Source organism: Grampus griseus (assembly GCF_964374135.1).
Source record: "Grampus griseus genome assembly, chromosome: 4".
NCBI lineage: Eukaryota > Metazoa > Chordata > Mammalia > Artiodactyla > Delphinidae > Grampus > Grampus griseus.
This window is the reverse complement of record NC_138997.1, coordinates 132087560-132231738: the sequence shown is the minus strand read 5'-3', so window position 1 is coordinate 132231738 and position 144179 is coordinate 132087560.

The following is a 144179-nucleotide window of genomic DNA, read 5'->3' as shown; positions in this document are numbered from 1 at the left end:
GGAGCTGACAAAATGGAGTCGGTGTGGTTCAGCCACACAATTGTGCCATGAGATTCGCCAGGCAAAGGTAACTTGCAGTTCCTGCTGTCTGCTGTTCAGTGAGTAGAAATGTCCTCTGTCTCAGACCCAGTAGTCTCTTGTCTTCTACTGACCTCCATGAAACCCCAGCAGCCTAACTTGCTATCATGGAGTAAGTGTCACAATTTCACAGTTCTTGAACGCCACTCCCTCCTACAACTTCTTCAATATCTCCGACGTAAAAATTATTTCAGGTTGTGGGTTTGGACTTTTTGTGGGAGTTTATGGTTATTATGTTGAGGGTAGAAATTTGAAGTTGAAAAATATTGTGTTAAAGGATTTTTTAAAATGTATTTTCAGAGTTTTACATCCCTATAAATACCAAGTCCTATGTTTTTGTATCTCTGCTTGGATTTATGCATCTAACTTTTAACAGGTCAGTAACTAACATATTACATTTGTATCCGAATATGAAAATTCTAAAACTAGGTTTGCAGAGCTTCATTTTTCATATTTTGAACCTGAATTTTTTAAAAAAACTGTACATAAAAGAAATTCAAATTTTAACATTAGAGAATGGAAATTGGCAAATTTGTAGGAATTTTTGTTGATTCAATTAAAATTTCCTGTTTTACAGCTGGATTGCAATCAATAATTTAACAAATAAGGAAATTCTGACTTTTAGATTTTAAAAGCAATAGTACATTTTGTAATTGAAATAAAAAATGCTTTGAACAAACAATTTTCAGCACATTCTAGAGGCTACAGTTATGACAATGAATAAGGAATCATCCCTGTTTCTCAAAAAATGAATAATGTAAATAGAAACATTTGTAGAGAAATATTCTAAATGGAAAAATATTCTTCTTAAACACATAGCTGAAAATTTAAGCCCACATTCTGTTTACTATTTATTATTTAATTTAAACATATTGCTGTGGTTAAAATGTGGTCCCTCTGATTGTGTCAGTAACTCATTAGCTTTGGGATAAGCTACACGATCATCATCACTGTCTTGGATATGTTCTTTACGTAACGAAGGTAAACTTCAGTGGGGAAGGATTTCTGATTAACATTGAAATAAAAGCCTTTCTCTTTGTGCTTGGATTTTGAGATACTAATTTTGTGGCTCTGGTTAAATAAATTTGAGAAATTTGTACATCCTATCATCTTCTCTTCCAAGTCCTCTTTCTCTTTGTCCTGAGTGCAACAGTTCAAAAGAATGGTTTACTCATGGTCAATTAATTATAATTAACAATAACCCACAAACATGCCTCCTAATTCTCACCTTTCTGATATTAATACCTTGGCTCTCCAAAGATTTGCCATGAAGGAAGCCTGGTTCTCTGCCATACTTCTACTTATTTCTGTTAAGCAATCAAAAGAATAAGGAGAGCTGAAAATACAGCCCTACAGTCAGCTATAAAGACCAGTAAAACCCATGCCTACTTCCTAAATTCTGCAGCTGTTCTTCTAACACAAGGGTATGCTTAGCCTTTGGCATCCACCATAGTGCCAAGTACATCTAAAACCGTTAAGCATGCAGCGTCTTCCAAAAAAATAAATTTTCCTTGAAGATTTGGAAAACAAATGCATTGAATTGTGGCACTCTTGAAAGTGTTAAAGTGAAATCAACAGTTTACTGTTTTTCCTTCACTAGCCCATTCTCATGGTTTTGTACAGTAATAAATTTTGTATTAGACAATACAGTGGTATTAGTATTCTCACAACTGAAATAGCATGTTTTTGTCAAGAAAGTAATTTATGCTAACATCATGGGTCTTCAGAGAGGATTAGCACAAATCCACCAGCAAGGGTGAGCTGGTATGCGGCATTCCGTAATGAGTGCAAAACACCTGCACAACCGTTATTTTTCTTAAAAATTAGGTTGACACCTCATGAATTAAAATTCTTTTGGTAATTTGTACCTGACCAAATGCTTTGTGTTGTTTTGTATCATTTCTCTACATATACTTTACCTATCCAATAATGTGTTCTGGAAAAGTGCTTCATGAATTTTGTTTGGGAAGTATTGATGTCAGCTGACTTGGTCCATTATAAAGATTTTTTTTAAAAAAATCTAGATTATTGCCCTTGTCTCTTATTTTACTGTCACCATATCTCTTCATTTCATAGGTCTGTATATGAACGCAAAATTTGTGCTCCTATTGTAGATTGACTGACTGATTCTAGGTCAGCTTTCTAGTGCAAATCAAAGTAAGCTGGCATTTTTTTCTACAGATTTATGATGGTATCTTGAAAATGTCAGTGACTGTTAGTATAACAAAGCTAGTATTAAATTCCGGCTCTTCCATTTACTAATCATGTGAAGTCATCTGAGTATCATTTTCCTCAGCTTTTAAAAATTTTTCTTGTTCAAAGGGTCATTCTTAACATTAAGAGAGGTAAAGTAGATAAAAACAGTGAGTTTTTTAAATTATTTCAGAGAAACTCCTTTATTAATATTATTTTGATTTTAGAGTCTTGTTTGAAACACTTCTCAACTTGTCAATGACCTCTTTAAAATGTTGAACCCAGAAATGAAAAGTATACTTCAATTATATTCTGTGATCTGTATAGATATTCATAGGTTATATCACATTTAAAATCAATTAAAGAAAAAAAGAGTATGAAGTATATACTGTAATCCTTAAAAGAAACCTCTTAATCAAATTAAATAACTTAGCCTATAATAAAGCAACCTGCTAATACTATCAGATTTTAGAGTTCCTAGTTGTGTTGTAAGATTTCTAATTGCAGTTATATAACTTTGTGTTTATGATATGTTTTAAGGAAGGCAAGCTTGTTTTCATAAATGTAGAAATACCTTCCTGAGTCTGTAGTGGAAGTTAGAGATAGATTGTAGAAAAGAGAGAAGAGGCAATGCCAGAGGGAAGGAGAACTGCAAGTGAAGAACTGAACACTTGTCTTTGCATCCGTCACTTCAGAGCCAGCGTCAACAATAAGGAGAAATTGAAACAAACTACCTCATACTTCCCATAATTCCCTGGAGGTGTCAATACTCAACACACATTTGTTTGTACTGCAGGGCCTGAGTAAAATTTATATGAGTCTCTTTCATGTTTGGGGGCATTAGTGACTTATAGGAAAGTGGACGCATTTCATAATTCACGTAAATCTTTTTTTCAGGAGAAAATATCTAAGTGTAAGAATTTCACTTAAAAAGTACCAAGGCATAAAAATAAAATGTGAAAACCTCAACAGATTGACTAGAAATTGGATCCAAGCATATTTGGAAACATCTGAATGAGTGACTAATAAAATAACTTAAAACATCTTCTGGGCTTCCCTGGTGGTGCAGTGGTTGAGAATGTGCCTGCCAATGCAGGGGACACGGGTTCGAGCCCTTGTCTGGGAAGATCCCACATGCCGCGGAGCAACTGGGCCCGTGAGCCACAACTACTGAGTCTGCGCGTCTGGAGCCTGTGCTCCGCAACAAGAGAGGCCGCGATAGTGAGAGGCCCGCGCACTGCGATGCGGAGTGGCTCCCGCTCGCTGCAACTAGAGAAAGCCCTCGCACAGAAACGAAGACCCAACACAGCCATAAGTAAATAAATAAATAAATTTTAAAAAGCTATTTCTAAAACACTACTCTTACTGAATATTTGAAATTTAAAAGAAAAACAAAAAACAAAAAAGCAAAACAAAACATCTTCTGAGGGAGAGAGGTTATAAAGAGTTATCACGATGTCATCACTGGGTAGATTATTTAAGAAATAATAATGTGTACACTCTGTTCAGGACTCCCTAAAGTAAGACATAGCTTTTACTTAAGTTTTAAAGCGAGACTTGTCCTTAAAGATGAAGATTCAACGTTCTGGATCTGCATATGCAAAACCATTTCAATGAAAGAGAACTGACTTATCTACTGTTAAAGGAATCTCTCAAACCCCAAGAATGATCTCCACATGACATATACCTAACTTCGTGAGTGAAACTGGAGTCCTGGAACAAAAGTGGAGGCATTAGATAAGCAATTAACTTCTGTGTGGTTTTGTAGTGCACAAATGAGGGCATGCTTCTGAAAAACTGGCTGCTGGTCTCAGTGTAGGATGGCTATTTTGGCATGCAGAGGCCCATTAACTGAATAATTAAAAGAGCACTTGGCCCTGATATCCTGAACAAATTCCAGCATGGTTAATTATATGCACTTATTGCCATTTTAATTCTCCATGCAATTTCAACTGGACTCAAAGTTTTCCTGAATCCTCTGTCCTAAAATAGTATTCTGTTGAATACGGAGTGTTTTTCTTTTACTCTTGCTTGTGCCTAAATTGTTTGGCATTATTCCCATGAAGTTCAGTTTGTGGTTTCCAATGAGAACATAAACACAGAACCTAATCTGAGGAAAAAATATGGCAGCAAAATGTGTTCAATTTCAATGAGTCCCAAGGGGTTCTAGGAAAATAAAAAATTAATATTGTAAAATACATTTGACGATATAGATTAACTGTGGACTTGGTTGTGCACACAAAGACTTGAAAATATACTGGATGTCTGTATCATTTAACCAATAAATTGCTAGACAAACGAAAGAGGTGGTAATGCAGAATTACTGTCAGCCATTTTTCATAGCTGACAGTATGAATTTGATATTTTTTCCGGATTGTTTTTCTTTCAAAGTGGGAATGCTCGTACCCTACAATTTTAGGTGGTTTTTCTCAATTCTCATGATGTAAAATAGTAAATCAAATAACACATGTGTGTCTGTGTATAAAACTTTAAGTGGGTGCATGTTTCAAAACTAGAATTTTCATATCACCATTCTTGCATTTTTATAGTTTGTACAGCTGGTCATCTGCTAAAAAATAAAGCATTCGTAATTTTCAAGTCTCTTTTATAAAATGAAAACACAAAAACTACCTAGCTACTCTCAGTGAGCTAGTTTTATAGACAAGATATTTTAAAATGAGGATTTATATTAAAGAATCAGACAGAGTTTATATTTTTCAAACCTTGATATTGAATCTTGAATAAAATTTAGATGGAAATTCTACTTTTAGGAATATTATTTAAGATACAGATATACACATGTATATATATTGACTAAGTATATTTAAAAATAATTAAATTTTAATGCTAATATTTATTATACTCTATAACATCATATAATGTCAGAGTATGAAATGAATCATCAAATGTGCACAGATATCCTATAACAATTAGACATAATAAAGTTAAGGGAGATATTGGAATAAATATATTAGTTCATAATACTAATAATATATTTACAAATGAATTAAGTTTTTGACTATTTATCACTATTTTTACCATATCATATGAAAAATATACTAAATTTGAAGAGTATATTTAAAATGATCTGTCACAAGTGAAGGCCAACTAAAAATATATGAAATTCACTTGGGGAGCTAGGGATGAGGAAAATCTTAAAGAGCAGACAAACTATACCTTGATTTGCATGAAGCTTCTGCTAACACCTACATACACAACTTTATGATGATGTTCAGGGTGTATGGAAAAGGGTGTTGTGTATTTAATTATGGCTAATTACTCTCCCAAGAACATGCAGGAAGCCAGCTAGTCACTATTAATTTTCATCTTGAATATGAATTTATGATTTTGACAAGATCCTAGAACATTTTGATGACCCTTGCCATTTCTCAGTGAGTACATTGTGGGTGGAATTAACACTGTTAAGCAGTGTGCACTGTAGGTATTCAATACCTATTGACTAATTGAGCACAGCTATTATTAAATAATATCCAAGGGTGCATTGCTAACCCAGAAATTAATATTTAGGGAATCCAAATGGAAATTTTAAAACATGCTTTTTTTCAGATCCTAGTCATTTGATGGCGCTGTCTGAAAGACCCAAGGAATTACAACTCTGAACTGAGAGTCTAATCTTTTTTCTTAAAATAATCTTTGAATACAATCATAAAAATGTATTTAGTTAAGTTTAAACAAAATGCTCACGTAGTAGTCTTTGGTATTCCTTTTTATATAGGATGCTACATTCTGTTTGACTTATATTTGTATAATCACAGCCAATTTATTTAATATGTTTTTTGCAATTATTATTTTTTTATTTCCACTATTTCTTGAGTGACAAAGTGAAGCTCAGTAACATAATTCCTGTATTAACATCATTTAAAAATATATTCTTTATTTTTAAATAAAAATAAAAATTCAAATAACTATAATGGTAAAATTAATTATTAGAAATCACCCTGAATGCATTATATCAAAGTTACTAAGGCAATTTTTTAAATACAGCATAGATCTGGAAACATTGATTCTGTTTTTAAAATCGCAAACCACAAGCATTATAAGCATAGATGCACTGGGGAATACCTAAGACAAATTTTAAACTGTGCATCTGCATATGTGTATTAATAATTTTTACTTTGGTATAGTTAAATAAGGAATGATGATGGTATTTTTGTGCTTTCATTTTCTTTATTGTAACTTTCCCTTCTTATATCTATTATAGCCAAGGCTCCATTTTTTTGAAAATAGGGAGAATTCCTGGGAATAAAAGTCTACAGTTATGGACTACCAATCGATTGCAAATCAAGACTAAGTTTAATAAACTTGTTACATACTTGTAATGACTTAGGTTGTTAGGCTAAATAGACAAAGTGAAGAAATCAATGTTTATATAAATTATTTTTAAACACTTTAATAAATATCAGGAAAACTGGTAATTACTACTAAATAGGAACTTGGCTAGATAAATAGTATTTACAGGACTTCCCTGGTGGTCCAGTGGTTAAGGCTTCGCCTTCAAATGCAGGGGATGTGGGTTAGATCCCTGGTCGGGGAGCTAAGATCCCACATGCCTCAGGGCCAAAAAAAACCAAAACCATAAAATAGAAGCAATATTGTAACAAATTCAATAAAGACTTTAAAAAAACGGTCCACATCAAAAAAAGTCTTTAAAAAAAACAGTATTTACTATCAATATAGCCATGGAAATAATTAATAAAGGTTACAATTTTTTTGCACTACATTATCTCTGTTCCTGAGTTTGGTCAGTTTCTCACATAAAATCAGTACGTTTCCAGAGAATGCTTGCTTTGTGTTATTCTAAGCAGTTCAGAAAAAACTTTGAAAATATTCAGGGCAGTGATGCAGCCTTGGCCTTAGGCATCTTACAGTTGCAGTAGAAAGCTCTGAGGTTGTGTCTATAGGAGGCCAAGGCAACCAATAAAAGCAACAAGACAATAAAAGCTGGTTCATCTATCAGGGGGTGAGGATAAACGTAAACAGTTCTTCTGTGACTATCCCTAGCAAAGTTAGTTTTTTTAAAAAACAATGTCAGCTTGATACCCTGTGTATCAAGGGTAGATGTGTCTCGCATTTTCGTTCCCTCTCTGTTAACCCTTTGCAGATGGCATGTAAGGAAGGCCTCTGTATCGCATTCACCTTTCATCATTTCCTAACCTTCAGTAAATTACTGTCAAAAGTTAAAGCTTGGTCTCAGGAATTGGTGAAGAATTTTTGTGCACACAAGGGATGAGACCGGAAAAGGAAAGGCCAGGTCAAGAAGGTCAGGGCCAGTCCCCCTGGAAAGAACAGTCACTAATGTCCAGAACTCCAAAGTCAGAAAAAAGCTAAGGCAGATATCAACATGCAAGAAAGATTTGGGACATAGGAATATCCCCCAGAGATTCCAGAATGACCTTTTTTTGATAGATTTTTATTTTCAAATTTCAAAAACTGGTATTTCATTTTACAGTGACTCTCATATGGTTATTCTGTTTGTTTTCCCTACAAGGTACTAAAAAGCTTGAATTTCCCATGAAGGATTATATGATAGACATTTTTACTGTTATCAATAAATATAAAATACTTCTAGTGATTAATTACTGACTAGAGCATTTTATATTTATTTGATATAATTAAATAAAGAAAGTTATTTCATAGCGAAGAGGTGGTGATCTTTTAAACCACCTTTCATTGATTTCATTTTATCAGAATTATGAGTATGTGGCCACAAAGCAATGTCTATTTACAGGACGCTTGGAGTTACCTGCACATATAAAGCCTAGAAAAAACATCTGTGAAAGGCAAGACTCATTTGGTTCCTAATAAAAGTTACCCTTGGAAAGGTCATTTAGTCTACATTCTTTCACTGCCACTGCACACTTCAGAGGGAAGAAAACAAGAACATCAAAGTCTTACTATTTTTATAAATAACTTTGTCAGGCAACAGTTTAAGACCTTTTTGAGAATGCGATGTCAGCAATGTAGTTACAAAGGGTAAAAGGAGCTTAAAGTGAGCACCCCGACTGTGCATTCGACCTCCATGCTGACCGTGGACCTGGAGTTGTTTGAAGAGAAAAACTGTAAACTAAGAGCAGAGAAGAGGCTGAAAGGCACACACACCTCATGGACGGCTTTCATCTGTTCTTCCCAATTGCAACCACTGAAGCAAGTGGGAGGTCCAGTGCTTCCAGAAGAGTTTAGCTTGTGTCTGGCAACTATGAAGAGAAAAAAGTACATACACACCTAAACAGTGCACGTAAAGTAACCTGGTTCAGAAGTGATTTTAAAACTTGGCAAAAGTTTAGTATGTATCTTTATTTTATTTTTGTTTGAAGAAATCAATATGTATTTACACAGGACCCTCAACAAACAGAACAAACAAATTCCTATGAAAGAAACATGGTGGCATAAGTACATCCCTCGTTCATAGAAGAAAATCTTTTTCCCTTAATGCAGCTTCGTTTTGGTAATGCAGCGTTCAGAGAGATACACGAGCATTAGTGAGGAAGAAAATAAATACCTTCTACAATCACTTAGATCAACTGACTCCAACCTGAAAATCAGTGTGGTGACAGATGTCAGCCTGAACACGCCCACACCCAGAACCCACATCTGCTGGCTTACACGTGAAGATGATTTCTCTAAACACAGGAGATGCTTTGTTAAATAATTTGTTTGCACTGTCATATGTAAGAATTAATATATTAAAGAATAACATTAAAAAGTACCATATGAAGGTTCAGAATATCAGATGATCGATCTATTTAATCACAATAGAAGAAAAAATGCATTTAAGCTTTCATGGCAAAGTATGAACCAAATGCAGAATATCCCATTAAGGAATTATATTCAAATACCTAGAACTATTACAGCTTTTCAAATTTCTCTCCCTGCTTTCCAATAACTGATATTCTGCTGCCCCATTGTTTCTTAGTCTGCAACAACTTTTGAATAAAGAACCCGAAGACGGGGGTCTAATCATTTATAGTTTCTCAATTCAGTCCAAAAATATTTATTACATGTCTGCTATGTGGCAGATACTACATCAGACACTATAGGAAAGGAATCAATAACAAATGATTCCAGCTCTCTACCTGACCACCTTACTTCTAGGGGAAGGCGTGGGGAGAGAAAGAGACTCAAAAGGGATACGTATGGTCAATACAGGGCTTTGGAAACAAAAATAAGGGTGTGAGGTATCACAGCAGCATAGGAAAGAGAGTTCATGCAGCCTGTTAAGTATTCACTTGTTCTCCTCTCTCATTCTCTGTCCTTACACACACACACACACACACACACACACACACACACACACACACACACGAGCATGCACACACACGTCTATAACCTTAATGAAACAGAAAATTTGAGCTTGCCAAGATTCTTGCAAAATTAAAGAAAGTATGATTTTTTTTTTTTGCAGTACGCGGGCCTCTCACTGTTGTGGCCTCTCCCGTTGCGGAGCACAGGTTTCGGATGCGCAGGCTCAGCGGCCATGGCTCACGGGCCCAGCCGCTCCGCGGCATGTGGGATCTTCCCGGACCGGGGCACGAACCCGTGTCCCCTGCAACGGCAGGCGGACTCTCAACCACTGCGCCACCAGGGAAGTCCCTAGAAAGTATGATTTTAAGCACTGATTTTGGAGGTGCGTTAGAGTCTGAACGTTCAATAACTTCAGCAGCCCTCTAGTTAGTGGTGGGCAACGTGATCAAGTTTTGAGTTCTGGTGCCGCTCCTGAGTCCGCTTTTGCCTGCACATCCACTCCTGGCCAGCTCCTGCTCTGCCCGTAGCGTGGGCTGCGACCTTCTGCTAGATTTCCCAGTTTGTGAGGTCAGTGGGGACTCACGGGTGGAAGGAGGGAGAAGCTGGGGTACCTCTCCCTCTCCCACTGAGCCCGCGCAGGTTCATCGGCCGGCGCGGGCTGCCGCTCTCTGGGCACTTCGGGTTCCTCAGGTTCGGCAGCTCAGCATCTTCTCTGCCAAGGAGGGACGGCGGCTTCCTGCTGGGGCTTACGTCTGGGTTGCCTCAGTATCTCTTTTTCTGTTTAGCTTCTCAACGACTCTGTAACCATGTAAGCTATTCTCTGAATACAATTCACTGTGTTTTAAATACAGAGAGTGGTTTCTGATTACTGATTAGAGCCCGGCAGACATGCTTCCCAGTTGAATTAAAGGGTCTTAGAAATTGTGTCCAGCCATTTTCATCTACACTGAATCATCCCGGTCAGTTGTGCTCTCATAACAGTAATGATAAATATTTACCACTTATTCTGCTGTTACTAATTTCCACGTATTTTACATGTACTATTTTATTTACTCCTTCCTAGAACTCTAGAAGGTCAGCACAATCATTTTTCTAGTTCATAGATAAAGAAGCCGAGGTCTAGAAAGTTAATGTGACTCGTCTAAGGCTACCCTGTTAACAGGTAGCAGAATCAGGGCTATACCTGGCCTCTTAACTCCACCAGTACTCGCTTGTTGTAGATACTCCCTCACAGCCAGGCATCTTTTCAACCTAAGGCCACTTTCCGTCGCTCTTAGCTGTAGTCTGCATTTGTTATTTGCTACTTTAAATATTAGGCATTCTGGGAAATCACACAACTAAACTTGTTAGAATTAAATCTATAAAATGGGCAAACGCAATTCATATAAGGGTCTAGAGAGAACTCCTAGGAATACAGTGTTCAAGCTTTAATTTCTGAACAATATGAAGATGAATTTACAAAAGCTTTTCATTGCTTACTTTCTGATTCTACGCTGCGTTCTGAACAGTAAAGTTTGTTTGATATCTGAGCTCCTTGTTCCAATTTATTTCTACACATAGAAACTCTGCTAAATTGAGATCTCTTTGAAGGCAAAAATCACACCTTATCAATCTGTGCACTCCCAATCCATACTTCCAGATCAGGGTCACTGGAGGAACTCAATAAATGTGATTTGTAACAGCAACTGGAGTATATGCATAAGTGGTTATGTACAAGGAGATAAATGTGTCTAAGGCTCTAAAATAAATATATGAGTAAGTACCTATAAAATAAATATCCTCAGATTATGCAGAATAAATCTGCTTTGACTTTAAGATTATTCCATATTACATACACAATCCTGTAGTATGCAACTGAAATGTGATTTATTAATTCATTCTTTGAATAGAAGAAATAAACTCAGATGTAGTAATACTACGGTCACATTATAATTGGAGGTTGCTCACTACACTGGTCAATAGTCGATTTTGACTTCTGGTCTTGTATGGAAGGCTGAGTACGCAAGTATTTCTCTAGAATCTGCTGAAAGCCGATTGAAAATGCCATTGAAATGGCAGTAAAAGGATTAAAAAAAACTAGCAGAAATCCACAAGGGAAAAGAGAACAAGATACTACAGGATACTACGGCACACAAGAGCTGCCAACTACATTTTTTAAGCTGAAAAGTTGATGGGTAATTAGACTACTTACATGAGAAAAAATGACACCTAAGCTTGCACTGGGGGAGGGCAACAAAAGCAGGCTGATTCACCCTGCAGTCATTCAAAGGCTCAGGGTTTGGAGAAATCAGGTATGTCACATGGTAAGAAGTTTTTCTGAAACTGATTACAGGAAGGATTGTTGGAAAGTTTATATGACAAGCGGTTACATTCTCAGATGTCCTCCCCCAGTACAGATGGCCCCAGAGTTCGGATGATTCCACTTTACGATAGGGGCAAAAGCAATACACATTCGGTTAGAAACCTTAATTTGAGTTTTGAATTTTGATCTTCTTCTGGGCTAGTGTTCTGCAGCAGGTACTGGGCAGTGGCAGCGAGCCACAGCTCCGGTCAGTCATGCGATCATGAGGGTAAACAAATTATATATACTCTTACAACCATCCATACCCATACTCACTTTCAGTACAGTATTCAATAACTTATATAAGACAGTCAACACTTTATTATAAAACAGGCTTTGTGTTAGATGATTTTGCCCAACTGCAGGCTGGTGTGTTCTGAGCATGTTTAAGGTAGGAGAGGCGAAGCTACAGTGTTCAGTATGTTAGGTGTATTAAATGCATTTTCAACTTATGGTATTTTTGACTTATGATGGGTTTATCAGGATGAAACCCCAGTATAGATCAAGGAAGATCTGTTCAAGCCAAGCAATTATCCCTTTCTACTTTGGTAAAAGACTGGAAGTTCAGTCCCTGGAAATATTGAACTACACAGTTTATAATCTTGGAGATGCTCAGTGTCATTGAGGGTGGTGGTAATTATTTTCATCCAGAAAATATTAAAATTTATATGCTGAATTATGGCCTCCAGCTCCCCTCAAATGCTAAGAGTCAGGCCTATAATCTTTGTAGGAGTTTGAGGGACTACCATTCCTCTTCCAACTGTTCTTCCCAAGAGAAAAAAATCCTGAAAAACTAGAGCTTTCCTAATAAAAAAAAAAAAAACAGATTCCCCTCTGATCACCTTTGCAGGGAGATCTACCAGTCAACAAACACCACCTATTCACACAGAATTTCCAATAACTATAATACTTCTTCAACAGTAAATATGAATAAACTGTAAGAAATATCCTGACTTTGAGGAAAGCTACTTACAGGAATCATTAATGTCAAAAAAAAAAAAAAAAACTAACAGAAAAGAAAAGATAATACAAAGCTCAAGAAAAAAAAACTCTAAAATTTTTAAATTTACTATCTTTAAATGTAAAAAGAAGAGTGTACCAGTAAAACAAAACCAAGATGCAATAAAAGGAACATTCAGAAAACAAACAAAACACTCAAATTAAATCTATAATAGTAGAAATATAAAAACAAAACTTTTTATACAGAAAATGAATGAAAACTTTCCTCCTCAAAGCCACAAAATACAGACATGAAAATATAAGAAAAAGGGCTAACATTACATGCTTGATTCAATCGAAAAAGAATATGAAAAAGTAGAAATATCAAGGAAATAATATAAGAGTTCCAGAACTTAAAAAGATGAAGCTCCTAGTATTAAAAAGCCAACCAAATCCTAATATAATGAATGAAGAAAGATTTTTTCCAAGGATCATAATTGTGAAATTTAACAATACTAAGGATGCAGAGAAAATTCTAAAAGCATCAGAGAGCAAAAGTAAGTCATCTATAATTGATCAAGAGTCAGAAAGTTATGAGAATTCTTAAAACATTATTAAAAGCTAAAAGTATTGCTTTCTGAGTGAAAAACGTATGTTGGCTAGAACTGGGTGGAAAGAGGGTAGAATTCTTTACCATGCCAAATAAGCAATCACTGTACATTTTAATAATTTTCTATTTATTTTTGTGACTCCCAAGTACCATGCTTAAGCAGTTATTATAGCATAGTTCATAGTAGAGAATTTGTCCTTGCTCAAAGAGATGGTCCGGCCTTTGAATTTGGAATTTTATGCCTAGTAGAAATGTCTGTTTTTACCTGGTAATCTTGGATCATACCAAACAGTTTAACAATGTGATTCAGGTTGGAACATGACCATACTTTAGGGTGGGGACTGGCCATACCAGAAGGACAGATAATTTAGGGTGAGGGTTTGGGGTCACATGATACCAGTTTGGGAACTGCAGTCAACCACATGTGCAATCCATCCATCAATCATACCTATGTAAAGAAACCCTAATGAAAGACTGAACACCAAGGCTCAAGTGAACTTCCCTGGTTGGTAATACTTCATGCTTATTTTCCCACATCATGCCAGGTAAGTAATCCTTCCTGACTCCACAGGGAGAGAACAAGGAAGTTCTGCATTTGGTATTTCCCCAGTCTTCCCAGTGTGCTTCTTCCCTTGCCTGATCTTTACCTGTTTTATTTCCCTGTCATAAATTGTATCTATGAGTAAAACAGATTTCAGTGACTTTCGTTAAGTCCGCCTAGCAAATTATCAAAATTGAGGGTGATTCTGTAAAACTTCCAAACTTGTAATTGCTGTCAGAAGCGAAGGTGGTGGACTTGTGGACTGTGCTTCCTCTAAACTTTCTAGCTGGTTTTCCAAATATTGCAAATATGCTCTACCAAAGGAGGAAATAAACTTGTAAACAGTATGTATTGGGATCTTAAGAATGAGACATAAAACAAAGGTGAGCATAATTCTCAGGATGAAGAGGAGGGGACATCCCATGATGCCAGCCATGCTCTGGGCCTTAGTAGCAGCCAGACTGGAATCAGAGGGCAGAGAGCTCTGTAAGTTCATTAAAGAAAGAAAGGGGTAGGGAAGAGACTGGGGCTTTCTAGATGGGGGACTCTTCTGCAAAGCTCCAGCAGCTTAGTGTTATGTAGGAATATGGGCCACTGTTACTCATTTCTCAAGCTGGAAATACAGACTTCTACATGAGAACTTTGATTTTTATATGAAATGCCCAATTTTGGAATGCTGACAACAAATTCAAACATTGTTGTATAAACATAAATCAGTGGGTTGAACTCCACCAACATGCTATCAGTTTGTAGCTTTGCTCTACAGCGTTTATTTCCCTGCTCTGGCAGTGCTTTATGCTAAAGAAAGGCTCTGATGATTTTCCATATTTTTGCTAAGGTTTCTATTCAACAGCATCCCTCAAGCTCACTGAATTTTTTTTAGTTTTCACAAATGACTTGGAATTCTGGATCTGTGAAGTTCACTCAATGCTAAATGTTCATTTACTAGCTCAATCTATAGACATGAGAGGGCACATGCTTTCTAGTACATTTTCCAATGAGAAGTCAGCTGCTAAGGTTGAGTTCAAGAGCCTTCACCTACATTATGACATGTAAGAGCCTGGGCTGTTGGCATTGCTGGAAAATGACCAAAGCCCCTCTGATCTTGCTACTCTCCACAGTGAGGGTATTTTCCCAGGAACCAATGCTCTCAAACCTGCAAAATGGTGCTCTAGCTTTAAAGTACAGCCAGGGTCCTTGAGAATTCCAAACTCCCTTCAATTAATATTCGAATGCAACCGTTCTCACTATTTTTATTACTTCCCAGCCTCCTCTAATCCAGCACACATCTGTCACCCAGAAAACTGCAACAGAACTCCAAACTGTCACTCACTTCCACTCTTGACCTCCTTGATCTGTTCTCACCACAGCACAAGAACTGTTCCTTTAAGAATATAAGCCAAGGGACTTCCCTGGTGGTGCAGTGGTTAAGAATCCACCTGCCAATGCAGGAGACATGGGTTTGATCCCTGGTCCAGGAAGACCCCACATGCCGTGGAGCAACTAAGCCCGTGCACCACAACTACTGAGCCTGAGCTCTAGAGCCTGCGAGCCACAACTACTGAGCCCACGTGCCATGACTACTGAAGCCCGCACGCCTAGAGTCCGTGCTCTGCAAAAAGAGAAGCAACCGCAATGAGAAGCCCGCGCACCGCAACGAAGAGTAGCCCCCGCTCGCCGCAACTAGAGAAAGCCCGCGCACAGCATCGAAGACCCAAGGCAGCCAAAAATAAATAAATAAATTTATTGAAAAAAAAAGAATATAAGGCAAGTGATGTCAGTTATCTGCTCAAAGTCATCCAGTGGCTTCATCTCAATCAGAGTAAAAGCCAATATAATTATGCCATCTACAATCTCTGCCCCCTTCCCACCCTCCCCATGCTCTCTCCTCACTCACTCTGCTTTCAGGCAAATTGGCCTCTGTGGTGGGCTGAAAAATGCCCCCCAAATAATATCTGCCTCAAATCAGTGGAACCTGTGAATTTTACCTTAGAGGGCAAAAGTGGTGATTAAGTTAAGAGTCATGAGAGGATCTGCTTCCCCTGGATGATCTGGGTGGCCCTAAATGCAATCATATATATCCCTATAAAAGAGAGGCAGAGGAATTTTGAGAGAAACACACTGAAGAAAAGGCAATGTGAAGACAGACAGTGATGTGGCCACAGCACAAGAACACCTGCAGTCATCAGAAGAGGCAGGAAATGGAATCTCCCCAAGAGTTTCCAAGGAAAGTGTGGCCCAACACCTTTATATCCAAATTCTGGCTACCAGAACTACGAGAGAATGAATTTCTGTTGTTTTAAGCCACCACATTTGTGGTAATTTGCTACAGCAGCTACAGGAGACTAATAAGGTCTCTTTGCTTTCTTTGAAGGATTTTCAACACACTCCAAGCTAAGGGAAGTTATATCTCCAGTTCTTTCTGATTGAAATATGTTTCTTCTAGATATCCAAAACATTTCTCCAGTTCTTTCCTGAGGTGCCACCTACTGGGTAAAGACCTTCACCTTATTTAGAACTGCAATCTCCTAGCTTACCCTCCTAGCCTTACTTCTTCCCACAACACTTGTGGAACACACTTTGCTTTAATGCGTGAGTTCATCATCTGCTCTCCCTCTATAACAAGGATAAGGTACTGTAAGCTCAGTGAGGGGAAGGGACTCAGTGAGGGGAGGGGGTGTGGTTTGTGTTCCCCTGAATTCTCAGTGCCTATATCAGCGCCTACAGCACCGAAGACGCCCAAGATATACTAAGGAATGCACGTGTCCCTGAGGGAAGGAAGGGACCACGCAGAGAACTGGAATCCTGACCACTATGCAATCGCTTTTGCTTTGGAATTAGGTCAGTGTGTTAAGGCTTATCCTCATGTTGATACTTGACTTCATGTTGCTACCTTTTTTTTTTCTTTTAACATAATTTTATTCTCTTAACAGTATACTTCATTTTTTGTGATCTTATTCAAATAAAATGTTAATGCTTTTGGTCCAAGCTGCCATATATTTAATTAAATATTATTAATATCTTATTAAATAGTACATATTTCATTAAATTCTTGTTTTTGCATTTGCTCTACTTCATATATTTTATTTTAATTTTATTTTATTGATCAGTGTATCCTTCCTCCTTAGTCCTTTACCTACAACTTTCTTTCTATTAACTAATTATATGGTATCTCTTCATTTACATTTTATCCAATTTATTAGTGGTACAGTGGTTAAGAGCACAGACTCTGAAATTATTGTATCCAGGTCTAAATCCCCCTTTGGTACTCACTAGATACAAGGTTTTGGGAAAGGTACCGAATATTCCTTTTCTGGAAAATGGTAACAATAATAATCCCACATATATGCTTCTCATATAAATTAAAGACTGAGTCTATTTTAAATTTATCTAACAGTGTCTGGCTTACAGTAATCCTAAAAAAACGATTTCTAAGTTCCAAGTTTTTTTCATTATGTGATTTTTTTTTTTTTTTTTTTTGTGGTACATGGGCCTCTCACTGTCGTGGCCTCTCCCGTTGCGGAGCACAGGCTCCGGACGCGCAGGCTCAGCGGCCATGGCTCACGGGCCCAGCCGCTCCGCGGCATGTTGGATCTTCCCGGGCCGGGGCACGAACCCGTGCTCCCTGCATCGGCAGGTGGACTCTCAACCACTGCGCCACCAGGGAAGCCCCTACATGATTTTTATGTCTGACTTTTCCTTATTTATTTTATTATGGCAAGCAAACAGCACAGGCATAAATTAAACATTAGAATCATCAAGTTGTTAAAAGACTGATTTATTTGGGGCCTTTTCAGTATAAATTACTCATCCAAGGCATATCTCCTTATCTCCTATAGCCACCTTCATTCATGAACTATGATCTATTACCTCAGATCTGTGTACTAATACCAGCACATGGATTGGGAGATATCATTAACATTAGGTTTTCAAAACAAGAACATCTGTATTATGTATTCTGTAATAAAGAAGGGAGGGAGGAAGCATTTTAAATCATGAAGTAAACTGCCCTAAAGGCTTAATAAGCCCGCTATGGTTATGAAATATCTGTGCTCTGTCTGACAGCCTACAGTAAAAACCTGTGGTACGTTTTCAATTGGATAAAAGGAAAAACAGAATATACTGGAATGAGGCCCCATTTGTCTAAATCAGCAGAGACATTACCTACTGCAGTGACCTTCACTGTGTTTTGAGGACTAGAGCAGAACTGAGAAATAGTTTTTTCTTCCTTAAATACATAAAATACCTTGAAAGAATCTCTCTTTATTTCTTCCCCCTAGGATCAAGTGTTTAAGACCTCATTATAAGAATTTCATATGTTTGACATTATTATACATTTCTCTCTACCACCACGAGCTAATCTTACATTTTATAGAAACGGTAGAATTCTCCTAGAAATATCATATTCCTTCCCTAGATTATCATCACTCAAAACAACAGCTTTTTAAAAACCCATTGTGCTGACATCAACAGAGAGGAATATTCTTAAGATGCCTGGAATCAATCAACATAATGGAAAACCTAACGTTTAACATCTGTATAAATGCTTAGATGTGGGACAAAGAGTCTGGGTAAACTAAACTTTTTTCTTTCTTTTGAAAGAGACATTGGACAGATTTTTAATCTCTTCATTTATTATATATTACATTACAACAGACAAGAGCCAATCTGATTGTCCAAGTCATTCTATAGATCTTCACATCATATTTTTTCAAGTTACCAAATTTTAAAACATGCTAATTTAAACCACAAGTGATTAAATTAAAAGTAATGAAATTTTCTTTTTAAATTGGAAGTAGAAATATGGAGTTAACTTCATCTTACTTTCCTCTATCTTTCCATTTGGCCAAATTAACTTTTTTGAACTTACTGTCAAATTGTTTATCACATTAATAATTAACATAAATAGAATATACATCCTTCTGCAGTGACCGTTAGGGGCTGCACTGAGCTGGAGGGAGCAAGCCGACAGATGTCAGAGCAGCCTCTTAAGACAACAAACCAAAAGGAAAGTAACCATCAAGCCTTGAATCACCACAATAGCATAAGCATGAGGCTGAAGAGCGGAAAACGCTTTCCCACCATTCCTCCCCTTGCAATGGCTCCTGGAGAGGGTCAGGTGCATCAGCACAGACTTGGGGTCTCACTGCTGAGGGAGCCCTGAACAAAAGGCTCCGGTCATTTTATGGACCCAGGGGTCCAGAGAAGGAGTGAGGGTAGGGCTAGGAGTGAAAAAGTATTAAATACTGAGTCAGAGTGGGGAAAAATATCTTTAAAGTTTTCTCCTCTCCCCCCAATAAAGAGGTCTTGGTAGAGACACTGGGAAGACCATGGCTGAGGGCCCTGTGAATGGAAGCACCTCTACTAGGAATATGTATAAGAGTGCAGGGGCCACCGGGGGAGGCTGAGTCCTGGACTGCCACTCCCTGCAGAGACTGCAAGGCACTGGCTGTGCTCCACGTCTGATGTGGGGAGAGCAGCTCTCCCCTTGAGTCCTGCCTGCCAGGTGAAGCCTTTGTAATTGTCTATAGTGGGGCCTGAAAGATCACACATAGGTTTCTGGCCAGGAGATAGACTCTGCATAAACATAAACTGATACAAGCCAGACCGTTAAGTATAAAAGATTTTTCAGAGAAGATGGAAGAGTTCAGTTTTGGACATATTTTACCTCACTTCCTGAGTCAGTCAGCTAAGCTAAAATATGCTATAGCTCAGTAGTTTGCAAAGATTAAAATTTATGTTTTTCTTGTACTATGTACCCATTGGAGGTTGCCTGAATCTCTGAGTCTCTGCCTCATGGTTTTTAGTTTGTTGGTTGGTTTGTTTCTGTGTTTGTTCTGCAACATTGTTGAACTTGTGGGAGAAGAAACAGACAGATGAGCACCTCTCCCTGCTGGTGCTTAAATGTATGCCTGGTTAAATCACTCTGGCCAGGAAGTGGCTAAAGCCAAGCAGCTCCCTTTCCTGGAAGGTGAGGAGAGGTAGACTTTGGCCATCAGAAACACATGGCTTGATAGTAGGGGGCAAATTTCCCAAAAGAAATGTAGAATTCTCTTTTAATGGAAAAAAGTGAATGAAGACCTTGTGAGTCCAGAGGCAAGTTATTTGCAAAAATCAGCAAAGGATCTTTATCCATAAAATAAAGGCTCTATACTAGGTGATTTCAAATGTCTCTTTTAGGTCAATGCTTTTTGCAAATCCTAAGTCATTTCATGTTGTGACCCTCTAGATCCTCTTTATGGATAACACTCATGGGGCTCAAGGACCCTGGTGAAATTGGGAACATTATACAAAGACAAGGTTTGAATATTATGATATAGTTAAAACAGTCACTCTGATTTTTTTTTTTTTCCTTATAGAAGCTAAGCCCCAATTCTGTCAATCATGCTATGGATAAACTAGTATTGATATTTACAGTTACACTATTAATCTATTCACCATGCCTTCTAGTTGTTTTTAATTCTTTTTCTATGTAGAAGTTTTGCTATATTGAATTTGTTAAAAATGTGTATCAAAGATACTACTAAATTTGTGAAATAAATACATAATGTTGCTTCATAATAAAATTATCTTTAATTCATGTTTTATATTTTACTTGTTATAATTTATGACTTGAAATGGACAGTTAACATTTACATTCCTTCAATGCACATTTTAATATGTTGTTACCATAATATTTTCTTATTTAGACAGAGCATACTCTGTAACTTTTTCAAGGCATCATGCTTATTTTTCAAGGACTGACACTAACTTTCATTCCATTCTGCTTTGGTAATAAATAACAGAGAAAAATAACTATCACTTTCAAAATAAGGGTATCAATTCTTGACCTATGTATTATAACCAGGACTAGAAGTGTTTGTACCTAATGAACCTTAAAGTAATAGAATGTTTAAATTTTCGAATAATGTGGTCCATTACCACGACATTTAAAACTTAAACTGGCAATTAAAATGGCTAACAGCAGACATGTCTGCACTATTGGGACATAATGAACATGTTGATATGAAATAAAAAGATCATGGATTTATGTTGATTTTGGAACTTTTAATTAAAAATTTAACTAATGCTTGTCAATCAAATTAAATTGTTAGTAAATTTGACCTGTGAACCTTAATTCTCTGATGAAGTATTTGCTATCAACTATCTCATTTCCTTTACTTATAATCAAGTATGACTATTTAGTTATTTGGTTTTTTGTTTTTGCTTTTTCTTAAGCCAAATCAGTTGATTAGTGCTCCTTGAGGAGCATTAATTGAGTTGAGTCATCCTCATGATTTGATATCTCCCTCCTGCCTTCACAGCCTGTCCGAGCAGGCAGACACTGTCCTCATGAACAGAGTACTTGACTAACTACATTTACTTTGTCCCTATCCAGGTACTACCCAGCTCTTAAACATATCCATTATCCATCTTTCTCACCAACAGATATTCAGCATTATTTCTGGCTTAGGCTACCTACTTAGAGAGGTCAGGGCATTATCTCATGATGAGTGGTGACAGACGAGTTAAGGAATTAGCGTCATTCAGTAAATTAAGATATTGTGACAGAGAATGGGCAGGTAAATGAAATTGTTTTTAGTGTTCCTGAGAGCATGATCCTACAGAGCTTCAGTTCTTTGAAAATGGAAGATATACATGTGGGTTTATAAAATTTCAATCACAGGTATAGTCTCCCTGAAATAGTTCGACTATATATCCACTTTATACATTAAAAAAATATTCAGGTATCAAATATGCACAAGGGAGAAAAGTTTTATAATATTAGGATATTAGGACAATTTAGTAGTATAAAAATGACATTTGGAGGTTTGCTTTCCATTTTCAACTATTGTAAACAAATGAAGCATTTCCATTTGAAAACACTGATTTTGTTGAATCAATATCTAAGCTTTACAGAGAAATATCTATCCCAACTACATGACTGAATTTCTAACTTTAATCACTATTAATATAATAAATACCTATAATGTATGAAGACAATTATACTACTGAAATCAAGTAGTATACTTATTTCTTCTAAGCCTGTATTGTCCAATATGTAGCTACCGAGTGCTTAAAATGTGGCTATTCTAAATTGAGATGTGCTGTAAGCATAAAATATATACCAGATTTACAAACACGGAAAAAACGTAAACTATCTCAATAATTTTTATATGGATCATGTGTTGAAAGGATAATGTTTTGAATATTTTGGGTTAAATATGTTATTAGAATTAATTTCACCTCTTTCTCTTTACTCTTTTCTATGTGACTGCTAGGAAAATTTTACATTGCATATAGGACTTATATTATGTTTCTACTGGACCACTGTTCTAAGCAATACAGAATAGCATTAGCATATTGAAAATTATTTCTTTCTAGTAAAATCTCATGCACGGTTCATATAATTCATGGCCTTTGTATTAAAAATACTCTCATATAGGGCTTCCCTGCTGGCGCAGTGGTTGAGAGTCTACCTGCCGACGCAGGGGACATGGGTTCATGCCCCGGTCCGGGAAGATCCCACATGCCGCGGAGCGGCTGGGCCCGTGAGCCATGGCCGCTGAGCCTGCGCGTCCCGTCCAGAGCCTGTGCTCCGCAATGGGAGAGGCCACAACAGTGAGAGGCCCATGTACCACACAAAAAAAAAAAAAAACTCTCATATAGCTAGAGCCATTAGAATGTGTTATCATAAAGGAAGAGAGAAATTAATTTTCCTCTATCATACAATTTCATAACTGACACTGAAGGCTTTTTTGTGTGCAACTATACCATGCATTAGGAATGTCTGGTGCAAAGCATAAATCGGCACAGTAGTACATTTTGTTATGATTTGTTTTGACACTCTCAATTACATTTTAGAAACCTTACCTACAATGTCCCCAGCAATCTTTTCATCCAGCTGAATAAACTTTGTTAAACTCAACCAAGGTATTGAACATGATTTAATTATTTAGCTGTAAGCTCTAGTTACTTTGGCACACTCAAAAATTGAACTTGCACCAAAGATCCATCTGCTGTCTTATTATTAAATAGTACAGAGCCACTGAAATCCCACTTTCAGAAACACTGGGGTCCTGTGGCCCCTTCCTGTGGTAAATGGAGTATGTGAAACTACTAATTTTTGTTCAGTAAGTATTGGTGTGAAAACTGATCTTTTTATAAGCACTGGTGAAATGAAGAAAATAACCTCTTGCCATTTTCATTATCAGTCCCAGCTTTTTTGTCTAATACTTCAGCTTGGTGAAACCCTTGAACAAAATCAACTTTTCTTCTAAGTTCACTTGCCAAAATTTTTTCAAAAGCTAAACTTTTTCCATGCATCACTTTTATCACAATAAGGAACAACCTGTTTCTATTCTAAGAAGACTTCTATCTAAATGGTGTTTGCAGTACTCAAATACAGAATAACATTTTTGGAATATCAAGTAAGGTATCTAGGCAACCTAAAAATCCATTGCATAAAATTTTCAATCATAAATTATTATTTCTTTAAAATTTTTATTTATTTATTTATTTTTGGCTACGTTTGGGTCTTCGTTGCCGCATCTGGGTTTTCTCTAGGTGCGGTGGCTTCTCTTGTTGCAGAGCACAGGCTCTAGGCGCACGGGCTTCAGTAGTTGTAACACGTGGGCTCAGTAGTTGTGGCGTGAGGACTCTAGAGCGCAGGCTCAGTAGTTGTGGCACACGGGCTTTGTTGCCCCATGCCATGTGGGATCTTCCCGGACCAGGGCTCGAACCTGTGTCCCCTGCATTGGCAGGAGGGTTCCTAACGACTGCGTCACCGGGGAAGTCCCTCAATCATAAATTATTTTTTAATCTCAGCCACAATGAAAATGAAAAATTGAAATGAATGGCATCCACGATTAAAAAATATGTTGTGACAGGGAGTGAAGTACTATTGCTCAACTGTGTGAAATGGACTCTTGGACACTTATCTTACTCAGTAAAACTCCAGTTAAATGTTTTACGAGTTCCAAAGGAGACAGAAAAATTGATAGATGATTTTAGGAAAATATTCTAGATAAGGCAATGTTAAAATCTATTCATTCGTAAACTCTCATTCTCTAAAATCACATTTTTGTACAATATCAATTATGTACTCTGAAGTTTATGTTTAAGAATCAAGATGGACTGTGTAATAAGCACACTTTTTATTTGTCACATCCGGAATTAGATTTCTTACAAGATAACCCTGTTCACAAAGTTAACTCTATGGAGATTATATTTTGAGTATATCAATGACTGCTCCAAATCAACATTTTTTTAAAGTCATGAAGTTTAACATAACGCTCAATCAATTTAAAAGACAGAAAATTTACAATTGATAAGATATATGTTCATTCATCCTTTATTATTATTAGAATTACTACTTAGATAATAATTTAAATAATTATTATTAAAATATGTTTGCAGTGGAGGTAGTGCATATCATGGTATAAGTGTGTATAAAAGCACCCTGGAAAAGATGTTTGTTTCTACTTTTCTTAATACAAAATGGGACATTCTTCATTCCCCTTTGCTAATTCAAATTAGCCACTCTCGGGCTTCCCTGGTGGTGCAGTGGTTAAGAATCTGCCAATGCAGGGGACACGGGTTTGAGCCCTGGTCCAGGAAGATCCCACATGGCACATGCCGTGGAGCAATGAAGCCCATGTGCCACAGCTACTGAGCCCACGCACCACAACTACTGAAGCCCGTGCGCCACAACTACTGAGCCCATGCGCCTCGAGCCCATGCTCAGCAAAAAGAGAAGCCACCGCAATGAGAAGCCCATGCACTGCAACAAAGAGTAGTCCCTACTCACCACAACTAGAGAAAGCCTGCGTGCGGCAATGAAGACCCAATGCAGCCAAAATTAATAAATTTTTTAAAAAAGATTAGAACAAAAAGAGAAAACAAATGAACCACTCGCACACCACATAGCCAATAAATGATCTCCAAAGCTGCCAGGAGGAGCCAGTGGTCCTCCTGGCTGTATTCCCTATTAAACAATTCTACAGCTTTGTTGCGGAAAGTAGTTCACCTCCAGGAAAGTAGTTCACCTCCAGGCAGTTAGGAAGTTAGCGTTTACTGAGTATTTACTGCACACTGAGTAATACACTCATACCCTCCAGGAAAAACTGGGAACCCTACTGAGCAGAGCAGAAAGCACCTGGGGGCCAGAGAGGAAGCAAACAGAAACAAATTAGCTTAGTAAGGCAAGGTTTTCTGGAGGATGTTGCGGCTTGAGCCCCACTGTTCTGGTCTTTGCTGTATTGTTTTGCCCTTTCATTTATTTTTTCCATGAGAGAAGCATGACTAATTTTATTTTATAAAACCTCTCTAATTTTATTTCCTATTCTTTTAGTATTTTGACTCAAATTTCAATGTACAGTACCCTTGTATATTATATACTATTAAAGTGTAGTTTTAAAGAAAACCAGAGCCAGACAGTAGTTAAAGTGGTAAAAATAGATTCTATTTTAAAACTACAGCAAAAGGGAAAAAGCAACCTCATTTACAGAACTGGGCTCAAGTCCAGATACAGAAAGGACAGTTGGAGATTTATAGCCAAGGCGCAGTGAGGGGTCCACAGGATGGAAAGTTACTAAAAGGGGACATCAAGGATAGGGGGATTCCTGCAAAACCCATTTAACAGAATTTTTGGTAAAACTGGGCTACGCAGCCACAGCAAGTACAGAGACCAAAGTGGAGTCCTTGTAACTGGGAAGAGCCAATTCTGACTCCATGCTGGATCTGTTCCTTTTACTTTAACCTTTGCTTTTCATAGCTTTTGTTATTATAATCACTGTCTATAGCTGTAAGCATACATCAAATGGCCTGCCACAGGGAACCCTGCCCCTCTGCCTGACTGTTAAACTAAAGTGCCTTTGTTCAGCTCACAGAAGGACATTCTGACCCTGCCCACCTGTGAATGGCTGCAGAAAAGAAGAAATTAACACATCCCCTCCCCAGTACAGGCCATGCCAGATGTTTTACAAGATAAATGACCTCTTTACTTCCTCACCTCCTCCCCCTCTCCGTTCTGTAAAAGAAACTGGCACCCAGACCCTGATAATATGGTCTTTGGGGGACCCTAGTCCGCCATCTTCCCAGCCTGCCGGCTTTCCGAATAAGGTCTCTATTCTTTGCCTCAACACCTCGTCTCCTGATTCATTGGCCTGTTGTGCGACGAGCAGAGTGAACCTGGACTTGGTAACATCCTCATCAAGAAGAGGGCCCAGAAGAGCCTGACTAGTTTGATCAACGAGAGTCTGCCAGTACTCACGTGGTTCTCCTTAAACAACTACATCTACTGAGTAAAATAATGATTATTTTATTTCTATTATTTTATACAAAAGATTTATGTATAGTCTTGTGATTATTTCATACAATCTCATTGCTCTTTCTCCTTTACTTTTAAGCATATGGTTAATTCTGTTATCTATTCATTTGATTGGATATGGTTAAGGATTGTTACTAGACATGTTTCAGAGAATCTGAAAAGAATACTTTTCCTAACAACATAAAGGAAACTGAAATAGAGAAATTGGCAGTATTTAACCTAGGACACATTACAAAAAAAATTGCTAACAGAGGAACAGAGAAGTAATGAACCAGAGATGTGTAATAAACTACTCTTATCTAAAAATTTTTTAAAGGAGACTAATAAAAAAGTTTTGTGCAAGTGATAGATGTATAACAATTAAGTCAAGGAATAACTCCATTAAAATGAAAACCAAAGTAAACAGTTAAATCAGATTTTTGTTAGTAAGTAGCAGGCTATAAACTGTAGAAATTCCAAATAATAAGAAGCCAAAAAGTAAGAAAACAGGAAAAATATAAAACAAACAATATACTAATAAAATTATAATTATTTTTAGTAATTATAGAAGCAGATAACCCATAGATTAAAAAAAATAAACCATAAAGAAGAAATAATACTATAAAAATAATAGAAGTTTTCTAATCTAAAGTAAGTCTAAGTCTGAAAACCAAGAGTGTTTTCATATATTTGGAAAATAGATAAGATACCTATACTGGATGCATCTTGGTAAAACTTTTTTTATAACTCTGAAATCAAGTATTATAAGCACCCATGTTTGAAAAAACAACACAGATTACCAGCACATGAACAAAAATCTATATATTTTAAAACTTTTCCACTACATCAAATGACAAAAACAATTCAGAGCAACTTTCAAAGAGCACTGAGAAATAAAAGATACTATGCCCAATTAACTTGTACTCCTTATGTGAATATAACAGCAAGACTTTTCTCAGGTAAATAGTTATTCAAAACTATACTATCCTTTTAAACTTCTGGAACTTCCTCTTGTCAAGTTTTTTGTCTTAAATTACCCATGTTTAATTCTCATATTTAGTGATACTACGGCAAAGGTGTTTCAGAGCAAACTCTGATCCTATCATATCTCTTGTTAAAATATCTCAGTGACTTCACATTTTTCTCAGGATAAGACTTTTAACTGTGCCTTCAATGTACTGCATATCCTGGTCCCCTCCTCTCTAGCCACATTCCCTGCACTGGGGTCACTGGGTTGGTTCTGCTCCTTTTTTTCTAAGTACCCCTCATATTCACCTAGTTAAATCCTACTTTTTGTCCCAGAGAATGATTGTCCATTCTTTGCAGTTCCATGCGGTTTCAATCATATTTTTATATGATTTCAAAGCCCTGGGTAGACTCAAGGGAGGGCAAGATCACAGATAAAAGGACTGATGGCCTCTGGAGTGAAAGGTCAATACACACAATACAATCATGATAACGATGAGGATAATTTACTCTCAGTTTTGCTGATGACCACCAGCAAAGTAATAAAGAGAAAAAAGACACGAAGAGTCAAGAAGGGGGGTCCACTGCTCATTTGCAGGAGGAAATACTCCCTCTCTTACACCCTCTTTTTCACCCTCAGGCCCAGCCCCTCCTTAAGAACCTACACAGATGGCTATATGGCTGTCTGGCTACATATAGAATGTAACTGGCAGGGGTGAGTTCCAACTACCTGGGGTTGAACTTAAACGACTGGCTGTCATAGCACAGGATGGAAAAATGGTGTCCCTAGTAAAGGATCCCACACAATTAGTGTGCATGATGGGAATGACCACCAGGGGAGGTTTTGGACTTCTGTTCACACAGACCTTTTCAACATGGACTTTGAGGCTTGAAGGTCTGCTCACCCTACTTTAAGTTAACTGCCTGGACTGTCCATGGAAAATACCATGCAAGGCCAAGGACTTCCTCTGTCAGATGGGAGGTTAGAATGGGCTTTTTGGGCAATAGATAATGATTTGGCAAGTCCAGAGGAGGCTGAATTGAGTCCTGAGTCTGCACAATTGTTTCTCAAGGAGGTTCCTGACAAATATAAGTCCTCTTTATCGGCTATGATGGTTAATGATGAAACAATTCAATAAAACATAGCTGTCCTGGATTTAACAGGAACTCCTGAAAGACACACTCCTCAGAGCTAGCGTTGCCTATTAATTCTATAAACAATATCCCACCCAGCCTACATCAAAATTACTACCAACATCCCCAGGACAAACAAACCATCCAGGCCCTCTCTGAGCATGAACCCAAGATGATCAAGAGGGGTTATATTGGAATCTAAGGCATAAGGGAGTCCCAAATTGGATAATCTCTGGTAAATTGGTGGAATAATGACAATATTTAATAGAGTTAGATTAAATTCACAGCAGTTACCTCCCTCAGAGACAGCCCTACCTTCAGCACCTGTCCAGGTGGCAGGAACCTACCCCAATACAGGGATCCAGAGGTCTCTCAGGGGGTCCCTTCGAGCAGACAATCGCCCTTTTACCATATTAACTGTAGTTTGGGCTCCAAAAAGGAAACAACACTGGCTGGCTCTGTTGGACTCAGGTGCTCAAATCTCCCTAATCCCAGGAAACATTTACGCTTTAAGACCCCCTCACTCCCTCCAGGACACGGCAGTCTTGCATCTTAGGAGCAGGATCAATTAAAGGGGTGATTACCAGTTCACCTACTAAAATTGGCCTATTTTTGTTAAACCATGCCTCTGACCTGATCATTTCCCCACATGCTGCCCCCACTGTCCCTTTTCCCGTGATGGACCTCCTCAGTCAGCGGGTAACCTCCTAAAACAAGCTTAAGTCTTTATTATAATGACAGGTGCTGCCTAGTGGGAACCAGTTAACCTTCCTCTATGGTAGCAGGTGACAAATATACCACAATATCAGCTAACACAAGGCACTGAAGGATTCTGGCCTGTTGTAGCTTAGTTAAAGAAGGGGTACTGATTCTTACCATCTGACCTTTCAATTCCTGGTACGGCCTGTGTTTAAAGCACTGCTCATGACATGTACACACTGCTGTATATAAAATAACCAACAAGGACCTACTGTATAGCACAGGGAACTCTGCCCAATATTCTGTAATAACCTAAATGGGAAAGAATTTGTAAGAGAATATATACTTGTATATGTATAACTGAATCACTTTGCTGTACACCTGCAACTAACACAACATTGTTAATCAAATATACTCCAATATAAAATAAAAATTAAAAAAAAAAATAAAGCACTGCTCATGAGTAGAGGATAAGTATAGATGGTAGAGAGTTAAACCAGACTATTCCCTTTATCAGAGCACCTCTACCAAATATTTTTACCTTAATGGATAACATTCAAAAGAACATGGGCAAACCATCTGGAGTTATAGACTTGGTTAACATGTTACATTCCGTAAAAATTCACAGGAGAGTCAATCACAACTTGTCTCCACCTTTGAGGGTCAACAGTACACCTTTCCCTGATTGCCTATGGGATGCTTAAGCAACTCTGAAACTGCACATGGGGTTTGCTGCTAAGACCTAGACACTTGCCCCACACTCCCACCAAAAACAGGGCTTTGGCACTATGCTGACGACACTCTTCTCGTTGGACCTGTCCAAGACTCTGTCTCACAGACCATCACAACTGTGAATAAACACCTCACTGAGAAGGACCAGACACGTGTACAAGGTGTAACGTCTCCCTGGTCTGTTAAATTTGGGAGATACATCTGGAATTCAGATGGGCAAACTATCTCCAATCAAGTAAAAGACAAGCTCCTAGCTCTTTAGCCTATCACAACATTGGGCAGGAATATTTGGATTCTGCTACCAACTTACCCTTCACCTCTAAAACTTGAAGGCCCTCACCTAGCAAGTCACCCACAAGTCTTCCACTTTTCAGTGGGACCAGACTGACAACATACCCTAGATAAACTGAGGAGGCTATTTCTTCGTTCTCCAACTTGTGCCTTGAGGACAGAATTTACAATCAGAAGTTGTGACCACCCCAAAATTTGCTTCCAAGAGCCAGAAAGACAGGAAAATGCCTACCTATAGGCTTTTGATGAAAGTGGCTGCCAGACTCAGCCCAAAGGTATTTTCACCACTAGAGAGGCAACACCTAATAGTGTACTGGGCACTATCAAAGCTGAAGCCCTTTCTGGACAGAGCCAATCACCTGGTGGACTGAGGTTCCTATCATGCACGGGATAATGGAAATCGGTCCCTGTAAACTGGATCCACAATAGAGGCCTCCTGATTGAAATGGAAACAGTATCTAAAGGTTCCAGCTAAACCGGGCTCTACTGGATTTTCACACCTTCTTGAGGAAAGAGCTACATATCCTGCCACTGAGGTTAACTTGCCAAAAATCCCCTGAAATGCCTCTTCCTCTTGCTCAATGGGGACAGGAGGGAGGATGGTCTGCACTCTCAAACCAAGAAAAGCAATGGTCTTTCTTGAACAAGGGAGTCAGTGTGCTGCCAAAGGGCGCCAGACAATGGGCAACCCATAGCCCGTCGCCCTTATTCGAACACACCGGTGTCCATCGCAGGGAACGTGCCAAAGTGCCAACGGAGCTGAACTGTGTGGACAGCACACCTGGATATAGAGTGTGACCTTGACAAACATCTTCCCAAAACCCGCATGTTTCAAGAAAGCAGGGACTACACCATCCTGGGAATTCTTCCCTAACCTAACCTTCTCACAGTGCTAACTACCAGCTTTACACAACTCTCAAAGCAAGCAGGCTCTACGGCGACTGCAACACTGTCTGCCTACAGTAAACAATCACAGCTCTTGAGTGTTACAGTAAAGACAATTCTCATGAAAAATATATTTTGATCACACCGGGAAATCTAACTGCTCTCTTCGTGGGAGTTTCTCCACTCAAACTGACAGCTACTTGCTTACAGCTATTACAGAATTTGCTGGGGCTTACCAAAACCACCATTAAGAAGAATTTAGGAAATAAATGTGAGAAATTGCCCTCAATGTTACTCTTCTGGGGGAATCCTTAAAAACTGTACACATACGGACCTTACAGGAGATAGAAACAATAATGAAAAGCCCAGAGGAGAAGCTAACCTGGGGGAAATGTATCGGTGCAGTTACAGTGCATCCTCCAAGGAGCCACCCAGAGGCTATTTCAGCTGTACAGTTGTCTTCCCAGAAGTTTCCCCTCATACAGAAATGATGGGCAAGTCGACCCTCACTGGAACACAGCAATACTGTGATAAACAGGTACAGATATGGGCCAAATGCATAATACAATTGATATGTTTTTGAAAGAAGGTGACCCACTTTGAGGATCCCATATGTGAGTTACCCCATAGTTTAGGATCTAATGTGGTGTGCAGCTAAATTAACAAAATAAAAACAGAAAGCAACTACTAATGACTTACTTTCCTGAGTATAATTTGCCTTGGTCATAATTTTTCATTAGTGGGAAAGAGAGGCTTTAGCTTAGAACAGGTTTCTCAACCTTGGCACTATTGCTATTTTGGGCCAGACAATTCTTTGTTTATTATCCAGGGGCTTCTCTGTGCCTCGCAGATGGTAACAGCTTCACTGGTCTCTCCCCACTAGATGCAACTAGTGCCCCCCTCCTAGTTGTGACAGTCAAAAACATCTCCAGAAGTGCCACATTCTTCCCGATTTACTAAGGAACAGATCCCACTCCCTCACTGGCCTAGAGAAACATGCTGTATATTTTTATTCTGGTTTCCCTACCCCCACCCTTAGCCCTTCTATTTCTAATTATCTTATCCATATATCAGAGTATTTTGGGGAGCAGTGAATAACGAGCCTTTCATAAACTGCCAAAATTTCTGCTCTCATACTGTAAATTTAATACTAAATTATGAGTCTATTCTCCTTTTTTATGTTTGAGGATGATAGGTTTAATTTTTTACTATTTTCACATATTTTTGTTTATTGTGTTTATTTTAAAGCAGTAGAAAAGGTGTGCACTTCTGTGACTTCCACACCATATTTTCCCAGAAATCTTTCTATCTTTAAAGGAAAAAAGTAGGAACTATTTCATAAAAAGATTTCTGACCAGTAAAATTCCTGATTAAGTCCACTTTACGGGTTAAGAAAATATTCTTTCAAATGTAACTGGGAGATTTAAAATACTGTCATTGAGGAAATCCATTTTGTGAGTTAAGAAATTACTGTTTTAGACTACAAGTATAACTTGAAGGATAAAAATACTATCATTTAGTTTTTATGGATATCATTAATCACCAGCTTTCTTCCTTTGCTTTCACTTTCTGAAGATAAGTGAGGTTTAAAGTACAGTTTACACAAAATACTCTTTTCCTTAACAATTAGAAGGAAAGAGTTACTTCGAAATAATGATTCCGGATTTAAAAAAGGGGAATCAGTGGGCTGTCTTGCTATGAATATGTCTAGTATCCTGGGGTCGGAGGAGTGACCGGCTTCCCGGTCCTGGCAAACGTATACATTAGAATAAGAGAGACCATGAATCGTATTAGAGGAGACCTCTGAAGAGAAGATTCACCTACTTAAAACTTTCCCCAGAGCAAAACAAAGATGGAATTACATGTATACATGTATATACATATAATTTGTATATACATTGTATATACAAATGTATATACATGTATACATGTATACATGCTATTGTATACATCTCTATTGACTCATCGTTCCTCTTCTTCTTGCCTGCTCTGAGAAATATATTCTAGATTCTATAAATACACAGAATGTATCGACTACATATTTAGACAACTTCTGATTCTTCAAGTTTCGTCTAAAATCCCACTTGAATCATCTAATACTATTTGATAGTGTGAAATAATGTAAACTTAGACTTAAAGGTAAAAGCATAGTGTCCACAGAAAGCTGTCTATGCTTCTGTGAATCTCTGATTAACAAGAGTTAATCATGCTGAGACAGGTAAGGGGATTTTTTTCTTAAAAACTGTGTCCTGTGCTTCATGTGTGCAAAGGGAGGCTAGAAGAAAACTCAATTTACATGGACAAGTGGTGCGAGAGATAATCAGGCACCTGGATTTTTTGCAGACAGTTGCCAGCAAAAGCAACGTCAAGAACTGTGAAGAACCAGCTCGAATGGAACCTTGGAGAATCCTAAGAAATATATCTCAAGAACAAAATTAATTAATACTAGGGAAGAGTCATTATAACGTCTCTAAAAAGTTTTAATGAGAAATGTTGTCTGTTGCTTTATTTATTCTAATAAGGACTCTTCTTTTTCTTGATCTTTTTACATGCACCTTTACACTCTGTCTTAGACTGGGTTTCCTAGGGGGGAGACCAAGAAGGGGGCTCAGTAGCACGTGACTAATTGGGAGAGTGCTCATCTTGAGAAACCTGTAAGAACGTGAAGCCCTACGGGAAAGGAGAAGGGAACAAGCAAGGATGTGTTCTCCACTACGGTCCAGCCTTGGCCTGATTCTCAGGGGTAGAGCGCTGGCGCATAAACCACATTGCAGAGTTATCTACTTTCAGGCAATGAGTACAATTTTGTATCCCTGACTCACAGTCATTGGTGAAGTGTCACCTGAGGGCAATTCTCTGGAGGAGAGCAGCAACATTTACATCAATGAATCCAAACTGAGACATTTATATATGACTAGAGACAAAAAGACGTGTCTGAGGTCCTCAGCTATTTGAATCTTCACAGTATAGGTAACAAGCCTAAGAGTAAGTAAGCCCTCAGTTGATTCCAGATGTTCCAGCTGAGTCTGAATTGACCTGGTCTTCAAGCCACCCCATCTGACATCATGGAGAGCAGAGGCAAGCTATACCTGCAAAGCCATGCCCAAGCTGCACACGTGTAAGCAAAAATAAATGTGATCATTGTTTCAAGCTACTAAAATTTTGGGGTGCTCTGTAATGCAACCACAGCAGCCAGAATACACAGGTTTTAAAGTTAGCTGCAATCTCATTTCACTCATAACAGCTACGTAATAACTTTGAACAAGCAACTGAAGTCTTCTGTGCTCTACAAGAGTCAGTACTTACCCTCATATGGTTCCAGATATAGTACACAGCAGGTCTTTGACCAGCATTTGAATCTGTATTGCATAATGAAGTTCCTCAGTCTATCTGAAGGTTCTCTGAATTAACAAAGATGTTCTTACTTGTATCTCCTTGGTTTTTCACATAACAATCCATATACAACTCCCTTCATTTAAATGCCACCTTTTAAACAGTGAAAGTAACTTCAATGTAGTTTACGTATAATCTCACTTGGCAGATAGCTAACATTTTTTTTTTAAGTAGAATTAACTAGTAGCAGAGTTAGTAGTATTTTTCATGGGATTTTATCTATAACTATATTCACAGGAATTTTACACAATTGTTTTAGAATAAAAATAATAGTTAGACATTAACTTTTATCAGGCTCATATTTTGTAAGATTCTCTGCTAAAATTTTACATCCATTATTTCACTTGACCTCAAAAAATATCTGTCATGAATAATGATGAACCTATTTCACAGATAAGGGTATAGAGGCTCCAGTTAAACAGCCTCAGCAAGTGCACAATGTTACTATGTAATAGATTGGCAGTTCTAAGTAAGATCTGCTTTCTAAGATAACGGGGTCATTCTAAAGTTTAGGACTCCCCACTGAGCTATAAATTCAGAATCCCACACTAGGTGTCCACTGGGTCAGGCATTACCTCTTAGTTAGCTGCAAATGTCAATTTTTTTCTTCCTATTAACCTTTAGTGGAAGGACGAGTAGATATCAAACTTGAAAAAGAATAATTAGTAGGGGACAATCAAAGCCATTTTGTGCCACTCCTAGAGTAAGGTAGAACTAGGGATACAATTTCCACTGAACGAAAAGAATTTTCCAGCAATCATTGCTGCACAGCGTTGCAAGAAACTGTTTTAAAAGAAGCAACTTCAGAAAATATATTTAATTAAAGTTTTATGAGATACTCTTCTGAAATCCACCGACTACAGTATCTTCTTTCTGTCCTAGGACATGTAAGTTCTCACCAATTTTAGATTAACATGAGGTTTATACCAGAGACTAGTGGCAAAGTGTATCACTGATTCTTTCAATCATTTAATACTATTTTAATTTAGATCCATTAACATTAAATATAATACACATATGTATAAGCTCTCCAGTATACCAATGCACTTCAAACAATTATAAAAACATATGATACCCTTTCTGTCCAATACTCTGATATATGTATGTATTTATCGTTATTTTGTAATAAACTAGGAAGCCCTGCCATTTTTCAGTTTGCTTAAATCTCAGTATTTCATCAGCAAAGTAGATCCACACACTGTAATTTTTTTTAAAAAAAACCCTCTAAGATGTACAACTCTGTGCACTCGACCCTTTTACCATTAAAAGGACCAGGTTGATATTTTCAGAGGCAGCCAATAAATGGTGTTTCCAGTCTGACACCTGTAATAACTCTCCAGGTTTTAGTTCAAAGACAAGTTTATCAGCTTGGTTTGCCATCCTTGAAAACAGGTTGTTAAAGTGAAAAATCTGAAGGACCTTTATAGCCCCACACCCCTCAACCGCCTTTATACTAATATTAATCCCGTTTTAATTCAATGCCATCTTAAACTTCTCTTGTACATGTTCACCAAATTGCAATACTTTCTAGACTACAAAGGCAACCACAATTTGGAGCCCAGACCCAAGCAATTGAGGCCATTTTGTGTCAAAATAAAATCTGGAGAAATCCCAGTTGGTGGATACCCCATGAGACCTTATATCTCAGAAGTGCAGTAGTTATCTACTCCTTTATGGACTTCTGCATGGTACTGCTAGACATAATAAATTCAGATAAAAGGCAGTCAGACATAACATTCCTAGAGAACTACCCACAGAACTCCTACACCTACAGTGCACCAGCTGAGCATACAAGTAAGCTATTACACATGATCTCTACAATTTTCAGTTAAGTGCCTACAGATCCTTAGATGCATGGATGGTGGGTTTACATGTGGATGCATTTTACAAGGTGCTGCAGTATTAGAGGCTTAACGATGAGCCTTAAAAAAAATCTTGATGTGTTTTTTTAATGCTACCCAACATAAAAAAGGTATCAGAATAATTCAATGGAGAGCCAGAGATGCTGACCATTTTCTAACACTCAGGAGGGTTCTTTAAAATCTTTGGCATAATTCCATTCATTGCAGTTGACCGACAGCTATTTCAATTATGTGCCTTTGGAATCTTTACAAATTTTTACTAGGAAAGGGGACATCTGGAAACTGGGATCCTAATTTCATATCTAACGGTGCTTCAAAAATATATACTATTCATTTAATCTCTGTGGGGTTCACTTTCTTTATCAAATTAGAAGGATGATCAAGATGATCTTTATTGTGCTTCCCATTTCTATTAACCTTGGATGTGTGTGTGTTTGTGTGTGTGTGTACACATACACACTACCCTATGATTAGCTTATAAAATATTTCAGAAAGAAAACTGAATAAATTTTATTTTATTAAAGGTATTAAATATACTTATATTTGAAGAAATGGCAAGAGTTAAACTAGGATTGAATCCTAGTCAAAAAATAATTGAAAAAATGACCTGAAAAGTTGGGCAAAGTTAACAAGGAAAAAAGAAAGCTTGCTATCCGTGTTACATTGATACCTTCCTTAAAACAACGGCATAAAAGAAACTGAAACATTTAAAATGTATGTCTTGTAGACTGCCATTGTTCCTTACTTAAGAAGAAAAAAGGTTATGAATGATTGTCTAGAACATGCAATTTTCAGGGGAAAAAGAATGAATATGGCATTTGGTTCTTCATTCTTATTTTAAATTTCTTTATACTAAAAATCAAAAGCAGGAACGAACATTAAATGCTTGTTTTATTTTCAACTAGGCTCTCCAATTATGCATAGTGATGGATCACAAATGTTAGTATCTTAGTGATTTTGTCTCCTATCTACATAATACAGATTAAAGTGTTTTTGCTTTGATCATGATGACACAAAAGTTAAAAGCATGTACATAAATTACCAACTGCATTAGATTAATATTAACACTAAATGGTTACTAATTTATATAGCAGAACATGTAGGAAAGAAAAAAAAGAAAACAAATTAGATGCTTTTCTTTTAAAATCTTAACATAGTATTCTCAAATATAATTTTTTAAAAAATAATGAAAAAAGCTGTATGTGCACATATCATATGCTACAGGAGAAATGCAATTTTGTAGAATGTTCTATAGAATCATGTTCTGGGCGACAATGAAGCTTTTATGCACTATTTATATCATTCAACATGGATGCTGAGATGTTCACCACCAGACCCTTGAATTACAAGGTCCGTGACTGACTGATGATCTGCTGAGCTGCATATCCACAGCTTTCCTTCTACTCAAGTACTCTTTGGAGTCAGTAAGTGAGTTGGAGTAACTACAGCTTGGCCTAATTAGTGACAACTCTAGATTTTCAGATTTTGGACATAAAGAGTTGAATGAAGACAATACTAGAAATCTTATCAGTATTTTCTTTCCTCCAGACCCAGAGCTTTCTTAAATAAAGCAAATAAATAGCCAAACCAACTTATAAATAAATAGAAAAATAAGCTTAACACATACTTGATAAAATATTTACTATTTATGAATGAGAACCTTAAACTCAGTCTTTAGAGGTCATGGAGAAAGAACAGACTTTCTCAGATTCCTGGCTCTGGTCACCAAATAAAGTGTCCATCCATCTATGTGCCTAAATTAGCATTCTTAGAAACATCTTTATTGCAAGTGCTCTTAAATACTACTCTATATGCATTGAAGAATCTGTATTATTTACATTCACCATTTAATACTGTTCTCAAGGTAATAAGCAAACTATAAACTTTCACTGCTAGGGAGACTGCTTGATATATCTGCTGAAAAGGTGAACTTGAATATTCCAAGTGACTAACACGTAGTCATGCCAGCTTGGCAGGAAGAAAAACTCTTCTTTTAGGCAATTTTATGAGCAGAATGAATAAGACAAGGTTTTTATTCTTGAACACTTAAGTTACATCAAATAACAAGCATGTTTTGAATTATGAGACTATAATATTATATACAAGGGTTCTGCTGGCCATAAGTCACTGGTTTTATTATAACAACCTCTTGTGGAATTAGAGTTCCATAATTTAAAATAACTTGTTAAGTATGCACTATCGTTCGCCATTCAAGACCATTTCAATTGTGACCACTGTCTGGATGGACAGATGGGGGAGGAGAGATGGAATTTAGAATTAAAACCCTATTAAATTCTTAGGATCACAATAAGTGTTTCCAGAGGAGCGCAGGCATTTTTTTAAGTGGCATATCTGAATATGAATTTCCTACAATGCCTTCCTTGTTTGTGCATTGTGTCCTGTACAAATAGGAGCCATCTTGGATAGAATCATGTATCCATGAGACTTGGTTTTCTCCCTGTAAAATGAGGTTAACATCATGATACCTAAGATCTATTCTAGCCCTAATACCTGGTCTAGAATCCAGATACACAATCTAGAAAGCAGATAGGCTTTCTACACTTGTAAGAAAATATGACCTCTATGTATATGTATGTGAAAATACCTGATATGTCAAAAAACAAAACAAGACAGTAAGATACTTAGATTCCTCTTCCCAGAGCTATCTCTTAAAGGAGGGGAATAAGGATGAATCCCCAAACACATGATCTTTCCCAAAATCCTGAACCTAATTCCCAAAAGTAATTTCTTCATCTGTAGAGCCCTTTCTGAAGAGAGTTACTTAACTGGATGGGTATTGCTTGTTCCCCTCTTCTCATGGAAGTTATAGATTTCTAGCTTGTTAGCCAAAATTTTGGTATCTGTATGAAGAATATTGTGCTTTTTACTGGCAAACATAGTACATGAAAAACTTTCCCACTGTCGGCTAAACTGAAAACACGAAACACCAAAAAACCAACACAGAAAATCTATATACTTGTCTCAATTTTAAAATTTTCAATTTGTTTCAGATACAAACTAAACACCCTTCAAATAAAAGAATCTTCAGGAGAAATAAGTCCTACGAGTACAAAAGGCATACTTAGAAATTCTAACATTTATATTTGACAGGTTTTATCACTGAAAACTTCTGGGAGTATTTTAATTAAAGGAAGCATTTATATATACCATATACTACAGATAGAAATTCTTTAGAGTGTTCATAATATTAAATTCATGAATATTAATGCATTTAAAAATTAATAAGTTAGTCAATCCATATGTATTGAGCATCCCTTTATTTTATTTTTGGTAATTTTTTTCTTTTAGTTTTTCTTTTTTAGGTTGAAAAAATAAGCCTAGGAACTTTTGCACTATGTATTATAGGAATGAAGAATTTTCAGGTTCTTTAATAGATAATTTCTGTAAATGTGGAGAACATTTTCACATTTGCTTAGACATTTTCAATTTGGGAAAATGGTATATTTTTATTATCTCCTGCATTTAGCCAGAATTGATTCCTTCATTTCTAAAAGTATCACTTTCACTAAGGTGCAAGCCCGAACAGAATTTATTGTAGTAGAATATTAGGAGGACGTTTTAATAGAAGCTGAAGGGCTTCGATTCAGGATGTTCTACTCTGTGAGGTGGTCAGTTTCCCTTTTAAATTCAAGACTAGTTCCAACTGAAAATAATTTTTTAAAATATTTGATATATAATGTGTTTTATTTGAACACTGTTCTCCTATCAGATGGGCATTTCATTAAGCTACTTAGGTGGTTTGTTGTTTGAGGTTGATTTCTTGGAAACAATGTTTTTTTTTTTACCAGAAATACATATCAAATTTTATCATGATTTTAAGACAAATAAGATTCAATAAACAGATATTCAAGAAATATATACCAAACTCTCAGTGGACTAGATACATCTGTTATGTAAAAGAAAATGCAGCTATCTCTTTATTGAAGAATTTCCTTTTCTTACAGGCATATTAACTAATCAATTTCTATTTCCTTTTGGATCCTTTTAGCCCTCTATGCATGTCCCAAAATTGTTAAGTGCGTGCTGGCAGACATCCAACAGCTCATTCGGGCCTCCCTGAAATGGCTTTGGAAGCCTACATCTAGACTCTAAGCAGAAATTAATTTTACCTTTTGAAGGAAGGGTGACGCTATAACTATAGAACACCACTTTGGATATCTTGATAGGATAAGAATCATTTTCAATCAAAACAAATGTGACTATTTTCAATGTACTCACCCCACCTGGGCAATTTCTAAATAGTTTTTCACCTTCTTCTGCTATCAAGGACATTTACAAATGATATCAGAAGATGACCATATCATTTTTTAAGGAACATTATAGTTTCAGTTATCTTTTAATTTATCCCTGGAAGAAAGGAGCCCTTGGGAAAATTCATGAATTAAGTGGTTTGCCTTTTTCCTGGTACCGCTGAATTCCTTCTCCACCAATTCCTAAACACTGAAACTTTCCATAAAACTCTGGTCTCCTCTGGCAACTTTTATCATTGAAAATATTTGATGCATTACTTTAGCTAATAATATGTTAAGGTGCTACTTCTCTACGAAAACTTGTACATTAGGAAGCATGACTCTAATCACATAACTTTGGCATCATGATGAGTTAGCAAGAGATATCTTTCGTTGCCAAAAATTACCAGTAACAATATATTTTGAGGTACACTGCCTAATTAGAAAAACAACAACTAAATTTGTGAATTAAACTTGTTTGTTTTTAAGCTTAAAAACAATATCACTTTGTTTTCAGTTAATCTTTTAAGTATTTCTGATGACACACACATACACTGCATCAGAAATAGATAACATATCTATGTGTGTATATATGTACATATATACATATAGACACAAAATTCAGGAATATATATACATTATATATATATACACAAAATATACATTATATATATATACAAAATTCAGAAAAAAATATATATTTTTTTCTGAATATTTGGTCTTATTTTCTTTAAATATACAAGGCTGGTTTGTGAAGACAGATCCATCTAGGATCCATCTGTTGGCATTAACACCTTGGTCCAAATCGTATTTTTTCCGTAGTTTCCCAGTATCCTATCTGACCTTAGTGACAACTCATTTTAAAAAATGATGAGCATTATGCTCTGATTCTTCTTAGAAGTATAGATGCAAGAAGCATATTACAAAGGATGAAAAATGTAACTACATGTTGCAATCTATTTCTTATGTAGGTCATTCTCTTTGATCCTCACTTGAAAGCATTACCATTTCCAGGAGATGTTACAAAAAAATAAAAAGCAATTACCACCACATCTCAGTTAGAGGAGCTTATAGTATTAAGGGTTCATCACATTTTTTGCTCTTCCTTTTTTCCCATCTGAAAAACAGTGTTATGTGGTTTCAGGCCAAGACGTTGAGATTTTACTTTTCCATTAGGATTTTTCTCCCCTAGCCTTAAAAAAATTCAACTTGTGAGTAGTGCTTTTTAAAAGAGTACAAATAAATAAAAGAAAGATGCTCATCCTTTTACGGAACAAGAAACTGTGGTTAGACAGTGTTAAGTCTTTTAATACCATCACTGAATATTAAAATGACATTACTGCTTCAGTGAAATACTTTACATTATTCACAACAGTTTTTCAATAAAAAAGTTTCATAAAATTTGAAATTCAGCAAGCTTAGATTATATTAACACCTCAAACTTTCCTTTTTATAATCTTAATGGTCAAAATAATTTTTACTATATTTTATGAATTTATTCTTTTGGTGAAGTAGGACATTATTATTAACATTTTATCAATAAAGAAGGAGGGGCAGTAGTGATAAAAATGTCCTAGGTCACCAAGTTGGAGTTAGTGGAAGAACTGAAACTAAAAGTTTGTGTCTTGGAACATAAACCTCTAAATTGACTATTTAATGCCAAGAAAAATTTAATCATTCACTCAGAATATCCAAAATCAGGAGCATAATTTTGTTAAGAGTACTAATTAGGATGGATTTATATTTAATAATACATTTTATAATTTCTAAGGCCTTGTTTTTTCTTGAGACATGAGATTTCATTTAGAAATCTGCTAAGTATCTTAAAGTCCTATTTCTTAATTCCTTAAAAATAAGTCACAAAAAAGAAGAAAAAGAAAAGAGATTTGAGAGGTTATACCTTTCCCCCCAAAACACCTTCTACTTCTAATATCCAACTATCTGATTCTATTTTCTGACAGTCATGAACTGGCCACAGGTGTTTTATGTATAGAAAGAATAATAACCAATTCATGTTTTTAGCTTGCTTATGTTAATTTTTTAATGTCTACAAGTTGGACTATTATATTGGGAAGAATTCCAGCTACACTATTCACTTATGTGTCCAATTTTGGAAAAGTTCATTAACTTCTATGATTTTCTGTTACCTCATCTAATAATGTATAAAAATCATACAAGAGTTTTTAATAATTGAGATACTATAAATGAAAATACATAGCTCATTATAAGTGCTCAATAATATTTTCTTCTCTTTCATGGGTTCAGGTTGTCAATTTCCTTAGTAACCGTTAACCACCAGTCTGTACTATTACATTAAAAGGATTTTAATTTCAAGTGATGTTGACTTCGTTCATCAAATACTTAGCATGATATTAGTGCTTGCAACCTTTTCTAGCACATGGACTGTACTCAATTATCTGTAGACTTCAGCCTATGACGTATGAACCTAAAGATGTCGGTATATATCTTAGTTGCCTTTTTCTTTTTTTAACTGCAGCAATCACTCCCAAGGTCTGCATTAAATAAAGTGGTATATCTGCATACTATATTAATGCTATGAAAGCAGAATCAAAATAGTCAACTGATCTAATTGTAATAGGCTTTACTATGTTTTTGTCTGCAGAATTTCCAGGCACTGGGCTTAGAAGATTAAAAAATATCATAGTGAGAAATACAGGACGCTTCCTCCATGATCAAACTGTCAAGTCTATATTTCCATAAATCTGTAGTAATGCATAATTTTTATATAATAACACATATAAGATACATATCATTAAATAATTTGAATAGCTCTTACATATTAAATGCCTGCTGTGACTTAGGCACTGTGTTAAGAACTTTATTTTCACTATGTTTCATAAACCTCCAAAGTACGCATACCTAAGTAATACTGTCCCCATTTACAAATGATAAAACTGATGTTCACAAAATATAATTTTTGCCCCAAATTTACATGAGTAGTTACTGGCAAATCCTGGATTTGAAGAGAATCTGTAACACCAGATTAGAGCAGCCATCATAACAAACCAGCACCAACAGTCCCCATCACCGGCAGAGACAGAACCATCACCAGTCAGAGTGTATCATCTCACCAGAGAGTAAGTCAGAGAAGGAAACCAAAAATTTTTATGAAACTTTCTTGGAAGCCAAAGAGAGATGCTCTTCATTCACCACCCACTCTACTGGAGCCATCAATATTCTCTAAATCAGTAAAGAGTATATTTGAATATCTTAAGGAAGCAGACACTTACTGGAGTCATATAACCAGTGACTTGGCCTTGATGGAAAAATTAGTGAAATCTCCAAGAGAATCTACATATATCCCTAAATGAACCCAAGGCTGCTACTGCCCAAATCATTGGTGAGGAGAGGAAACAATGTTGAGAAATGTTAGCCTCTTCGGAACTCCATGATTTAATATTGGAAACAAGATCCGAGTCCATTATACATGGATATATAAAACTTGGTGTGATAAATATGTTAAAAATGTGAAAAGAATCCCATTTTTATATCCTTAGAGGAGATTAATTTAAACTGATTTAATATTTTATAACAGCTCAAGTCAGAGTGACTTATGGTTAGTAAGAAAGACTATCTTTAGCTCAAATGCAGGGTCCACTGAAATTAAATTTTATATGTGAATAAAACTTAGGGAAAAGTCATTTTTGTAGCCTTTTGATCAAATCAAAGAATCTCTTTATCTATAAAATATGAAGCAGGAAAATATGAATTTCAGAATGCCTTCTGGTTTCATACAAACGAGTCTGGCTACTTATTTTTATTCAAATGGAGATTCATAATCTTACTACTTAAGAGTAGTGGTCACGGTGACACTGTGACCGAGTAAAAAGGGCACCCAGAGGTAGATACTATTTTCCTTTCTAAACGTCTTTTTCTTCCTGATTGCGTCGGAAACTTCACATTTCACAGCTCAGCCGGCACCCTTGTTTCTACTGTGCATAAATGAGTCACCTCTTCACATGTCACTTTCCAGAGGGTGAAAATTCCTAGCCTCTAACCAAAAACCGTAAGAGCATTTTATTTATGAGAAGCAGACAGAAGAGCCCACCAATATGCACGAATACTATGAACCTAAATGGCTGAGGATCTTTTTTAAATCCCGAAGAGTTAATACAGTTATTTTTAAGCCTCGTAATAATTGAGGGGCAGGTTTAAACGTACTATTATATCATTATAAGAACATAAAATTTAGAATAAGTACCCTAAGGTACAAAAGGGCAGACATATGAAACAGTTCATAGATTCCTGCAAGTTCATATCCTTTTTGATGTACATATTTCCATTATATCCTATTTTTTAATCCCATTAACTAAAATCTTGGGGTAAAAACATTTACAGATTCCTGAATTATTATCTCATCCAGAATGTCACCACTGCTTTTCAATCAACTATCTCTATTATCTCTCTTTCTGGTATGCAAGAGAGGACAGATCTCTATAATAAATTCTTCCTTTGGATTCAACAGTACCATTTCTTGATGATCTTTCCCTTTAGATTTCTTTTTCTTTTCTTTTCTTTTTTTTTTTCCAGTCTCTGTGATTGGATCTTCTTCTATCTGCAGAGTTTTCAGTGTTAATGTTTCCTAGGATTCTGGAACTGGAACTCTTTCCTATCCTTGCAGGGTCTCTGGGAGCTTGCTATCCCCAAAGACCTCAGGTGGCTTATCTCTAAACCTCCATACCAGCACACTGGCATCTCTACTGCATGCCACTTTCACTTTTAAATATCAATCTCCACTCAGATGTCCAACAGGAACCTGAAGCTACATAGATTTAAAACTGTATACCTGTTCCTACACATGTATCTCCTAGCTCAGTTCTCATGATTCAGCTAACCAAGTTATAAATCTCAGAGTTGTCTTTGGCTCCAACACCCCAATAATCCAATCAGACACTGTTGATTCTGGATCCAAAATATCTTTGAGTATGTCTTTATTTATCGCTCCCACACAAGACAAGCCTTTCCTACGTGTAATCTAGTCTCTTCTTCACTGATCCTCTTACCACTTCTCACTCACTATTTTATTTTTCTGACTTGATGATAAAGCTGTATTTTTGAAATTCAAATCTAAGCATAGGATTCATTAGAATCTTAGAAATAAACAGTTACATTATTATTGAGGTTTTTCAGGGTAAGACCTCATACGTTGCTACTATAACAAATTACCACAAATTTATTGCTATAAAAACCCCCACAAATTCATTATCTTATAGTTCTCGAAGTCAGAGGTCTGAAATCATCAGATACACAGGCTAACATCAAATTATCAGCAGGGCTGGTTCCTTTGGGAGGCTTTGAGAGGAAAATCCAATTGTCTTTTTCAGCTTCTAGTGGACTATATTCCTGTGCTTGTACTTCTTCTCCACCTTCAAAACACATCTTCCAGGGGACTTCCCTGGTGGCGCAGTGGTTAAGAATCCACCTGCCAATGCAGGGGACATGGGTTTGAGCCCTGGTCCAGGAAGATCCCACATGCTGCGGAGCAACTAAGCCTGTGCACCACAGCTACTGAGCCTATGCTCTAGAGCCCGCCAGCCACAACTACTGAGCCCGCGTGCCGCAACTACTGAGGCTGCGTGCTGCAACTACTGAAGCCCGTGTGCCTAGAGCCCGTGCTCTGCAACAAGAGAAGCCACCGCAATGAGAAGCCCGCTCACCGCAATGAAGAGTAGCCCCTGCTTACCACAACTAGAGAGAAAAGCCCACACACAGCAACGAAGACCCAACGCAGCCAAAAAAATTAATTAATTATTTTAAAAAACCACATCTTCCAATCTCTGCTTTCATCATCACATCACCTTCTCCTCTTTTGCAGTCAAATCTCCCCCTGCCTCCCTTTTATCAGGACACTGGTGATCACATGTAGGCTCACCGAGATAATCCAGACTAATTTCCCCCATCTCAAGATCTTTAACTTAATCTCATTTGCAGAGTCCCTTTTGCTCTATAAGGTATCATTCACAGGTTCTAGGATCTGGATATCTTGAGAGTTCATGATTCCACCTACCACAATGTTTCAGCCCCCAACATAACTTTCCACATACAGTAATCAAACTATGTAACCTTCAATCGTAGATGGCCTTGCCAACTTCCTACTCAACCTCAAAACCAGTTTCGTTTTCGGGTTGAGGAGGAATTTGGTAAAGCATTACCTCATCTATGAGGCTCTTCATGTCGTTCTTTGCATTAGAGACTTAGGCACTGCCTTCCAGATCATCCCTTTGAACTACATAGGTACCTTGGTGATATGATTTGCTGCCTTGTATCTCCTGCTATATTTTGAGAGTCTTAGTATCTTTTTCATCTTTGCAACCCTAATGATTAGCACAATAAGTAACCCAAGGTATAATGATTTGGTAACACAAAATAAAGCTTTGTCTTGTGCACTAAATAAAAATATTAACTGGGGCTTCCCTGGTGGCACAGTGGTTGAGAGTCCGCCTGCCGATGCAGGGGACACGGGTTCCTGCCCCGGTCCGGGAAGATCCCACATGCCACGGAGTGGCTAGGCCTATGAGCCATGGCCACTGAGCGTGCGCGTCCAGAGCCTGTGCTCCGCAACGGGAGAGGCTACAACAGTGAGAGGCCCGCGTACCGCAAAAAAAAGAAAAAAAAAAAATTAACTGATTTTTTAGAATTCCTTGGGTAATCCCTTGGTACACAATGTTTACTCAATTGATCATGTGTGATGAATTGATCAATTAGCAGGTATTTATCGCGTACTTACTATGTGTAGGTATTGTGAAATTTCTGACTTCAATTATCTCTCATTTTATTCGAAGTCTAATAAGTGGTTAAAAAGTAAAATGTAACTTTCAGATAAATTAATATAAAATATTTCCTAGTTTTTAAAAATATTTTCTTCTCTATATTATGCATATATTCTACTTTATTCAAAGGGGAAGTATGAGAAGATAAGTAGCAGAAAATTATTCCAAATAATCCGATTAAAATTTTATTTTATATATCTTTATGTGGATCACAGTTAACTTCTACTTCCTTCATGTAAAAACCATACATACGCTACATATTTTTATCTAAAACATTCAAATTCTCAGACTTAATGCTCCAGCATTAACATAAGTCTACAGTCAAGTTTCTGCAGTAAAAATACATAGATTACATTTTGGTAAATACAGTTTGTAAAGAAAAAAAATATAAATCTGATGTCAGTCATTATTACAAAGCAGAGTCTGTAATACTTTAATCTCGATGCTGCCAATAACTAGTTGTATAAATTTGGGCAAATAACTTAATCTTCCAAAATATCCATCTTCTCATCTCAGAAATGGGCATATAGTGGTATTTACTTTATAAATTAGCTTATTGTTAGAAGTAAATGAGACTGCCTGCAAGGCATTTAGATCAATGTCCAGCTTCAATAAACTGTAGCTATAAAATTTCTTCTAAATTGTGCCACAGAGCTGTGGCTAAATCATAGCTTTTCCAATTGCCTAACAATTTAATTTTATTTTAGAGCAGAATTAGGATAGACTTGACATCAGTGAGATTCCCAACCTAATATATTGAAAACATGGGGCACAATAGGAAGATATGGGGGTTATTGTATGTCTCCCTGGATATTTGAATAAAGGAGATGAAGGAAGGAGGAATAAGGTTGTCTTACAAAGAGAGAGATGAATTCAAGTTATCTTAGAGCAAGGCAGGATGTAGTCGGTCATCTCTGAAGGTTGCTTCCTAACAGAATGAAAATAAACTTAGTTTAGGTCTTTGCAACTTTTCTGAAGGAGCAAAGCATCTTCATGGTGTCACTAGTTTGTCCCCAATTTAATTAATTATCTCAAATTCTTAAAACTTAAGGCCATCTACACCTTTTTCAATTATATGGTCAGCAGTTTTTCCCTTGGTCAGAGACTTCCGTTGTAAGAAAGTTTACCTTCTGCTCTATAACCTCAATTTCTGAAATACCCCACTCGGCTCTTCTGATCTTCTCAAGTCTTTGTATATTGCCTTTCTGTTATTTTCCATTTACAAAAAAGGACAGGAGAGTGATTTAAGAGCAAGTGATCTGGCACCCTTGTGGCCAGGATCAGATTCCCACTCTGCCACCTAATAGTTGTATGACTGTTTTCAAGTTACTTAATCTCTTTATGACACAGATTCATGAGTTGAAAAATTAACATTGTTAAAATGTCCACACTATCCAAAGCAATCTACAGATTCAATGACATTCCTATCAAAATTACAATGATACTTTTCACAGAAACAGAAAAAAAATCCTAAAATTTGTATGGAACCACAAAAGACCCTAAATAGCCAATCTTGAGAAAGAAGAACAAAGCTGGATGCATCACACTTCCTGATTTCAAGATATATTACAAAGCTACAGTAAACAAAAGAGTATGATATTGGCATAAAATCTGTCACACAGATCAATGGGACAAAATAGAGAGCCCAGAAATAAACCCACACATATATGGCTAATTAATTTTCAACACAGGAGCCAAGAATATACAATGCATGAAGGACAGTCTCTGCAATAAATGGTGTTGGTGATACTGAATAGCTAAATGCAAACTAATGAAACTGAACCCTTAACTTACACCGTACACTAAAATTAACTAAAAATGGATTAAAAACTTGAACATAAGACCTGAAACTGTAAAACTCCTAGAAGAAACATAGAGAGTAAGCTCCTTGGTCTTGGTAATAATATTTAAAATTTGACACCAAAAGCAAAGACAACAACAGCAAAAATAAGCAAGTGAGACTACATCAAACTTAAAAGCTTCTATTCAGCAAAAGAAACCATCAACAAAACAAAAAGGCAACCTATGGAATGGAAGAAAATATTTGTAAATTACACATCCAGTAAGGGATTATTATCCAAAATATACAAGGAACTCATACAACTTAACAACAGAAAAACAAATAACTAATTTTTAAAAAATGGGCAATGGACCTAAACAGATATTCTTCCAAAGAAATCATACAAATGACCAACAGGTACATGAAAAGGTGGTCAATGTCACTAATCATCAGGGGAATGCAAATCAAAACCACAATGAGTTATCACCTCACACCTGTTAGGATGTCTATTATAAAAAAGACAAGAGACAACAAATGCTGACGAGACTGTAAATTGGTACAGCCATCATGGAAAAAAAGTATGGGGCGTTCAAGAAACTACAAATAGAACTACTATATCATCCAGTAATCCTACTTCTGGGTATATATCAAAAAAATTATGTCAAAGAAATTTCTATACTCTCATGTTCACAGCAGCATTATTCACAGTAGACAGGGCATGGAAACAACCTAAGTATCTGTCAACTGTTGTGTATCAGGGAAGAGGGAGACCCAAGGAGACAGAGAGAGACAGGGGAATGACTAGTGGGTCAATGAATGAGTAGTCAGAACATGTGCAACATTTATCCATTAAGTTTGCCATCTTTTTTTTAAAAAATAAATTTATTTATTTTTGGCTGCGCTGGGTCTTTGTTGCTGTGCACGGGCTTTCTCTAGTTGCGGCAAGCAGGGTCTGCTCTTCATTGCCGTGTGCGGGTTTCTCATTGCGGTGGCTACTCTTGTTGCGGAGCAAAGGCTCTAGGCGCACGGGCTTCAGTAGTTGTGGTGCGCGGGCTTAGTTGCTCCACGGCATGTGGGATCCTCCCGGACCAGGGATCAAACCTGTGTCCCCTGCATTGGCAGGTGGATTCTTAACCACTGCGCCACCAGGGAAATCCCAAGTTTGCTGTCTTATAGGGGCAGGGTTCCTGGTACCCCTAAACAATTACAATAATAACATCCAAGATCACTGATCACAGATCACCATAAAATATATAAAAATGAAGAAATCTGAAATGTTGCAAGAATTACCAAAATGTGACACAGACAAAAAGTGAGCAAATGCTGTTGGAAAAATGACACCGATAGATTTGCTCAACACAGTGTTGTCACAAACTTTCAGTGTGCAAAAAATGTAATATCTGCAAAGCACAATCAAGTGAAGAGAGCTGCCTGTATATACCACACGATATTTTTCCACCTTAAAAAGAAGGAAATCTTGTCATTTATAACAACACAGATGAAAATGGAGGGTGTTATGCTGAGCAATATAAACCAAACAGAGAAAGACAAATTGTGCATGGTATCACTTATGTGTGGAATTGTAAAAAAAAAAAAAAAAGTCAAACTCATCAAAACCGAGAGGAAAACTGGTTGCCAGCAGCTGGTAGGTGGGGAAAATAGGAAGAGGTTGTTAGAAGGGTACAAACTTTCATCTATAAGATAAATAAACTCTGAGGATCTAATGTGACTATAGTTGATAACACTGTATTGTATAACTGAAATCTGCTAGGAGAGTAGAACTTAAATGTTCTCATTTAAAAAAAAAAAGGTAAACACATGAGGTGTGGTAGTGTTTACTCCATGGGGGGATCCCTTCACAATATATAATATATAAAATCATTATGTTACAGACTTTAAATAATATAATTTTTTGTCAACTGTATCTCAGTAAAGCTGGAAAAAAGTAAATTCTCACTGAAACAAGAATTGATGACAAAAGGTCATATGTTATATACACTCTGCTATATTTAAAATGGGTAACCAACAAGGACCTACTGTATAGCACAGGGAACTCTGCTCAATATTAGGTAACAACCTAAATGGGAAAAGAATTTGAAAAAGAACAGATACATGTATATGCATAACTGAATCACTTTGCTGGACACCTGAAACTAACACAACATTGTTAATCAATTTATACTCCAAAATAAAATAAAAAGTTACAAAAAAAAAAGTTTGTATGTTATTTTCCTAAGACATGTTTTACAATTCTCCACCACAAAAGAAAAGGAATATCAAAAGCGGTCAAAAAGTTTTACTCTCTAATAGCCTTAATTACAAGTTAATCTCTTTTTCAATTCCAGTTTTACTAGTGTTAAAAGTGTATTACTAAGGGATTTGCAGAGACATTCTTCCTTAATGCCACTGTAATTTTATTTATTGTATTTTTCAATATCACTTGAAAGTCCTCACAGTTGCATTAATGGACCAAAAGAGTTAATACACCCCTCTAAGCACTAGATGTACTACCAAGAAGGGATGCTAGTGAAAGAATGATTCTAATTTATTATACGAAATTCTCCCTAATCTCTGGTTTGTATTATTACAGATTATCCATTCACAGTATCATTTGTCAACATGCCATTATAATGAAGAGACTCAGTCATATATCATAATTTCAAATTATGTCGAGTCTTAAAACAAAAATCTTTGGTTGTTTTCCACCAACACTTATCATCTCTTTCTCTTCATAAATATTTTCTTTATGAATAACATGTGGATATAAAAGAAGCTGTATAATCACACAGACTTACTTGCATATAATAATTGATAAGAATAAGGTAATATCTTAGACGAAGTATACAAAAACTGTGCTTATTCATTCACTAGTCATGCTAAACACTGCCAGAAGCCCTATTTCCAACAAATCTGTGTAACTAATAAACTGCCTTCAGGCTAAAGAGGCTAGCACACAGTGTCTTCACCACTGAAAAGTAGCAAAGTCTCTTGTGTTAATGATTAAAAGTGTTTTCTCACTTCTCTTTCCTTGCAGGAATTATCTAGATCTCTTGAAAGTGATTGGTCACTTCATTTGGAAAGCAGATGAAATGAACACCTAGATGCTAACTTTTTCTTGTTGTTGTTTAAGTTGCTATACAAATTGTTAGGGAATAAAAACTGTTAGGGAATAGTAATCCAAAACAACAAGACCTAAGATACAGTCCATGATTTTAAAATACATCCTATCAGTACTTAAAATGGAACCAACGCAGGTTACAAACTGAAAAAATAAAGAAAATACTTTTTCAAATACTAATTGCTTCAAGCTTTTAGCTCAGTTGGAAAGAATGGAGTATTAATGAGCTTTTGATCCTCACAAGGGTAAATTAAATTTACACAGAGTATTCTCCGATCCCTAGCCACAGATTACACCTTGTAATCTCAGCTGGTGATCCAGTAAATGCATTCAATTGATCACCAGGGGTCTCGATGTGGGAGGTTGGATGCTAATTGTAAATTCACTACTAAAAATGTAAAAATAACTTGAAGCGTTTCTACTCACAGTGGGTAAATCATATCATTTTCATATATAAAAGAATGGGTTAAAAAAAGATGTTTGGCAAAATACAGCAATCAAGGTAACAGGAACTTTGCTTCTTGGTAGAAGCAATCAAAATCAGTCATGACTTCAGATTAATAGCCTATTCAAAGCTATTTTACCCTATAAAAGTAAATTTATTGTAAATTTGAAAAAAATACCAAATTATATGTAATATAAATACTGAGTGACTATTATGAACCTAACTTGGAGTTTATAGGTCCGCATGTGCAAACAAAATAGTTACTTTTTAAATGTCATTTACAATGTAGATACACTATGATCCATACTGATAACATGAACTTTCTTCACTGAACATAATTAAAACGTCAAGTGTATGTAAAAAGAAAGAAATGAAAAGTAGGCAGATGGGACAAATTAATGAACACCTTATTAAATTCAATATACTTTTTAAATCTTAAAGTAAGTAGATACTTGGGGTTTTCTATTGATATTGTACTAAAATTTCATTTAAAATTTTAAGTCTTATTTTTAATATAATGATCTATGTTCTTGTTAGGCATATAAAGGTCTTCATCTCTGAAAAGCTTCTTTTATTTACTCTATAAGAATATAATTGGGATGACTGATCAGGCTTCAAACTTTTACCCATACTGGATAAAGTCAAGGTCCCAATAACCAAATATGGAGCTATAATTTGGTTCCTCAATTTTCACAGCTGGAAACATATGGAAAGTTATGTAGCTTGCTCCAAAATATTCAGTTCTTATATGGAAGCGAAATTCAATCCAACATCTGATCACAGTGAAAGCTTACTCTCTTCCCAGGATACCTCTCTGCCCTTCTTGTTTGTAATAGGACATTCCTGACCATGGAACTCTAGCAGTGTTAGCAAACAATTATCAGTGTGAGTTCTTTCTGAGGTATAATCATCTAGATAGGATCTTAGCTGTACCATTTACCTGCTCTGTGACTTTGCAGGAGTTACTTATTTCCCTGTTTCCTCATTAGTAAAATAGTAATAATGGCTGCCTCTCAAAGTTGTTGGGAGGATTAAAATTAGATAGTGCTTGTAAAGTATTTAGACAATGGCTATCATATAGTATGGACACAGTAATGCTAGCTGTAACTATCATCACTTATATGAGTCCTGGGCAAATCATTTTACCTCTCTCTAGACTCTTATGTTCCCATTAATAAACCAAACTAATGAAATGTTCTCTTCCATAAGCCTTTCTTCTCTGTAAAAATAACAGTGGCCAATAATGTTACTATGATCAAGTAAATTAAAATTTGGTAAGTTTTTATGAAACTGTATTCAGCGCAAAACAATCTGTCTTATATAGGACAGAATCTTATATTACAAAATGAATTTGCTTTTGAAAAGAACATTGGAGCAGAAACTAGCTTTGCTATTTTTGTAAGCATTACATAACATATTCCATAAGAGAAATAATCATACTCTAATATGTAATTATTTTATTTGAAGTTAATGTGTAGTTAATAGATGTGAGTGGTACTAGAGAGATGGAAGCCCTATTTACCAAACCTAGAGACATAAAAAATTTGATGGAAAAAAACACAACATATATACAACATAGAATAGTAACAGCTATCAGTAAACTGGTGTATTAATTACTTGACATAAAAAGCCTCTGGGGCTTCCCTGGTGGCGCAGTGGTTGAGAGTCTGCCTGCCGATGCAGGGCACACGGGTTCGTGCCCCGGTCCGGGAAGATCCCACATGCTGCGGAGCGGCTGGGCCCCGGGGCCATGGCCGCTGAGCCTGTGCGTCCGGAGCCTGTGCTCCGCAACGGGAGAGGCCACAACAGTGAGAGGCACGCGTACCGCAAAAAAAAACAAAACAAAACAAAACAAAAGCCTCTGCCTTTTGATCCCTGCTCCAGCCACATGGTAAAGATGCTTTCCCATAAAGTGTTGGACAAGCTCTTACCTTAAGATCTTTGCACATGCAGTTCTCTGCCTAAACATGTCTTGCTCCCTTATTTCCTTCAAGTCTTTGATGAAAATAAAACTCTGAAAATCCTTCTGTGCTCATCTTATTTAAAATGTAAACTCCTTCCCCAGCTGAGGCAATTCTTATTCCCTTTCCTCCTTCAACATTGTCACCTCTTTTAAAATTATTTTTAAAAATCTGTAGCACGTATCACTATTTAAAATAGCATCTGTTTTTCTTATTTATTTTGCTTATTGACTATTTTCTTCCCTTGGAATGCAGTTTCTTTAAGAAATTTTAAATTGTTTTTTATTTCCACTTTAATAAACCAGCACTTAGAACAATGCTTAGCATATAATACGCACTCAGTAAATATGTTGAAGAAGTAAATTAAATCTCTCTGAAATTTTGCAGAAAGAGAAAACTGACGGTAAGCACAATCTCTAAGCAGTAGTACTAGATGGCTATCATACAAACAGGGAAGATAAATATACTTTTCACTTTATACACTCTTTTTCTACCTTTTGAATGAACACATTAAATAGCAGGCATTCACATTCAAATATAAATATTTTAGAGAGAATGGATGTCTCTTAGAAACTCTAAATATTGGATATGATGGAGAGAAATGAGTTGGCTGACCATATATTAATCTTCCATCTGCTTCTTTATATGACCACTAGATTTTTCTGGGTGTTTATTATAAAATTAATTTTACTTCGTTTATTTTTATAGTTTCTGTCTCTTCGTAAGTGGCTGTTACTCAAATGGTAAGCATAAAGAAAACTGTTTACTTTGACTCTTTTGGGTCATTGAAAAAAATCACTTTCTGTGCAATTCTATCTACATGTTTTGGCAGATTTTTTGATATAAACAAGTTCAGCTGTTATTCCCCAAGTGAGTTGGGAAAATGAGCTTCTGTTCACACCTACTTTTTTTTACCTTAAGATAAGTTCTCCCTCATACTAAGAAAACATCTCTTTCAATTATACCCAGGCCACCAGATACGAGAAATATCAAGTTCATGTCAAATGTATCAAAAGTATTGCTGTGGGAACTCAGTCTTTTCCTGAATCCCTCTGAAGTGTCACTTCAGTACAGTTGCTACTAGCCACATGTAGCTTTTTAAATTAAAATTAATTAAAATTAAATAAATTAAGATTCAATTCTCAGTTGCACTAACCACATTCCAAGTGCCCAATAGCCACATGTAGCTCATGACTGCCATTAGGGACAACACAGATAAGGAACATTTTCATCACTATACCACTGCAAGAATGCATTTGTCCTGCCCTGCCTGAGGCTAAGGCAAAAAAGACAGCATAAATCTAGAGTTTGTAAGGACATCAAACACACATGGTAATGCCTTTCTCGTGGCAAGAAGAATTGCTTCAAAACATGCCTTGACCATTCTTTGGTCAAATAGAGGATAAGAAGCTTACAGTAGCATTCAGCAAGGTGTTTGTATATATTATACTTAACCAGGTTTTCAATAAATATATGTTGAAAGCATTAGCTAATCATTATTTCATGACTGCTTATCATGTGCAAAAACACTATTGAAGACTTTGCTAGAATATTATTATATATATTATACCATTATACACAGTCTACTATTTTATATACATAAACATACACACATATATATATTCTACCAGAAATTAATATTTTACAGCAGTCATTTTTATTCTCTATTTTTTTTTTTTTGCGTTACGTGGGCCTCTCACTGTTGTGGCCTCTCCCGTTGTGGAACACAGGCTCCGGATGCGCAGGCTCAGCAGCCATGGCTCACGGGCCCAGCCACTACGCGGCATGTGGGATCTTCCCGGACCGGGGCACGAACCCGTGTCCCCTGCATTGGCAGGCAGACTCTCAACCACTGCGCCACCAGGGAAGCCCTATTCTCTATTTTTAAGCCATCCCTTGAGGAAAAATGTTGAATCAGAATTACATGGCTCGATATCATTACATAATTATTTAAAATGAAGAGAGAATTCTATATGTTGGTTATAATTCAGGGCACACAAACATTAGAAAACTAAAATTTTTCTGGTCATATCAGATACTTTCATTTCTTCATATGTAAGAGCCTTCCTAAAAGGCTCCAGGATCACTCTCTGATATTTCACTTCTATTCCTCCTTTAGAGATTAGATCAATTGTCATCCTCTCATGAAGCAAACATATCCTCTCTCTGTAGGCTCAGTGAGGCCCCATGTAACACGTTTACACAGCAATCCTGACGCCACCTTCATATTTGACTTTGTCCTCAAATACTTAATTTTGTTACTTGATTAAAAGCTGATCCTGTCCACTAGAGAATGAGCTTCATTAAGGCTGGGTCTCTGGCTATTTTTACTCACCATTGTATCTCCAACATTTGGAGCATGGTGTATGTCCAGTAATTCAAAAAATAAATGAATTCTACCCATGCTTCTTCATGAGTCATCTCCTTCAAGACTTCCAACTTACTGAAATTCACTTAAATGTGGTAATAGTTTAAGTGAGCGGGAAAAGTGACTACCTTAAACGCTTCCTCACAGCAGATTTCTATCTCCTCCTGTTTAAAGATTAACACCACATTGCCCACATGGTATAGAAAAGTATAAAAACGTAGGAGTGAGAACACTTCTGTTCTCCATTATGTTCGTTTTCCACTGCATGACCCTAGGAACTGAGCTTCTGTTTCCTAATCTGTGAAATGGGAATAGAACCACCTGTCTCAGTTTACTCAGACGTACACAGTTTTTGTGAGGGTCATATGATGTAAATTATGGAGAAACATTTTTTGAAATCCAAATTATTATTCAAAACTTGGGAAGACACTTAAGCTTCTGAGTGGTATGGTTCTTATGTTTTTCTCCCTCTCTGCCAAATTTAATTTTTTCCACTTTAGTGATATCTTTTCTTCTGCCTTCAAACACTGAGAACGTTACCTCTCCTTTCCTGCTGTATTTGATTCTCCAACTGTCTATCACCCCATTTTTGTTCTCCTTTTTACTGCCAACTCACTGCCTTTTTTCTTATCAGGTAATTTATCTGTAAAGAACTGCTGTCTGGCCCCTTTCCCTATCACTTTACAAAACTGTTCTCAAGTGGCCTTCCTCATGCCATATCCTATGGCCATTTTCACCATGCATGTTGGTTCTACCTAAAACCTAATTCACACATTCTGCAGTTTCTCCCAATTGCTGAATACACAAAAACAGGGCTTATCTACAGTTAGCTTACATTCTTATTTCGGTATTATTTTGGAAGATTTTTTAAGTTCCTATTTAACATCCACATAAAAATAACTGGATAGTTGTTTCCTGTATAAAATGTCAGCTCAGTGCTTTGTGACCACTTAGAGGGGTGGGATTGGGAGGGAGACGCAAGAGGGAGGAGATATGGGGATATATGTATAGCTGATTCACTTTGTTATAAAGCAGAAACTAACACACCATTGTAAAGCAATTATACTCCAACAAAGATGTTAAAAAAAAAAGCAGAAAAAAAATAAAATAAAAAAAGAAAGTGAAAATGTACACTGGTGCTTGACAAGAAATTATCAAGTAAATGACAAGTGCACTTTGAGATAGCTCTTGAGTCATAAGAATGATGTAAGTGAATTGCTTGTTTTGTTTTGCTCGGAAAAAGGTCACCATCACCACTACCACTAACAACAACAACGAAAGCTGACCAAGTTCTAATTCTTAAAAATCAAGATAAAATCAGAATCATCTCGTCCTTCCCAAAGCAAACAAACTCTCTTATAGATGTGGTTCAAATTTAAAATGATGCATACTCAACTGATGAACATGTATATGCTCATCAGTTGAACATGCATTTCTATATTTTTTTCCTTAGAAATGGATTTGGTACATGTGGCTGGGGGGTAATTGTATCAATACTTCTATGTTTGTGGTCTCTACGCAAGTTGGTCACTGGTTAAAAAAATACTTAATGGCCTTCCACTCCATACCAGTCACAGTTCACAGTGTTTATAACGGGCTTCCCTGGTGGCGCAGTGGTTGGGAGTCCACCTGCTGATGCAGGGGACGTGGGTTCGTGCCCCAGTCCGGGAGGATCCCACATGCTGTGGGGCAGCTGGGCCCGTGAGCCATGGCCGCTGGGCCTGCGCGTCCGGAGCCTGTGCTCCGCAGCGGGAGAGGCCACAACAGTGAGGAGCCCGCGTACCGCAAAAAAAAAAACACACAAAGTGTTTATATCCACTATTGAACTAAAAGGCATGAATTCACCTTCTTAGAGCTTATTACTTTGGATAGATAATAAATAAGTAAATAAATATATAGAATTTAAACCCAAATATTCACATAAAAATTATGGTAATTGCTATAAAAAAAAACAGACCAGATGTAATGATAGAAAATATCATAGTTTGGGGACTTAGAGTCACACAGGTGGGAAACTGATAAGAAGGCTGTTTGAGTAGACCAGCCACAAGGTGATGATGGTATGATATAGAGTGATGGCAGAAAAAAAATGGAGACCAACTGACTTATCTGCAATATAGTTAGGAAGTAGAAACAATGGTTTTCCAGAAGGACTAGAAATACAGGGTAGAGGAGAGTAACTGTGTAGACAGTGGCCCCATCTATTAAGATGGACAGGCATAGGTATGGATTGAAAGTGAATAAAATTTCTCTTTTAAATATTTAAAGATGACTAAAATATTCAACTGAAAAATCTCACATATTAGTTAAATGCATGATTTTAGAGCAGGGGTTGGCAAACATTTTCTATAAAGGGACAGCTAGTAAATAATTTTGGCTCTCTCTATCGCAACTACTCAACCCTGCTCTTACAGAAAGAAGGCACCCACAGAAAATACCTAAACAAATAAACATGCCTGGATTCCAATAAAAGTTTACCTCTGGACACTTGCTGACTTAAAGAAAAACGTTCAACCTGAGAGTTGTAACTTTTAAGTTTTATCCGGGGATCTTACTAAGTAAGGACTATAGCTCAGGAGACACCTTTGCAGTAGCTCTGAGGAAACTGCTCATAAGAGATTGGGGAGAAGCCAGTTTATATATGATTTCTGGCTAGGAAACACATAGGTCGAGCATATATTCTTAGTAAAAGATTACTGCTATTCACAAAGAACAGATATCTCAAGTTAATGACTTTAGTGCTTTGCTATGTATGGGAAGATGCAAGAATCTGGGTTCATTAAAATTCTTCCTGAAATACACATCTGCCTAAGGGCCTCTGTATCCAAAGCTCAACGTGCCTCATCCTGTTTTTCATCCTGAATTCCTCTCAAGTTGCACTGTGGGTAGGCTGCCGCAGTGGCTGATGACTTAATCCTTGTAGAACTGGGTGGTGAGCAGTGTCTTTGGTTGATCTTTGTTTACAAACTTGAATTTTACATAATTTTCATGTGTCATGAAATATTATTCATCTTTGAATTTTTTCTAACCATTTAAAACTATAAAAACCATCTTATATATGGGCAAAAACAGACTTTGGGTTGTATTTGACCTACAGGCTGTAGTTTTCCAACCCACCGTTTACACACTTAATAGTCCGGTCTGAAGATATCAGATGGTAATTAAAGTCATAAAAAAGAATGAAATTGCATAGGAAATACAGGATAGTACAAAAGATGATTCAGATATAAGGCTTTGCAAGCTCTAAGAATTAAAGATTATACAGAAGAAAAAGATACTGTGAGGAAGACTGAAAAGGAACAAGTAAAGTGGTAGAAAGAAAGCAGAGAATATGGCACCCAGGATCTTGAGAAAGAAAAATGCGATCCTGACAACCATAAGCTGGGACAGAGCTAGGCCATGGTGCTTTCCTGTTGAATGTGGACACTTTCAAAGAACACCTGCTTGAGACAAGGTCACTATATAACCATGATGGAGTGAGATAAAAACAAGAAGACTCTTTGACCATGTCTGAACACAGACAAATTCAAGAACACTATGAAAAGTACAAATATTTCCAAACTTCCCAACTCTGAACTAGTAAGAATGACAGCTGCTTCTTCACGAATTATAGCTTTAGCCTCGCCCTATTCTTTCTACCTACAAAGTAAAATTAAGATACACAAGGTATCACCTCACACTGGTCAGAATGGCCATTATCAAAAAAATCTATAAACAATAAATGCTGGAGAGGGTGTGGAGACAAGGGAACCCTCCCACACTGTTGGTGGGAACGTAAATTGGGGCAGCCACTATGGAGAACAGTATGGAGGTTCCTTAAAAAACCAAAAACAGAGCTACCATATGATCCAGCAATCCTACTCCTGGGCATATACCTGGAGAAAACCATAATTCGAAAAGATACATGCACCCCAGTGTTCACTGCAGCACTATTTACAATAGCCAGGACATGGAAGCAACCTAAATGTCCCTCAACAGAGCAATGGATAAAGAAGATGTGGTACATATATAAAATGGAATATTACTCAGCCATAAAAAAGAACAAAATAATGCCAATTGCAGCAACATGGATGGACCTAGAGATTGTCATACTGAGTGAAGTAAATCAGACACAGAAAGACAAATATCATATGATATTGCTTATACATGGAATCTAAAAAAAGGTTACAAGTGAACTTATTTACAAAACAGAAGTAGAGTCACAGATGTAGGAAACAAACTTATGGTTACCAGGGGATAAGGGGGGGAAGGATAAATTAGGAGATTGGGATTGATACATATGCACTACTGTATATAAAATAGATAACTAATAAGGACCTACTGTATAGCACAGGGAACTCTCCTCAGTACTCTGCAGTGGCCTATGTAGGAAAAGAATCTAAAAAAAAAAAGAGTGGACATATATATATGTGTAACTGATTCACTTTGCTGTACACCTGAAACTAACACAACACTGTAAATCAACTATACTCCAATAAAAATTTTAGAAAAAGATACACAGCCATAGAATCCCACTGCTTCCTGAAAGCACTCAGTCTAGAACAGATTTCATTTCCTTGAACCTTCCTCCAAATCACCTAACACAAGTCCACAACGTATAACAAGAACTTCTCAGCACACTCTAATTAAGATGCCCTACAGTTCCTCGTGGTGGACTGTCTCCTTCCTGACCAGGTATGCAAATTCCCAATTTGTTCATCTACAGGTGGTCTCTTACTAGTGGACATCAACAAAGAGAACATCTCAAAAAAGGACTCTTAGGGCTTCCCTGGTGGCGCAGTGGTTGAGAGTCCACCTGCTGATGCAGGGGACATGGGTTCGTGCCCTGGTCCGGGAGGATCCCACATGCCACGGAGCGGCTGGGCCCGTGAGCCATGGCCGCTGAGCCTGCGCGTCCGGAGCCTGTGCTCCGCAACGGGAGAGGCCACAACAGTGAGAGGCCCGCATACCGCAAAAAAAAAAAAAAAAAGGACTCTTAACTGTATCAAATGCTAATGAGAAATCAAATAAGATGGGGACTGAAAAGTGATCACTAGATTTGTTTACATGAAACAGTTGGTGTGTTTAACAACAAAGACAGTCCATTTGAGTGGCTGAAGTGAATGTCAGACAGTGACGGGATCTTGTACGAATGCTGAGTACAAAAATAAAAACAGCATTCACAGACATGTTTGCAAGTATATGAATTTGACATGATGAAGAGCAAAAACGGATACATTTCACCAATGATTATTTTTATATGTTCTAATTATAGTCTGGGTCCTTAATTCCTATTCCTAAAATACTTTATAGGTGTTGCTTAACATGCACTGAATTAAAGATCTTTAATAAAATCTCTTTAGATGATGATATTTCAAGTATTTCTATCCTAAGAATGGCACAAAATAACTAGAATGATTTTAAGTGGAAAATATTTCGGCAATTATGTATTTCACAGGGAAATATTTCTGCAATACCAAAAGACTTTCATGGGGAGAAAATGAATGCAGTTAATTATTTTCCAATTAGCCTCAAGTATTTTCATGGGAAAAACAATATATGGGTAAAATAATTCATTTATCTGGAGGTTCCAGATAATAATCACAGCAGTGTAACATATTGTATTTTATTCACAGAATCAAAATATCAACATAGTTGTTCTTCATGTAAAAAATAAATTCTAGACCTCAGGAATCTGAATCTATTAAAAATAATTTTGCTTCTTTTGGTTTCTCTCTGATGTTCAGTATTAGAGAATATAATTCTGCCATGCAATCTCTTTTCTGGTAACCAGGGTAGAATATTAGGGCTTATTTGTGATAGGCCAGAAAAAAAAGAGTAAATTGTTTTAAGATTCAAACTGAGCTTGCACTTTCTCTAGTATGTATTTACAATTCTTTCTGCTGTAATTCAGCCTATTTCTTTTCCTAACATAGTAAAAAATATCGTTGCCAGTCATCAAACCTATGATTTAAGGCTTAGGCAGGAATGCTTTTGCTGTGTTTCACATCTTCAAAGCAGGGCCTCAGTCTCTTTTGAGATGCGTATTAATTAGACAGGCTAAACTGACGTACTTAAAAGGGCTCTAAGAATCTTTATCCTCAGTATTAGATATCCTCACCATCTCGTCCACACTTCTACACCATTACAAGGAATAAAACTTATAACCTATTCTACCACAATATGAAGCACAGAATTGATGCACAGAAGAGACGTCTAAAATGCAGAAACTCTGCCTCTGTTGGTTAGCCTCTCGAAAGTCAACTACTTTGGAACAGGTGAAACCTGGAAATACTTCTAACCACACCTAACAGTGGAAATCTTTCTGTTCTGGGAAATGAAGGAAATTTATTCGCTAGCATATTGGGAGACTAATAAAGCCTTCTCTGGAGAAGACTACACTTGCTCAATTATTTCCTCTTTTGTTACTGACACTTACTTTTTCTCAGATTTTCCTGTTAAGTTTCATATTCATTCCCAGTTAAGTCAGAATCCTTAAGGATGAGATACAAACATCAGCATTCTTAAAATGCTTTCTGGAAGTTTCCTAAATTATTCCAATATGCAGCCAAGACTGGGAACCTCTGGTTAAGGTCATTGTTGATAAATGTAATCTCTTTAAATACTATTTATTGAATCCCTATTCTAATATATGTACCATGAACAAAACATAGCTCACAATATCCCTAGAAGGCAATGTATTATTAAATACATTTTATTGGTAAAGAAGTGAAACTCAGAAGTTAAGTACTTGCAAAGAACACCAAAGAGTGGTTGGACAAAGCCAGGACACAACCTAGTGCTCTCTCCACTTACCCAGCTGCTTTGTGGAAGGAATATGTAACTGTTTGTATGCTCTCTTACCTTTTTGTTTTGTTTTGTTTTTGTTTTTAGTTAGGTATAATCGACATATAACATTATATTAGTTTCAGGTGCACAGCAAAATGATTTGATGTTTGTATACACCACAAAATGATCACAGTAAATCTAGCTACCATCTGTCACCATACAAAGTTATGAATTTTTTTCCTCGTGATGAGAACTTTTAAGAGTTATTCTCTTAGCAACTTTCAAATATGCAACACAATTTTATTGACAATAGTGGCCATGCTGCATATTACATTCCAGGACTTATTTTGTGACTAGAAGCTTGTACCTCTTGACTCCCATCACCCAATTCACCTCCCTCTCAACACCCTTGCCCTCTGGCAACTACCAATCTAGTCTCTGTATCTGTTAGTTTGGTCCTCTTTGTTCATTTGTTTCATTTGTTCATTCGTTCATGGATGGAAGATCCAACCATGTTGTCACAAACGGCAAGATTTCATTCTTTTTTATGTCTGAGTAGTATTCCATTATACATGTGTGTGTGAATATATATATATATATTCTTTAGTCGTTCATCTAAGGGATACGTTTCCATATTTTGGCTGTTGCAAATAATGCTGCAATGAACACAGGGGTGTATATATCTTTTCAAATTAGTGTTTTGCTTTTCTTCACATAAATACCCAGTAGTGGAATTGCTGGATCATATGGTAGTTCTATTTTTATTTTTTTGAGGAACTTCTGTACTGTTTTCACTGTTTTCCATAGTCATTATAACAATTTACATTCTCACCAATGGTGCACAAGAGTTCCTTTTTTCCACATTTTCTCCAACACTTATTTCTTGTCTTTTTGATAATAACCATTCTGACAGGTGTGAGGTGATATCTCATTGTGGTTTTGATTTGTATTTCCCTGATGACTAATGATGTTGAGCATCCTTTCATGTTCCTGTTAGCCATCTGTATGCCTTTGGAAAAATGTCTATTCAGATCTTCTGCCCATCTTTCAGTTGGATTGTTTGGAATTTTTTTGTTATTTAGCTGTATGAGTTCTTTATATTTTCTGGATATTAACCTCTTATCAGATATATGATTTGAAAATATCTTCTCCCATTCAGTAGGTTGTCTTTTCATTTTGCTGATGGTTTCCTTTGCTGTGCAGAAGCTTTTTAGTTTGCTGTAATCCAAATTATTTATTTTTGCTTTTGTCACCCCTGCCTTTGGAGTCAGCTCCAAAAATCATCACCAAAACTAATGTCAGTGAGCTTACCCCTTATGTTTTCTTCTAGGAGTTTTATGGTTTCTTACATTCAAGTCTTTATTTTGAGTGAAATTTTGTTCATGGTATAAGATAGTAGTCTAATTTCATCCTTTTGCATGTGGTTGGTCAGTTTTCCCAAAACCATCTATTGAAGAGATTGTCCTTTCCCCACTGTATATTCTTGCCTCCTTCACATCCTTTAATTATCCATATATCATGGGTTAATTTCTGGGCTCTCTATTCTGTTCTATTGATCTACGTGTCTGTTTTTATGCCATTACCATACTGTTTTGATTACTACAGCTTTGTTATATAGTATGAAATCGGGAAGTGTGATACCTCTAGTTTTATTCTTCTTTCTTAAGATGGCTTTGACTATTCAGACCAAATTCAGCAGTATATTAAAAGGATCATACACCATAATCAAGTGGGATTTATCGAGGGATGCAAGAATGGTTCAACATCTACAAAAGTTTTGGAATCAAAACTTTTAGAATTGTTTGTTCTATTTCTGTGAAAAATGCCATTGGAATTTTTACAGGGATTGCATTGAATCTGTAGATTGCCATGGGGAACATGGACACTTTAACAATGTTAATTATTCAAATCCATGAGCACAATATCTTTCCATTTATTTGTGTCATCTTCAATTTATTTCATCAGTTCCTTACAGTTTTCAGTGCACAGGACTTTCACCTCCTTGGTTAAATTTATTCCTGGGTATTTTATTCTTTTTGATGTAATTAAAAATAGGATTGTTTTCTTAACTCTTTTTCTGATAGCTTGTTGTTGTTATATAAAAACACAACAGCTTTTTGTATATTGATCTTGTACCCTTCAACTTGAATGTATTAATCTTAACAGTTTTTTTGGTGGAGTTTTTAGGGTTTTCTATATATAAAATCATGTTGTCTGAAAACAGTGACAGTTTTACTTCTTCTTTTCCAATTTGCATGCCTTTTATTTCTTTGTCTTGCCTAATTGTTCTGGCTAGCACTTCCAATATTATATTGAATAAAACTGGCAATAGTGGGAATCCTGGTCTCAGAGGGAAAGCTTTAAGCTTTCACTGTTGAGTATGATGTTAGCTGTGGGCTTGTCATATATGGTCTTTATTATGTTGAGGTATGTTTCCTCTTTGTCCGCTTTATTGAGAGCTCTTATCATGAATGGATGTTGAATTCTGTCAAATCCTTTATGTGTATCTATTGAGATGATCATATGATTTTCAACCTTCATTTGTTAATGTGGTATATCACAGTGATTGATTTGTGGATGTTGAACCATTCTTGCATCCCTTGATAAATCCCACTTGATTATGGTGTATGATCCTTTTAATACACTGCTGAATTTGGTCTGCTAATATTTTATTGAGAATTTTTGCATCTATGTATATTAGGGACATGGGTCTGAATTTTCTATTTTTGTTGTGTAATTGTCCAGTTTTGGTATCATGGTAATGCTGGTCTCATAAAAGGAGTTTGGAAGCATTCCCTCCTCTTCAGTTTTTTGGAAGAGTTTGAAAAGGATAGTATTAAATCTGAGTATTTTGTAAAATTTACCAGTACTGTAAAGCTGTCTGGTCCTGGACTTTTGTTTGTTGGGAAGTTTTTGATTATTGATTTAATCTCCTTACTAATTATCAGTCTATTCAGATTTTCTATTTCTTCATGGTTCAGTCTTGGAAGATTGTATTTTTCTAGAAATTTAACTATTTCTCACAGATTGTCCAAGTTACTGGCATATAATGATTCATAGTAGTATCTTATGATCTTTTGTATTTCTTTGATATCAGTTATGAATTCTCCTCTTTCAATTCTGATTCTTGCCTACTTGAATGCTCTCTCTTTTATTATTAGTGAGTCTAGCTAAAGGTTTGTTGAGTTTGTTTATCTTTTCAAAGAACCAGCTCTTAGCTTCATTGGTTTTTCTATTGTCTTTTTAGTCTCTATTTTATTTATTTCAACTCTCATCTTTTTAATTTCCTTCCTTCTACTAACTTTGGACTTTGTTCTTTTTTCTCCTAGTTCCTCTAGGTGTGAAGTTAGATTGTTTGAGATTTTTCTTGTTTTTTGACGTATGCCTCCATCACTGTGAACTGCCCTCTCAGAACTGCTTTTGCTGCATCCAATAAATTTTGGTATGTTGTATTTCCACTTTTACTTTTCTCAAGGTATTTTTTATTTCTCCTTTGATTCCTTTGTTCATCCATTGTTTGTTCAGTAGCATGTGGTTTAATCTCCATACTTTTGTGATTTTTCCCGTTTTCTTCTTGTAATTAATTTCTCGTTTCACACTACTCTGGTCAGAAATGCTTGATATGATCTGAATCTTCTTAAATTTATGGCTTAACATATGATCGATCCTGGAGTTCCATGTCCTCTTATCTTTAAGGTTCAGGTTTTCTCATATCCCCACACCTCATTCACATTACATTCCCACACCCCATCATAGCCTTCCACTCATTTACTCTTCAGAATTCAACTCCACATCACCAAGTTCAAAACCTTCCTCTTACTTCTTAGACTGAGTAAAGCACACTTGCATAACAACTTCGACTTAACTTACACTTAATCATTTTAGGCTATGAAAATTTGATTGACTTCTCTGTCTACCTCAGCTAACTCTGTGCTTCTCAAGGGTGTAACTGGGTCACAGTTGGCTCTGAATCTCTGCGGACTAAAAATCAATAAATATTTGTAAAATGTACATCGGTTTGGCAAAACCACTATCTCATATTTAGAGGGAGAGACATTCCAATACTTCTGATTTCTTAAACATTATCCTTCTATGACTCCACATACTTTTTCAATTATGTGAGAGTTCAAAAATAGGGGTGTGTCTTTTTGTATATATACATATAATTAAATGTGTGTGTAGTCATTTATTTGTTCAGCAATTTCTGAACCTCCAAAAACGTGTTTCAATCACTAGATTTCGCTAGATTGTAAGGTGTGAAAATGTAGTCCTGAGTCTATGAGCTAGATTCCTGCTGTCAAGGAGTGCAAAACTGGGCCACTGAGATTTGCAAACTATCTTGATGGAGGCAGCAAATTCAGAGTCTCTCCTTTCTAATAACAGATATTCTGCCAGTGCAGGTATCTATTTACCATACTTGGTAATTCCATAGAGCTTTGTTTATGGTTATGTTGCTAAGGACATTTCCCTAAAGATTTGCTTTTAATGCATCAGGCAACTGCATGCAATCAGGCTCTGTGAATGTTTTGCTGATGTAAATCAACTTATCAACAGTCATTCTTCTGCCCATTTTTGTCCCAGTCCTTTGTGAGGCTGATACTAGCAACCTCCTTCAAATAATGTCAGATTGCATGGTGACTCTGTGATGTACAACTATGTTTCCACACTAAAACCAACACATTTATTTTCCCATCTAGTCTCATGTTCTACCATTAGAACCCGAGTCTCTAAAGATGAGGTATATTCTATTTTCCCTTCTCTTTTGATTAGGGTGATGGGCAATATGTAAGATTCAAATCCTTACTTGCCAGCACAGCTTCTAAAACACTTTCCACATTAAATTACCAAGTAAAACCAATAGCTTTCCATCCTCAAGAAGTAAATATTTGAATCTTAACATGCAGCTTGGAGGCCAAAGTCATTATATAGTGGATTTCTCTCAAACAAAATTGCTTCTAAACTCAAGCTGCTAGTTAGCAGATGTAATACTCAGCACCCCTCAAGAATATGCTTCAAACAAACAATGTTAAAAATGAGCAAAGTAAATGAAGATATATTTATCATAGGGTAGTTTCAAAATGAATGGAGCCACTGTTCACCGTACAATTCATGAGACTGATGCCTTAAATATTGATTTCCTAATCACTGTCTTTGTAGGAAAGCATTCTGTTTTTTTTCCTGGCATAAATTCGACTTTAAACACAGTAAGAAGCTTTTAGCAAGAAAATTTTATATCTGTTTATGTCTGAAATTAAAACCACAAGAATTGAAAGGAAGAAAAAATAACCAAGGGGGTTTTCAAAAATTTAAAACTCCATCATGCATAAATGGAGCTCATCAAAGAAAGTAATTTCCCTGCAGAAAACATTCCATCTTTTGTCTTATGTAAGTTATCAACATGAATATTTTATTCTCAATGAAACTGCCTTTCCCCCTTTGTGTTTCATAGTTTCCACTTGGTGTCTCAAATAAATAAACTTCTTTCCTACCATCCCACTCTATTGTTCAGGTCAGTTACAATAAAATATTACTCTTTCCTGGTGTAAATGGTAATTATAGATTGAGCTTTACTAATTCAAAGTTTTTCATTCTTAGTTCTATTGTGTTTTGAAGTCTAGAAATACTAACCACTTGAATAAATCCACGATAAACACAAACCTTTTTTTTTTTCCAACGTGGAATATAGCATCTCAGGTATCTATGATATTAGAAAGCTTATCTTGGCTTAATTTCATTCTTAATCCGAAGGATGGAATAAAGTTTCCATGGAATGACAACTCTAGTAAATGCAATTTACAATAGGCAGTCCAATTAGCCTAAATGGATGTAGTAAACCACACAGTTTCATCTGCATTAATCCCAAAGACTACAATCACTGGATGTTTGCAATACACTTAAGTGGAGGGTTCTTCTGCCTCCTCACCTAATGGTTTAAACAATCAAGTCACTTACTAAATCTTCTTGCTCTGCCTATACCTTGAATACATTGTGATGTATGGAATATCAAAAAAGTGTAATTTATTTGTAGATATATCAAAATAATATATTATTCATGTTAAAAATTCACTGATAAATACTTCTTTAAAAACTAAAAAAAATACAGCTATTATTCTTACTTTGAGTCAAAGAAATTGAATTAAGTAATTTTATTAGGCTACAAATATATTCATACTCTTAAGCTTTTGAATAGTAAACATATAAGTTCACTCCCTATGTTTCCAGATGCTTGGCCAAATAAGTTGTCAGTTAGACTCTGCTTCCTATAGTTCAACTGAGAAATAATCTTGTAAAAGTTTCAAGTTCTCAAGCCCTTATAATTTATAAGCAGAAATGTTTTTCACATTGGTGATAATTACCTTATATACTAGACCATAGGATTCAAATCCTCATACAACCATTTATCATCTTGCTTGCATAGTTGAAGACCGTATTCATAATTCATTTGATATTTTAAAAATTACTCTGATTATAGTAGATGCTGATAGGACCCAAGGTGAATATTCAGAAAATAATTCTCTTCAAAAGAGCATAATGAAAATAGAAAGCACTATGCATTCTTTAACTTCCACATAACTTCATATATCTTGTATCTTATAACCATCTTAAAACCAAAAAATTGAAACACTGGAAAATAATAAATAGGAAAACATCAATCGTATTTGATCTTGTTAGATTAGCTTACTTTTAAATACAGCCCTATAAATAGGGCAAATAGTCAGTGATCATAAACCATGTCAAGGCTGAGTTTCTGACAAATATGATTTTTAGCTTCCTTCAGTCTCTGGTTTCAGCACAGCATTGCCCTTTAAAAATGCAACAATAAATCAGTAGCATTTCCCGCAGTGTAATGTAAAAAGTGACAAAAACTACAGCATAACTCACGTAAATAGAATGTTATGCTAATACTCAAATCTTTCACTCAAGGCAATAGAATTTAATTTTGAAGCAAGGCAGTTATTCATCCTTTCCATTAAGCACATTTCAAAAAAAAAACCAAGTGATTAAACTACATTGTCCCTATTTTAACCTGATGACTTGCTATCATAAATATTTTTCACCACCTCTTAGCTGCATCATTCAAAATATAAATATAGCAGCAGCTAATGTGAAAAAATAATTTTTTATATGTAACTGAATTTCTCCTAATGTTATTTACAGACATATTCAATAAATTATGACTTTATTCAATCTTTAAATGTAAGTTGTACTTGAAGACACTTCAATTTAATTTTTCTTAGCAACATCTCATATCATGTGGTTTCCTTTAAGGATAAAAAGAGTGATTTATTAAAATATTTAAAGCAGGTAATAATTGCCATTTAAGAACTTTATACAATTTTTTGAATCACCAAAGTTTCTTTAATTGTGAAGTTTATCATGTGAAACAAGTTTTACTAAGATAAAATGGTGCTGAATGCTAAGGCGTTCTCACTCAAAAATTAAAATATCTTAAACCTATGAGAGTGATGGCATTTTTTATGAGGGTGCCTTTCATTCGGATAATTTAAATTTCAGCAAATACATTTTCAGTGATACCATTTGATCAGACATAAAAGATTATAAAATCATCCAATAAAATAAGCTTGATTTTTAGTTGGACTACTAATAAGATATTTATGACAGTCTGTCTACTAATGAAGTACTCAAATATAATGTGTCAAACTAAATGTAGGTAAAATATTTTATTTGAAACATTTCATAGCTGGCTTTAGAAATATACGTTCGCTGGGTTCCAAAGCTATTCTATGTATGCCCCATAAAAAATAAATTAAAAAAAAACCATAAATATACTTGCTTTGTCCCATGATCAAGAGTTTCTAGATTGATTTGACTTTGGGAAGTTTAAAATTAAATTCAGATGCAGTAACTACTTACTCTTGTTATTTGCTATATAGGTATAGCTGTTCACTTTGATATTTATATGAATGTAAATTTATCATCCTTTATATATGAATTTTACTATATTAATGTGTTCATATACAATTAATGAGTCTTTTCAAATGTAATCTGTTTCACAAAATATATTTATTTTATGGAAGTTCAAGTGTAGCCCCAAATTTTGAACTATATTTATTTACACACAAGAGTATAACAAAGAATTAACGCAATTGTTAAAATAATTCAGTCTAAAACACACACTTACATGCACAATTCCATCTAAATTATTTAGATAAAAGTAGCATAAGGTATGAAATTTTGAAAAATTGATTTAGTTGTATATTTTCTGTAAGTCTATGCAGAAAGCACACAGGTTGCTCTGAAATAACTAAAAAAATACCACAAGCAGTCATGAAAACAAAACCGATAAAAGTAATAAAAAGCACAATTTGCAATGGATAATTATAATTTATAATATAAAATAGAATGTACATATTACTTGTTATAAATAGAAGGTTTTAGATCCAGCAAGCTCACTCCTGAGCATATCCCCAGACAAAACTCTAATTTGAGAAGATACATGCACCCCAATTTTCACAGCAGCACTATTTACAACAGCCGAGACACAGAAGCAACCTAAATGTAAAACAACAGATGAATAAGGAAGATGCTGTGTGTATATATATACACACAATACTACTCAGTCATAAAAAAGAAATAATGCCATTTGCAGCAACATGGATGGACCTATGTTGAGATTATTATACTAAGTGAAGTAAGTCAGAAAGATAAAGACAAATACCATGATATAACTTACACGTGGAATCTAAAATATGACACAAATGAACTTTATGAAACAGAAACAGACAGGCAGACACAGAAAACAAACTTACGGTAATCAAAGGAGAAAGGGGTTGGGGAGGGGTAAGTTAGGAGTATAAGATTAACAGATATGCACTACTATATATAAAATGGATAAATAACAAGGCCTACTGTATAGCACAGGGAGCTACATTCAGTATCCTATAATAGGGAGAGACCTTCAAGATGGCAGAGGAGTAAGACGTGGAGATCACCCTCCTCCCACAAATACATCAGAAATACATCTACATGTGCAACAACTCCTACAGAACGCCTACTGAACGCTGACAGAAGACCTCAGACTTCCCAAAAGGCAAGAAACTCCCTAGGTACCTGGGTAGGGCAAAGAAAAAAGAAATAACAGAGACAAAAGAATAGGAACGGGACCTGCACCTCTGGGAGGGAGCTGTAGAGAAGGGAAAGTTTCCACACACTAAAAAGTCCCTTCCCTGGTGGAGACGCTGGGTGGTGTGGGGAAGCTTTGAAGTCACAGAGGAGAGTGCAGCAGCAGGGGTGCAGGGAGCAAAGCAGAGAGATTCCCGCACAGAGGATCAGTGCCGACCAGCATTCATCAGCCTGAGGCTTTCTGGCTAACCCACCAGGGCGGGACACGTTGGGGCTGGGAGCTGAGGCTCCCGCTTTGGAGGTCAGATCCCAGGGAGAGGACTGGAGCTGGCTAAATGAACACAGCCTGAAGGCGGCTAGTGTGCCACAGCTTGCCAGAGGGAGTCCAGGAAAAAGCTTGGAACTGCCTAAGAGGCAAGAGACCATTGTTTCGGGGTGCGTGAGGAGACGGGATTCAGAGGACCACCTAAATGAGCTTCAGAGACGGCCATGAGCTGCAGCTATCAGTGTGGACACCAGAGATGGGCATGAAACGCTAAGGCTGCTGCTGCAGCCACCAAGAATCCTGTATGCAAGCACAGGTCACATTGGTCCTCCCGGGAGCCTGTGCAGCCCGCCACAGCCAGGGTCCTGTGATCCAGGGACAACTTCCCAGGAAGAACACACAGCGCGTCTCACGCTGTTGCAACCTCATACTGGTCTCTGCTGCCACAGGCTTGCCCCACGTTCCATACCCCTCCCGACCCAAAGCCGAACCCCAGGAGCTGGGCAAACAAAAAGGAGAACAGGAAATCTCTCCCAGCAGCCTCAGGAGTAGCATATTAAATCTGCACAATCAACGTGATGTACCCTGCACCTGTGGAATACCTGAATAGACAACGAATCATCCCAAAATTGAAGTGGTGGATTTTGGAAGCAATTGTAGACATGGGGTTTGCTTTCTGCATCTAATTTGTTTCTGCTTTTATGTTTACCTTAGTTTAGTATTTAGAGGTTATTATCATTGGTACATTTGTTTATTGATTTGGTTGCTCTCTTCCTTTTTTTTTTAATATATATAGATATATACATTTTTTTCCTTTTTCTCTTTTCATCAGTGTGTATGTGTATACTTCTTGTGTGATTTTGCCTGTATAGCTTTGGATTTACCATCTGTCCTAGAGTTCTGTCTGTCCCTTTTTTTGTGTTTGTTTTTCTTTTTAGTATAGTTTTTAGCGCTTGTTATCATAGGTGGATTTCTTTTTTGGTTTGGTTGCTCTCTTTCTTTCTTTTTGATTACTTCTTTTTTTCATTTTTAATGATTTTTTAAAATTTTAATAACTTTATTTTATTTTTTTCTTTCTTTTTTTCTCCCTTTTCTTCTGAGCCATGTGGCTGACAGGGTATTGTTGCTCCCGCCAGGTATCAGGCCTCTGCCACTGAGGTGACAGCCGAGTTCAGGACATTGGTCCACCAGAGACGTCCCAGCTCCAAATAATATCAAACGGCAAAAGCTCTCCCAGAGATCTCCATCTCAACGTTAAGACCCAGCTCCACTCAACAACCAGCAACCTACAGTGCTGGACACCCTAAGCCAAACAACTAGCAAGACAGGAAAACAACCCCACCCATTAGCAGAGGCTGCTTAAAATCATAATAAGGTCACAGACACCCCAAAACACACCACCAGACAAAGCCCTGCACAGGAGAAAGACAAGATCCAGCCTCACCCACCAGAACACAGGCCCCAGTCCCCTCCACCAGGAAGCCTACAGAAACCACTGAACCAACCTTAGCCACTGGGGACAGACACCAAAAAAAATGGGAACTATGAACCTGCAGGCTGCGAAAAGGAGACCCCAAACACAGTAAGTTAAGCAAATTGAGAAGACAGAGAAACACACAGCAGATGAAAGAGCAAGGTAAAAACCCACCAGACCAAACACAGGAAGTGGAAATAGGCAGTCGAACAGAAAAAGAATTCAGAATAATGATAGTAAAGATGATCCAAAATCTTGCAAACAGAATGGAGAAAATACAAGAACTGTTTAACAAGGACCTAAAAGAACTAAAGGGAAAACAAACAATGATGAACAACACAATAAATGAAATTAAAAATTCTCTAGAAGGAATCAATAGCTGAATAACTGAGGCAGAAGAACAGATAAGTGACCTGGAAGATAAAATAGTGGAAATAACTGCTGCAGAGGAGAATAAAGAAAAGAGAATGAAAAGAATTGAGGACAGTATCAGAGACCTTTGGGAAAACATTAAATGCACGAACATTCGAATTATAGGGGTCCCAGAAGAAGAAGAGAAAAAGAAAAGGACTGAGAAAGTATTTGAAGACATTATAGTTGAAAACTAGGGAAAGGAAATAGTCAATCAAGTCCAGGAAGCACAGAGAGTCCCATACAGGATAAATCTAAGGAGAAACACACCAAGACACATATTAATCAAATTATCAAAAATTAAATAAAAAGAAAAAAATATTAAAAGCAGCAAGGGAAAAGCAACAAATAACATACAAGGGAATCCCCATAGGGTTAACAGCTGATCTTTCAGCAGAAACTCTGCAAGGCAGAAGGGAGTGGCAGAACATATTTAAAGTGATGAAAGGGAGAAACCTACAACCAAGATTACTCTACCCAGCAAGGATTTCATTCAGACTCGAAAGAAAAATTAAACCCTTTACAGACAAGAAAAAGTTAGGAGAATACAGCACCACCAAACCAGCTTTACAACAAATGCTAAACAACCTTCTCTAGGCAAGAAACACAACAGAAGGAAAAGACCTACACTAACAAACCCAAAACAATTAAAAAAATGGTAATAGGAATATACATATCAATAATTACCTTAAATATAAAAGGATTAAATGCTGAAACCAAAAGACATAGACTGGCTGAATGGATACAAAAACAAGGCCTGTATATATGCTGTATACAAGAGACCCACTTCAGACCTAGGGACACATACAGACTGAAAGTGAGGGGATGGAAAAAGACAGTCCATGCAAATGGAAATCAAAAGAACGCTGGAGTAGCAATTCTAATATCAGATAAAATAGACTTTAAAATAAAGACTATTACAAGAGACAAAGAAGGACACTACATAATGATCAAGGGATAAAGAAGAAGATATAACAATTGTAAATATTTATGCACCCAACATAGGAGCACCTCAATACATAAGGCAAAAACTAACAGCCATAAAACGGGAAATTGACTGTACACAATCATACTAGGGGACTTTAACATGCCACTTTCACCAATGGACGGATCATCCAAAATGAAAATAAATAAGGAAACACAAGCTTTAAATGATACATTCAACAAGATGGACTTAATTGATATTTATAGGACATTCCATCCAAAAACAACAGAATATGCTTTCTTCTCAAGTATTCATGCAACACTCTCCAGGATAGCTCATATCTTGGGTCACAAATCAAGCCTTGGTAAATTTAAGAAAATTGAAATAATATCAAGTATCTATTCCAACCACAATGCTATGAGATTAGTTATCAATTACAGGAAAAAAATATGTAAAAAATAGAAACTCATGGAGGCTAAACAATATACTAGTAAATAACCAAGAGATCACTGAAGAAATCAAAGAGGAAATCAAAAAATGCACAGAAACAAATAACAATGAAAACACAATGACCCAAAACCTATGGGATGCAGGAAAATCAGTTCTAAGAGGGAAGTTTATAGTAATACAATCCGACCTCAAGAAACAAGAAACATCTCAAATAAACAACCTAACCTTACACCTAAAGCAATTAGAGAAAGAAGAAAAAAAAAACAACAACAACCCAAACTTAGCAGAAGGAAAGAAATCATAAAGATCTGATCAGAAATACATGAATAAGGTATGAAGGAAATGATAGCAAAGATCAATAAAGCTAAAGGCTAGTTCTTTGAGAAGATAAACAAAATTGATACACCATCAGCCAGAATCATCAAGAAAAAAAGGGAGAAGACTCAAATCAATAGAATTAGAAACGAAAAAGGAGACGTAACAACTGACACTACAGAAATACAAAGGATCGTGAGAGATTACTACAAGCACCTATATGCCAATAAAATGGACAACCTGGAAGAAATGGACAAATTCTTAGAAAAGCACAACCTTCTGTCACTGAAGCAGGAAGAAATGGAAAATATGAAAAGACCAATTCCAAACACTGAAATTGGGACTGTGATTAAAAATCTTCAAACAAACAAAAGTCAAGGACCAGATGGCTTCACAGACGAATTCTATCAAACATTTAGAGAAGAGTTAACAACTATCCTTCTCAAACTCTTCCAAAATATAGCAGAGGAAGGAACACTCCCAAACTCATTCTACGAGACCACCATCATCCCAATACCAAAATCAGACAAAGATGTCTCAAAGCAAGAAAACCACAGGCCAATGTCACTGATGAACATAGATGCAAAAATCCTCAATAAAATACTAGCAAACAGAAACCAACAGCACATTAAAAGGATTATACACCATGATCAAGTGGGGTTTATCCCAGAAATGCATGGATTCTTCAGTATATGCAAATCAATCAATGTGATAAACCATATTAACAAATTGAAGGAGAAAAACTATATGTTCATCTCAATAGATGCAGAAAAAGCTTTGGACAAAATTCAACACCCATTTATGATAAAAACCCTCCAGAAAGTAGGCATAGGGGGAACTTACCTTAACATAATAAAGGCCATATATGAGAAACACACAGGCAACATCATTCTCAATGGTGAAAACCTGAAATCATTTCTTCTAAGATCACAAACAAGACAAGGTTGTCCACTCTCACCACTATAATTCAACATTGTTTTGGAAGTTTTAGTGACAGCAATCAGAGAGGAAAAAGAAATAAACAGGAATTCAAATCAGAAAAGAAAAAGTAAAGCTGTCACTGTTTGAAGCGGACATGATACTATACATAGTGAATCCTAAAGATGCTACCAGAAAACTACTACAGCTAATCAATTAATTTGGTAAAGTAGCAGGATACAAAATTAATGCACAGAAATATCCTGCATTCCTATCCACTAATGATGAAAAATCTGAAAGAGAAATTACCCATTTACCACTGCAACGAAAAGAATAAAGTACCTAAGAATAAACCTACCTAAGGAGACAAAAGACCTGTATGCAGAAAACTATAAGACACGGATGAAAGAAATGAAAGATGATACAAACAGATGGAGAAATATACCATGTTCTTGGATTGGAAGAATCAACATTGTTAAAATGACTATACTACCCAAAGCAATCTACAGATTCAATGCAATCCCTATCAAACTACCAATGGCATTTTTCACAGAACTAGAACAAAAAATTTCAGAATTTGTATGGAAACACAAGAGATCCCGAATGGCCAAAGCAATCTTGAGAAAGAAAAACGGAGCTGGGGGAATGAGGCACCCTGACTTCACACTACACTACAAAGCTACAGTCATCAAGACAGTATGGTACTGGCACAAAAACAGAAATATAGATCCATGGAACAGGATAGAAAGACCAGAGATAACCCCACGCACATATGGTCACCTTATTTTTGATAAAGGAGGCAAGAATATACAATGGAGAAAAGATAGCATCTTCAATAAGTGGTGCTGGGAAAACTGGACAGCTACATGTAAAAGAATGAAATTAGAACACTCCCTAACACCATACACAAAAATAAACTCCAAATGGATTAAAGACCGAAATGTAAGGCCAGACACTATCAAACTCTTAGAGGAAAACATAGGCAGAACACTCTATGACATAAATCACAGCAAGATCCTTTTTGACCCACCTCCTAGAGAAATGGAAATAAAAACAAAAATAAACAAATGGAACCTAATGAAACTTCAAAGCTTTTGCACAGCAAAGGAAACCATAAACAAGATGCAGAATGGGAGAAAATATTTGCAAATGAAGCAACTGACAAAGGATTAATCTCCAAAATTTACAAGCAGCTCATGCAGCTCAATATCAAAAAAACAAACAACCCCATCCAAAAATGGGCAGAAGACCTAAATAGACATTTGTCCAAAGAAGATATACAGATTGCCAACAAACACATGAAAGGATGCTCAACATCGCTAATCATTAGAGAAATGCAAATCAAAACTACTATGATGTACCACCTCACACCAATCAGAGTGGCCACCATCAAAAAATCTACAAACAACAAATGATGGAGAGGGTGTGGAGAAAAGGGAACTGTCCTACACTGTTGGTGGGAATGTAAAGTGATACAGCCACTAGGGAGAATAGCATGGAGGTTCCTTAAAAAGCTAAAAATAGAACTGCCATATGACCCAGCAATCCCAGTACTGGGCATATACCCTGAGAAAACCATAATTCAAAAAGAGTCATGTACCACAATGTTCATTGCAGCACTATTTACAACAGCCAGGACATGGAAGCAACCTAAGTGTCCAACAACAGATGAATGAATAAAGAAGATGTGGCACATATATACAATGGAATATTACTCAGCCATAAAAAGAAACGAAATTGAGTTATTTGTAGTGAGGTGGATGGACCCAGAGTCTGTCATACAGAGGGAAGGAAGGAGGAAGGAGAAAAACAAATACCATATACTAACACATATATATGGAATCTAAAAAAATAAAGAAAAGGGTTCTGAAGGACCTAGGGGCAGGACAGGAAAAAAGACACAGACATAGAGAATGGACTTGAGGACACAGGGAGGGGGAAGGGTAAGCTGGGACGAAGTGAGAGAGTGGCAATGACATATATACACTACCAAATGTAAAATAGATAGCAGGTGGGAAGCAGCCACATAGCACAGGGAGATCACCTCGGTGCTTTGTGACCACCACCTAGAGGGGTGGGATAGGGAGGGTGGGATTGAGATGCAAGAGGGAGGAGATATGGGGATATAAGTATACGTATAGCTAATTCACTTTGTTATAAAGCAGAAATTAACACACCATTGTAAAGCAATTATACTCCAATGAAGATGTTAAAAAAAAATCCTATAATAAACTACAATGGAAAAGAATACACATGTATGTATAATCGAATCAGTTCGTTGTGTACCTAAACTAACACAACATTGTAAATCAACTACACTTCAATTAAAAAATATATATTTATGCAAAAAAATGGCAATACAATATAGTACATATGAGGCATAAACAAGATCATCAGAGAGTTAAAATATGATTAAGATGGCTACTTCTTGGGAGCCTTTCAACAAATGTTTATTGATTGAATAAATGACTGAAAGATTTTTTTAAAAATAGAAGGTTTTTGCTCTTTCATTAAACATTTACATTTAATGAGAAAGCAGTAGTACAAAAAGTGAGTTCAGGAAAAAGTGATGTTAATGATATAACGATGAAGTTTCAGGAGCCAAAAAGAAATCTGACATCTATATTGATCTATCAAAGCAATATGGTTACTTATTAAATACATTTTTACATTTAATAAGTGGTTATACAACTAAATTTCTGTAAATGGCACACACACATCATTATATTCTATATGAATTACTGATATCTTCTAAATATTTCTTCGTCTTTTGTCTTTTAGCTAAAGTATTAGATTGTTTTAATCAAGTCTCTTTTTGTTAAAGATAGGAAAATCTAAGAGTTCTGGATGGAGAAATGAGACCTAAAACTCTTTTTAAGTTAAAATATAGAACAAATTGGTTTATCACTGCTAGTATAAGTGACTGTTGCCATTGTCCTTGCCTAAGAGACATGGTGAAGAATCATTAGATTTTTATATTCAATGTTTTCAACTCTGGTAGACCCAGTATTGGGCCAAAGCACAAATGAATTAGCCAACTACGTTTACTTTGGGAAAATGTTCTGAAATACTCTAAATATTCCTCATATCCACCAATACTAGTCACCCAATCTTCCTTTCCAACTGGAACAAAATCAGTAATTGTCACAATTGGAAGTACCCCTTTGAAAGAGCCAATAAACTAGACTGGATCATCTACAGAGTTGGCATAAAAAAGCAAATGCCATTTATCTCATGGGAGAAACAAAGTAGATGATTTTGTATCTTCTGACCATCTAATGGGTTATCAGATTAATTGTTGTTGCTTCTGAAACACAAAAAGCAAACCAGAATAGAACGGAGATAATGAAGAAGATGGTTCCCAGAGGATAAAGGCACAGATCAGAAAGAGGAGGGGCAGCTAAGAAGTCTTTGCTCCTGAAAATGGTGCCAAACCTATGGAAGGCAGCTGCCCTTTTAACGGTGAAAACTAGGATTAATATTTTAGCAGTATGATTTAAAAAAACTGTCCCTGGAACCACTGACATCACATTCATAGACACTGTTGTCAAATGAGTTAATTTTCACATGTACATAACTCAGCTTTGAAAAGATACATACTTTAGTAAGTAATCATACACTGAGTCAACAAAACTAAGTCAAAACATAATATTTCACAGAATTCTTATACTACTTCAACTATCAAATAAGATTTCATACCAAGAATGTCTTACATGATTCCTGATGATAAAATTATTTTAAGAAAAATTTCAGTATTGGCTCTTTTTGACCTTCCTTCTGGGAAAATAGAAAGAGGGAATGTACAATTCCCTGCAGCTCAAGCCTCTGGAGCTACAGAAAAAGGGAGTCAGAGTGTGGGAAAGAAAGATATAGTCAGGGTAAGGATGTATCAGAAAAGAAGGCAAGTTCTGGGGCATAACAACCAAGAGAATAGGTCAAAGCCAGTTTCATGATTCCACAACATGTGTAGTGCACAGGGCTCCATGCTCAGAAGGGCCCTGCACTTGGCTTAATTTTCCGCTGCAGCCTTTGTGAAAATACTAATAATTTCTGAATAAGGGGCCTATATTTGGTTTTGCACTGGGCCCCATTCCTGGAACAAGCTAACATAAAATGCATTTCCTTTGTAAAGGGAACAGGTAAGTTGGACAAAGGGTGTCTGAATTCCAGCCTAGTAAGAGCTCTGGAAACAGCAGCAGGAAGCTTTCTGGAAAGGCAAGGAGGCTGCTTCGATAGCAGGAAACAAAAGCAAAGCGGGAAGATTGAATTTTAGGATTTTCTGAAAATAACTGTTATAAAAATTTTAATTTTAGATAAGCGTTAGGATTAATGAGCTATACATGGGTGAAGAGATAGTTACTGATTTTCCTCAAAAAAATGTAACACAGATTCATAAAAGATGTGTCATTTCAAAAAATGGCAGGTCTAACACTTTGCAGTAGCTACAAAGTAATATTAATTATCAGAAATACTCCATTAATATCAGCAATATGTTTTATCAAATATATATATAGTTATTTGATAGACTTTTGGCATTTAAAATCCTTAGTAATCCTTTACCTCCTAACAGGTAAAGTCTAGGTCAAAATATTAATGGAGTCATGAGGCAGTGCCTTTAGTTTTGTTTTGACTTTATGTAAAGAAAACATGACTGTAAACTTTTACTCAATTATTTGCAAATAGAATTCCTATATATACTCTACACTCATATATGTTTTTTATATATGCTGATAAGCTCTCATAAAATCCTGTAAAGGATCAGCCCATAAAATGACAGCAGTTGCAGCATCTACTATTTCCACAGAAGTATTCCTACACAAATCTTTTTTTTTTTTTTTGGTACGCGGGCCTCTCACTGTTGTGGCCTCTCCCGTTGCGGAGCACAGGCTCCAGATGCGCAGGCTCAGCGGCCATGGCTCACGGGCCCAGCCGCTCCGCGGCATGTGGGATCTTCCCGGATCGGGGCACGAACCCGTGTCCCCTGCATCGGCAGGCGGACTCTCAACCACTGCGCCACCAGGGAAGCCCTCTACACAAATCTTAAAGTCATCCATCTACTTTGAGTACCACTCCTATTAACTTGGACTTATGGAGAACAGAAAGTAGATTAACACAGAGCAAAATTATGTGTATGAACCATCTTTTTTCTTAAAATGACTCACTGCTTTAGTATAAAAGAATTCTTTGACATGTAACAGCACATGTTGGAAACAAAGGTAATTACTTTTATTCTAAACAAGGAAACAATTGATCCTACATTAAGGTTAAGTATGGAAGAAACAGAGTTTACATATTTTAATATTTTTATTAGAAAACATTTCCAGTTACAAATGTATCATGTCCAGGCTAACCGTCCTATTCAAGACAACAAAAACTTGAGGAAAAATATGAGGCAGAATATGAAATGACATTGTATGCTAGCCCTAACAACCCACTTGTATTTAGGTGCGTATATGGGTTAACTGTTAAATATAAAAATTCTACGGAAGACATGACTAGTCCTATTATTTTTAATCCCAGCCAAAAATATATGCATAGTTTGCTGAGCAGTAAAAAGAAGACAGGAAGTCCAGGAATTATTTGTTCATTCTCTGAACTAAGCACAATTAATAATGGCAGGTTGAGTAAATATTTTCCTCACTAAAAATGGTGTTTACTGGATGGATGGTTGGATGAATGGATGAAGCAAGGGTGTCTCCTTGAAGGGCACAGGCTTGGATCCCCACACACACATGACTCATGCCATGTACATTCTCAATTATGCCCATTTGACTTTGGCAATCTATTCATCATCTTCAAGTCTTATATTTCATATCTATAAAACAGGGTTTATAAGCTCGTTTTTTTTGGCCAAGCCATGGGGCACATGGGATCTTAGTGCCCTGACCAGGAATTGGACCCATGCCCCCTGCAATGGAAGCATGGAGTCTTAACCACTGGACCTCCAGGGAAGTCCCTAAACACTTTTTCTTCTCATGGTACACGGGCCTCCCACTGCTGTGGCCTCTTCCGTCGCGGAGCACAGGCTCCGGACGCACAGGCCCAGCGGCCATGGCTCACGGGCCCAGCCATTCAGCGCCATGTGGGATCCTCCCGGACGGGGGCACAAACCCGCGTCCCCTGCATTGGCAGGCGGACCCTCTACCACTGCACCACCAGGGAAACCCCCTAAGCTCTTTTTAAAGAACATTACTGTAAGAAATAAAATTACCTGGAACATAACAAATGCTGAATGAAAATAAATCTGTACTGGTTTACAGCAGGAGGGTAACTACCTGAAATATAATTTTTTAATAATAGACTTTATTTTGTAGAACAGTTTTAGGTTCAGAGCAAAATTGAGCAGAAGGTACAGAGATTTCCCATTTGCCCCTTGCCTTCAATCATGCATAAGCTCCCATTATCAATGTCCTCCACCAGAGTGGTACATTTGCTACATTGACACATCATCATCATTGCTGGATTATATGGTAAGAGTATGTTTAGTTTTATAAGAAACTACCAAACTGCCCTCCAAAGTGGCTATACTATTTTTTTTTTTTTTTTTTTTTTTTTTGCGGTACGCGGGCCTCTCACCGCTGTGGCCTCTCCCGTTGCAGAGCACAGGCTCCGGACGCGCAGGCTCAGCGGCCATGGCTCACAGGCCCAGCCGCTCCGCGGCATGTGGGATCTTCCCGGACCGGGGCACGGACCCATGTCCCCTGCATCGGCAGGCGGACTCTCAAGCACTGCGCCACCAGGGAAGCCCCCTATACTATTTTTTATTCTCAGCAGCAACGAATGAGAGTTCCTGTTGCTCCACTTCCTTGCCAGCATTTTGTGTTGTCAGTGTTTTGGATTTCTGCCATTCTGATAGGTGTGTAGTGCTATCTCATTGTTATTTTAATTTCCACTTCCCTGATGACATGTGACGTGAAACACTTTTTCATGTGCTTATTTGTTATCTGTATATCTTTAATGAGGTGTCTGTTAAGGTCTTTTGCCCATTTCTTAATCAGGTTGTTTGTCACTGTTGAGTTTTAAGAGCTCTTTATGTATTGGGGATAACAGTCCTTTATTAGATGTGTCTTTTGCAAATATTTTCTCCCAGTCTGTGGCTTTTCTTCTCATTCTCTTGATATTGTTATTTATAGAGCAAAAGTTTTTTTATTTTAATGAAGTCCAGCTTAACAATTTTTTTCATGGATTGTGCCCTCGCAGTTATATCTAAAAAGGCATTGCCATACACAAGGACATCTATGTTTTTTCCTATGTTATCTTTCATGAGTTTATAGTTCTACATTTGACATTTACATCTGTGATTCATTTTGAGTTGATTTTTGTGAAGGGTGTAAGATCTATGTCCACATTCATTTTTTTGCATGTGAATGCCCAGTCGTTCCTGCACCGTTTGTTGTAAAGACTATTTTTGCTCCATTGCATTGCCTTTGCTCCTTTATCAATAGAGAGCCTATTTCTGGGCTCTCTATTCTGTTCCATCTATCTATTTGTCTATCTTTTGCCAATATCACACTGTCTTGATTACTGTAGCTTTACAGTAAGTCATGATGTTGACAGGGTCAGTGCTCCAACTGAATTTTTAAAAGAGAAACTAAATGGGGGCATTTAAAAACTAGAATTAATCCCAATTTGATGTGTGTAGAAATGCAGAATTAAGAAAGAAGAAGAATATTCAAGAAAAACAATTTCATTGTAGGTGCACATTCAAACTATCCTGAAATAAGTAAAAATTTAAGTATCCAAATTTTACATGATGCTACTTAGATACAGTATCAGAAAGAACTACAATGACTAGGGCTTGTGTCCATTTCTCTATGCAAAAATACAACAATCCTTGCCCTTATCTCTATCACAAGAATATTATGATAAAAGAAGATAAAACAAGCTTGAAAATACTTTGAGTACATGTGTTTGTGTATATAAGCTCCACTTCCTCCTGAGGGGCTGTGATATTATTCTGATTATTTCTCCAAGTGGTGGTCCAGGACGGGCTCTCTCGGCCACTTCACTATCACTCTAACAACACTGTTGCCGGAAATTACTCCGTATGTCTGGTGCTTCAGCGGTAATGATTGAATAGCTCACATAATTCAAAATCATGAATTTCAATATTTTACTTTGGACTCTATCCATGCGCAGAAACTTAAATGAATGGCGCCAAAAATATCTATTTATAATAAATTGCTTTTACACAGTAAGGTCAAATTACTCTCCTTATGGCATTATCTTGAATACACTTAAAGAATTAAATAAATCATGGATGATTTCCCTCCACCCCCCCCTGCTTTCCTCCACTTATCCAATTAAGGTCATGCCTTAGTTTTTAAAATCACATTTCGGAAGTTTTATGAACACTTTTGACCATGTCAAACTTAGATTTTGCCAAAGTTGAACCACACCTAAAAATTAAGCATGGAAGCAGAGAATATTAATGATTGCTTCAGTAGGTAATAACCAGACTCAAACAAGCCACAGAGTAAAAGAATGCAGCCTTCCTGACATTAAAATCAGGACAGTCAGGACAGTCTCCCTTCCTCTTGGTTTGGACTGTGTTATGAGACCAGAAATTTTCCTTTTAAGATACAAGAAGCTCTTAAGTTCTTTGCAATGAGGCATATAAAAAATATCAATTTCCCCAAATATAGAAAAAATAATTTGGATGAAAACAAACACTAGCAATCTTTCTTTATTATAGCCTTGATAATCAGATCATTGTCTCAAAGGAACTGTATTGACATTCTTTTTTGCACTGTTTTTGCTCCAGAAAATAGTATCCCGAGAAATCCCCTGGTATTATTTGCCATCATTTTGACATACTGCTACTTCTACAGGTTAGAAATATTTGCATCATTGACATGTATCTCCATAGAGTTGCTAGCTTATTTCACTTGACATTGTAACATGATGTCTATGGATTTATATTATAAAAATCTCATGAGAATGTCAATGACACAAAATCCCATTACAGTGAAGGGGAATTAGTGACATTACAAAAACACTGTGAAAAGTGACTAGAATACCTCATTTCTGGGAGCTTTGTTTCATCAAAATGAAAAACCTCTTGAATTTAATTATTTAAATAAATTTCTTTTTATTTAAATATTTAATTTTTTTCTTTAAATCTTATTACCACAATAGAGAAACTAAGAAAATAAGTTGAACAACAACAACAACAAAAAAAGTGGTTATTTTCTGTTTCACCATTGTAATTTGTTTCACTTAGTTAATGCCAGTGCTACTCAGGCCAGGAAAGTCAAGGAGAGCAGGTAGGCCCCATTCACTTGTCACTTACTGTTCCAGCACACATAACTCTACAGCGTGAGTACAGAAAAATCTAGCAGGGATTAAGTCAGGGTATTGAAAACTTAAGCCAAATACTATTTCTGGTACTAATAATTAGAATTTACCAGGTTGATTTAAAAGCCGTCTGGGGATAAAACTTAACTACTTCAAAATTCACAGTAGATAAAAGAGTCCTTTTATTTATATTTTTAGCTAATTTTATATTAATTTCATTTTGAGGTACGACATCCTGTCCTATCCCTTGGTTATTTAGTGACAGCTGCAGGAATAGCCTCCACTACAGTTTCTCTCATTCACAGCATGAAGGAAAATGAGTTGGACGCTTTTCAGTTGACAGAGCAGAACTGTGAATCTTTCAGATGTCCCCAATTTTATATGCTGCTAGCCAAATCACTTTTATTCCCCTTACAGATATGGATATTAATGTGTAAGTTTCCCTAGAGTCCTCCGCTTTTATGCAAAGGAAGGCTGGGTGTTTTGTGAAAAGAGAACGCTCAATGAGTTTCCTTTTTGAATTTATGGAGTTTAGGAGTAGCACATCATCATTTATAGCCGGGCTGACAGGGAGCACCGTACATATTACCACTTGTCTGCTCAGTCATGTAACATCACCTCCTGGAGACTACTGCTGATATTAGCTCAGTGACTTTATCAGATACTTTAATTATAAAATATATGTATCATGAAGACAGCAAACTTCAGTAAATTTCTAATATTCCTAAATCCTAAAAAAAAAAAAAAAATGGAAGTTTGCATTCAAAGTTCAGTCCCCTGTAGTTAAATGACAGATACGCTATTTTGATAACAAATCATTGTTATTTGGGCCCTCCTAGTAGAAAGAGGATAGTTTTCATAGTCAGACAGAAATAACATGGAATGGTGTGCCTCTATTTATTAGCTGAGGAATGTCAAACAATGGGTAGGAATAGTATCGATTTGGAGGATAACTTTGAGACTTAGATGAAGTAGTGCATATACAATACCCAGCAGGGGCCGGACAGACGTGGGCACAAGCTCTCTTCATTCATGATCATTTGCATTACCTTTTTTTGACAACAGTTCCAAGAAGAACACATACTCATTTATGCAACTAGCAGTTTTCTCAATAATGAAAAGAAGCCTCCACTTTAAAATGTTTAGATGGGTCTAGACATTAGAGTCCAGGTCTGTTGTGACTCCGAAGTTGAGTAGAACTCAAGCACCAGTATAAATATTTTAGATGTAGTGGGTCGGCCAAAAAGTTCGTTCGGATTTTTCCCGTTACAGAAAAGCCCGAATGAACTTTTTGGCCAACCCAATATTTCAAAGATTAATCTATTCATGCTTGTCTTCTAATTAACGGTCCAACCTCCCTGCTTTAGTCTTCTTGTAATACCTCAAAGTCTGACCCATTGAAGAGAATATTTGAGTTTTCAACAATAGTCTTTTTATTATCTACAAGTCTTCAGGAAAGATGGAGTAAGAGTAAGATACAGAAAAGAAGTTTCCTCTGCAGATTCACAGGCACAGAGGACAGACTGGTGGCTGCCAAGGGGGGAGGGGTGGGGGGGAGGGAAGGATTGGGAGTTTGGGATTAGCAGATGCAAACTAGTATATAGAGAGTGGATAAACAACAAGGTCCTACTGTAGAGCACAGGGAACTAGATTCAGTATCCTGTGATAAACCACACTGGAAAAGAATATGAAAAAGAATGCATATATATGTATAACTGAATCACTTTGCTGTACAGGAGAAATTAACACAGCATTGTAAATCAACTATATTTCAATGTAACAAGTTTAAAAAAAGAAAAATAGTTTTCTCTGCCTTCTTGATGGAAACAGAAGGTGAGCTTACGTGGTCTACTTCGTTACATGCTAGTCATTTTATCCCAAATATTTTCCCATAGCCTGTCTTTTTTCTGATTTAAAATACATTTTACATTTTGGATATCTTAAGAAAATCAATGATATTTGTTTTATTTGTAAGGGTTTATTTTATGAATTATTTGAAAAATGGTTCTAATTTTGGAAGACTGGGAACAAAAAATATTCCTTGCCTAAATCAATAATCTCACTAAATACATATTACCTTAGAATTTATTAATAGTGTTAAGAGGTAAAGATAAGCAACAAAGTATACAAAATAGGATAGATATAATTGTTATATATATTGTTATATATGTTTTATAGACAGACAGGTGTCCAGTCATCATAATGAACCTTTGAAATAAAGTTTGTAATTCAATTTCTAAGTTTTCTTTCTATGTCATCGGGATAACTGAGGTTATACAGCTGTAACCAACAATACTCCATGCCTCAGTAACTTAAAAAACAAAATGTCATCTCTTCTCACACCAAATCCCCATCATATATAAATTGTGGTCTCTTCTCTACGTTGTCACTGACCTCACTCTAAGAACCAGGCTAATGGAACAGCCCCTACCTACTTAGATCATTGCTGGTTTTGGTAGCAGGGAGAAAAAGATACTGCCTAGTGTCACGACAAAAACTCAACCTGAGGTGACATTTATGTTTACAACTTATTGGACAGAACTGGTCTCACGTACCAGACAAAGACAAGGGAGACAGGGAGTGAAATTCTGACACATTCCCAGAAGAACTGGACTGTTTGGAAAATGGCACTAATTACCAGCGAACTATAAACTGTTACTGGCTGCAAGGGCATCTAGAACACCAGCATTTACTCAGCAGCCAGCACAGAGCTTGGCAGTTAGAAAGAGCCCAGAAAAGAGTTAATGAGTGAAGAGAAGTATTGTTAGAAACAAAGCTGAAAGACAGTAATTGTAAAAGGCTATCTTCTTAGGAAACTTAGACGACCTGTTGAGGAAAGGCTGAGACTTGCAGTATGCAAAATCAAAAGAAATTAGCCTGCACTGCATGGCAATTTATAATCAATAACCTGTAATTCCTTATTTTTAAAACGTAAATGAAGCCACCTGCCCTAGGGTAGAATGCAAAAATACTTCTTAAGCTGCAATATGGTTATAATATTAAATCGATCTCATTTCTGCCATTGAGAATGAAGCCGCACAAGAAAACCCAGCTGGGATAGGTTTATAATCCAAATAAAAAATCAAAATTGCAATTATAAGCAGAGATGGAAATATACGGCTCTGGATATTGTCACAGTGTATAAATCCAGGAGCAATTTTAAAGCAAAGAATATTGATTGGGAAACACGGATCTCAACTGAAAAACCTAGAATGCCTGCCCATATTCGCTCGATTTTTCCCATGCCTCGCCTGCCAGCGTTGCGTGTGTCATCCTGCAGTCAGTTCACTGACACCCTGTAGCTCAGCTGAATAAACAAATCAGTAAACAATGAAAAATATGTTGAGGCATGCTGTCACTTAAGGAATAAACGTCAAATTGGTTAGAATTATAGCTAGGAGAAACAGGATATGAAAGTATAAGAAGAAGGAATGTGTGAGTGATTAAATATGAGGTCATGTACCCCTGTACAGGACAAGTCAAGGAAGGACGGCTACAATGGAGACATTCAGAGTAAGATGGATGAGGTCTATGTTCAATGCACAAATGCATATAAAAGTTTTAAAAATCAAGTGTTATTTCAAGCAATTCTTTAGGTTCTTTAAAGCTGATGACCAAACCAAACTCCCAAGTATAAGCAATTAGAAATAGATGTACAGGGGCCTCGAGGTTCAGCCATTCAGTTGCTGGGCTAAGGACTGGCATTATTCCTTGGGTAATTGGATTGCACTGCCTGCTGCTTTTATATCTCATCTCACTTGGGCATGTATTTGATATTCAGAGAAAATTCAGGGTAACTAATGAATGCTGCAAGCACAAATGAATATTATTTCTATGCAGATTTTTTGGCAACTACGTAAAACATTTGGAGAGAGTAACCCAGCATCAGAAACATGGATGGAGAATGGAGGCTTTGCATTCTAATCATATGCCTGCCTCTAGCTTCACACTTAATCTGCTTGGGTCTTCCCTCTGTCTCCTGGCTGTACCATCTGGCTAACTGAACTGAGAGTTCTCATGGTATATGTTATCTGACAATGGAATAGGGATCATTGAAAATTCCAATAAAGAACCAGCAAAGAACCACCAGAAACATTCTCAGCTTCTAAGCGGCTGCCGGGCATTCCATTTACATTCTAGATCCTTTCAGGAGGCAGCAAGATATAGATAAAATATGTGAGAAAAAAGGCAGAAAGTATTAGGCTTCATTCTTGCACTTAATACCGAGAACTGACAGGATCACTTCGTGTCTCTTAATAAATGCTAGTTACATCAAATTTTAAAAGAGTATAAAATTTTACTGTGTGTTGTCTGCAGGACTGTATGGGTAATTCATGTAAACATTTTTATACACTCTACAGCAATATACACATGCAAGAAGTTATAAAACTTTAGCACAAGGTTTCTAATAAATAGTTGTAAGAAATCACAGGAGTGCTTGAATAAGATTTTTTGATATTTCCAAATCAGTGGAAATCTTATATCTATCCAGGATATGAATGCATGGTCACCGCATAGCAAATGCTTTGACAAAGATACTGAGGGTCAGGTCCACTAAGGAAGGCAGATCTTGATGTTGAAATAGTTGGAAATCAGAGGTGCAGGGGAATTTTATTGTATATATTTTAATGCTAACTTCCTACTGAAAAATATGAATGATCTGTGAAACAATTGGACAGTAACTAAAACTCTGCCACTCTGGTTTCTGATATGCTTGCTATCTAATGGTTACACCCTCCTTTTTAAGGTGTTTAGTTTCCCAAAGAGAATTTTTGGATTCATATTTCATTTGAAAGATAGTTTGATTTGTGTTAATTGCAAAATATCACAAATTACAACAATGTTTAATATTTGTCTCAATTATGAAAACATCCACAGAGATAACCTAGTCCTTATGCAAGATTTTTCATAAGAAACACTACAGTTAACATTTACTCAGTATTTACTATGTTCCATGAACAGGGTTAAGTGTGTGTGTGTGTGTGTGTGTGTGTGTGTGTGTGTGTGTGTGTGTGTGTGTGTGTGTGTGTGTGTGTGTGTGTGTCTGTGGTGTTCATTTAAACCTCACAACAGCTCTGTAATTAGGTAAACAGAGGCTTGTTCAAGGTCACTAAATCCAGATTTGTTAGTCTCCAGAACCTTAGTTGACTAAAGAAACTCTCTGTGCATCACACATGTTTTTTGATGGGTAGCCAGCAGAATATTAGCATATGACAGTGATTTAAAGAAAGTAGAAGGAGAGAACGAGCTTCCATATGTGGGTGTGCCTCAAATAAACCACAACAAATTGCCAAATGGAAGGTGAATGTTCATTTTGTGGAGTAGTTTTATACAGAAGACAAAGGGACTCAATTCATATTCATAGCAAAGCACGTATTTTAGCAAGTTAAACGCTGATTACTCTTCTGCAATTGTTTTAAATTAAATATTACCATTAAGGACCACACTAAATAATGTGCTAACATTTCAGTTTGTGGATAAGATATTAATCTGAGGTCTCCATCGTAAAAGTGTTAAAGCCTTCGACTTAGAATCCCATTGGTTTTCACAGCACTGCCCTTTCTCCTCCCAGGAATCTATGTACATGGAGATAGCTGCACATCATCTCTGTGTTCACCTAGAATTGGGATGAGCCAGCCTATCTCAGTGATACAAGTTCAAGTGAAGAATATGAGTGATGAGGACAGCAGGAATCGAGCCACGAGCTCTGTTCTTGCTTTGGCTCTGCCACTGAGGGCCTGGAAACATACTGCATTACGCACAGGGACCTTGCAAGAGAGCAGAAAGCTCATAACCAACCCCTATTTGACATTCTAAACCCGAAATGTGGAGAACTGAAGTGATTTGCAAAAGATCATAAAGATAGTTGGTGGCACAGTAAGATAAATAAATCCATACTTTGAGCAAGTCACACTAAATTTTATGGATATCAGCTAGTCCACCTGTAAATTAAACATTTCAGCAAGATTATTTCTTAGATACAACCAGCACCAAGTCGTGGTTGTTGTTTAATGTTTCAAATGGAAATGTATGTGTATGGGAAACAGTGAGCCAAGAGACTTGGACTTTGGAACTGAGCGACCTGATCTCCCAGAGCCCTGGTTTCCTTATATTATATAAACTCTGTGTGTGTGTGTCCTCCTTCTTTGTGTGATTACTAGGAAGTTCACAGGATACCAAGTATGTGGAAGCACTGTTTGATTCCCTCATCAGCATTTCGACAAGATTTTTGGTTGTGTGAACTTAATATGCTTAGGATACACCATTTCTTTAGAAGACACAGCTGTTTCCAGTCATCATATAAAACTACAGAGATAAGAAGTCAGTGTTAATGCATACTGACCACGGAAGTCAATCCATTTTATTTTCCTGGCTTGGAATAAATAGTTATCAGACTTTTAGGATGTGGCAGACTTTAAGGGAGAGTGAAAGTCTGCAATGTTTATGAGTCACATGGGTGCCCAGCAGGCATAACATGATTATAAATTCTGGGTTGGACTGTTAACCTCCCATTAACTAGTTACATTATATATTAAACAAGTTATTAAATCTCTGAAGCAAACAGTTTCTTCATCTGCAAAATTAGAATAATAATAAAACCTCTGTTAGGGTTTGCTGTGAGGCGAAAAAGAAATAGTATATAAAAAGTACTTAGAGGACTCCCCCGGTGGTGCAGTGTTTAAGCGTCTACCTACCAATGCAGGGGACATGGGTTCGAGCCCTGGTCCGGGAAGATCCCACATGCTACAGAGCAACTAAGCCCGTGCACCACAACTACTGAGCCTGAGCTCTAGAGCCTGTAAGCCACAACTACTGAGCCGACGTGCCACAACTACTGAAGCCCGCGCGCCTAGAGCCTGTGCTCCGCAACAAGAGAAGTCACCACAATGAGAAGCCCGCGCACCGCAACGAAGAGTAGCCCCCACTCGCTGCAACTAGAGAAAGCCCATGTGCAGCAATGAAGACCCAATGCAGCCAAAAATAAATAAATTAATTAAAAATATATAACTATAAAAAAAGAACTTAGGATAATGCCTTCTGCATGGTAAAAGAGAAATAAATTTAAATATTACTACTTTTATTAATAACTATATATTGAAACATTACACAATCAGTCTGTTTTATTATAACTTGAGTGAAACATAAGACTTGGATAAATGATATGCTCTCTTAATCTATTTCACAATTAGTTCAACCAAAATGCATAACAGGAATACAGATGTTAAAAAAAAAGCAGTAATATTGGACAGAAACTTTATTTCAGAAAGAATAGCGAGAATCAAAATGTACACATACTTTTATCAGGTGGATGATACAGCTTTTGAAAGAATTAGAGCCAAAAACATAAAAATAAAGACGGTAAAGATGTCATTTTATTAGCTGTCATCCTTCCTTCAAAGATAAATAAGAATTGTTTTGCTCTAGGAATGTTAAGTTGTTCCCCCCAATTCCCCTCATTTATCTTTTAAATTCACAACTATCATTGTGTGCAGTGGCAGATTTGCTCCCCAAAGTGTTGTGTTATTATTGTTATTGACAATACCTTGTTCTCAATTTCTGGAGGAAGGAAAAACAAAATAAGCTATAGCTCTACAAGGACGGCCTTTGCATATCTGTACTCAAACTGAAGCCAATAAAAATGACAGTCTTATTAAAACAACTAAGGGTAGAAGAATAAAGGCAATCATGCCCCCAAACTGAACGTACAGAGGTTTTTTTTAAAGGTTCAAAATTTAGTATTGTAAAGAGGTTGTTAACTATTAGATCCACTTCATAAAAAACCTGTTTCAATATTCTTTTCAATTCTATTTGGACGAATATAAATAAATGAAAACTCCTGTTTGTTAAAAGTGTCCATTACTTCAATATATTTGTAAACTGGATGTTGGAAAAGAGCCTGCAAGAGAATTTCAAGAGCTGAGTAATTTGTATTCTTATATTTCAGGGAAAGTTGGTTTAAGCAAAATATTAATGCGACAACTATGGGCTTTGAAGTAGAGGAGCATATTAATGCACTGATCTGATTTCACTGAAGGAATAAGACACTTCTGGACAGCTCAAGAGATTGGCTGCAGTATATGGAAAGAAGGAAAGACAGTCACTGGAGCCACGCTGTGCTGTTCTATGATGCTCAAGTCATAGCCGACATTAATAAGTCACTAGCTATTTTCACATGCTTGTCATAACCTTTGTGTCACAATTTCAGGGAAGAGAGAATATAAGACAAAGAACTTCAGAGAGAGAAAGTTAAAGCAAGCCTGTCAAAGATTGGCAGGCCCAGATTTGATCTGCCTTCTGTTCTTCTCCCTGTTCCCTGAGAAGCTTGTGTCAATCTCCCTTGGCCAAGTTTTCAAACACACCACCTAATTTGGGAAATGTCTGAACACTGTCAAGTTGTCACCAGCCCATCCTGTGGGCATTCAGGCTTTCTGGTAATAATACTAATTTGGAAAGCCAAATTTAGACCACGGTGCTTACATTGGCCTCTATGAAATCAGAATTTATATTTTCCCTTTTAAAGTTGTAAACACAAGGCATCTTAAGAAGAGTCACAAGTTAGCAAGACCCTAAACATAACATCTATTCTTATGTATGATTTTGTGATTCTCTGGGAATGACTAATGAGTGGCTCACCCACAGATGCTTGAAGTTACCTATTAATAACCAATAGCGTTAAAAGGGAGGAAGGCCAAGACACCACACAGCGTTTTGGGATAAAGAGAGTTCACCTGAATAATTATTACTATGAACGCCACTGATGTTAGTTCTACGCAGATGTTAACATGAATCAACCACAGAAAAATTTCAAAAACAAAGAAAAAGAAATTTTAAATAAGTCATTATATTACCTAGTGTTACTTATTTATGCTATTTGGAGACCTAGAGTTAGAGCTAAAATTCAGGTTAATGTTAGCAGGCCATTCTTAGGCATGTATATCCCCTTCATGCCTTTAAATAAAATTCTATTCAGAATCTAGAAGGAGATTAACAATAACTTCATCAAGCCTAGAAAGACATTATCCTTCTATTTGAGGGCTGCACAACACTACGCAAAAAGAACGTAGTCAACAAACTTTTAGAGTTAGCAATTTTTAATCTATTTATTTTTCCTACAACAGAGGAGTCCATATTCAAGCATTTTCCATTAAAAAAGGAAATAAAAACTAATTAGTTTGAAAAAGAAGCAAGTCTACTTTCCTTGATAATCCCTTGCCTAACCGTTACCACTTTTTTACAATTACAAGGATTTCTTCTACCCTTAATTTAGCACAAAACACATTATCTAAGCTATGTGTCAGCAGATTTTAAAATGTATGTATGCATATATACACAGGTATGCATACATATATATCCATGTGCGTTTTTAATTTTTTTAATTTTATTGAAGTATAGTTGATTTACAATGTTGTGTTAATTTCTGCTATACAGCGAGTGACTCAGTTATAGCTATACATACTCTTTTTCATATTCTTTTCCATTATGGTTTATCACAGGATATTGAATATAGTTCCCTGGGCTCTACAGTAGGACCTTGTTATTTATCCATCCTATATATACTAGTTTGCATCTGCTAATCCCAAACTCACAATCCTTCCTTCCCCCACCCCCTCCCTATATCCATATGCATTTATATTTTAATTTTATTATTTAGGAAATCAAAAAATGATTATGAAAAAAGATATAAGATATACGTTTCTCTTCAAATTGCATTCCTCTGTATGTTTCAGTCCCAGTTCAGGTGGGTCATCTTCTCCATACTTTGCAACCCGACTGTCCCACCTACAAGTCAGAAACTGGCTTACTCTATCAACTCCAAGAAAAGAGAAAGAGAAGGAATAGAGGGGAAGCACTGTTCTCTTAAGAAATTGGCATGGGACCTGTCTATACAACTGCTGCTTATTTTACATTACGGAGAACTTAGCCATGTGGAAACATACGAGAAAGCTGAGAAATGGACTTCCATGGACCCTACTTAAACAAGTGTGAAAGGAGGGTAGTGTGAGAACGGATACTGTGGAAAGTTAGTAAGCTTTGCCATACTGATGCATTTCTAATTGGAAAATTTAATAATTTAAAAATGTTCATCATCTAAGGAAATCTATCATACTTTGAAATTGAGAGGGACAGTCGCTATCGCTTTTTAAAATTAGCATTGTATAAAACTTAATTTGCTAAAGAATGTGCATTGTCAAAGGCAAGTAGTTATGAGTTAAAGTCCATTGCATGTGCTCCACAGTTATGATGGTAGCAGTAGACAAAGTGACACTCATTTTCGAAAGGAAATGGTTAATGGCACTCTCCTTTCTGTACATTATGTGGCAACCAAAGATATTAACATGATTTATAATTAGCAGTGGAATGTAGCTTTGTGACAGAATGAAGATTAGAATTCAGGGTATATCGGACAAAAATCACAGAAAATGACAAATCATAGTTCCACAATATGAAAATGTACATTTTTATTTAATTCACACAAGACCAAACTCCCAAAGAAATGCAGTGAAAACTTTCAAATGTAATGATTTCTGACTTGTTCTGGATGTAAGAGTCTTACTTATATACCTGCTGTCTTAAAAAAAAATAAGTGGAATCAGTGTGGGCTATTTGGATGTGAATTCAATTTATGAGGTTTAAAATGTATGATTTGGTTTCTGAAATCTTTAGGCTTTAGACTTACATTTCTGTCCAATTTAATTTCATAAATTTTAATAATATTTGGCCAATCATTTTTAAAGACTAAGTTCACTAAATGTGCCTTCTAGAAGAGTCCCAATTCTTGAACGTCAAATTCATCACTGCTAAATGGCAGGGTCAAAAGGCGGCTACTAATGGACCCCAAGGTAAAGGAAGGTTTTTGGCCTTGACTGGATTCTATATCGCAAACTAGGACTTGGATATAAATGTGTAAATATATATATATTTCTCCACAAAGTAGATGGCATGATGGTTTCAGAAATGAATGGTATTGTGGGCAAATAATCTGGAATCAAAATGATATTCATTTACTCAATAAATACTCATACCCTCACTGCATTCCTTCTCTGTCAGTCAGTGTCCTATGATAGATACAAGGAATTCAGCAGAGGAAATAAAATCTATGCCCTAATGAAATTTAAATTCTAGGGGGAGAGATAGGCAATAAACCCATAATTATTATTTTGATGAGTGTCATAAAAGGAGGTGTGGAGTGATCATTTACTGAGACACCTAGTCTGCTCTGGGTAGATTAGCAAAGGAAGTGACATCCTAATTAATACAAAAATGATGACGTAAACTTACGTATGTGAAGATGTAGTGGTGAAGAAGAGGAGCTTCTGGAAGAAGCAATTTCCTGTTGCAATGCCTGGATGTGAAAAGAGGAAGTATGTGTAGAAGCAACTGAAGTAAGTCTGACTGATCTGAAGCATACACAGATGTGGAAGTAGAGAGGAATGGGAGATGAACTTCAAGAGGTGGGCAGACACAATACTTTAATAATACCTGTTATCTATATGAAGCGTGAAACTTTTTGTAAATGGCGACAGGAATTACGAAGGATGGCCAAGAGGCTCTAGCTCTAGTTTCAGCAATAAAGGGCAGTGTGGTTCTCTGGTCTATAGCGATAGCAGTGGTAGTAAACAGAGGGTGACAGATGGAGAAGGGTGTAGATCAATACAATTTGCTGATAACCTCAAGGAGGAGGGAGGAAAAGAGAGGAGTCAAGAATAATTCCAAAATCACTGTCTTCGGAAACTGGATAAATTGTGTTATCTTTGAATGCGATTGAAAACACTGAGGGAGCGGCTAGTTCAAGAGTGCAGAGAGGGGTCATGAGTCTATTAGTTCAAGACATCTAAGTAGAGAGATCTAGTGGGGCAGTGGCTATATAACTTGTAGCCCAGAACAGTTCCTAGATTGAAGATGGGAATTCCACGGTCCTCGGCCTCTCTCTGATAGTTGAATCCTTTGGAGTGGATGAGATTACTTAGGGAGAATGTTAACAGACAACAAATACATGTTAAGACAGTTTACATCAAGACACAGAATTGAGATGGATGACATTCTCTCACTTTACTAAATGATCTAAATGGAGTGATTCACACAATTCTCCATTTTTACCATATAGTTAGGATCAAAAAGAGCAACCTTCTGTTCTAAAAAAGTAATGATTTTTAATAACAGGTGCTGATTTCAAGAACAAAAACTGTCAATTTAAAACAGTCTGAAGAATTACAGAATATAGCAATTAAATAATTTTAAATTACTAGGTAATATAAGCAATTAACTCCAATAGAAATGACCTAAATCAGACACTGAATATAATAGTCTAGGACTATGAAAGAGATATTATGTGTCCTAGTAACAGATTGTTAGTGAACGAAACTAAGTGTCTCTTATTAGGTAAGTAAAAGATTCTTTGTCTAAAACATTTTTTTTCTGCATATAATCTCTAGTTGTGCTCAACAAAAATTAAGTGAAAAGTTAAGGTAAAGTTTCAGGTTCTATTGAAATGTTTTGTTGGGAACAATGGTTCTTATAATAAGAAATAACAAGGCACATGTGTACATTTTGTAGGAATTAACTTTCTCTTTAAGACTCATCTTTATTACTCTTATTAATACTTAGAGATGCTTTAGTTACTAAGTTCATAATCCTAAGAAAAGTTGGTGACTTTGTCTTTAAAATAATTTGAGCTAACTTTGTGAGGGGGGAAAAGCCCACTAGAGTTACGAGACCTATATTAATATCCTGGTTTTACCATTTACTTAAATTTTTTGAACCACGGAGTTTTCACATGGAAAACATTAAAAAAACTTTGTTCACCTTACACACCAATTTGTGAAGAGCAAAATGAGACTAGGTAAGTGACAGATTTTAGTCCAATGTCCAAAGCAGCTTAATTGCTATTTGGAATTTGTTTGCATAAATAAAGAACATTATCATCACACCGTTCAAGGAGAAAATAAAAAAGAAAGACACCTGTGACAGAATAAATTTATTCTAGAGCACCTAAGAACAAAGGAAAAAGATAACATCTACTAATCCACTGGTGATACTTCTTGAAGAAAGCCACACTAACATCAAAGAATACCATTCACCTCCATCTGTGACACCCCACGAAGGAGGAACACACGAAGACAGGAATAACAATGTGAACATAGTGGATCTGCATAATTCAAAACTAAATATTAAAAAGAAGCTACATGAATGCCCTTGAAATGCCGAAACTCTTTGAAAACCCGGGAAGTTCATAGGCAAATGAGGGCTTTGGAGATCTCACGTACTACGTAAAAACTGAAGAACAAAGTAAGTTTCCTTAGTTTAAAGTTGTAAATGGAATTAGTCTTTCCTTTTCATTAAATTTGTAGATTTAATAAATAAAACTGACTTGCTTTTCTAGGAAGATGACTTCTTAACGTAATCAGTATTTTTAAAGTGAATTTCCCCCATTTGACTTAATTGCTCACACTGGTCTTTATTTTACTCAATATATCTTAGGCTTCCTCACACTGGCAGTCACGGAAGTTAAAACTTAAAAGTTTAACTAGCTTTCCTGAAACTTTTGCTATAGTTTCACATCAGTAGTATCTAACTCTACATTACAGACAAGTGGCCTTACAAGAGCTATAAGCAATGTGTGACAAGTGTCTGCAGTACATGCAAACACAAGTGAAATTAGCTTTCATTTCTCCCAGGAGTCATTAAATAGTAGATGTAAACAATATAACTTACTTCTTGTCATCTTTTTCCATTTGATCAGCTGAAGAATCCCTTTATAAAATGTGGGGAAAAGGAAAAGTACTGGCAATATGACACCCCTTTATGTTCAATTTGAAAGTTTGTTCAATTTTATATTCACACTACTCTACTCTCTGATGGTCTCTTTTCAAAATGGGATTCCTTTGATAGTCAGGCATCATACATCTTATTCCTCCAGGCTAAGATCTCTACTTTCACTGCTTCCTTTGGAAAATTAGAATTTCTGTCTTCCACAATATTAAGTAGAGGCTTTTGAAAAGTGCTTATGACTTGACAAAAAAATGCATTAGCTGTGAAAACTGACAAGAATTTGTGCTTGTGGAGACTGCAAGAAGCAGCAAAGCCTCTATTACTAACATATTACTTTTTATTATAAAATATGATTCCCATTAGTTTTGGGCTACAGCCAAGTCTCTTCTCATGGTTTAAAAAGGAGTTACCTTGACAAAATTCGACTTAAATCACATCTTGATCTATATTATGAACACAAAAGAATGCTTTCTGCATTAAAGTGACAATAAGAGTCTGATTTATAATCCTAAAGCCAAGAAATTCAGAGTTACATAAATCAAATGACTTAGCACTTGTCCCTAGGTTTTTTGCAAGGGTGTGAAATCTATGAGAAAAAAAGAGTATAAGCTGTAACAAGAATTCCATCTGTAAACTCAAAGTATTATGTGGTTCTATTAAGCATGCATTTTCACTTTGGTGAATTTCAAAAAGGTAATTAGGAATAAGACAACTGTCTCCTCAGAACTGCAATGTAATTTGTGGTGTTTCTGGACCCATAATCACTGTGGATTTTTTTTTCTCTCTCTCTCTTTTTTTTAACTAGGAGCATGATACAGGTTTACAACTAGTTCATGTATTTCATAATCTTAAATACCCTCAGGAAAATGTATCTCTGGTCAATTCAGAGAGTTTAACCACCTCATATTTGTCTAAAGCCTCCAAGCCTGACAATTCTCTAGTATGTGAAAGAAAATATTTCTGCAGAGAATGGAGCACAGCCTCAAGGAAAAGAGACAAACACTTATTCATTTAAAAAATTCAATCAGTATCAAGCATCAATCTGAATGATGGCAAACTGGACAAAATCCATGCCCTCCTGGAACTTAAGTTTAAGGATGACCCCAACACAAATACAATAATTATTTAATAGTTCACAAATACAACAATTATTTAATAGTTATCTCCTGGGTTGGAGGGTGGACTAGAAAATGGAAGGTACAGACGGGACCCGGATATTGTGGGAAAACTTTGGAAGAAAAATCATATTAAACTGTTTTAAGAGTGAATAGAAGGGAGGAATGTGCTCTGACCAGAAGGAATGCCATGAAAGAAAGCCCGAGTTGAAGAAGCATGTGCTAGAGGGATCCTGAAAAGAGCAGTCAAATGCAGATGGAGAAGAGACATCAGAATCTTCAGTCATGCATCTGGGATACCTGGGCAAGAGTTTCTTACACATGGCTTTGAAAACATAATATGAGACTTAGGATGAGATTTTTCTTTACAGAAAACCAACCAAATGAGATATGATGAGTGTAGACAGCTAGGACAGCTCCATTCCTCCACAGAGAGGATGTCCCATAGGCTGAAGGAAAAATAAAACTCCACTCACTTTCCTTTTTGATTTGAAATGCTTCCCAAACTCTGTATCTACATGAATAATAACTCTCTAAAGAGTGACCCAGCTAGAAATAATTAAAAATTATCCTACAAACTAAATTCAATACTTTTGATATTTACATGCAATTTTACGTATTGACAAAATCAGTAAATAGTTTTACAAAATGTTTTAACACTGAGAGATGTACTAGATACTAAGAAGAAGTATTTAGACTCTAAACTTGAGAGGATGATTTCTTGGTCAGTGCTCTACTAGAGCAACTCAATTTAAAAGTGCTTAAATAGGGCTTCCGTGGTGGCGCAGTGGTTAAGAATCTGCCTGCCAAAGCTGCGGACACGGGTTCCAGCCCTGGTCCGGGAAGATCCCACATGCCGCGGAGCAACTAAGCCCATGTGCCACAACTACTGAAGCCCGCGTGCCTAGAGCGACAAGAGAAGCCACCACAATGAGAAGCCCGCGCACCGCCACGAAGAGTAGCTCCCGCTCGCCACAACTAGAGAAAGCCTGCGCACAGCAACAAAGACCCAACGTGGCCAAAAATAAATAAAATGAATAAATTTTTTAAAAAGTGCTTAAATAGCTTCATAAGAAATATATTTTTAAAATTGTTAATGCTGTTTCCATGCCTTACTAAAACGAACACAATAAAAGTTAGTATTTGAATTAACCTTTCAACATTCTTTGCTTTTTGATTAACTGAAACCTAATATATTTATTCTAAATTACCAAGATATATAGAGAGTTGCACACACTTACAGCAAATTGAAATATTAGGCCTTTATTTTGCCGCTATATAGTTTTTCTTTCATGTAAATATGTTAAAGTTAAGGAAGAAAATGGAAAGAAACTAAATTAGCAGTTCTTTATCCTACTGCTACCAATGAAAGTGTACATTTTAATTAACATAAAACAAAGGAAGTAATTACTATTGGACCCAAATTCTCATTGCAGGGATTAGAACTAACGTTTGTTTTACTCTTTTTTTAAACAATACTCAAGAAGCACTTGCCATGTTTACATGAATTCAATACTTTGTACTGAAGGAAACAATTCTAAAATGAAAGAACAGTTGAGGTAGAAGATAATTTTTAAACAATAAAACACGACTCCACATTTTTCAGAAAGTATGCTTCATAGATTGAGAAGCTAACAGTCATAACTTGCTAGTACCAGAGTTGAGACTGGATCCAGCTCTTACCTAAAACCAAGTTATCTGTCCACCATGTCACACTGAGTCATTATACTATGAGACTGCATAGTCAGAACACATGTGATGAAGAGTATAAAATGTAGCTTTAACCAAGGACAGCCCAAAATGGTAAACCATCTCTCTGCCATTAAATTTTTAATGTAACCCAGGGAAGGATTCTGCCTTACTTCACACTAGATCACTTTGGTATTATTAAGACAAAGCCTGAACAAATATACAATAAAATAATTCCCCCCAAAATGTAACAATAATTATAACATAATGACTATATTTCAGAAATAAATTCTCTAGTTTTATACAAGAAGATGAATGAGACTCTTTTGGATTCAAGACTGCGTTTGTCTTTTAGTTTAACACTATTAAAACTGAGTCTATAAGCCATTAGCTTAATTGATTAATAGTCAATTATGTTCCAATAGTTTAACCAAAACAGTTACTTGACTTCATGTACCAAATACTCAGTTGATTGAGGGCAGATGCTTGAGGCTGTCAAAAAAATAATCATTTACTTTTTAATGGGAAGAAAATATATACTCTCAAATATTTTTAGTAATTGGAAATTAATGGAAATAATACTAGGCTTAAAAGTAGAAGGTGAGCTCGAATCCAAGTTCTAATACTTCCAAGCTACAAGTCTTCTACTACGCTGTTTAATCACGTGCAAAATGAGATCAGCATTACCTGATTTCTATTCTACAGTATGGTTAAGGGATTAATATAATAATATATTCTGAGCTGTCTTGTAAATCAAGACATATCATATTTGCATTAGAGGCTACAATAGTTGGTTTAAAAAAACAATTTTTACCAGTCCATCATAAATTACTGTGTACAGATTGTGTTTTCCTGTGCCTCTCTGCTTTCCTAACCTTCCAAACCCTGATTGTTTAACAAACTTCCTAGTTATCTGGCTACCAGTTAGATCCAGCCAAGAACACTGCAGGAGGTTAGAGAAGAAGATTGTGGAACCCATCCCCACAGCTCCTTCCCTGCCCTACTTTGTGCTTCAATTGATGATGACCACAGATCTTGTCAAGATGCCATCTCTCCTGATTCCCATAACTTCATCTTTCCCTTTCTTTTCACGTTTAAGGGTAATAACCGTGTCCCATATTACAACATAATCCCCTTAAATTTTGCTATAACTTGCCACATCTTTGTAAATAGCTTTACTAAACTCTCTTCAAATTCCCAACTTGACAATGCAATCCACTCCTTCTGGGAACCTGACTGATAAACAAGACTTTAGCATTTGTAATAATCCAGAACTGCAGGGTATGACATCTTGGTGGTGGTGTTTTTTTTTTCTATTACTACCTACTAATTTGCTTAATTCTATCTCTGGTTTCTTATACAATCTGCTTTAAAATTAATAATATGTTTTTTACATAAGGGGTAGGCTTTACTATGGAGCAAATAAAGCCAAATGGCATATACCTCAAAATCAATCCTTATGACTTGCAAATAAATAAAAGGTGAACGACAGAGTTCAATAAAGCAATCCACAACACTTCTTGGCAAGCTGTCACCAGCAATTTTTCACCAATCTTTGATGCTAATTTTGTGAGAGATCAAGAAACCAATCTATAGGATAACAGAACATCATCATGAAAGCCTTCCTTCCAGCATGCAGAGTACTGTGAAACCAATTGGCAGCCAGGAGCTATACCCTGGGGAAGCAAAGCTACCTGAAACTTCTGTTTCTCTGCTGAATTAGGAGTCTGGCTGCAGAGGTCAATATTTTGAGAAAATAAATAGCAACATGAATGCCACAGTGCTAATTCCATAGTCACTTGCATTTCTATGAGAACTACTGTAATATATTGTTAGGTTTCATTTTTATTTCATATTTTTAATTGTTTGAATGTGATATAGAAAATAGATGATCGTATCAGGTAATGATTTTGAAAAAGTAATGTTATCATCACCTAAACTACTCCCTGATCTTGGATATTGTGTGGCATTTCCATATTGCTAGAATACAATGAGTCAAATTTCTTAAAAACAGAATATAGGCTTTGGAGTGTTTTGTATATAAGAGTTGGCACTGATGTGGATAATTTCAAGTCACAGTTTAATGTTTGATGTTATTCTCTGTTTACAATTATCCTAAATCTCAAACTAAAAGCCAACATGTGCCTTCCTTAGGAAAGGAACCAGAATTTGGTCCTGATATCTATTTACTAAAAATTTACTCCATTGGAGGGGGGAGGTAATCTCGTATTTTAATATGGCTCTGAAAACAAAGAGTTAAAATAACTTCTCAAATCATGTAATTGAATTCTAAGGAATAGCCTCCGAACTAAGCCAATTTAAATCGTTAAGAATAATAGATTTCATCTGCTTTTTTATTTTAAAATATAGTATGGTATTATACAGAGAAGAAATTTAAAATCATCAAGCCTGTAGAAGGCAACTTGGGGAACAGAAGAGTTCCATCTACAGAAAATCTTTTAAATCTGAACTATATTAGGGATTCAGAAAGTTTTTCAAAAGAACGTAAGTTAATGGTTTATAATTATGGCTTTAATATAATGACTCACACCATTGACTCATCAACTTTCTTTTCATGTAAATATATCACCTCACAATTCATGAAGTGACAGGTATTGAAATAGCCACTAGGCAAATTTTAAACTCCTTAAATGACATACATAAATTAGAAAAGTGACTCAAGATTGGATTACTAGGCCACAGATATAACTGATGAAACTAATGATGGGGGAAAGTGTTGCTATTTTGATATAAAATATTTCAGTCCATGATATTTTTTACATGAGAGCCAACAAAATGCATTAAAATTTTAATATTATAACTACTTTTTTCTTCACATATATCTTTATTTTTTATCACTGTATATTAAATTTTAAAAGAAGAAAATATCCTTAAGTTTAAGAGTTTTAAATCACAGGAATTAGCTAATTTAGATCTATGAACATTAATAAACATTTGGTAGAAATAATAACATATAACCTTTAGTTCAATGCGCAAGGGACAACTTTACTACAGGAATGATTTTGGTGATGTTTAATTTTTAGTGTAGTTCCTATGATATTTGTTTACATACGTATAAATTGATTCATCTTATTTAAATTTCTTGGCCATGAAATTGTGCTTTTAATATGTTTACATGATAATAAAAAAGAATTTGTCATATCCATGTAGTTTCTGCACGATTGGCATTAAAGCTTTTACTGCTTGACTTTAATGAGAGCTTTGGATTAGATGTATCAGAAGTACCTTCTAATTAAATAACAAAAAATAAGAGTTGATCGTAGCAGATGAACTTTGTTAAAATACTTAAAATTTTACTTCCCAAAGAGTTATCTGAAAGCTTATATAACTTAATAAGTCTAGTTCTGGCAGTAAGTAGAAAGGAATATGAAACAGAAAAGGACTTTCTTACCCGAGTAGATTGAGGACATCCTCCCTGCCATAGGCCAGCTTAGCTTCCGCTTGTTTGAAATGTTCATGCCTTCTCCACACTCCTCCCGCATGGTGTTTCTTCGACAAAAGAAAGTACCCTTCTTTTTTTTTCTTTTTTTGCGGTACGCGGGCCTCTCACTGTTGTGGCCTCTCCCGTTGCGGAGCACAGGCTCCGGACGCGCAGGCTCAGCGGCCATGGCTCACGGGCCCAGCCGCTCCGCGGCACGTGGAATCCTCCCGGACCGGGGCACGAACCCGCGTGCCCTGCACCAGCAGGCGGACTCTCAACCACTGCGCCACCAGGGAAGCCCGAAAATACCCTTTTTTGCCAGTACATCACAAAATTTCATTAAATTCATCTTGGTGTCACAGTACTCTGCTGAGTGAGCCATTTTTAAAAGGGAAGGGCTCACTGTCCGTCCGCTCGGGTCCTCGACGCTCCCGGCGCGGGCTCCCCTAAAACTCCGCCCAAAGCCCTTCGCTCTATCCGCAGGAGGAGAGATCTGAGCCTGTCAGGGGTGGAGCGCGGGCAGGACGCGCAGCGGAGGGATTCCGAGCGTGCGTGCTGCGGCCGTGGGCGCCGCAGGCAGCTTTTGGCGCCAGAATTCGTATTAAAAACCGAAGAAAAAAAAAAGGGCAAGCAGGAGACTAGAATGTAGCATAGACCTTGTATCCACTAGTTTACATACATTACCTGATTTAATTAATCCACTGAGGAAGAAAATATTTTCTTGTGGGTTTATTTATTCTCAAATTCTTAGGGCAATTAAAAAAAATAACTCACAGGAACTTCCCTGGTGGTGCAGTGGTTAGAAACCTGCCTGCCAGGACTTCCCTGGTGGTGCAGTGGTTGAGAGTCTGCCTGCCGATTCAGGGGACACGGGTTCGTGCCCCGGTCCGGGAAGATCCCACATGCCGCGGAGCGGCTGGGCCCGTGAGCCATGGCTGCTGAGCCTGCGCGTCCGGAGCCTGTGCTCTGCAACGGGAGAGGCCACAACAGTGAGAGGCCTGCGTACCGAAAAAAAAAAAGAAGAAAAAAAAAAAGACATCTGCCTGCCAATGCAGGGGACATGGGTTCAATCCCTGGGCCTGGGGAAGATCCCACATGCCGTGGAGCAAATAAGCCCCTGTGCCACAACTACTGAGCCTGTTTGCCACGACTACTGAGCCTGCAATGAGAAGCCCGTACACTGCAAAGAGCAGCCCCCACTAGCCACTAGAGAAAGCCCACGTGCAGCAACGAAGACCCAACACAGCCAAAAATAAATGAATTTATTTTAAAAAATAGAATAATAATAACAGACTACTTCTCTAGTCTTTAGTTTCAATAGTCAACTTGGGTGGCCTTCTATTTATTTATTCATTCATTTAATCGTTTAGTGAGGACCTAGTTCAAAGTATGCATTTGCACAAGATACTTATGATTTGAGAAGTGGAAATTTTTTCAGTATGACAGTGGATCTGCAATCCAGGAAACGCATGCAGTACTAAGCTATGGGCAAGTCTATTGCTGGTCCGGGTGGGCTGTATTTATGGGCAAGCGGTGCAAACAGGGGAGAGTCCAGCCGGAGTCCAAGCAGGAAGTTTAGAGCCTTGAGGATGGGGAGAGGTTCTTGCAGATGTTCATTGGTCAGGAGATAAGTCTCTATCTTCTGTAAATCAGGAACTTACGTGAAATCAGCCTGTCAGTTCTTAAGGTCCGTTCTTCTTGAGAGCGTGTGCCTGAGATTCATCTCCTGTCCTCTGGTTCCGTTTTAGACTGAAATCCTTTTCCTGTGGTCAAGTGGAGCATTTACAGACACACAGACTTACCTAAGTTTCCATTTGCTGACATGGACCCCAGGCAGGAGCAGCTCCGTCTTGGACCTAGAAAGTTATTTCAACACTGGAATTTCAATTAAAAGACATACTTGAAGCCTGAGTGACTGAATTTGACGATAGCATAAAATGTTCTCCCACAGTGTCTTCTGAATGCAAAACCACAAAAATAATCTCTCTCTCCCTCAACAACTAGAGGGTGCTTAATGCCTCGAACCTCTCACCACTCCAAGAATAATAATAATAGTGATATGGACCAAGGGCATTATGAGGCCACACTACTGAGGGATGGAAGCTTCAGGTGCAAGTGAAAGATTAATTCCGTCTGAATTCACATAATGAGCTCAATTTGGATTCCCTCTGTTTTTTTCTTTCCACTGCCACCACTGCAAGCAAGGGAAGTGAGCCTTGATCCCATATTGCCCAGGAAGTGGAAGTGACGCATGTCTGGATTCCCTCTTGTGAATTTTTTGAACATTCTGTCCTTCATAGCTGGCCAAATAATAATAGTAATAATGTATTATTATTATGTGAGCATTTTTAATTTCTAAGTTATTTGCATGCATCATTTAATTTAGTCCTCATTAGAAAATGATATTATTCTTGCATTTAAAAACGATAATGATTACTAACCTATATTGAATATTTACTCTAGGCTAGGAGCTTTCTAAGAACTTTACATGTGTTAATTGAATGTAGCTTTGATGCAAGTCTAGGAGAAGATACTATGTTATTCTTAATACGAGTTATCTTAAAGCAGTAAGAAAATGTGAAAATGTGAAAAATGTGAACTCTGGACCCAGACTAGTTTGCAGAACAGTCTTTAAGTCAATTATAAGTTATGGACCTCAGGCAAGTTACTTAAGCTGCCTTTTCTTTAGGTTCTTCATCTGTAAAATCAGGACAAAAATAATGTTCTTTTTATTCCATTGCTTTGTGCACTAAATGAGTGAATATCTAGAGGATGCTTTAAACAATGGTTGCCATAAGTGTCAATAAGTATTATTTATTAATTATAAAAGAAGAAACTGAAGGTCAAGAAGGTAAACAACGTTCTCAAGGTCAAATGGGTGGCAGAATTGGCCTTAGAATCCAAATATCTCCATCCTCAAAGTGATGATGGTAACTACTTAGCTGTGATGTTTTGTGGTTCAAAGGCCGCTCTAACTCGGGGAAGGCCTGGCATTGGATGAATGCACCAACTTTGTTCTAGACCTCAGTGAAAAAAACTTCTTTTTCCCTGAGATCAGAATTAGGGTAGGGGCTTGAGGGAAAGAGACCAAAGACTCAAGCCAGAGTGTTAAAAAAAGAATCAGGGCTTCCCTGGTGGCGCAGTGGTTGAGAGTCCGCCTGCCGATGCACGGGACGCGGGTTCGTGCCCCGGTCCAGAGAGATCCCACATGCCGCGGAGCGGCTGGGCCCGTGAGCCATAGCCGCTGAGCCTAAGCTTTCAGAGCCTGTGCTCTGCAACGGGAGAGGCCACAACAGTGAGGGGCCCGCGTACCGCTAAAAAAAAAAAAGAATCATCATGGCCCACATACTGTCCATCTCACATTGATTCAGTAGGAATAAGAGCTTTATATTGGAATTCAGGGTGAAAAAAAAATGATGTAATTTGAAATAGTAGCTCCAAATACCCTTTTGCATATCACTCTTTGAAACCCAATGCGGTGGTTTCTGGTAAGTTGGTTACCTAGGAATTTAGAATCCTGTAATATCTCCTCTTTCTGGTGATACAAAGTATAGATAGATAGATAGATAGATGATTATAATGCTAATATAATGAGTCCATCAGAGTATATAAGATGTGTGAGTTGGGGATCAATGCAATTTTACTGAAAATTTTTTAAATAGTAACTAAAAGAATAAAAGGAAGAAAGGGAAGAAAAGGAAGGAAGGAAGGGAGGGAGGGAGGGAAAAACAAAAACACAAAGACAGAAAGACAATGAATATATTTCTATACAAGGAAGAGAAACTTGGATTTGGGATTCTCATATTATTCAATGAAATTCTATCAAACTGAACTATTTTTCATTTCTTATGTAATTCATGCACTTCCAAACTTCACTTCTACAATCCGTTTGTCCAGCTTGGAAACATCTTCCCTCTTATATACAGGCACTCTACTCACCATTTATGACCACCAGTCTAAGCTCCTTGAGGATGTCAACTGTGTTACCTTCCAGGTATTCTTAATACCTAATAAACGGCTGGCAAATAGAAGAAGCATAATGATCATTTATTAAATGAATGTTTAGTTCAAGAACCATTTCATCTGTGAATTGTGTTCTAGAACTACAAATTGAAACGAACTTACTTACTTAGGTTCCACTGCATTTTTTTCCATCTTTTTACTTAGGCACATTATAAACATAGCGTTTTATGTGACTAATTTTAAGTTGCAGCTCAAGGAGGGGTTGGAATATATACATACCACTTAATCACTACCCAGACCAAGATACAGAATATTTCCATTACCCCATAAATTTCCCTTGGGGCCCTTCCCAACATATGTGTCTTCCAGGGCAACCACTATTTTAAATTTTATCTCAGTTGATTACTTATGCCCAGTCTGGAACTTCATATAACTGAAATCATTCAGTAGTTTAACTTTTGTCTTGGCTTTTTCTTTTTCTCACTCACAATAATGTCTGTGAGATTTATCCCTGTGTATCTAGGGTTATCAGATATTGCCAGTGCTCCCAAGTGATTTTACCTATTTACACTACAGAGTGAGGGAACGTTCAAGTTTCTCCACAAGCTTGGCAAAACTTGGTATTATCTGTCTCTTTAATTTTCACAGTTTGGGTGGGTGTAGCTCGATCTCATTGTGGCTTAATTTACATGTCCCTGATGATGGATATTTGGGGACCCTTCTTCATTTGCTTATTTCTTTTAGATTCTCTTTCTTGTGAAGTGAATTCAACTGTGTTTTTTTTAATATGATGGTTTATCTTTCTTATTGATTTGTGGTAGTTCCTTATGTATCCTGATGTATTTGTCAGACATTTGTAGACATTTGCTATCCTGTATTTTGCAATTCCCTCTCTCTATTGTGTCACTTTATAAAAAGAAATTTGGTGGGGTTTTGTTTGTTTGTTTGTTTTTTGCGGTACGTGGGCGTCTCACTGTTGTGGCCTCTCCTGTTGCAGAGCACAGGCTCCGGAAGCGCAGGCTCAGAGGCCATGGCTCATGGGCCTAGCCACTTCGCGGCATGTGGGATCTTTCCGGACCGGGGCACGAACCCGTGTCCCCTGCACCGGCAGGCGGACTCTCAACCACTGCGCCACCAGGGAAGGCCTGGTGGGTTTTTTTAAGTCCAAATTATCCTTTGTCTTCCTTATACGGTTAGTGCTTTTTTTTTTTTATTCTACTTAAGAACTCTGTGTCTATAATAAGGTTAGAAAGACAATCTCCTATGTTTTCTTCTTAAAACTTTATTGATTTACTTTTTTCACTTAGGACCATGATTCATCTTGAATTGATTTTTGTGTATGATGTGAGGTAGAGGTCAAAATCCATTTTTCCATATGGATATCCAGTTACTCCAGCACCATTTCCCCAAATGAATTGCAGGATCTCACCACATTTTTCTTCTGCTGCTACCCTAGCATGTTTTTCCCCTTTACTTTTTATTTTTTGTTTACAGGAGATGATAGTTGCATGGAGATTGCATTCAGTCCTTTCATCATTGACTTATTGGCTGCATGATGTTGAACAAAATAATTTACTTCCTTGGCCAGCAGTTTCTTTTGCTAAAACTGAGGGCATGATTTCTAACTATCAATACCTTCTAGGTTTAATTTCTTGTTTTTCTATATGACCTTCAATAACAAATGGATGGTTTACAAATACATTAAGATATGCAACTTCAGAATAGAAGGGTTTAAAGTCTCATCTCGGTTTAAATAACACAAGTTCCAATTATTCATCTAAAACCCTTGGGGCTAGATATGCTTCAGAATTTAGAATTCATCAGATTTTGTAAGGTTAATTTGATGCATAAATTGTGTATTGTGTAATTCTCACAGAGCGGTCGGCACTCCTCACAGTAATCAAACCTTAATATATATGTGCAGGGAAATGTATGAAGAGGGATAAACACTATCAATAGTGATATTCATTTGGGAAATGTTCTGTTAAAAAATTAGTTTCAAAATATTTTTGATTTTCATACTTCTGGATTGCAGCATTATGGATAATGGATTGTGGACCTGTAGTATCAGAGACTCATGATACATTTAACAAAACAATGTCATAATGATATTCATTCTGAGCAAAATTCTAGCTAATTTTCTTCAAATTTTACAGTGAAAATTTGTTATAGTTGGTAGAATGTTTTCTCTTTGCCTATATAAATGTGCATTAGCAAATGCAGAATGGAAGCTAGAAAAATATCTAACAATATACATACAGCGACCTTTAAAATGAATAATGTAAGTTGAAACGGTAATAATGAAATCATAATGTAAATATTAGGTGTGAAATGCATATCTGATTCAGATACAAATATCAATAATGTTATGGTATTTATATTATGCATATATTTTAAAATCTATGCCCATTTCAGACATAAAACAGTAAATAGTTTCCAGGACCATGATGTTTTCCTCTCTTACTTAAAACGTTCCCTTCCAGTACTTCCTTGTTTGCCATGCCATGCAGCTGCTACTTCCCTGTGTGCACTATTAGTCAGTTACTTTCTCCCAAGACAAATACCTGCACCAGAGGACCTTTCATAGCCAACCTTGGAAAAGTACACAATCATGTTTAATTACTGCTGAGCTTGGACATAATAGGGATCTAGCCATTCCTACTAACCACCAATTGTTATTTTAGACAGAGAAGAAATAAAACAATTTTTTAAAAACTGCTTAAAACCCTTCCAGTGGAGCCCTGGGGGAAATATAACAAACTCAGGAGCTAACACCATGGGCTCAAAGCACAATGGAATTCACAACACATAAAAATACTAATCATTTTTCAGTTTGATCAATCCAATTTCTTTTTATTTGGTATGGCTGCTATGAAAGTAAGTTAGATAGCCCCAAATAAATAATTATTTCACTATTTGTAGCATGTTGATGACATATAAAACCAAGTTGCCCTCCATAAGACCAGAACATAAAATCTAGTTGAAGATGTTACAGTAAAAGAATCTTAGCATTAGTCTGGGTATGAACCAGGGTAACAATAATTATTAAATATCTGAAGTTTTATAACAATTATGCATTTAAAAGTACTACTTATGAAATATTTAGATCCAACTCTTACTAGATAAAAAATATTTTGTTCCCCAGAATGTCTTAATTTAGAGAATTTCAAAATCAACATCTAAGCACTAGAGTACACTTAGTTTACTAAAAAGCACAAACAAACAAACAAAAGAACTGGAAAAAAAAAAAAAAACCTTAGGGAAGCAAGGACTGTTTATCCCTTTTAGAAAAAGACTTTAAATCAAAAATTAAAAAACAAACCAAATTTTAAAAATTTATATAACTTCCCTAGACATGCAGTATGCCTACCTGAGTATGATTAGAAATTGAGATATTAGTTCAAAATTAAGATATGTCTTGAAAAGTAAATTAAGCATATTTACCTTCCATGACTAAAATTGTAGAAAATACAAGAATTTACTTACTCAAATAGGAAAGTCAGAAGTTGAGGGCTATAATTTATTAACTGTCTCTGACTACATCAAAGAAGCTTTCAGTAAATTCCACTACATGCAAGAGAGAATAAGTGAAAAAAAATTTCTTGTGTAACAGATTTGACTATATGAACAGTTTCCTTAGACTCAAGGTTGCTACACACTAAAATAGGTTGTAATTGTTGAAAATATTCTTGGAAGTATTCTCACATATCTGCGATAATATATTTCTTACTGAAGGAAGAAACCAACTAAGTTTCTTAGGATCCTTCCAACTCTGTAGGACAATGATTCCATTTAGTCTTCAAATTTTTATACCTCAGCATATCAAAGCTACATCTGAAATATGAGTATGTTAAATCAGAGGAAGTATACTGAGAAATGAAGAGGTTTTTATTTTCAGTATTAGAACCTGACACAGTCTTTTATTTAGCAGCCAAATATAGCTGGTACAATACAGAGAACACTAGTGTCATCAGTGAAGCTCGATTGCATGTAAAAAGTATGCTGGGCATAGATCGGTGTGTACATGTCAATCTCCTAAAAGTAATAAGTCTCACAATCAATTCATTATGGAATTTTCTAGAAGAAATAAGAGTGGAAAATTTGCCGTATACTTCTCCTCAAACAAGGGAGGTAAAAGATGTTTAATGCAGGTTGAATCTCTTCCTTTAACCTTAGAGATTTTTATAAAATGACATCTCTTCTGAAGACAGATTGATAATAACATATGACTTTGAGGTCATAGGCCAGCCTATGATATTATTGCCAGTGCAAGGAAAATTGTCTTTTGAATAACGTCCAAGCTACCTTTCAACAGCTAATCAAATAGAAGGCCCAGAAATCATACAGTTCAGATATTAAGAATACTCAGATTATATATGCTATTCTTTCAACTCTCTTTTCATGAAAACTCAAATCAGTGGTTTAAGATTGATTTCCAAACTCTATTAAAGCACTGAACGTGAGTCAATGGGCTTTACTTTGTCTCTATAGGCAGCTTTAAAGCAAAAACATAGCAAGAATGATAAAACTTAGAAAAGCATTATGGATGTTTTATGGCTAGTATTGTAAGTCTATTTAGTACCGCAAGAAAAATCATCTGTTTTTAAAAGGTGGAAATATTGCAATTTATAGAAGGAAAATACATTTTTGGGTTTTACTTGGTCTTTAAGAAAATCTTGCAAAATTGAAGATGTATAACCTTCTATCCTGACAGTTGATTTAAAAATAATTATTAAAGTATCACTTCACAGAACAGGTTTTCTCACTCACATATGTCTGTGATGATAGCAGATGGAGAAATGTCTAATGAAACTACTGATTAAAGAGCAACTCCAAGGGTTTTTGAAGGAAAGATACTTTAAAATATATAGCTCTCACCATGAATTATTATTTTAATGTGCCAACTTCCACAGGAAGTTCCCAAATCTCTGTCTTCTCATGTTTTCCTTGAAAAGAAGATGCTGTTTTAATAGGAAATACGCATAAACCCTTTTTAATGATAAGTATCATTTCCTTCACAAATGGAATGGTAGAATTCTAACTAGGATTTTATTCATTTTACACTTATGTTTAACACTGGTTTAGCCACAAATGTTGCCAAACAAAGCTATTTTTGTTGCCTAAAACAATTCATACACTACTTCATGGATTTTTTTTAAAAATGGAAACTCATCTAAAGGGTTTGCTTTCTTACTTTAAAATGTATTAAATTTCCCCTGATAGCTTTCCTCTTTATGTCTTGCTTGATTGCTTTATTTGAAACAAGTGGTATGCTATAAGGCACACAATTATCTTCAATGAATAATGAAAGATCCTGAAGATAAGTTGCAACTATATCAATAGGAACTGGTAACTAGTACAGGAATCTGATTCTTGCCCAGAGCAATAGTTAAGGTTGAATTGAGTTCGTAGGAAGAAAATCCAAAGCAAGAAAATCAAATTTGAATTGTGGTTAAATATCACTGGGGGAATATAATTAGAAACAAAATCTTCTCGTAACCCAGAAATCCTCTCCTCAAAGTTTGTAGAGAAAGAATAAGCATTACACCAAAATGTAATGAGCATCTCAGGCAATCAGCTGAGAGATTGCAAAGGCAAAAAGAAATCTCACAGTTTCACATAGCTAAGCAGATCACATTATAGCAAAGGTTTTCAGATAAACCAACAATAACTAGTCCTCAAGTAAGAGGAATAGACAGCATCATTTGTCCCAGGTTATTCACCCTAACTTTACCTGATAATTGGATTCACCATCTGTGTTAGCTAATTAGTTTTATCTGAAAGAATAACAGACTTTTCATTCTTATGACAAGAGATAGTTTTGCATCTTGGAGTGAGGTGACCACCAAGAATTTAAGCTCCTACTCTCCCACAGAAACTGAGAGATAGGAGTGCTATCTCCCTGGATGCTAGCATTTCAAAGAAAAGCCTTGCAAGTTCTTGAGAAAAACTTTCCTGGGTCATAAAGTTGACAACAGGCCAACTGACAGAAGGTCTATTTAGTCTTCAAAAGGATTTATATACATTTCAAGGAGACAAGTTTTCTAAGGTAAATGTTCCGAGAAAATGAAGGGGAAGGAAATCTCTTCCCCCATTTTTACCAGGGAGAATTAAGCCTCATATTTTTAATTTTTATGTGTCCTTACAATACAAGCTCCTAAGGTTTATCTAAAATAAATCACAAGAGAGTACTACTGATTTTTCAAATTATAAAATAAAAAATTCAAAGCCAGTATACTATCTCCTTTAATTCTTTCATCTATGTAAATATCAAATTGCATATTTTACAAGGGATGCTATGGAAGGTAAGCAGAATTTGCCTCCCCAAAATATGCCTCTTTGGTATAAGGACTTTCTTAGGCTGACTACTATTTTTAAGAAAGAGCAGACATAGAGAAAGCTCGGAAAACTGAGTAGAAGTTACTCTTTTGTAAGAGATATTTACCTTTATAAGGGAAAACTTCATTTGTAAGGATGTCTCCCTCCCTGTACCAGGAAGAGAAGGTACACTAAACCTCTAGAAACTACTCTATCAATGGAGAAGGCAACAAACCAAACCTGCAATGCAAGCTTACACTTGTTTACTGTGCTTTTCCTGATGGCTACCCCCAACATCTTTTGTCTTCAGCTGAACATGTTATTTGAGGTGATGGCTTGAGCCATTTCAAGGAGTTAGTTTTCCGGGGTCTCTTCCAGATATAAGGGAGTACACAAGTTGTTAAACTTCTGTTTGTCTTATTCCTGTTAATCTGTCTTTTATTACAGGGTGTGTGTGGGGGTGTCTCAGCGCAGAACATAGAAGGGAATGTGAACAAAGAACAAAAGAGCATTGCTCACCACTCTGTTCTTCAAGGGTTAAGTCATAACCTGCTGCAGTTGCCCAGGAACAAACAGTGCAACCTGAGAGCAATTCAGGATGAAAATCGGGCTGAGGCACTCTGTGCTTTGAATAAATAGGCCCTTAGATAGTTAGATGTATATCTCAGGAACAATTTCAATGACCCCAGATTCTTGCATCTTCCCATACTTAGGCAAGCACTAAAATCATTAATTTGAGATATCTGTTCTTTGTGACTAGCAGTAATCTTTTGTCAAGATTACTTGATACGCATGTATTTCCCAGTCTATGAACTGGCCTCTCCCCTACCTCTTCGGAGCACTTCCTCAGAGCTACCTGAATAGGAACTAAATAACTCCCAGGCTATAGTCCTCAGTAAGACCCTGAACAAAGCTTAAACTCACAACTTTTACATTCTGTGCTTTTCTTTAGGTCAATAGGTAGAAGAAAAATTAGTTTTTATCCTCCACCCTATTCCTACTTTAGTCACTGGCAAAATTATTCTTAACTTATATATCTAATTACAGATTCAAGGAACCTTTGTGGTTTATGGATTTTCCGTTGCCATAGTCAAGAAAACCTATTTTAAGGAGTTATGTAAAGAAAGAAGCCAGCCTTTGAAAATTCTAATTTCCAAGATGTGAACTGATCAGTTCTTGTCCCTTTGGGTCGACACTAATTAGGTCTCAGGGATCCTGGACTGAATAGGATTCCCAGGATTGGATTTTTCCCATTTTAGTGTGCCTTGCTGATCAAAATGTGATCAAAGTCAGGGTAAATTTTCAATCACTAATCAGATCTGAAGAAATATTAGATATTGACAAATTACTTCCATTCACCTTATCGATAAAATGGTAACTCAGATTATTTAATGGACTTCCCCACAGGTTAGACCATGACTACTAATTGTATGTTTAACTGACCAGTGATTCCCCATTATAGCACATTGCACATTCATAAAGTCTCACTCCTAATAATATATCTTTATCTTCACCCCTCATAACCCTAAAATGGAATCACAAGTTTAAGGCTCAATATGATTAAAATAATTCTGTAGAGCTGAATAATATCTTTGCATCTTCTGATAGAATTGTCCAAGAACTTCAACATAGTTTTCTTTTTCTTAGAATTTCCACATTAGTGAAAACTCAATTCCCAGAATTTCTCTCCAGAATATATTATTCTTTTTTGGTTTTTATAACTTATAATGAATTCAGAAGCCATGGTCTCTTAATGTATATGCAGACTGCCCAGGATGCTTTGACTTTTTAGGTATATTTAATATTATATGTTATTCTATATGTATATATGTAATATATAGGCGTGTGAGTATTTGTATAAAATATCACTACAAATAACAGGAAAACAGATGTGATTTATTTGGATAAGAAGAGAGCTGAGAAGATAAAAGAAAAGATGGGGAAAAAGGAAATCAAAATGTTCAATGCAACATTATCCTTCAGAGTCTTTTAATAAATAGTGCACCAGTGGGCCATAGCTGGTCACAGCGCCTAAGTGAGGGCACAATACGGACTTGCTAAAAGTGCTTTACTTTGAAATGGAGGCTCTGCAATCCTTGGTTATTGATGGTATAGTTTGTAACATTATTTTTATTCAACAATGACCAATGGAAAATTAAAACAACTTTGATCACTTTGGAAATTCTACGCTTGGCTTTTCATTTGTAACTATCAATTATTTAAAAAATAGTTTAAAATGGTTGTTGGGGCCCTTTTTGGGGGAAAAATTACAGTAATTTAGGTAGAAAATGTGAATGATCTCAAGTTTTTAGTTCCATATGGAATAAAAATGCCTTATAAAACAGTCACATTGCCATCTACTGACAGCTTTTTGTAAAAGAACCAGCATTTTCTCAAGAGCCTAACTGTCTGACTGTGCACTTTAATGATTTATCACTTGACTCGTGGCAGTATAAAAAGGAGGTAACATAGTGTATCCGTTGCTCAGTGCATCTACTTGAAATAATCTCACCATTCACAGAAGCCATTTCAAGCTATTCAGTGTTTCACCCTTATATACTGCAGTTAGATACATTTATGAATGGCATTATTGCATAGTATTTCATAGCTGGTGAAACTTTTCGGGAAAGTGACTACAGAGTGTATGTTAATAAATCTGCTCTGCATGTATAGTACATAGGGACTTGCTAATAGGATTTTCACAATAACAGTTTTTATCTCACAGCACATTGTATAATACCAATCGCTGTGTAACAGCAGTATTGTTATTGCTATGTGAAAAATGGGATTTGTGTTAAGGACATGTATTGTAACCTGAAACACAGATGGGAGCTGAAGCACCTGTGCTTTAAACCGTTTTCATCCCTATCCTTTTTTGCCTTTGTCAGAGTTGATACAAGAAAACATCCGGTACTACTGTAAATAGATCGAGCATTCACGTACCAATGAACTAGTAGCTCTAGAGTGTAGCATCCTGATATACAGTCACTCTGATTCTATAGATAGCAAGAATCAATTCTTCCCAGTTTGTAGTATTCATTACCAGATGGAATTTATTCCCCAACTTATTCACGGAATCATGTTATTGATTTTTTTTTTCTGCCAGGTTCCAAGAGGTGGAGTTTCTCTCCAAATTAAAATTTAACTTTAAAGTATTATTTTTCACAGGGGAAAAGTCATGAGTACTTTTACTAGTCTTTCAGATAACTATATGCTCTGCATATTTTAAAACTTAAACACAAAAGAAAAAAATGCGAACTTTTTCACTAAACTCACAGTACCTTGCAAAATAATGAATACACCAAACCTGAGCTCTGAGCCCCAGGTAACAATAACTAAATAGCTCAGTTGCTCACAAACAGAAAGAAAAAATTTCAACCTAAAATTGCTTAGAATAGCTTAACTCTAGGTAAAATCAATCAGGGGACATATAATTAGCCTATTGTTTTACATATTTTTTTGCCTAAAATAAATCAATGAATGGAGAATATACAACATTGCAGAACTGAAAGCCATGCACTCTGCACTATTCAAGTAGGGCACACTATCGCATATTTTGTCATGACTGGTTCTCCCCAAATTTATTATGAAACACAGTGAAGTATAGGTTCCATTGGATGGAGACCCAAGAAAGCATAGCATTCTGCTCTCAGAACTCCAGCTCATTTTGAATAAGGAATCATTCAAGAAGAGATGAAAGGCCTAGATCTTCATGCCACCTTTCAACTAGGTCTAAATAAATGTTAAAGATTCTTGCTGCATTTCCTTGTCTTGCAAAATAGAGCATTTACAAGTGATAATTCGGTTATCGCCACTATAAAGAGCATCACTATTGAACGATATTTAGGTTTTCTTTTTCCTCCATGAAGCACATTTAAAAGACTGCAGAGGGGACTTCCCTGATGGCACAGTGGTTAAGAATCCGCCTACCGGGCTTCCCTGGTGACGCAGTGGTTGAGAGTCCGCCTGCTGATGCAGGGGACACGGGTTCGTGCCCCGGTTCGAGAAGATCCCACATGCCGAGGAGCAGCTGGGCCCATGAGCCATGGCCGCTGAGCCTGCTCGTCCGGAGCCTGTGCTTCGCAACGGGAGAGGCCACAACAGTGAGAGGTCCGCGTACCACAACGAAACAAAACAAAACAAAAAGAGAATCCGCCTGCCAATGCAGGGGACACGGGTTCCAGCCCTGGTCTGGGAAGATCCCACATGCCGCGGAGCAACTAAGCCCGTGCGCCACAACTACTGAGCCTGTGCTGTAGAGCCCGTGAGCCACAACTACTGAAGCCTGTGCGCCTAGAGCCTGTTCTCTGCAACAAGAGAAGCCACCGCAATGAGAAGCCCGCGCACCGCAACGAAGAGTAGCCCCTGCTCGCCGCAACCAGAGAAAGCCTGAGCCCAGCAACAAAGACTCAATACAGCCAAAAATAAAATAAGTTTATTAAAAAATAATAATAAAATAAAATAAAAGACTGCAGAGACATGTATATAGAATATGGAATATTTCCATTAATAGAACTATTATTGTAGTTTATAAAAACTTGACAATGAACTATTTATACTTGAACTGTAAGTGGTTTTCACCTTATATTGCTTGCTTCCTATTAAACTTGTGTATCATGAATAAAAAAGTATTATTTCAAATTTTACGTGACTTTAAAGTAAAATCAAATCAAACTAGAAATGTAAGAAAATCTTGCAGTGACAGGAGTTTGAACTGCTGTGTGTGAGGAGGTGCTTTTGACTGGGCAAGAGGCAGAGTTGAAAGCAAACAGTAGGAGGGATCTGTGGCAGCTCTGCTTCAGTTTCGCACATAAACCTATCATGGGACAAAGAGTGCTGGCTCTTGTGACCACTCAGAACTCCAGTACAGGTGTCTTCAAGAATAAAATCAGAACAGCAAAGAAGCCCTGACAAAAGAGGGCTGACAAAAAGAGATGAAGAAAAAATTTGGACAGCCACTTTCCCACACCATCTCCAAAGGCCCTGAGTTGTTGGATATAATCTATTGTAGGGATTGTCTGCCTTATTGCTAATTCTCCTTGGAAAGTAAAAGGTGAAGCCATTTACCTAAGGCTTTGTTTTATGGGGTTGGTCATCACTTATGGCTTCTTAGTCACTGGGATTTTCCACTCTGGGACTCATCTATCCCCTGCTTCTAAATCCCTTAAGCACATTGGTGTGAAAGTCTGGCTTTCCTCCATAAGCACTGAAAGAGGAGCTTCTATTCCTAAGGGAAAATGAATTCACAGGTACAAACAACAAGACACTTGAGAAACATACCTACTGATTCTGCTAGAACCAGAAGTATTAGAACATGTTTATCAAGATTTATAATTAGCCAAATGATAAACTAAAAGATAAAAGGGAAGATATTATTAAGATGAAACAGGAATAAGAAAACATACCAAATAGACAGAAATATAAATATATATTTATATATTATTATTTATATATATAAATGTATATACATTTATATAATATTAAAATAAAAGTAGATGGAATTTAGGACCACATGGATACAAATGAGGAAATATATTAGCAAACTGGAAGATCAGATCAAGAAAATTTCTCAGAGAAAGAGATAAAGAAAAACAGAAGACTAAAATATAAACTAAGAGATAGGGATGCTAGAAAAAGAAGTGCTGATATCTGGAAAATAAGATTTATTTATTTCAAAAACAGGAGAAATAAAGATAAAAATAATCATTATTTCAGGTAAAAATGGATATCAATTTCAAAGTTTTTTTTTTTTTTTACAAAAGAAATCTCAGATTAAAAGGGCCCTCAGAGTGCTTAAAAGGAATGATGAAGATTACCCTCACTCATACTTCGTAGGCAAATTATAGACTATCAAGGAGGAAGGAGGGCTTAAATGGAAAGATTGAGTGATAAGGGAGCTTCAGACTGTGAATGACATCAGAGCCACAAGCACAGTGTCAGAAATTAGTGTTGATAATTGTGTAAAAAAAAAATTATTGAAAAATTATACAAATAATGCCAAGAGAGTCCAGGAACATCATTTATCAAGCTCAATCAAGGATTATTTCACCATCTAGGGGAATATACTTTTGTTTGTCTTTAGACGCTGGAAGACATGCATTAACTTGTTATTGTCCTGTAAAGATGTAAATAATGTCCATTAGAAAAGATAACCTCCGGTTTTTGTTTTTTTAATACTCTGTTGGCCATTAACCAGGTCTAATCTTAAATGGCTGTATACTCCTGGTTCCTCAAAATGCTCTTTGAAACAGCTTTACCCTTTTACTAGTTCAATCATTAGTGAGCTAATAAATCTTTGACAAGCATTCATTCGAGCATTTATAGGTCACTAAATATTTTAACTTGAGAAAATTATGATTGATACCTAGAACCTGGAAGTAATATTTTGTAAGAAAATATTTTTATGAATGATTTTGTATGGCTATACCCTTTATACCCCTGAATACTTCTTTTGAAAATAACCATCTTTAAGATCTCTGACTCTGGAATGAGAAGGTTAAGTGCTTAGACCCCGCTGCGTGACCTAGATAGGGTCACTCAAGTAATGGTACTAAACCTTAGTTTTCTGAACTGAAAATGGGGATGATACTTGTAACTTTTCATGAAGTTATGAAAATTAAATAAAAATAATCCACATCGAACACTTACCACAATACACTGCTGAATAACCACAGAATAAATGTTAGCTATTGTAACTTTCACTCTTGAAAAGTACAAAAAAACCCATGTGCATCAGCCTAAAAAACATTTATGTAACAACATGGTCTTGGAAGAAGGCACATTCTTGGGAGTCAGAGAGAAAGCACATAGTTATGGAAATCTCTGTGGCACGTTTATATGACTTTTACTGCATTATGCATCCTTAAATATCTAAAGAAAATAAAATTGTGAATTACTTATTTATATTTGAACATTTTGAAACCATTCAGTTAATTATCTGCCAGCCATCCAAAGGAACATGACGTCTGTTACTTGGTTATTTTCTATTGGATGAATTTAAATGAATTAATTGACATCTTCTGGCTGTCCCAGAACAGAGTTTTCATTCCTTTGAGTTTTCATTCATGAAAGCTGTTTCATTCCTCTCATTCTAATTTGGTTTTCAAATTAGAAAGTTAGGACGTTTAAGGTGTATTCTTTACAATAAAGAAGAACACAAGTTTCCAGAAAATACAAGTGAGAATCGTAGCTCAAAAACAGAAAGAGTTAAAAGATTGCATTCACTTTAGGAAATTTATCATGTACGTATTAAGGTGAAGAGGAGAAACTGGCAGGCCTAAAGGAAAAGATTCACTCTGCATGTTTTTATTTCCTGAAGAATATTTGAACCCTTCACTTCTCAGGTATCATAACTGTTGTGCGTCTATTCAAATGGATTTATGACATTCGGCTTAAAATTTGTAAGTCATTTGTGTAATTAAAGAGTTGTTAATTTTACTATTGACACTTCTAACAACTACTTCAGTACTGAAGATACAGTGCCAATAGTTCAGTATATAACTGACTAGGGTGTGAAGTTACTAAGCAAAAATCATGTTTGGTTTTTATTTCAGGGTGGACCAGTATAAAATATTACTGGTTTAAAATTAAACCATTAATAAAATCAAAAAGAACCTCTGAGCAGAGAAATGGGATGTAGTCACCTTTATGGATGGATAGATATACATGAATTTGTGCTCCTCTTTGGTCATGAGTAGATAGAAGTTAGGCACCACAAGAAAATCAGCGAAGGTTGCTAGTCTTTTCAAGTATGTGCTGTGCGTTTACCTCATATTGCAAAAGCCTCCTTTGATTTTGATGAAATATTAAATAAAAATCAGAGGAGAAGTAATTTTCCCTTTGCTATAATGAATTTTTTGGCATACTAGTACAAAACATTGGTAAGCAAAATGGGCCATGTTTCAGAATCAGCAACAAGACAAAAATAAAATATCTCTTCAGCAAAGTACCAGCATCAGCAAAGAATCTTTTCAGTTCTGTCACTACCTGTAAATGGTGACCAGTTCTGGCTCATTAACTAAAGGCCCACATGGCAACTGTTAAAATGACAGAGAGGGCAAACTGTTTCCAACTGCAGTCAGTTCTAGAAGACCATTTTTTTGAAGGTCATAAATTTGCTCCACATTCTATTTCAATAACTTATATTATTGTATTTGAATTATAATTCATTTGCATGTCCTCTTTTGTCAAAATGAATTTCAGATTCTAGATAGGAAAAACGAAATTGCTTGCTGTGAAAAAAACAACAAATCTTTAGTATTTAATTGGATATATAATGATAATATCTGTAAAACTAATAGCAAAATCCAAATATGCTTTATTGAAAAGTTCTTTAGCACTCTCTTATCATCTCTCATTTTCTCTGATGTACTAGACCTAAATTGCCACTTATAATGTGTGATGAACATACAGAAACTTACATGTTGCCTTTTGTTTTATCTAGGAGCAAGTAGATTGTACAAATAAGCTTGATTGCTCTGTGATAGAAAATGTGACCATCTGTAACAATTCATATTGTGAACTTATTACATAGATAATTATTATGATTAGTGTTACAATTCAGCAATCAGAAATCTGTACAGGATCCAAAGGAACACAGCAGGATAATACTCCATCTAAATGGGCTCAGGAAAAATGCAATTTATTTGACACACTCCACAAGAGAGGCAGAATCAATTGGACATATAGTGTAATCATTTTTCTCTCCCTCAGTAGCTTGGCACAGAAATAAGCATCATGCTTGGAAGGGAGCTTCCCATACAGAACCGTGGTTATTGCATCTGCATAAGAACAGATCCACCCTCAGGTACACTCAAGATACTACTGGAGTTCCCTTTATAACAACAGGACAGGTTTCTCTAAAGGCACACTCCTTAACATTCCATAGGGCTAACTTCTGTCACTCAGGAAACTAAACTTCTCTCTAGCTCTATTTCGGTTCAAAGGCGGCCATTACATTTAGATTGGACTATGTATTGTACAAAAATCCATTCCCCTTCCTCAAGTTCTTTGTAGCTGTCATGTACACTATGCTTTGAAAAAAATCAGTGAATCTTAATGTGAGAAATATAAACTTACTTAAATGTTTTCTAGCACCCAGTGGTTTTCTAAGTTTGAATATTTTTATTGCCATGCTGATAAAATTTGTAATTGTTCAATTTTTAAAAAGTTGTTGTATGTCTCTAGTTATTCCACATCTGCTACATTAAATAAGATGTGACAGAAGGGAACTTGGTGGGAGGTGGAGCGGGAGAAAGCAAAGGAGTCCTAAAGACATGCAGGTGGAAAGTTGTTATCCTAAACATCTGGACCTATTTACTAGGTAGTTGCTATTCTGGGATAGATACATGTTCTATTTACTAACTCCCTTAGTGTAATACAAATAATATAAAAATGAAATGCCTTTACTGCATAAAATACCAAAATTTGAAAATGTTAATTTTCCAGAACAATCAATTATGAAATCACTAAGATGGCAAATCATTTGTTTTACTGAATGGAAAATTTTAAAGTTAGGCAAGTGTCCAGTTAAAGTTTTTGAAGAGATATTTTCACAATTTATTCTCTACTTTTAAACTGTGTATTTAATAATTAAAAACCATTAGGATGGAAGGTGAGGATTTCATCATATGACATTTTCTTCAAGGTATTCTATACATACTTATTGTCTATTTTGTGCCTATATTCCAGGCATCATTTCATTAAAACAATGTATGTATTTTGGAGAGGGTAGTTATATATCATGATAGTCCTTGGTTTTCTTTTTTTTCTTCATATATCATATTATTAATTTTTGAAGCGGTTATACATGTACATGGCATGCTTTTCTATCGGTTCAAAATAATTGACAAACGAAAAACAAAACTACTTCCATGGCCATTCACGCACTTTCTTCACTTGGAGGCTACTAAAGATTAGCTTGGCAGTGGGGGGTGGAGGGTGGGATGAACTGGGAGACTGGGATTGACATGTATACACTAATATGTATAAAATAGATAACTAATAAGAACTTGCTGTATAAAAAATGTAAATAAAAAGATTAGCTTGGTTTCTGTTTTCAGAAGTATTCTACCTGTTGCTCCTGCAGTTCTCAATTTTAGCAAATTTATACCATTTATCATTGAAAGTTTGATAGTTCTGTGAATCTTGCACCAAGTCTCTTGTTCTATTCATCCATACCTCAGATTGTAAATTCCAGATTCCATACTCCATTCAACATTCTACCCGTTTCTTCTGTTATTTACTTCTATTTTCTAAATCACATAAGTATTCTGTTCTTTCTTGATTATTCAGTCATAAGCAGTATCCGTGGACCTCTGAAAATGGGAAATAGAAGGGAAGGATTGAACTTTCTTATCCTGCTCTCTTTCTGCTAAAGCACATAAACAGAAACACATGCATAAACATACACCTATGTAAACACACACACACACACACTTTCTTCCAATAGAATTAGGTAAATCTGATTTTTAGTGTTTAATGGTTGATCAACAGTCAATTTTGCATTGTCATGACTATGTAAATATTATTCATAGCTAAGCCATGTATAATAGAATACTTCATGTAGTATATTAACATTACATTTCATATTTTGCTCAACTCTTTGTTGCCCTGGAGTTTTTTCATTTGGTCACCATTCTTGTGACCACAAGATGGTCACCAACTTGTGACCATCACAAGTTCATCCTCAAACAATCTCTAAAGATCCTCTCAAAGGATCCAAACACATTCCCATTCAGTTTCACTTTTTCTTAGAGACATTCCTCCTGAAGTCCTTTGTCCTCCGGCTCCAATCTGAACTATTTGTTCTCTGGACTAACTGGTTGCTTGGTGGTCATCTTGGGACTTCCTTCTCTTGCCCATCAACTTGGAAATTTCTTTCACTCCTCTGGGAAAGCTCTCTTTCCAGGGTACCCAGTCTTCCACTTTCTTGTTTTTCTCATTCAACTGTGCAGAGCACAAATTCCAGTTAGTTTTTCAAGGATGTATATGTGCATCAAGACCTTGAATATCTGAAAATCCTCTTTGGCAACCTTCACACATGTTGGTAGTATGGCTGGGTAAGCACTATCTTGTCTCAGAATTTTGAAAACATCATTCCACATTCTTCTAGCTTCCAAGTCAGAGGACATTCTGTATAATGAGGCTTTGTAGGTGGCCTGTTTTCTTTTTCTTCCTCTCTAAGAATTTAGAATCTTCACTTTATATCCACTGTTGTGAAATTTTCGGGTGACTGGTTTTGGTATAGGTGTTTTTTTCAATCATTGCTATGGGTGGATACTATTCTGGAAACTATTATTCAGCTATGGGACATTTGCATAATAGTTAAATAGAATTTTCACTTCCATATTTTACGTTACATTTTTCTGGAACTCATTATTAGATATTGCAACTTCTGGATTGGTCCTCTAACTTCGATATATTTTTTCTTACATATTCCCATGTCTTTTGTTTTTTAAGCTGAAATTTTTATCAAGTATATCTTTATATATAGTTATATATACACACTTTATATACACAGAGTTAATTCTGTTCTTTAAATATTTTTTTATTATAGGATTCTATTTTTTTTATACAATCCTTCAAAATTTTATATCTGAGATTTCTATTTATGAAATATTCTCTATTTCTTCCAAATTCCTTTTTTTCCCTTTCTTTGTTGAGACTTTTTTCATGTTAGAGGCTTCCTTCAAACGTCTCATAATTCTTTTTCATCAGTTTATATGTGATAATGAAATACTAAAATTCTGAGTACATAAGCTGGGGTTTCCAAATACTCTTACTTGCAAATTCTGAAATTAAATGAAATGAACATATTTTGACCACCTGATCAACATCTTGTCTTTTGTAAGTTTTTGTGGAAAGCAGGTAACTCAGTGTCTTTCCTGGCATGAAGAGAGTACCCTTATGGAGAAAACAGAAGCATGCACAATGAACAACTATATGAAGTGGGATAAAATAAATAAAATTTTTATTTTGTTTTGTTTCTTATCAATTGAAAGCTACTTAGATGCCAATCTGGAGTACAAGATTTCCTCTTGCCTCTGAATATAAAAATAGGCATCTCAGAAGCCTGTATTTTTATGTTAAGATTTGTGCATATGATGACTCTATATGAGAATAATGAAATAGTGTACAATTAAGGTGATTTTTGTGGCTGACATCCTTCCCATCCTAAATGACCTACCTCAGCCAGTATGGCAATTCTATTCCCCTTGACAGTGATTTGCATATAAACGTAACCTGGCAAGTGCGTTGTGAGCAAAAGTTTTATTAAGAGTTTCAGTTTTCCTTCGAGAACATAGAAAGAGATAGTCCATTTCTTTGCCTGGATATTTTCATATCTTAATATTTCATCTGAATCTACTACAGTCTTCTTGCAGCCATGAGCATAAAATTAAACTGAACATGGTGGAAGAGAGAGGTGAAAAGAACCTTGTGTCTTTGAGAACATCATAGGACCAATGTGTCTAACAGTCCTGGAGTAGTTGTACATTATTGTGACATTAGATAATAAATATTCTCTTATTCGGTCAATTTGAGTCATGTATTCAGCTAAGCCATCTCAACTGATACAATAAATCACTTTATATTTAATACACAGATTATAGTTCTTGAAAGATGATGTATTGTATAAGCATACTTACTTTCAATGTAAATGGCAAAAGTAAATTCACAATTTGTGGGACGATAAAATTAGTTTAGTTAATTGAAAAGACAAGACATTTCAGGCTATGGTAGTGTTTAAAATTATATATAAATCTGAAAGTGGACAATTCAGTGAACTTTGTTTCAGGAAGATTTGAAAATGCAATCCTATATGTAAAATCTGGGAGGGAGGACTTCTTGATGGAAGGATTATTATAAAGGTACTACATTATACCAATGTTTTAAAAATAGAGCCATTTTCTTTGACCACTGTTAGGCCAAAATACTCCTTAAAATACTATTGAGACATGGATTATTTTTGTAAATTTTTTAGATGATTTTATTGTTGCAATTTAAAATTAATACAATTTTTGTATTAATTTTGAATAGTTCTTAAAATTTATTGAATTTTTAAATTTTACAAAGTGCTTATGAATATTACACATCAATATTTAATCTGAACAACAGCTCTACCATGATGCTAAAGAAATGATATTATGACTGATATTATATAGATAAAAAAATTAATGCAGAAAGAAATTTAAATAATTGTACTAATAGGTGGATGTCCCATGTCTCAAACCAGCTTATTGGTGATGATCTATTCCAAGGCTTGATAAACTTCAGTGATACACTCAGCAGTTTTTAATGATTCTCACTAAAACATTCTTTTCAAGATAAATCTTTCTATTAAACACAATAATTTGCCCTCTACTTCCCTGTCCTCTTTTCAGGTTCAGATTAATTTTGAGAGAGAATTGTGAGGGTGGGTTAGATAGTAATCCAGTATAACCTATTTAGAACGGCACAGGTTTTGATTGCAGTAAATAAATTGTCTTTAAAAGCTCTATATTATTGTTAGCAACAAAATCACATATATACAGAAGAGTAGAGTGTCGCTTCTATATTCAGAAACCAGTCATCCTGAGGGATTAAACCATGATGAACTTTAATGCCAACCAATTTGGGATTTTACTTAATATCATCTTACTGTAAAGGATAGAATACAGCTTTATGAGCGTGCCTTTGCATATCTCAATGTAGGGCCTCTCAGTAGTACTTTCATTTGTTTGAATCACATAAAATTGTCAGTATCTGACCATTTGTAGCCTACAAAATGACAATTTCATCTGGTTCAACCTAGCACATTTGGACCTCTAGTTCTGTTAAAAAAAAATCAGAGAAGAAAGAGAATAAATTAGTTTATCAGCTTAATCCACACTAATAACTCTTTAAAAAATAGTAATTCTTGTGTATGTAGAGCCTTATTTAATTTGGCATGTTTGGTTTAGACACTTTTTGTTAATAGAAGACTCCTAACATGGAATCATAACCCTAAGTAACAAAAGCTTGCTCAAGCACTTTCTTCCGTGTGGACGAAAAGGTCTCTATGAGAATGTCACATCAACAATTTTTTTGAAATTTAAGGTACAATATTAGCATCACATTTTAAGACTGCAGATATTAACTTTATGTTATAATGTCAGAAAATCCATAAATAGCATCTTTTCTAATTAAACGGCTCACTGTAAAAGAACCCAGGGAAATAACAAAACTAAATTCAGGAAAATACATTTTAATTAAAATCCAGGTACAGTATTAAAATTTTCTTTGATTTTGAAGGTGGAGACCTTGTCCTATTCATCAGTATGTTCCTACTCTTCTCTCAGCACCTGGACTTTGTATATAATATGCACTTCATAGAGTTCTTATATTACGTTTTGTATAAAAATGTGATTATGCTCTTAGTGATTCATGGTAAATGGAACACAGGGAGGGAAAAAGCCTAGATAACAGACAAATATTTTAACAGTATATTTGACACTTTACAAATCATAAACTTATACCTGTTTACTTATTATAACAATGAGATCCTTCTTTATAATGCTTATGTTTTTCTAGGACTTTGATTTACACTATTTCATTTAGTTTTATTTTAAGGTTTTACTCGCACTTAATTCAGAACTATACCAGAATCAGTTATAGGAACGCATTCCAAAATTCTGCATAGGAAAAAAACTACTAAAAAATTTTCCTTTACTGTTCATAAATTTAAACACAAAAGTGGAAAACATTTTATATGATATATATATATAATTTTTCTTACTTATACATGCAACATTGAAGATACTTCAAATTTTAAATATTTTAAATAACAACTTTATTAAGATTAGTTCACCTACCTTAAAATTCATCCTTTTAATGTATACAATTCAATGGTTTTTAGTATATTCACAGAGTTGTGTAGCCATTACTACTATCTAATTTCAGAACAATTTCATCATCTCCAAAAGAAACCCTGTACCCATTAGTAGTCTAGGACTATAATTATTTTTAAGAGAAAAAACAAACTGCACATACTTTTCCCTGAAAATAGTACTAACACAAAAACTGAGATAATTTTCACTTCCTAATAGAAAGCAATTAGTGAAAGTGGCAGTTTTTCCTTTGGTATGCGTCTACACCAATTGTACTTAGCAGTTTTGACTTCATGCTTGGGAGAAGACTTCCAAGGGATAATATGACAAATATAATTTTTTCTGAATATTTTTATACAGTTTGGACTTGCAGTGTCTATCTCCTTAAATGTCTTCCTCCCATGTGTTCAGTGAATGTGGTAATTGAATGCATTAGTGGTCCTAATTCTTCACCCTTCCTCTACCGAGGGATTTTGCCTTATAACTTTGTAGCGCCCTCTCACTCAGCTCTTCGGTAGCCATGTTGTTTGCTTTGGCCAACATGACTTTACCAGATGCAACACAAGCAGAGGAGTGAAGTGGGCTTGAACTTTTGGGATATTTTCTCTTGTCATCTGCCATTGCCATAAAAAAAAAAAAAAATGTAAGTCTAGGCTAACCCATTGTTCCTAGGAGAAGATGAGACGTGAATCAAAGGCAATCCATAGACACCTGAGTGAGCCAGCTGACCTGCAGATATACGAGCAAATCAAGCCAAGGTCAGCCTAGATTGGTCGATAGCCAACTGATGCCACCTGTGAAAGAGCTCAGCCAAGACCAGCAGTCTTCTAACCCAACCACCTCAGAGATGTGAACAACAGATACTTATTGCTGTGTATGCCACTGAGCTTCTGCAGTTGCTTGTTGTGGAGTACTACGGCAATGGCGGGTAACTGAACCAGTCAGTAACTAATAAGAAACACAAAGAATATGACATCACTTAAATTCAATAATTTCCCAAGCTATGGACACCTGTACTTGGATAGAATTTTCTTAAATCACCATATCAAATCCTTTCTTGATATATCTACAGTAGTAGTGAACTCTGCTCCTAGCACAGATGGAGTGAGCTAGTTAGAGAGGGGGATGAAGGAATTCCCTTAGTAGTTGGTTTAAGAGGACAAAATTTTTCCACTCAGTCAGGTAAATAGGATCAAGTGAGAGTGTTATCGGTTGGAGCTGAAAAACATTTTACACAGAAAGTAATCATCACAGAATCAATGAAGAATCTAAATAAATGGATACTGGCATGCTTATTACTTTAAAAGATATCCAACCAAACATGCAGAATGCTTCAGATAGTTTGAATGCATTGACCAAATTTTGGGTGCTCCAATTCCAGCCACGTGGGATGAAACAGAGTATTCATAGCGCCAGCAGTTGCCAGGGTTTGGGTTTTGAGGAATCAGACCATGGACATACCTCAGGCAACCAGAGGCAGAAAATCTAAGAGGTCGTTTGACTCTAAGTTATTTAGAGCATAGAGCCTCAAGCTGGGGTCACAAGATCAGTCAACAAGTCCAAAAAACTTGCAAGAATGAAAATAGGAGCCTAATGTAAGCATTATGGGCTAAGGAGACTTGGAACCAAAGAACTGCAATGTCTGGAGTGAAACAAGATACGTTCGGCTGTTGGCACAAAGAGGACTGAAAATTACATGGCTTTCTTTCCCACGGCTCTAAGTTCTTGATGTATGCCGGTTTAAAACTGCAGTCAGGGACTTCCCTAGTGGCAAAGTGGTTGAGAGTCCGCCCGCTGATGCAGGCGACGCGGGTTCGCGCCCCGGTCCGGAAAGATCCCACAGGCCGCGGAGCGGCTGGGCCCGTGAGCCATGGCCGCTGAGCCTGCGCGTCCGTACCCTTTGCTCCGCAACGGGAGAGGCCACAACAGTGAGAGGCCCGCGTACCGCAAAAAGAAAAAAACAAAAAGCTGCAGTCATGCCAGACTGTTTCTTCAAGTGACATATTCCAGCATCAGTAATTTTTACCTGTGCATATAAATATAAGCATTTGGAAGGCCATAATTCCCACACTTCTAGATTGGTCTAATACATATTTTAGAACCATCCTGGCCTGAAGAATAAAGGTAAGAAATATTACCCTGAATATGGGCATACTTCTGGAAACTATTTGCCACAGGCACCTGAAGAATATTAGACTGAACTACCTATGTAAATGCTAAAAGACCATGGAATTTCTAGCACTTGTGGGCAGAACATCTTTAAAAATAGGCTGGAGTGGAAAGATTGCTGGTTGAGAGAGGAAGCAGATGACCGGAGACCAGGAAGAGCTGAAGTAATGATGACAGTGGCAGACAGGACAGACTCTGTGGACCAGAGGAATGGAAGGAGAACAACCTAAACACTCTTCTTTGAACCAAAAAATAAAAGGTTAAAACATATCAGATGTAGAGTATGTGTATAGAGCACAAACAAAATAAATCCAAACTAGAAGTAAATTAGACATGACCTGGTCAATCAGAACAAAAGCAATGCTCAAACTTATCCTAGAAGAAAAGCTTCTTCCTCCAAAGAAAGGAAAGTGAGGTTTTCCAGGTCGAAATGGTGACATTGGATCATCTCATTCATTCTGATTTTGGTTAAATACTAAACACAGGTTTCTGCTTCTGCTCACAAACAAAGGGCCACTGAAATGATAGATAACCCGAGAAAGAGAAACAGCAAAAGAGAACGAACCTTCCAAAGTGCTGGAAGGAAAGGGCAACCATCGGACATTCTAAGTATACCTGTAACACTAAGCAGAATGACTGAATAGTTGGAGAATGAACTGGAGAAACGGAAACACTAGTTGTAAGAGTCATCCCAGGCAAGCCTCAGAAAAGCCGATGAGGAAAACAGCAGCACGTCAGAGATTCTTTATTTTCTCAGGTTTCTGATGGATCACATATTGCACAGATTATCTGTTTTAAAATGAAAATTCCTTACCACGAATGAAGACAAAATGTCCTTCATTGCATACCTTGAAACTTCTCCGGGAGCTCCAGCTTGGACTCCAGGTCCATGTGTGAATTTAAACCCCTCAGGCGACTCCGGAGGACAGCGTTGGTTATGCATTGCTGCCCTCATGGTCAGCTGCAGGTGCTTACCACCAGCCTCCTAGGTTAAACTAATTAGTGATTTACTGAGTAGCATGTGAGTTTAGGTGAGGTCACGGGCTAAATATTTTTATTAACAAGTTGCTTTATGTTGTTTATAGTTTTTAAAAAACATTTAATTACGTAGTTTAAAATAGCTTGTGTTTAAAGATTTTTCGTGAGAAAACATTACGGCTTTGCAGAGCTGGCTACAAACATTCTGATTTTCATTCTAACTTAATTACACATATAATTGTATATATAAATATTGTAAATATTTTATATTACATAATACATTATATAAATATATACTGTATTTAGATAATATATCTATAACACAATGCAGTTGCCTATATAATACATAATACAATATATAAATAGATATACTGTAGTTAGAGATCACTATATTGGATTTTCTGGAGAACAGTTTGGTGATATATAGCTACACAGGCTATATTGTGCTTTTTTCTGTTTTGTTTTTTTTGGGGGGTTTTTGTGTGCTTCACAGATGTTGCACTTTTACAAATTGAAGGTTTGGGGCAACACTGTATCTATCAAGTCAATCAGCACCGTCTTCCCACAGCATTTGCTCACTTCATGTCTGTGTCACATTTTGTGTAATTCTCACAATATTTTATGCTAGTATTTATTTATTTATTTATTTGTTTTGCGGTACGCGGGCCTCTCACTCTTGTGGCCTCTCCCGTTGCGGAGCACAGGGTGCGCAGGCTCAGCGGCCATGGCTCAAGGGCTTAGCCATGTGGGATCTTCCCGGACCGGGGCACGAACCCGTGTCCCCTGCATCGGCAGGCGGACTCTCAACCACTGCGCCACCAGGGAAGCCCCTCTCACAATATTTTAAATATTTTATTATTTTTGTATTTGTTATGGTGATCCTAGAATCTTTGCTGTTACTACTACTATGACTCACTGAAGGCTCAGAAGATGGTTAGCATTTTTTAGCAATAAAGTATTTTTTAATTTAGGATGTACATTTTTTAGACATAATACTATTGCACACTTAGTAGACTACAGTATAGTGTAACCATAACTTTTATATGCACTGGGAAACCAAAAAATTTGTGTGAATTGGTTTTTGCCATATCTGCTTTATTGCAATGGTCTGGATAAGAAACTGCAGTAGTCTGGCATATTTTTATATCTATAACTATTTCATGTGTGAATCAAACACTTTATCAATTTACCAAAAACCAAAATGTTAACTCTATAGAGATAGTGACCTAAATATCCAAAAATACATGAATAATGAAACTTACCTTGACATTTGTCAAATAAAAATTAAAAGAATAAATTCAGTTGAAAAATTTATATTTTAAAATAGTTCTAAAAATTAGCTTCCATATTAATAAATTACTATAAAATATATAGTACCATAATACAAATATTGATGGAATTGGGCATCCATAAGATAATAAATTGATAACAGCTTTAGTTTTATTCATACACAGCAGAGAGAGGGATGAGTTTAAATACCTCCCTCTTCCCTGCTCGCCCCCCAAACACATACACAGACACACACACACACACAAACACTCTATATTAACAAGAAAAAATAAAGACAGATCCAAGGTGAGCAATCCATTTTGAACCACAAAGGAAAAATTGGATGATTAAACTGAACAATTGGCACTATGGCTAGGACATAAAATTTCTATGCATTGTTTTCTATTCATTATCAGTGGACTTAAAAGGGTTCGCCAAATGAACAGAACTTCAAATTGCATTTAGATATTAGAAACTCATTACCCTCTAATTGTTCACAAGCTTCCAACAAGGAAATCTCTTTGCAGTGGTGTTACTGATGTATATTTCATAGTTGGGTGGGAAATGTTAAAATAGCCAATGCCTCATTTTGCTTGGAATTGGAAGCTCATAGAACATATCTGCATATGAACAATTCAAAGAACTAATCATCAGGACTTACTGAGACCAAGGTATATGCTTCGTGCTTTTTCTGGTTCCCTAAACAGCCCCCTGTTTTGTGGTAGCCCCAACAAAACAACTGGGTTTTGTGCCCGAGTTATGAAATTCCAGATTTGGGTTTAATTCACTGAAACGTCAAAGGTCTTTCAATCTTGCTTTGAAAGTCTTATAGAATTCAAGTTTTATTGAAAGATTCCTCAACATGTAAGATTTGAGAAGTATGAGAGTGTTACCTTTTACAGTGGATCTCTCTCAACAGTGTTGGTTTATTAGGACTGTGTTGCTCTATTTTAAGCATGGATCTGAATCACTTGGAACGTTGGTTAAAACCCAGATTGCTGGCCCAGATCCTGTGAGTTTCTAATTCAGTAGATCTGGGGTGGGGCTTTGTAAAATTTGCATTTGTAACACGTTTCAGGTGTGTTACACAATTTATGCAGGGACAAAACTGAGAACCGCTGGTTTAGGGGGTGTGTCCATTAATTTATCACCAGAAACTACATATATTTGACACACGAAAATTAACTTGTGCTGATTTTAACTACGTTTATGTCCCCAAAGAATCTCCAAAGAGACATATGGCCCTACATACTCTTACAGAATAGAAAAATAAATTTTATTTCTAGTAGCAAGTTTAAGTTGTTAATGCCTCTTGCAGAAAATGAAATAAACCTGTGAACATTACCAATGCTATTGGACCCAAACTAGGGCAATATTTTAGATTAGTCAATTGCTAGTTTTTAGCTTTCTATGCATTTTAAACTTCAAACAAAAATATTACTTAAAGTGGTCTCCTGGGGCTTTCCATTGACATCTTTTAAAGTGATTCATTGGCTGAAGGAATGCAGAGGTTAATCATTTTGATTAATTTCTAATTAGCTCTACCTGTATTCCAGAGGAAATAATCAATATTACCATTTGAAAAGGCCAGGATAAATTCCAGCAGCACTTTGAGAACATATGCAGTTAATTTCTGACAATTCAGTGTATGGGCCTCGCTGGAAAAAGCTAGACTTCTCTTATTCAGTCACAACTTATTAGAAAGTTTTTTGGAAAAGATAGAAAATGTAAAAAATAAATACATAATAAAAATAAAGATAGAAAATGTAAATCTTTCTTCATTTACCTTTATCTTCTTTTAAGTTTTTGGAGGAGAATGTTTAACATCACCGAAGTTAGTAATTATTGTTAAAATTATTACTGGATACAATAAAAGACAATCTCTATCGTGTGCTGAATTTTAAGAAAATCAAGAATTTCACATGCAGATTAGGTTTTTGACAAATTTGGGAACTTAAAGTAGAGCTGGAATAGTTTTGAAATCTGAAATTAATTTACCTTTAAACAGCTTTTGATTCTCCTGGCATTTCAGAATATCTATTTTGAGATGTTGTTATAACAAGTATTACCTCAGAGACTAAGGGAAATGCCAGAAAACAACAGAATCACTTTCTGGGGGGAGGGGATGTATTTTTTTAGCAAGAAAAAATAAAATCAACTTAGGACAACATTTTTTTCTCCAGCTCTTCAGCATGGAGAATGAAATCCCGTGAATAACATCTTGTCAATCATTCCAGTTAAATATTTTAGTGTTAGGGAAATTTTCATTTTTCAAAATATAACATTTAAATATGTATAATGTACAACAGTGCATAGTGTTTTCCAGTTTTATACAGAACTCCAAATAAAAATCAGAGAATAACAATATCTCTGTAAAATTTTAAAGCATGCTGCAGTAAATGCTAACAAACTCAGAATTATGCCTTCTATAATTAGGTGATGAACTAACCATGATGATATTCCTTCACATTTCTATAAGAAAGAGTACTAAAGATATGACTGGAATAACTTCTGAAACCTCCAAATATTCAGCCTGTATTGAAAACCTGCAATTGTATCTGCAGTTCCTATACATTGACCACTCTACCCTTCTCCAATCATATCCTTTAATCCAGTTACTGATACTTTAATGTTACCAAAAAGTTAGAATTTCAGTTCTTGTTAACTATGCATACAAACTGTAGCTCAGAAAATACTACAAAATTCTTCAAAAACTTAGAACTTAGAACATAATTGGCCACCTTTATACACTGAACCTTCTGCCATGTTGACTAAAATAGTTTCTCCACACACTTGACAAATATGGAACTGATATATCCTCTATGTTTTGCAGTTTCCCAGTAGAAAAATGCAGTGGTACAGTTGGGTTGGTTATAAATTTGTTCTGTGTAAAATTCCCCTCCCAATGTTTCTGAGCAGCTGATGGATCTTGTTAAATGTAGAAGCTGAGAGAGCTTTACTGGTCAGATATGCCTGGGATCAAAATTACAACTCTCTCCATACAGCAACTCATCAGATGCAATGTAACTTTTTTCTCATATCCTTGGCCTTGCTGGGATTGGGACTTTTGCTTTCTGTTTTGATGAATCTGTCTGTGTCTTTCTCAAGGCTGTAGCTGATATCCAGTTAGTTGATATCATCTTATACTTTAGAGGTCAGGGTCTCACCTTCTTCCCATCCATACAAATGTATCCTCAAGAGACGATGACTAATTCCTATTACACTGTGACTATACATACTAAACAGGGCTTCATAAAATCTACCCCTTTTAATATTATTCCCATGTGATATCTGTGACTTGGAACTTCTGTTTTAAAAGAGTTTTAATGATTCTATGATGGTCCTGGTTTCTCTAAAGTGTTCAAAACATTCAAAAGGAAGTTTTGTATAACTTCTGAGTGGAATGAGTTCAGTTATGTTAATATCATAGAATCCAAAAGAGAAAATAGAAGGGTAGGATGCATGGTAACAAAACCAATCAGACTATTAATCCCACTCATAAGGCATCATCAGCCAGCACCTTTCTAATGCTTGCAATACATACCATAGGAAGATTTAAGGACAATATAATTCATTCTTTGAACCATTCCCCACTTTGCTCTACTTCCTCTATCTGAGCAAATCAATAATACATCAAAACGTCTATCCTATTTTTTACAACATTGTGTGTTTCAAATCGATAACCTATACCTCAATATCAACCAAAATGATGATTTAATGGGTCATACGTGAGGTCCCTGTATTATCTTCACTTTATTTTTGCATGGGTGTGCCTCTTTCTCCAGTTACCCTTTCCACTATTGCTACTTATGTTTGACGTAAATGCCTTGTCAATCACTTCTACTCCCATTCAAAAACTGAGTCCTTTATACTTTCTGAAACTCCTAAGCCTTTGGAACCATTAAATCATTCCAAGAGAAAAGCTTGCCAATTTGTTTACTTACGTCAAAGAGTTGTTGGACAGACAGGATATTCCCCCACCATCAGCACATCAACCAATGAGGTGAACGTCAAAACCATATATATTGTATCAGAAGTCCAGGCTTCAACTGATTTCCAATGATTTATATCTAGATAAGACATTCAAATTTGCAAATGTCATCATTACAGAAGTCCAGAAGACTGGGGAAGATAGCCTGAAGTCTACATGAGAACATGGATTCTCACATTTTCTGAGCTATTTCCACAGTGGGTCCTATGGGTGCATGTTTAAATCCAGTAAGACATTTCATAAAGCTACTGCTAAAGATGTTGTTATCCCAGGAAAACTTCCATGGAGACCGTTGCTACTTTAGTCTTCACTTGACTCTGCAATGTGGCCTGATACTGAGCATATGCTGCTAGTTTAGCAACTAAGTCTGTTTCTGAGGAGCTCTTGCTTTCTTTGATGGTTACTCACCTGTTTTCTGAAGTCTGTCCAAAACTCTTGAAGTTTGATGAATATATTCTAGAACATAAAACACTGCAAGAACACTTTGTTTTAGAGTAAAAAAAAAAAAAAATCTTGCACACCAACTATTCCACATACTATGCCAGTAGCTTTGACAGATTTATCATCTGGTTACGTATAGGCTTGTCAATTAATGTTTTATAATTGAGAGATTAAAAGGTAAAGAAGCAACTTCTTCCTCACCCTCATCAGAGCTTGAGTAGCTTAAGCAGGCCCTCACCACAGCTATCATACAAATTTCAAACATCCTAAGTGAATCTCTTCTTTTGCTTTCAGATCTTCTCAGTCACTTGTCAAAAGTTTGCAGAGGAGTCGGCTGCTTTGGGTGAACTTAGATAACTTTTAACATCTCTTATGACTACTCCTTCATGTTTTCCATAGAGCTTCATGGGTAGAGATTGTCCATGACCCCATAGCCCCTGAGCCCTCTCTCCACTCAGGGAGCAGACTTCTCTCTCCAGGACTACGTGACCCCAGCAGATCTCTGCTGGACCCCTCTCCATCTCTTAATTTTTCAAGACAATTTAATCACATACATATGCTATTTATATTAGAAAGTCATTGTATTAGTTATCTATGGATACATAACAATTTGTCCTGAAACTTAGCTTAAACAAACATTTATTAGCTCACACACTTTCTGCAGGTCAGGAATTTAGAAGCAGCTTAGCTACATGTCTCTGATGGTGGGGCTCTTATAAGCCACTCCTTTGCCTGCTGACAGTTGACCTCAGTTCCTCACTGGCTTTTGGACAGTGGCCTCAGGTCCTTGCCACACGGACTTCTCTCTAGGGCTCCTATGACATGGTAGAAGTGAGCCAAGAGAAAAGGGCAAGAGAGAAGGCATAGCCAAGATGGAAACTGTAGTGTCTTTCATAACAGATCTCAGAAGTGACAAACTATCAATTCTGCTGAGTCCTATTTACCACTCAAAGTTAGCCCAATACAACACGGGGACAAATTACACAAGGACCTGGCTGTCAGGGGGTGGAAATCATTGGGGGGCATCTTGGAAGCTGGCTATCACATAATTTAAACATAAGTTTGTGATATTAATATGTCACAGTTGTTAGATATAGTTCTCCAGATATTCTAGGAGGATAGAAATTTCAAATACATCATAAACAAAACAGGGGGAATCAATACTTGATCGAATTTGATGAGGAAAAATAAGGACTATAAACCTAGAAGATACAGAGGTTTTGCATCTATGGATAGAATTGTGATGACATGAAAACATCAAGAAAGTTGACATGGAAGGAAATTAATGAATTTTGTTCTGAGAATGTTAAGTGTCAGGTGACAAGAAGGTATTCAAGTATTATACATAGTTGATATTTGGAGATTTGATACTGTACCTCCAGGGAGAATTCAGAGATAAGAATGAAGGTCTGGGCATTATGGGCTTTACAGTGGAGGGAATAAAATCTAGAAAGAGAGGTGGTAGCTAAATAATTAAGGAACAGAAAAAAATATCAGCAGAAAAGAAAAGGAAAACCTTTCATGCGTAAAAGAGAAAAGGAGAAATCATTACATTTTAGTTCATGTAATCATCGGAAGAAAGAAAGTTCCAAGAACAGGTTCGCAAACATCAAGGACACACTCACATCCCCAAATAAGAACACTGTTTCTTCTCAGGCTAAGATGTCACGATCTAAGTACTATTCACCTCTGGCATCCTGGGTTCCCACAATATTATTAACTAAGATTAATCTTTATGAGCCTTATTACTCCCAGTTTTAAAAGAAAATAATTTTTACAAACTTTTAGAGCAGCAAGTAACAAAGGAAACCAGCTCACGTCGCGTTTACCTCCTGTCAGCACATCACTGCCTTCAGCTGTAAAACTGATTGACACGATTCCAAATGGAAAAAGGTATGGGAGGCTGAAGACAGAGGGAAACATTTGACTGTGGATTCAAAGTATAAGAGGAGAAAATATCTGAATAAACATACTTCTGCTTAATATTTATTGAAAAAAGCTAAGATACTGACAACACGTTGATTTAAATGTCTTGCGTCTCTTCGTGCTATACTACAAAGGGCTGCTATTTATTTTGTCATTTTCTTACACAAAGTCATCTTGCAGAGGCAGGGAGTGAAATTGTCTCTCCTTTTGGCCATACCAGTTAGTAGTGGGTGTCTTTAAGCACCCCTTTTTCCTAACTCCCAGACCCTCAGGAGATTTAAACCTTCTCGGAGAAGTGAGGGGCTCCACTGAAAATAAGGGACAAGGAGCCTGAGCCATCCCCTCCTCCTGGGCTGGGGAAGGGACAATTGAGCATTTAAGTCATTCAATGTCAAGCTGAGCAGAAGTCTTAGATTTACTTACGCAAAACACAGCCCTATGAACATGAATGAAGAGAAGTAAGGAGAGTGAATAACAGAGACAGGATGATGAGGGTAAAGGATTACTGCAACAGCTATGGTGGTGGAAGAGCCAGGGCAGTATGTGACACGACAGCTGGGGACCCAGGGGCCCTAGAGAGAATGAAAAGAAGATGGCAATGATAAAAACCCCAGGCATTTTCACTCCCCACAGACCAGGATGCAAGGGCGCTCTAATTCCAGCCCTCCATTTACTATTATTTTTTCTTCTGTAAGGGAGGAAAAAAATCTTCCCCTACCTTTCTATATTCTTCTAGCTGGCCTAAGAATTAAATTGACATGAGACATTCACAGGAGAAAAATCAAACAAAAGCTCAATGACATGTATACGTGGGAGAGACCCAGGAAAACGGAGTAACTTGCCAAGATGGCCAAAATTCTCAACTGAAACACCATCTTCAGCTAAAGACAAAAGAGAATGTTGGCCAGAGTGGTTTGAGACTTCAAAGGGGAGAAGGGCAACTCACATGGAGATGGAAAAGCAAAGGTTTGGAAAACGAATATTTGTTAAGCCATTCAGAGGCAGTGGGACACAGAGTGAGCTCTGATCTCTAGGCCCCGCTGAGTTTTCCCCATCACACCTAGCCCATATTCTTTGCAGATATCTCTGGTGATAGTTCTATTCCAAGAACAGGTCTTTTATCTAACTTCTTTAGGCAGTTGTGGGGAGGTAACAAGAAACACTTCCTGCGTCTTCTGTTTGTTAAAAATAATCATTCTAAATTAATCCTCATGCTAAAGAGACACATTCTGGGTAGGCAAACTTTGCTCCCCTACTCTTCAAAGTGATGCGGTTCTAGCAATGGTTGGTCATAAAATCAGCCACAGGATACTATACCAATTATGAAATACAGCCTTTGAGGTTAGACCAATAGAAGTTAAAATCCTGACTCAGGTTCTCCTTTGCAGCACGGCTGGGGTAGCTTCCGGACCCTCTAAATCTCAGT